At 41.4% G+C, this 140,195-nt stretch overlaps 4 protein-coding genes and 1 long non-coding RNA gene across 23 annotated transcripts in view; 2 read left to right on the top strand and 3 right to left on the bottom strand.

Annotated features, from left to right (window-relative positions):
* Positions 1-7,772, bottom strand: part of l1cama (L1 cell adhesion molecule, paralog a) — a 56,339-nt gene extending 48,567 nt beyond the window's left edge. For 3 of the 4 annotated variants that reach the window (XM_017487843.3, XM_017487845.3, XM_017487846.3), the window contains exon 1: positions 7,616-7,772. The gene's annotated coding sequence lies outside the window, so the exon portion shown is untranslated. Of the gene's footprint in view, positions 1-5,561; positions 6,168-7,615 lie in introns of those variants that run through there. The other variant, XM_047160271.2, reaches the window with a different exon arrangement.
* An 11,183-nt stretch (positions 7,773-18,955) lies between these two features.
* Positions 18,956-71,645, bottom strand: huwe1 (HECT, UBA and WWE domain containing E3 ubiquitin protein ligase 1). Of its 12 annotated transcripts, none has more exons than XM_017487014.3 (82): positions 71,548-71,645; positions 65,166-65,215; positions 64,920-64,989; positions 64,576-64,674; positions 64,281-64,487; positions 64,038-64,190; positions 63,812-63,874; positions 63,229-63,306; positions 63,057-63,107; positions 62,785-62,953; positions 62,563-62,663; positions 59,206-59,356; positions 58,989-59,116; positions 58,750-58,890; positions 57,546-57,651; positions 57,237-57,344; positions 57,042-57,143; positions 55,670-55,750; positions 55,027-55,133; positions 54,431-54,623; positions 53,683-53,774; positions 53,394-53,596; positions 53,212-53,269; positions 52,853-53,029; positions 51,922-52,167; positions 51,677-51,810; positions 50,715-50,839; positions 50,341-50,529; positions 49,723-49,939; positions 49,480-49,602; positions 49,154-49,391; positions 48,532-48,870; positions 47,987-48,109; positions 47,771-47,866; positions 46,268-46,537; positions 45,347-45,499; positions 45,042-45,169; positions 44,547-44,628; positions 44,259-44,435; positions 42,531-42,681; positions 41,978-42,381; positions 41,399-41,594; positions 40,910-41,077; positions 40,638-40,786; positions 40,087-40,153; positions 39,677-39,900; positions 39,114-39,325; positions 37,714-37,896; positions 37,387-37,559; positions 36,854-36,993; positions 36,609-36,684; positions 36,363-36,461; positions 35,748-35,875; positions 35,494-35,653; positions 35,124-35,352; positions 34,490-34,668; positions 34,275-34,364; positions 33,545-33,705; positions 33,041-33,086; positions 31,995-32,348; positions 31,457-31,664; positions 31,200-31,324; positions 30,800-31,023; positions 30,135-30,544; positions 29,403-30,045; positions 28,488-29,166; positions 27,073-27,164; positions 26,792-26,948; positions 26,575-26,707; positions 25,841-26,043; positions 24,952-25,205; positions 23,688-23,790; positions 23,320-23,469; positions 22,990-23,235; positions 22,513-22,630; positions 22,275-22,415; positions 21,814-22,101; positions 21,403-21,508; positions 20,933-21,050; positions 20,615-20,796; positions 20,068-20,258; positions 18,956-19,838 (listed from the first exon to the last, which is right to left on the bottom strand). In XM_017487014.3, exons 3-82 carry the CDS (start codon positions 64,962-64,964, stop codon positions 19,736-19,738), a joined length of 13,716 nt encoding a protein of 4,571 aa, XP_017342503.1. In that variant the 5' UTR covers positions 64,965-64,989; positions 65,166-65,215; positions 71,548-71,645; the 3' UTR covers positions 18,956-19,735. The 12 variants fall into 12 exon arrangements, with proteins under 12 accessions (XP_017342503.1, XP_017342513.1, XP_017342509.1 ...); XM_017487024.3 differs by having other exon boundaries at positions 25,123-25,205; XM_017487020.3 differs by having other exon boundaries at positions 30,150-30,544.
* A 6,518-nt stretch (positions 71,646-78,163) lies between these two features.
* On the top strand, positions 78,164-84,751 carry tmem107l (transmembrane protein 107 like). 5 transcript variants are annotated; one of them, XM_017488161.3, is made up of 6 exons: positions 78,166-78,426; positions 78,675-78,765; positions 79,008-79,075; positions 80,522-80,662; positions 82,625-82,665; positions 84,358-84,749. In XM_017488161.3, exons 2-6 carry the CDS (start codon positions 78,679-78,681, stop codon positions 84,360-84,362), a joined length of 342 nt encoding a protein of 113 aa, XP_017343650.1. In that variant the 5' UTR covers positions 78,166-78,426; positions 78,675-78,678; the 3' UTR covers positions 84,363-84,749. The 5 variants fall into 5 exon arrangements, with proteins under 5 accessions (XP_053542405.1, XP_017343650.1, XP_047016407.1 ...); XM_047160451.2 differs by having other exon boundaries at positions 78,168-78,426; positions 80,522-80,634; positions 82,558-82,665; positions 84,358-84,741; XM_017488158.3 differs by having other exon boundaries at positions 78,170-78,426; positions 82,558-82,665; positions 84,358-84,738.
* Positions 84,752-118,170: 33,419 nt separating this feature from the next.
* On the bottom strand, positions 118,171-132,478 carry LOC108276090 (uncharacterized). The gene is made up of 3 exons (XR_001814832.3): positions 132,466-132,478; positions 119,877-119,923; positions 118,171-119,206 (listed from the first exon to the last, which is right to left on the bottom strand). It is a non-coding gene; the product is annotated as an uncharacterized LOC108276090 (long non-coding RNA).
* On the top strand, positions 121,827-136,228 carry c1ql4a (complement component 1, q subcomponent-like 4). The gene is made up of 2 exons (XM_017487439.3): positions 121,827-123,408; positions 133,935-136,228. Exons 1-2 carry the CDS (start codon positions 122,872-122,874, stop codon positions 134,112-134,114), a joined length of 717 nt encoding a protein of 238 aa, XP_017342928.1. The 5' UTR covers positions 121,827-122,871; the 3' UTR covers positions 134,115-136,228.
* Positions 136,229-140,195: the final 3,967 nt, after the last annotated feature.

The raw sequence follows: 140,195 nt of genomic DNA, 5'->3' as shown, positions 1-140,195 counted from the left end.
GCTCAGGGCACCGCGTACCACACAATTTTCACAATGCGTGTACCTGCCAATCCCGCAACAGAGCACACTCTCACACCTTCCTATCATTCGTACGGTGTTCGCACAGCAAGTTTATCTGAACATGCATTTAGATCTCATCCTGGGGATTAACGTAGGAACCACGCAAACATCCGTTCCACACTAATTTGGATCACGGTCAATCAATCAGTCAATCAATTCTCACATAGGAATATGACCAAATCTGAAGTGCCATGCAGAGTTAGGCCAAGGTTATCCATTTTGTATCATCTTGACAGATTCTGTCCAACTCTCCTCCTACATTTCTAGTTAAGCCACCCACTTGTACACATTTTTATCCCAAGCCAAGATATTCATCCACCCCAGGAACACGTTACACACACATGATTCATTATTCCAGTTTGGCAGTGGGACGTGTACTAGCTCCTGTGTGTGAAAAAAAAAAAAGACATCAAAATGTTTCGTGAATCATAAAACAAAACAAAATAAAGGTCATGTAAATGTATCACAGTAAAATGCAGTATTTTTAATAGATTTGAATTTTATAGATATGTTTTAGCATTCTACAGAGTGTCCCAAAAGTCTCCATACTGTACATATTGTACAGATAGCCTTCGACAAAAGACTAAAACACTAATACAAAACACTAATGCTAGGTATCCTTCATGAACCAGAGTTATTGTTTATACTAAACAATGAAATGTCAAAGAATTATACTCTCTTTGGCTCCGAATGTTAACTAATAATTTCTCCTCGGTGTGTTGTCAAGAAATTAAGCATGTTTTAATATAGTGGGGCGGCTGTGGATCAGGTGGTAGAGCGGGTCGTCCACTAATCGTAGGGTGGGTGGTTCGATTCCCGGCCCACATGACTCCACATGCCGAAGTGTCCTTGGGCAAGACACTGATCCCCAAGTTGCTCCCAATGGCAAGTTAGCACCTTGCATGTCAGCTCTGCTACCATTGGTGTGAATGGGTGAATGAGAATCAGTGTAAAGCGCTTTGGACCACTAAGGTTAAAAAAAATAATAATAAAGCACTATATAAGTGCATACCACTTACCATCAGTTCTTTAGAAATGAACCATACTTAATCTTGACCTGAAAGAGAACTAGCTGCAAATAACCACAGTGATTTTGGTGTGCAAAAGGGATCCGGTTCTCTTTTTGGATATTTTCCATCCTAGACCAGATGTTGTTCACACTACAATGTCTTTAGAATTCAACAGCTGTGTATCAATTAATTATTAATAGTGTCATTCAAAATGCTTACTCTAAATGATGCTATAGTTTGTCTGTTGATGGAAAAAAAATAGGAGAGGGTACACACAGAGTTCATATGAAATGCAGGAATCTGTGAAAACACGAAAGTTGAAAGTACCCCTGGATTATGGTTCTGCAGTTCAAGTGGTTTTAATTGTCATTTCGACCATAAACAGCTGGTACAGTACACAGTGAAACAAAACAACGTTCCTCCAAGACCACGGTGCTACATAAAACAACACACTAAACACATGAGACGACAAAGAACTCAATAAGATCTACAAACGTCCTACACAAAGTGCACGTGAAGACGTGTGCCAACACAGGACAGTACAATACTACTAAAACAGGACAATAGGCACAGTAAGTGACAGTGCAGCGCCGAACAGTACACAGTTTTAGTGTGGAAGTGTCTGATATAACAGGTAGTGCAAAAAAATAGGTGCCGAAGAGTAACAATATAATTGTAAAATGGAATAAATGTAAACATAACATGCTATGACTTATTCTTCAGCAGATTAGCTTATACCAAATATGGACATAGCAGTGATCGTGGTAGCAGCCAGGTAAAGTGTAGGATAATCTCAGTTCTGCAGTGAGGATTCTCTCAAAATTTGTTGCAGACGCATCCAAACCAACTCATCCGTCACGCCATAGGTGACTTGCGACAGTCATCTAAGTGTTGATACAGTAATACATAGTACTGTACATGCATACACAACATACCATACAATTGTAATAAACAGCAAGCTTCATGTTCTTTAAAATATGAACCATGCTGGAATCATGCTGTTTTCACAAGACACAAATGAACCAGAAACAAACCCACAAACGGTTCAACTTTGTGGAACTTTTTTTCCCCCAAGGAGTCCATTTGTCGTGTGCACATAGGCACAAAAAATTCTGAGTCCCAAAACGATATGAAATGCTGACATAGACCAACTGTGAAACACTTATAGAAGCTTTGCCTGCTACGTAGCCTCCGTCACACTAGCTAGCAAAAAGTAAGTCTTGATTTCTGCAACAGACAAGATTTTAATCAGTCAGCATATTGATTTTCTTTATTTCTCCATTCAATAGTGAGTCAGTCATGAATTTGAGAACACTGCAATCCTCTTTAGGAACTGTTCACAAACAGAAATCTTTGCTGCTAATATAAAAGTTTTAGCCACATAGCAGCTCTGGTGTGTCAGACACAAACGCATTTTGATACAAATTTCATATAGTTTTTTTTTTTTCTATGGCTATCAAAAACACGTTACAAGTAGGGAATAAAACCTGGAGAGGTCGCTGGTATAGAAAAATAATTCGTGATTTCCCGAAGTGGTTTTGTCCGGGAAACAAGTTAGTTCCTGTTATCATTTACGTTATAGCAGCTATAAAGCTAGAAAGTCGTTCCCTCGCTTCCTCTTGAAATTAATAATACAACCCCAATTCCGAAAAAGTTGGGACAGTATGGAAAATAAAAAATGAATTTAAAAAAGAGTCATTTGATCATTCAATTCAAACTGTACTATATTGAAAACACATTATTTGATGTTTTACTTATTTATTTATTTATTTATTTAATTTTTAAATTCGCACTCATTTCAAATCTGATGATTGCATCACACTCCAAAAAAGTTGAGACAGTCGACTGTTTATCATTGCGTAACATCAGCTTTTCTTTTAATAACACTTATGAAGTGTTTGGACGCTGAGTGAAGACACCAGTTGGTTAAGTTTAGCAAGTGGAATTTTCCCCAATTCATCTATTATGCATTTCTTCAGCTGAGCAACTGTACGGGGCGTTCACTGCCTTATTTTGCGCTTCATAATGCGCCACACATTCTCAGTCGGAGACAGGTTGTATGCGCTTGTAATCCAGGCAGAATGTGGTTTGGCGTTGTCCTGCTCTGGATAGCAGCAGATGTTGCTCAAAAATGTGTACATATATCTTTCTGCATTAATGGCACCCTCATATATGTGCAAGTTACCCACGCCATGGGCACTGACACGCCCCCATACCATGACAGACGCTGGCTTTTGGACCTGACCCCGATAACAGCTTGGATGGTCCTTCTCCTCTTTGGCCCGGAGAACACGACGGCTGTTTTGTCCAAAAACTATTTGAAATGTCGACTCATCGGACCACAAAACACGATTCCACTGTGCTCCTGTCCATCTCAGATGAGACCGAGCCCAGAGAAGTGGTCGGAGTTTCTAGACAGTGTTGATGTATGGCTTCTGCTTTGCATAGTAAAGCCTCAGGATATCCATTACAGACCCATGACTGTTTTTAAGACAGTGACGTCTGAGGGATCGGAGATCACGCGCCTTCAGAAGTGGTTTTCAGCCTCGCCCTTTACGCACAGATATTTGACCAGATTCCTTGAATCTTTTAATTATATTGTGCACTGTAGAAGGTGAAATGCCCCAAATCCTACCGATTTGTCTTTAGGGAATGTTGTTGTCAAAGTGTTGGATTATTCGACCCATCCTCGCTCTTGTAGAACTAGTCCTTTTATGGAGGCTCATTATTATATACTCTGATTAGACGACTGCCTCACATGTTTCACATCACCTTCTTATTTCAACTTGTCACATCGCTATTAGTCCCATCCCAACGTTTTTTGGAACGTGTTGCATGCATCAATTTCAAAATAAACGTTTATCTTCAAAAAACTATGCAGTTGATTGGGTAAAACATCACATACCTTGTCTTTATACATTTTTTGTTTAAATACAAGTCAAAGTACATTTACACATCACTCCTCTTTGTTCTTATTAGCATTTTTCCATACTGTCCCAGCTTTTTCGGGATTGGGGTTGTACAGAAAAACAATCCAGACTTTTGTGCTACAGATAAACCACAAAACACAAAGCCATCCATTATGGAGAAGTTTCCATGGCGGAAAACTTAAGGTTACAGCTTTACATCTGACTGTTACAAAACACTGACACTGGAGACTCCTTCCATAATTGTTAATGGTAACTGTCACAGACGTCTTACCTACGTGTCTGTCTTTGTTAAACAAAACATTTTTAATGGGTTTTTTTTTTTTTAATGGTTTTTGCATGTTTTTTTGTTTTTTTAAAAAAACAACAACAACAATGTTTTTTTTATGTGGCATGTCCACGATACAGAGTGAAACGATAATGTAACAAATAACTTTACAGCATTAGAAGTTATTTGAATTACAGCTGGCACTACTATCTGAGCTGCTGTTATAGAAAATTAATCAACACCTTCTGATCTGATCAGATTTGAGAATCCAAGAGCGCTTTGGTTTAAAAAAAAAAAAAAAAAAAAAAAAAACCAAGCTTCAAATATGTGCATCAAAAATACTTTCCCTCCCTACTACTACATACAACATGAGTTGTTCTGTTTATAGCTGGGGAAATGTTTTGATCTATTTCAGAAAATAATAATGACACACTGCTTCACAATAGTCCAGTCATCACATAACAGTACTCCAGTTCATCACCGAAGACACATGGATTCCAGCTTTCATCCAGTAATGTTCCAGTCAAGACAAGAGTGAGTGATAGAGATAGAAGACAAGGATGACTCACTACGCCCTCAATGAACAAAGAGATCATTTCATTTCGTTCAGCGGAAGAAGGAAATGGGGGTCATGGAAATGAAATGACACAGGAGATAGACGCAAGGATTTCTTGACTTTTCTGCTGCTCTCTAGACCCTGTCCTTAATTTGTTGCTTCTGGCAGCTGGTCGCACATGATTCGAGAGTTAGTGTCATTTAGGGGGTCATATTGTCATTTAGGGCGGTCTAGCGTTTTTGAGATCTCAGCAAAGAAGTGTTCATTAGTCTGCGGAAAAGTCTCTTGGATCCGAGTTCAAGCAGGCTTTTAGAAAACTGACTCATTTTGATTTGCAGCCAAAACGTTATTTTTGCTTTGAGTGAATTTGGACCCTGTGACAGACTCGAAACGAGCGTCGTTTCGATTCATTTCATTAGCATATCTGGCAAGGGCATTTAAGATTTCCAGCATTATGGACGTTCTTGATGGATTGGCTTGATTTTCATGGTCTTTGTCTGCGCAGTTCATTCTCAAACAAGCCATTAGTTTGATTGAGATCGAATGCCAGATGAGACGGTGGAGAAAAAAAAAAAAAAAAAGAAAAGAAAATAAAAAGGACATTCATATCTGTGGGAGAAAAGACATTAAGAAGGAAAATAATGCACTGAAGGCTCGACTGATGATCAGTACTTATACTAATGCAGGTGTATTAAGACTGACATTTAGGACGAGGCTACAAATTCTTTCAAAGTTCTGACCTTTTCCCCTTGGTAAAGGCTTCCGACAAGCTTTTAAGCCCGCGTTCGTGTCCCATCTTCTTTCCATTCCAGGATTCCCAGAATCGGTCGAACGCACATCTTACACCTTTTAGCCGTGACTCCAATTTGTCTCAGACATCCTGTGCTTTTACTTCAGCACAATACCTTCTCCTCGTCCCCCGTGTCGTCCTGTCCTCTTCATTACCTGCGGGCCCATCTGCCCTGCTACAGTCATCTCACTCCCATCTGCACAGTGTAATTCACACCACCGCCATTACAAATGTGTTTGGCTAACACTCCTGAGTCTCAATCTGAGCTGCTGTAGCAATATCTCCTCTCTGTGCATGGATGATTAAAGCAGGACGTCGGATAGGATTTTTCTCTCCAGCATATGTGTAGATGCTCATGCCTGGATGGTAATGGTGGCCCTCTGGCAATAACAGGTGGCTGCTCTGGAGGCTTTCATGCCACGCCACGTCTCCCTCGAATTCCTCTGGAATGGACAGATTGAGAGCAGATGCTGTCGCTTCACTCAAACACTGTTTTCTGCCACTCCTGCGTGCGATAGCGATTTAACATGGGAGTGTCACACTTGTTCTGGAAGGGAGACACTAAATCTGGTCTTTTTTTTTTATTCTACCCCTACCGCTGGTATCCTTTTAAATCATTCACCCCCCATCTCACGTCAGACGATGGATTCAAGTGCGCATATATTAACAGCCTGAGGAGTGGCCTCGCTTGTCAAACGTGACCCCGCCCTGCCTCTTTCGCCGTCTGTTTCGCCCACGGCTCAAGTAAAGCCCATTGCTCAGGGGACAGATAACATTTTGCCTCACAACTAGACGATGCTTTTATCCCACAGGTAAAGGGATGGAAAAATCCTTGAAAAATATTCTAAAAATCAGCAGATGTGTAATGTGCGTGCAGATGTGCAAGGCCTCCAAATATATCCTTAGTCTGTAGTAAGCCTTATTGATTATAGGATGATGTGCATGTATCTTTGTCAGACTTCACGGGAAGCAACAGGAATTTCTTTGCTCATGTCATTGAAATCTAGCAAGCTGTGAGCACAGAAATAACACCACCATGTGCTGTATCCATATCCCAGTTTACAGCATGGATTATTAGCAACCTGAGCACTCGATAGAAGACCCACCCAGGATCTCGCACGCTGGAGCTCTGCCAGGTGAGTGACGCGCTGCTGGAAATGTAGAAACGAATGCCAGCCCACCCCAGTACATCCGTATCTCTCTCTCCTTTAGTGCACACTGCACACACCCTGGACCTGCACGGCGCTGCGGCAGATAGGAGCTCCAGTGACTCGAGACCAACAAGCCAGGATGCCCCAAGAGTGTGGAGCGATCATTATCGATGGTTAACACAATTAGCAAGAGAGTAGGGGGTGGGAAAGAAGGAAGGCGGGATGATGAATGAACAGACAGACAGCAGAGACAGGCAGAGAAAGAAGTCTCCCAAAACACCCAATAAAAGGAAAACTAAACCCTGATGAAAATACAGAATGATGAAAATAACACTATCGCATGATAAGGAATAATTTAGCCATTGCCTCATTGGTCAGTGTTATTCCTAATCACGAAATCACAAAATCAGGCTTACGAGTATGAATATTTGTTCATATACAGGTTATTAATGATGAACCCTGTTGCATGCAGACGTCCCATGAGATCCAGGTTTAAGAAAATCCCCATGTTTCTGTCAACTAAAAAAATAATAATAATAATAATAAAATTCTCAGAAGTTGACTGTTCTTTCAGTGAAAACACATCAGCTACTTTTGATACCGTGGGAAGACTTCATTATTCGCATGGCATGCAAATCCTTCATTAGGCATTTGCCTTGGAAATCTAAACTCACAGCCTCCTTTACTACCAGCAAGCATCGACATTTCAATCTAATAAGTCATTTTAAGTACATTTCTAAATGGATTGGTGCTGCTTTGATGAACACATGACATACTGACATAAATGATGACATATTTACATCTATAAAATTCTATTGCTCTGAACAGCTCTCGGTAAAAACACGCCTCTTACCGTGACACACGATCTTTCCTTATTTGATATTTTCCCTCTCTTCCGTGAGGTGAAGTCTTGTGCGTCTTCCTCTCTAGCAAATAGATGGTGGCCTCTGTGCGCTGATGCTGCAGTGCTAGAAAAAAAAAATACATTCTCTCACACACACACACACACACACACACACACACCCTCTCAGACTCGCTCGTTCTCTCCCTCCCTGCGTCTGATTCGCTGCTGGCTGGAGGTGACATCACCCTTTCTCTCCAGCTCCCTGCCTCTCCCTACCGCCCTCGTCTCCTCCTTCCTTCCTACCTTCCATCCCTCTCCTCTCGGGTTTTGGACCATTCCTTTATTGTCTTTATTGCCCTGCACAGTACTGGCCTGATCAGGTTGATAAAGGCGAAATCCAATGAAGCGGAGAGATGATGGCATGATATTTTTGCAGCAGAAAGCCATAGTGCCATAAAGACACGGGATACGGGCTTTGCTAATTAATGCATAATTATGCCACATCTGCAGAGCTGCACTGGAAAGCTTTTAATGTTTATCATTAAATCTCTTTGGCAGTGGAAAGGAGGATGATGAATTAGGTCTGGTGAGTGGAGAGAGGAGAAGGAAGAGAGGGAGACAAGGGACGAGAAACATTTGCACCCATTCGGGAATAACACCACAAAGTGAAATATTTTTCCTGACTAGGAGTTTGTCAAATGATTAGTGCTCAAGTGAAGGAGAATGAATCACTAGGAAACCCTTTTAGTCATCTACTTCAATGTTTCCCACAAAGCCTCTTGCTGTAAATACTGTACAGCGTTCTCGATGAACAGATCTAGAGACATTGCAGTGGATGTCTATAGTAAAGGTCACGCCGCATGTCTGTGAATCGACATTTACCGAGCTGATCTCTTCGTACCATCTCAAGATTATCTTTCGTGATCGCTGTTCAACCCCAAAGTCCGACCCGAATACCACCACATGAAGAGGGTCGAGTCAGGCCAGACTACCTGCTCCTGCAAACATATTGTAAACACACACACAACCCATGACTGTATTCAGAAACAAACCCCAGCTTCCGTTTGCCCAGTATGAGCTTAGGAAATGTTTTCGTGCTGCGTGATTCACAAGCTGCACCTCAAGCCCTGAGAACTAAGCTGGAACAACAAAAGCCTATGCAAATTGCAGTGGGATTTGAATAAACAATTTGCAAAGGTAACCATAGGTAACCTCGGACGATCAAAACCAAAAATCGGTCTATGGTGAAGATGAAAAGCTTTCTTACAGCGCTGGGACATTTCACTGTGTGGATCACTCTGCTCGTCTGTCTTCTCCACGTGCAATCCCACTTCCTAGTAGGAAACCGTTACTACAGCAGAGTTAGCGACGACATCGACACACATGGCAAACGATAGTTTAGGAATGTAACTTTTAACTTAAAATATAAAAGCTTATAAAGAGTGTGAGCGTGGTTTCTTCCAGATCTGTTATCGCTAGCGGAGCAAAAATAAACAGAACGTTTAGACGTGCGTCCAAAATGTCATTTATTCAATATCCATTTCTTGTTGTAGAAAAGCAATATCGCACTCACAATCATGTGCGAGTAGCTACAGCACCCAGGCTGCATGATCGTGTCTATGGCGAATCACAGCCATTTCAAATGTTTATAAAATCATCGAAACTTTTAAAACATTTATACTGCGGATTCTAAATAATCCTAATACGTTGAAAATGGAAACTGAAGGCTTATTTCTGTGGCATCGAACATTTATCGGATCCAATTTGGAAATGCCAAAATCAGCCTACAGTGCATGTCTTTGGACTGGGGGAGGAAACCAGAGTACCTGGAGGAAACCCCTGAAGCATGGGAAGAACATGCAAATTTTGCCCACATGGGGCGGAGGCAGGATTCGAACCCCCAAGCCTGGAGGTGTGAGGTAAACATACTAACCACAAAGCCACCATGCCCCACTAAGTAGAATACAAATATAATATAAAATGCAATATGTGCAACATTTATAAAACTAAAATAAATACGATAAAAGTAATATATATTATAAGATAAATTAGCATGTTGGAGGTTCGACTCCTGCCTCCGCCCTGTGTGCAAGGAGATGCACGTCCTCCCCGTGCTTCGGCGGTTTCCTCCGGTTTCCTCCCACAGTCCAAAGACGTGTGTCATAGGCTGATTGGCATTTCCAAATTTTCCATAGTGTGTGAATGTGTTTGCGATTGTGCCCTGCCATTGATGGGCACCTTGTCCAGGGTGTCCCCTGCCTTGTGCCCCGAGTTCCCTGGGACAGGCTCCAGTCTCCCCACCACTCTGTGTAGGATAAGCAGTATGAAAAATGGATGGATGGATAAAATAAAATGTAAAAAAAAAATAATTAATTTAAAAATAAATGTAAAAAATCCACCCAAAATAGCCCACAGAAGTAGTTGTATTTCTTCTTCAAAAACCAAGGAAGAGGTTTTCCCCCAGTATTAAAACTAGGACATCTCCCTCTAGAGCAGCAGTATTTAACCACTTCTGGCAGATCACATTCAGACATTAGATAACAAACTCCTGCGAACAAGTGAGCTCGGTAACATCTACAAAACTAAATCCAGTGTCTTTCACCGTGCGTTCTTTCTAAGTCACTGATGTATGATGACGCAATGTCAACATCAGTGATGGAATGAGGCCTGAGGCTTTGCTCAGCTGCTGTCATTATCCGTCAATTACACACAGACTAACACTCTGTCTGACTGACCAAACGACCTTGTTTCTACTTAAATTAATTAGCATCCTGAGAACGGCAACAAACAAGCCAGACCCTCCAGATCCAGCAGTGACTTCCTGTCATCTGAATGAGTCTCACAGAAAAAGACAGCATTTGAGCTCTGGCTTTGGGTTTATTTCTGGCTTCTCTCACTCTCTCTCACACACACAATCAGATTCTGTTCAGTCTGTAGTAGAGTGGAATCTTCACTATCCAAAGTAGGACAGGGTGCGATGTTAGTGTGGGTCTCTTGAGGCTGCACATTATCATGCGCCAGCACAGGAAGCGAGGATAGACATGGAGAAAGATGAAGAAAAGAACAGCAGGAATGATTTATAGCGCCCTTGCTAGGCTTTGATCCATCTACATGCCAAGCTAATTTATTAGGTTTGACGTCATTAAGACTCCCAGTGATGATGTGTGAAGTAAGATCTCAGAGCCCAAGAAATTGCTGATTAATTGCTGATTCTATCCGTGTGCGAGTGCAGAGAGTGGATAGAAATATCAGTCCATCGAGCAGGGGCGTTTTCGAACCGGGGGGAGGCTGAAATACTAGGGGGGATTCAGCTCCCCCAAAAAGCTTTTTGCTCCCCCAAAAAGATTTGTTTTTAAATAAAGCACTTAAATGCTCATTTCGAATGACTTCTGGGGACGGAATATACTAATCAGTGTGGTTGTAAGTGGGTATTTGCAGTGACAGAAGGTTGCGGATACTCAGACTGGGAAGGGGAGATTATAAATACTCGGGTCAAAGAGACGGACTATAATATAACTAGAACAAAAACTACTACATACCATAAACCGCATAATATAATTCATTTAATAAAGGACAAACAAATGACAATACACCATGTTGAAGGACATTAGACCTGGGCAGAGCCTGGTGAGGGTACTTAATTGAAGGTCCTAAAAACATGTCTTCTTTGATCGTTTGCTGAGACAAACCGCTCACAAATTCCTGCTCTATTTAAACTTCTCCTGCTGGATGTGGCAGATCGCAGTGCTGTTTAGACGGGTGTGCAACTTTATGCGTCTTAGCCAAGTCTTCAATCTTCTTAGAGAATGGAAACTCCTTTCTGTTTCTGCACAGGAAGAAGGAACGTCCAAAAGCAGCCTCGCCAGCGTCTCTACCTGGCCGAGGAGACTGCGGACCTCTGCCAGCTGATTTTTCAGTATGTTGGCAGCCTCAAGAGTGGTACTGTAGTCATAATGAAGCTCGAACACTGGCAACTGTACCTCCAGTGAATGCCGATCAAGCTCTGGGTATTGGCTTTCCAGTCAGGAGCACCCTCTCTAAATCATCCAGGACTTGCAGGCTATTCTGTTCAAAGCGCTTGGTTAGCTGCATGTCCACAGTATCCAGCATTTTATAGAAGTCAGGGCGATAATGCTCTTCAGTGGACGCTGGGACAAATGCTGCTGCGTTCCCTGTGAAGCGCTTGGGTGGCTTTCTGACATGCGGCACCTTGCAGAGACAGACAGTTGGCTCTCGTCAAGCTTGGCAACAGGCAAACGGTTCAGTGAGCCTGAGCTACTCAAGTCTGACCCCTGAGCTTATTATAGTGAAAGTTAGTTTTTTTTTTTTATTATTGAATTATGTTTCTAAAAGTTGCAGAAAGGATTCATTTGGAGACTGTCCAACTCAGAAATGCTCGGAGACAGGCAGGCAATGCGAAATTAAATGTGAGATTAAGAAAATCTACATTTTGAAATGGAGGGAAGGATGTCCCTCCCATGTAGAACAGCTCCTACACCCATGCCACCGGTTACGGAGTGATAATCGACTTTTGGAGACGGGATTAAATGTAAATCTGTGACACAATACATTGCACTAGCAATGCAGAATAATCATGTTCTGTTCTTCTGCCCAGTGAAGACGACACTGCTGACAACCTATGATATTATGTGGACGTTGTGATCCATTTCCTGTCTTGTATTATCTTAATACACTTTTATTACCCAGGTGTCATTTTGAACATTATCTCCGCTATTACTTACAGAGACTAACCTGAATAGACGCTGATTAAAAGATCTGAATAAATAAATTATTATTCACGCACGATTCATGAAAATTTGTCTCCAAATCACTAAATGGTTCCAAGTTACCGACTCGTGGTTCTCTGCCTCATGATTGAAAATGTATCAGCAGATCATAATCAGTTAAGTGCTGCATCCGCATTTCCCTCTGGCGGAGCTGCTGGTGGATTCCTTTGGGAAACCATAAACAGTGTTTTGAAAATGACCAATATGGTCTTTCTCAACTGCAACGTCCGTGTGTAGCGGCAGACTCTCAGCTGAACAGGACGTGGTTCGATAATGTGCTGTCTTCAATCACATGCATTTTTCCAGTTAAGATCGAGAATAAAAAGAACTATCGTTCGAAAAGGTTTAAAAACTTCCGAAGCGCTAATCCAATCTGTATGCGTTCCCGTAAAGTGGAGATTCTCAGTGGCGTCATGTGTGTCTCAGATGGACATTCAGAGGCTCCGTAGTGAACGTGGTTACGTCATCACGTTCCGCAGCATTGATCCGTCGAAGAAACCCATGCAGTTTGTTCGTCTGAGCCGAACAGGAACGGTTGTTGATGCTTAGGCCGACTCCCTGTGCTCAGATTGTGCCCAACATTCAACATAGCTGGTTCAAAGAACCAAACCCTATCAACGTGCTTCTTTGGAAATTTGAACAAACACAAAGTGAAAAGTAGGTGCGTATCTGTCTTGATGGCAGGAGCTTCCAGTACAGACATGGCAATAAAAACAAATAAAATGCAATAATAAAAATATAGGCAATGAAATGAAAAAATAAAACACAGAAAAAGACACAAGACAGAATGAAAGCCTATTTACAGAGGATAGATTTGCATGCATCTGTATAGAAGTGGAATGAATGTACAGTAGATATAAATATAAATGGATTATATATTGGCACATGGCTATATTGGACCATGAAGTGTTCCACTTGGCAGTTGGCGGAAGATCGCCTGACGGAAGAAGCTGTTCTTGGGTCTGGATGCTCAGATGTTATTTATTAATAAAAGCAAGAAAAGAACGAAAAGAAATTTGGACATTTATATTTTCTTCTGTTTTTAGTAGAGTCGAGAGGATGAAAGAGGAGACACCGCCTACAGTCCCCATCAGCATGCTTCCTGCAGAGACTGAGGCTGAAGGACGTGTCCAGGAGGGTCCGGAGTGCCAACAGAGGAGATAGAGGGCCACACCATATCCGTCCTCCAGACCAGGAGAGGACGAGGGACAGGAACAGACAGTGGAGCATAAAGGGGACACAAGGAGACACAACACCTCATGCCTCAGAGGAGCCAGGAGGTGGGTGAAATGGACCTGAGGTGAGACACAGTCCAGCAGCTTCCATACTGTTTCCCCAAGAAAAGCCCCTGGATTACATTTGTGTGTGTGTGTGTGTTTGGGGGGTGTAACATACTCTCCGGTACAAATTTTCAGACGGTTTTCTTTTTTGTGACAGAACTGTCAGGATGATCCGTCAGCATGCTAAGGCGAAGAAGTTTGCTTGGGTAGAGCTGAAGCCCGACACGTTCCTGGTGTACGCGGGCCTTTAAGTGGCACTTCTGAAACTGCCAAAATTTAGAGACTGCTGGAGGAAGGGATCACACCCAAGCGTACATTTTCCTGCTTCTCTCATGACCGAGAGACAGGTTCATGGTAATAAGCAGAACTGTTCACATGAACAGCTCAGAACATGACATTGAAAATGACAGAAAAGGGCACCCCGGAGTATTCGCCCCTCCAGCCACTGTATGCCACTATAAAAAACATATCGATGAAAGAATGGTGGCTACAAAAGCCATAATTGGACTCTGACTGTACATGAAGGCCAAGCTAACTAAGTGGGGTGTGAAGCTGTTTGCGCTTGCAGACTCTAGCAATGGGTACACCAGCAATTTTGCCATTTACACTGGAAAGAGCTGCTTCATTTCAGGGCAGGGTCTCTCATATGATGATGTCAGCAGCCTCATGGATAAATCATTCTTAGGGAGAGGTTATCATTTGTATGTTGATCAGTTCTACACCAGCCCGAAGCTTTTTAGAGACTTGTATGCCAACGGTTTTGTGGCATGTGGTACATTCTGTGACTTGTGCATGGATTTACATAAAACAAACAAGCAAACAAACAAACAAACAAACAAACAAACAAAAGATGCACAGACATCACAGAAGCCCAGGGGTTCAATACAACGGATCGGACATCAGGAACTGTTGTTTGGGAAACAGATGGACACAAGAGAAGCATCTGTGTGCTCTACAAAACACTAAGCCTTTGTTAGAGACACAGTCAAAAAATAAACAAACAAAAGTATGAAAAGATGTACCGCTATATTTTGAACAAAAAGATGTGTCTGTCATCTGAGACAGTGCCCATGTCTCACAGCCAGTTCATGGAGGAGTTGTCTGCAGAGCTGTGATGTGCAACACAGTGGGGAACAGTGCTTACCCGAATGGATGAGGTGGAGGGAAGTTCCTCATTTGAGCGACGGAGGTCAGCAAATGAGGGATTCATAAGTTTACCCCCCCACCCCACTAATGTAGTGTTACCTTCTTGAGCCTCAATGAATGTTTGCACCTTTTGTAAAGTGGTCAAATATGCAGAAGATGCTGAAAAAGCAAAGAACGTGCAGGACCTGGAGGAGTTTTCTGAAGAACGGTGAACAGTTTAACTGCTCAGGACAAACAAGGGACTCATGAACAACTCTCACAAAACATAAAAACAGTCATTGATCATCCAGGTAACAACACAAACTGTTAAGAATCAAGCGTATGCAACAGGTTCATGTGTGTAAATTCAGTCATTATTGTGTCTTGTGGACTATATGTAAATAATTTTTACGATCCACCTCTTTTTCTTTTTAATTCAAGTTTTGCAGATTCGACAAGGCGTATGTAAACTTCTGACCTCAACTTGTACATAAAAGATCATTTACTGAAGTCCATGTCCGCACAAAACGCCACAAAAAAACAGAACGTTCAATACTCCATGAAACTGTCTCAGCACAATATCTGCATGAAGGCAATTAAAAACGATGAAGTCCATTAAGCTAATGAACTCATTTTGCAGTAATACTGTATGAGCCTCATAATTTCCCTCATCAGGACAGCTCATGATTTATACTCAGCGCAGCATAAACACGCCCGTTTTACACCAAGCGTTATGACCGCCTCTCAGAAATGTCTCATGAATGAATGAGAGCCTATACTCTCCCTCTCTTTCGCATTCGCTCCATCTTTCCTTCAGTAATACATCTCGGCTCCATTTGCATTATTTATAATAAACTAGTCAATAATTATTGAGCAGAAACCGCATAAATCTGCATTATTTAGATGACAAAGGAAAGTAAACAGTTCTTATGCAACCTCAAAGGGACTCGTGCATTTGGTGAAAATTATCCAACACACTTTCAGGGGAAATACTTTGACATATGTTGAAGCAATAAGCGATAATGCAGCACACTTACAATGGTAGCGCTCAAGCAGAAGCTCTCCCTCTGCTGGTGAAGCGCGTTCAGTGCAGTCTGTGATTCATGGGTCAACTCATACAGGATATTTTAGAATATTTCTCCAGGCTCAGCATGTATTTTAAACGCAGCGGATTTAAATGCTACAGGTTTGATGTAAAGCGTCTACACCACGCTTCCTGACAAAAATAATGTGCTAATAAAAATGCAAATCCCCAACGGCCCACTGCAGGCAGGTGCAGCACGTGCGGGACAAATTGGATGTCTGTACAAGCTGGAGCTGAGCTGGGACTGTAATTATTTAAAACTTAGAGGAAAACTCCAGCTTTTCCTTATAAGCACATTACATACGTTTATATTGCGAGATTTTAGACGTTTAGTCATTTTCTCACCATTTTCTAATGACGTTCAATGTCCTTAATGAGAAATTTCAATTATTAGTGTTGCAAAATTTTCCATACTTAGATTTTTTTTTTTTTCAGATAGGCTTTAAGAACACCTTTGAGGAGATAAGAAGTATTGAAATCATTCTTGGCTGAACCGGGAAGCTGCTGCAAGCTTGCGACACTGTTGCCACACTTGTTAACAAATTCAAAAAGACTGGAAGTTTTGTGGTCCAACAGAGAAGTGGACGTCCATGAACATCCACTGGCGAAGGCATAACCAACATGGTGCTGGCAAGCATAGGCCCATATATATATATATATATATATATATATATATATATATTATATTATATATATATATATATATATATTATATTATATATATATATATATATATATATATATATATATATATATATATATATATATATATATATATATATATATATATATATATATATATATATATATATATATATGGAGACTTTTCGGGAAACCCTGTAGAAGCAGAGGAGACTCAGTGTTCCAGAATGCAATGCAGTTACACAACACAGCTGTGCAGAGTTGTCACAGCATGCCACAACCTCTCATCAGGGTATGCAACTGGACACGCCAACCAATCAGGGTTCACCAAAGAGCACTGCAGAATCGCAATTGCGGACAGGGCTCTAGCATGTCTCACTCAGCATGCCACGTTTACCCATAATCCCCCTCTCTGCATCGCAACATAAAAAGATGCGTTAACGCAGAAGTATAAACCAGGTTTTTTCCCGAGACTTAGCTCGGCTAGTTGATCCACAAGATGATTGGTTTGATATTGGTATTAGAAGGAAAGTTGGAGCTTTGGAAGCTGATCTGTTTGAACAGAGTGTACAGATGAGGAGGTGACCGTGCTGAATAGAGCACTGCTGCATCGCTCTGTAAGTAGAGATGAAGCAAGGGCTAGTTCACACTAGCTTCGTTATCAGCAGGGAGACAAAGGGCAATGTAGAAAACCGTGATAAAAGGAGTTTTTCCCCCCTTTTCTTTTTAACCACAAGCCCACAATTATCAATACAAACATTCAAGGTGGATTCGTCCTTTAAAATGCAAAGTGAGAGCACCGCTGTTGAAATTATATGTATGCATTATTGATTGTCTTTTAGGAAAAAGGAGGCGGGGCTAATCAGATTGTTCTCGATGGGGGTTGAGCCAACTTCCAAATGGACGCCTGATATTAACCAGTTCCACAGTATGGCAAAACTACTCATTAAAATTTGACTAAAAGTATCTTAAATGATATACGATGACCAAGTTTATAAACACTACCCTTAAAAGGGGGGGAAAAACATTCATTTCCCAGCATAAAAAAAAAAAGAACAGCGATTTTGATTAAACTCAGAGGGAGGCCAAAACAAGTTATATGATCCACAGAGAGACGACGAACACACTGTTAAGGAACAAAGGGGTTGAGATAAATTTAGCGTTCCAATAAATCTAAACTCTTAAGATGATATTTAGTTGGGAGGATAATCAGGCAATACGTTTCAATAAACTCCCTCTCCAACCTTGAATTTAATGGGACTCTCAGAGACACCAGCCAGGCTTAGTGGAGCCATGCTGTCTATTTGAGCACGTATTAAAGAGAAATAAGGAGGTGGGAAAGCTGCTGTGGTCGAGCTTGCTGAGGAACCATCCTGAATGGCCAATTGAACGTTAGGGTGGCGCCCGGATGGCCAGGAGGCACAATTCACCACAACGTGTCAGTGAGACACACCCGGGGGGGGGGGGGGGGGGCAGACAGACAGAGAAAGAGAGAGGCAGAGAGAAACAGAGAGAGAGAGAGAGAGATAACACAGGGGCATGACCCCAGACCATGAGGAGGCGGGAGAGGTTTCTCTTGATAATCTGAAAGTGTGCGAGCGTGCATTGAGCATGATAAATGGTTGAGAGCTGCCGTGCTTGTGTATGTAAAGTGTGCTTGACCTCGCCCTGCCACTGTCTCATCTGGATCATCAGCAACCCACAGGGAATGGATGAAATCAGAGACCACATTAAAAGGATTACACACCATTTCTATGCCTGGCTAACTCAAGCCACATGGCAGCATAAAATGTTGGTCAGCTCTGCAACAAGTACACACCACGCATATGCCACATGTATCCAGGGGCGTGGCTGTGACCATCTCTCAGAAACACTGCCAAAAAAAAAAAGGGGTAAAAGCAGTGTAGCACAACGTAACGCAAACTGAACAAACTAAAGCGGTCTCAAATGGCAGAAAATACTGAAGAGATGTTTTGAGTACATCATTTAGATCGACACATTTTCCCTACAAAATATTTAAAATCGAATGTCTGAACTCGCCTAAAAGTAAAATCTCCTCGCATATAAGCATAACGTCAAACGAGACAGCTCACATCAACAAAAAGGAAACTTTAAAAGACAAACCTCCTGTCCGGGAACGGTTTCAACTTTGACCTACCCGAGAGGAACACAGAGCAGTATCGGGTGTCTCCCAGTCGTAGATGGGTTCCCTTTGCGTCTAGTTCCGCTCGAGGTTTCTCTGGTGTGCTGCTCAGTGAGGATCTGAATCTAGCTCAGGATTTCTATAAAGCTGCTTAGTGACAAGGTCTATGGTTAAGATGTGCTATACAAAGAAATTTTTAATCGAGTGTGCTTTTACCTGTAATTTGTGAAAGTATGTGATGCGCAATCAAACCTACAGGTTAAAACAATTTTAGTAGACACAATGATATCCATTTTATGCATTTATTTATGTAGCAATTTATTCTCTGTTTAGCTGCTGTTTCAGCAGTCATATAACCACGTCAGAAGGCGCGTGGTCCTCATCAGTCCTTCACTTTCGCTAATCTCTTTGTGATCCATCCCAAAAATACCACAAAAGTTGCCTAAAAATGTCATCTTTGAAAAGTCCCTGCATTTTTTTGTTTGCAAGTTCATCAAACTCTAAACTCCAGCCCCCTTCCCCCTCGCTTCCCATTTTCAAAGCTAGTGAGGTCACACATTAGCAACAGAGGACAAATCAATCTTCTCCATACCACCCTGAACTTTTATAACCAACCTTTTCACACACACAAGCAACCTTCTTATTTTAACAGCCAGAGAGAAACAAAACTGATTAAACAATAAACTCCCAAACCTTTTTTTTTTTTCCTTTTTTTTTTTTTTTTTTTAAACAGAGAAAACAAACTAAATGGGAAAATGTCTTTGTATTAGTCCATGTAAATCCTCCAAGACTGTCTCAGGCCGGCATTTTTAATTAGGATGGGAGACACACAAATATACCAAAAAAAATACAGTTCTGTGTGTCAATGAGAGGCTTTGTGTGTAGTAGGCAATGTCGATACACCTGTCTCGCTCGCTTGCTCGGTCGTCCTTTTACATGGATTAGAAAGAAGTAGGTCTTGGCCGTCTCTACGATAGTGTGAATATGTTTGTGTGTGTCATAAGTTAACGTTATGCGAGTCTAAATCAGTGTCGGGTGTGTGCACGCGTATCGGATTGAGGAAAGTCCTTAGGCCAGTCCGAAGCCCTCTGAGCATTCCTGAATGGCCAGCAGCAGCATGTGTCTCAACTTCTCGTAGCTCTCGTAGGCTGGGAGATCCAGCTGGTTAAAGCTGTGAAGAGGAGACGGACCACAAGGCCGTTAACAATTTCACCTCAAATGATGAACATGCATCAATAGTTTTCAGAGCTGTCACCATAAAATGTTCATCATAGACGTCGTTGGAAGATTTTTTTTTTTTTTTTAAAAAGTACGAGAGCTACAACAACTTGCTCTCATAAAAATCTCATTGATTTTTGTCTGTATGGCCTATACATGATTTTTTTTTAAAAAAAGCTTACCAAGTGTGTGCAGACGGCAGGCGGTCGGTGGAGCGGTCATCGCGGTGAATCTGAAACTTCTGGATGCCGTTCATACCCTCCAGTGCGGCGAAGCCCTGCAGAGGCACTTTGGACGTGCCTGTGACAAACTGCAGAAACTTGGCACGGTCTGCCTGGTCAAAGGAGCGCAGTGCCCGCCAGAACCACTGGATCTGCACACACAGACAGAGATTAACTCCTGAACTACCCAGCTCGCAAATTTAGGGTGGATGACCCATCAATTTACACATTTGCTGAGAATATATAATTATTATTATTTGCCTCTTGAACTATAATTTGCTTGTAAATTCGACTCTGAGAAGTAAATCTCATCAGCTTAGCACGCATAACAGAACCAGATTTTACTCCAATTGATATTCGTCTCAACTTACCAGTTTTTAATGGCGCGGTTCCTGTTCTCTACTGCATTCCATCTCATAATCTTATTTCATAATTGCAAAGTGAATCGATTCGACAGCTCTACTACCAACAAGCTGCTGCAGTCTAAACCCTGAATGCGTAGACCTACTTGGATAGAGCTGGACTGGTACTTGTGGTACTCAGTATTGGCCTTAAGATCGTCGATGTCGATGTTCGGTAGGCCTGAGATGAGCAGCTCCAGCTCCTGCTCTGTGAAGATAGAGATGAGCCTCTTGGGGATGATCTCATAGAAGCCCTCCAGAAAGGCTGCCAGCTGTTTACGAATCGCACCTTCGGCCGCAACAGGAGAAAGCAAATCCGTAATTAGGTTATACAGATTTTATACGCAGGGTTCTGATCACGCTTCCTGATTCGCTGAAAACCTGCAGAAATGTGCTGACGCCAGTGTTGCGGATGCAAAGCTCACCGGTCATCTTCATCTGGCAGACCAGGTGCACATACTCCTTCTTGTTCTCTTCAGTCACCAGGATGTTGGCCCCGTTGGGCTTTAGATCCCTCACCTCACACACTCCAAACTCCTGAACCTGCAAAAGAAAAGGAAATGAATGAGTCCATCTAAATACCCAGTGGTATCGGTGTCTACATACACTACCGGTCAAAAGTTTAGACACTTTTTCTTTTTTTCTTTTCTTTATTTCTTGAGGAATTTCACCGAGATGCTTTTTAAACAGTATTAAAGGAGTTCCCACCTACGCTGGACACTTATTGGCTGCTTTTCGGAAAATATTTCCCTCCAAGCCATCGGTTTAAAAAACAAAAATTTGTAAATAAAATGTTAGTTTTCTAATGAAAGAAATGAATACGTTGGCACAATTACATTTTTGTCTACAACACCGATTTCAAACGTTTCAGTCATCAGGTTTTTATAAGCAGTACCTCAGTGCTGAATGTCAGCTCATAGCCCAGTGTGGACACGTCGTTCTCCAGCAGGTAGACCAGGCCTTGGAAGAAAGGATAATCCTCACTCTCCATGTCGGTGTACCTACGGAAAATATCAACATGGCGGCTTAGCCGTAACACGAGGCTAGTGGGTGCAACGAAACTGTTTTGTTAATGAAAATTCTACACTCATAGTCCAAGTAGCAGTCGAACACCCGAAAATGTAAAACGTGTACAAAAATAAAATATGTATGGCTTAGTGTGATATTTCATGTTAACAATTATGACTTAAATACCAAACTGTGTAATTAGAATCAGTCATCCAAGAATAGTAAAAAAGTTTTTTAAAAAAACCCATGTTTTTGAGTAAAACAGTGAAACGTTTATTATGAAGTGAAACCAGTCTACCTAACGCTCTTCCCCAGGATGTGTTTGTAGAAGCTGCGTGTGAAGTAGCACTCCAGCAGTCGGTTATCGTACACAGCCTTGGCCACCACGCGCCCCACAAATTTGAAATAGCTGAGATGGTTGGGATTGCAGTGAGAAGACGGGTTGATGGTGTAGGTGACCCGGTCTCCGGGTGACGTGCGGAACAGAGCGTACATGGGGTTAAACATTTCTCTGGAGATGATCATGTACCACTCTCTCAACAGACCACCAGCATCCTGCCCCTCTTCCCCTTCAAACACAATGTACCTGAAGGAGTTCAAAAAGAGCGGTGTGAGCAAGAGCGAGTTCAAGAAGTTATTCTTCATATGGGATTTGGTGTGTGTGTGTTCTCTCGGGTTATGAAACACACTGGAATAATACAGTTGTTTGCTCAGTAATTAGTGAAGTTTAATAGAGCAGCTCCCTAATTAAGCACTCACAGTCTGTTCTTCATGTCCTCTGGGCTCTTGCGGTGCAGCTCTCTGTAGGAGTCCTCAAAGACATGGTCTCTCCTCACATGAACAGCCATGTCCTCCTTCCTCAGACCCTCATCCAGGCGCTCCAGTTCCTGACGGAAATACCTGAGGCGCGCGCGCACACACACACACACACACACATTAGCCCAAAGACCAGAGCCTGCGGGAAAACCACTACAGAGCAGAGGCATTGGTGACTTACTTGCGCTTGACATCAAAGTCAAGAATACGAATGTAGTCCACCAGGACAGCAAAGGGGCCGTCAGCCAGGTGTGTGGTGGACTGGCGCAGGATCTGGTTAAGCACGGTTCTGTGGGTCTCTGTTTCAGAAAGCGAAAAAAAGCGAGCTCATCATTATAACAATAACCATCGATGATCAGTGATTATTAGACGTGACAGTTAGCACAAAGAACATTTAAAAAGGTTTTTTTTCCTTCTTTTTTTGTATTCTGACAAATCCAGTCTCCTCTGCTACACGGTTCACAGCAGAACTTAAAACAATGCGAGTGAGGAAAAGAAAAAAAAACAACCAAAATCCTCGCTGAACAAATATATAAAAGGAAATGAAGATAACACTTTCTAGGAAGAGCTGACCTGTAAGTTCTTGTTTCCCCCCTCTCAACAGGACATTCGGGATAAGCTCTGATTGATATCGCCGTGATGTACGTGCTGAACTTACCAGCGAAACGGAGAAACTTTTGGGTGTCTGGAGGCAAGTTGGAGGAGATGTGCATGGAGGACGGCTCTCGGGAGAAGAACGGGTCGAGCGACGACGGGGTGGCGGGTGTGAGCGGGGCGGGGGAGAGCGGAGGCGGCTCGTCTTTGATGTGGGACAATTGGCTCTCTCGAGTGTCTCGCACGGGCGGTTTGCTCTCGCGCTCTGTAGCATGCACCAGAAAGAAGGCCTCCACTGCCGGCTGCAAGACTTTGAAAACAAATCGCAGTGCGAATTAAAAAAATCTGCTTACGTTATTTCGTAAGTAAGGCGTGTACGGTGCTTTGTGTTTACCCAGAACGGCATGCTGATCGTGTGACTCCTCCAGCTCTTTGAGGCACTCGCCCAGCATGTCCCACAGCTCGTCCAACAAGAGCTGCTCGCTCAGCAGTGGCAAGTCGGGTAGCCGCTCCTCCTGCTCCTGCTGACTACTGGGCTCCTCACCTGAACATAAGTTCCTTAAACTTTACCTTTTTGTTTTTTTCTAAAACCACAAACAACTAAATCAGGTAATAGTAGAATTAAATTCTAATAAATGAATTCTAAAGCCACTGCCTAAATTTATAACCATACAACAGAATGTCCTCATTCAACGGAAAACATGAAAGGGTACTGCCCTGAAATGTTGGTTAGATTTCACCCAATGCAGTGGAAAAACTCACCTGATGGGGCCTGGTCCTGCTCCAGAGGCGAGGGCTGGTCCACATCCATGGGAGAGTCATCCCTCTGTGCTGCTGGGGGCTCTGCCGCCGAATGCATCTCCGACTAGACCAGATAATTAAAAAATAAAAAAAATAAAAAAAACAGAACAAGATGAGATTCCACATAAAAAAAAAGAAGCATGTTTAATAAGGGAACGTGGATGGATTTAATGTTAACAACGGTGTACATCCTTAGTGAGGGCACCATGCATTAAAGGGAAACGATCAGGAGAGGTGCTGGGGCGGGGGCCAAAGCACTCAGCCATAAAAGCCAGCCAAAAATCAACACGCAAGACTGGGAAGCTGAAAGCACATTCAAAATTCAGAACACCACAAAAGCCATAACACGTACACAAACACCAGGCCGTCGGTTGCTTTTGCATGTACGATGCAGTGAACGTTTAAGAAAACGTGTGGAACAGACCGCAGAGTCGTGTGGTGGAATAAGAGCAATTAACCGTGGGTGGAGGCAGGAACGTGGTAGGAAACATCAATCTGGTGTACGAACCATACAGAACACTCGTAGGTGCATAGAAGTGGTTCTCAAAGTGGGGTCCGTGAAGCATAGCCAGGAAGTCCATGATTTTAAACATTTTCGTACAGTGGTGAAAATCACAATCCATCACTGTCAGACTTAGAGTTATTTTCGAGTGTTGTAGTTATTATCCTGTTTGACTGTTCACACGAATTCAACGTTTAATCCAAACCTCGATAACCCGCAAACAAGGTCAGCCTATAAACGATGTCTCGAATATAATGGCAATTTTAATAAAAATGTGCTCCGTGAGTGGAACGAATAAAAATAAATAACCCAAAAAAAAATTGAAAATTAAATAAAAGCTCTATGGCTCAAATGAATAGCCAAAGTATTATTATGTTTTGGATTATCTTCATAAAACAAGCAAAAAAATAAATCTGTGCTGAGGAAGGCCGTGACATTTACGTTAAGAGTTAATTGGATCCCTGGCTGCAGAACGTTCGAGAACCCCTTGTGTATATAGACTGCTGTACTCGAGGTGGGCGATAATCAAATGTTACACAGCACTGTCGAGTTTTACTAAATATTTTTGCTAAAATATATGTTTTTATTCCTGACCACAAACGAAAACATTTTTAGTCCAATTTTCCGGCTCAATTATTATTCCATCTGCATACTAAGGTGTTACGTGATGTGGCGAGTAGTGTGAGTGGCAGTGTGCCTGCTATAAATGCGGCCCATGCTAACCGTGGCAGAGCTGGCAGGCGGGTTGCTGCTTGCAGCAGTGCTGGGGACATGGCCAGCCGCAACAGACGATCCAGAAGCAGCGACAGCGGAAGTGGAGGAGGAGGAGGAGGAGGAGGACGCAGAGGGCGGGGCAGCCTGCTGGAGGCGGCGTGCCCGCTGCCCCTCTCTCACCATCTGAATAATGGCGTCTGCTTCGGCTTCCAGTTGGCGAACTGCAGCCTGAATGCTACTGGTAGAGCTCAGACTACTGGAACCTGCAAGTACAGAGCAGACAGCACACACAATCGATATTAGAGTCAGAACCCGCAGATCTGTTACTACACATCAGAGCTAGACCTGAGACGATAAGTACTTAGGTACGCCTTAATCACTTAGACTATGTTTGTTTTGTGGGAGATTACTACAGCAGTGCTGGTTCAGTAAATCAGTATCTGGACTACTGATCAGAATATTCAGAGTTAGAATTAAGGTACTGCCAAGCTGTCACCGTTGGACCCTATGGCATAGCCCTTAACTTTTAATTAATTGCTCAGTTCAGTTAAGTAAGTAAGTCACCTCGGATAAAAGTGTCTACCAAATGAATACTTAGAAAATGAAATAAGTGTAAACATATAATATGAATGAAACGTTTCTAAACCAATAAGAACCTAATTAGAAAAGTCACATGTTTAATTGGCTTTACATTTACATTTATAGTATTTGGCAAATGCCCTTATCCAGGGCGACTTACCTTTCTCATTTATACAGCTTATGAGTTGAGGGTACGGCTTTGGTTCAAGGGTCTAGCAATGGCAGCGGTATTTGTACTTAACACTCTGGACAACCGTCCAACGTCTTTAACCTTTAACGGTGTAAATTTCCGTTTCCCCGCATGTTTACTCTCACTCACTCAGTCTTCCAGTCTGCTTGGCCTTCTTGTTGGCGCGGCGCGTGTCCTCCCTCAGCTGGATGATGACCTGTAGCACTCGCAGGAAGAATTTCTGCGTGGAGGTCTTAGAGGTAAGTGAGCTCATGCAGGGCAGCTGGAGCTCCCGGCCACCCAACGTACGCTTCTGAGCGGCCACGATCACCACGCTCTCGGATCCGTCGAACCTGCAAGCAGGTCATTGGGAGTTTAGTCAGCGCAGTCCTACAGTGATGTTTCTGGCTAGAGGATGTCGGCGTTTTTCGAGCTGTAATGTAGGAGGCGTGCCTCGGGACAGCGAGGAAAAGTCGCGGAAGTCAACACGGTTTTTACTTTTAAAAGACAGGCGGATGGATATTATGCTTAGGGGACAAAAAAGGCCAGGTTTGTTAACATGGGAACAGTTACTGCATTCAAACATCAATAACTGCTTTATTCTAGTCAGGATAACTCATTTAAATGATCAGTTTGTTAAATTACTTTATTTTGATTACATTTCGGGAAATGGAACAGAGTAAACTCGTTACAAAATATTGCTGGCAAAAATAATGCCACTGTGTATTTTAACGTATTACAAGTGGATTTATTGCTCTGTTTCAATATCTTTTGCAAGGTATACCTGTCTTTTTTTTTTTCTTTTCAACGCAGTAAAGGTATATGCTTTGCGAATGGCCTCTGACAGGGGAGAAAATAAATAAATTAGGCTCTAAATATCTCACCTGCTGGTCATTTTGCCCTTGAGGCGAGCAGTGATGGAGGGGTCTTCATGAGCCGCCTCTGGAGACTGAGCATCAGCCCGTGCTCTCTTCTGCTGCTCCAGGTTATACTCCCGCAACTCCGCCAGTAAAGTGCCTAAACACACGAACAAAACAAGACGTGTAAAGTGGGTACTTTAAGCTACGCCGCTAACGAGTTAAAGAGCACTGCTGTACTAACCGATTTGTTTGCAGAGCGTGTAGCCTAGGTGGCGGGCTCCGCTGAGCAGCAGTCTGAGCACGGTGTCTCGGGTCGGGCTGTCCCCTCTAGACAGCTGCAGGAGGATGTTGGCTGCGTCCTCCAAGCCCTCCTCTGAACACGAGTGGGATGTCAGCACCTGGTGGAGAACGAACACAACATAGGGGTCTCAATCGCATTGCTGTTGCTGGGTCAGAGAAACCTAGTAAGTTAGATGTAAAGGTCAAGCGTGTGTGCATGGGTGGATGTAAATTGTCACAAACCTCTACAGAGAGCTGCAGCTGTTTCTCCGTTAGTCCGGTGGAGGCCAACTTGGTGTCGGCGTCTGTGCTGCTCCCGCTTGCCTTCTGTTTGCCTGCAGCAAGAACAGATGTATTTACCTCGGCCATCAGATCATACCTTGGCAAAAAAAACACACCTTGGCAGGCATTTGAATAAATTGATGTAATGGAGACAGCACGGCTATTTCGGTGCATATACACAGAATTTCAGGGTCATTTTAGAATGAAAAGCAACACTAATGAGCATGATATAGGTCTATAATGAATCCCATTTCGACTGTGTTTTTCAATTTTTGCTAAATAATCAACTATGAAATTAGTGAGGCGTTAAATCAGGAGCTCTTCATTCAAATGTTTAAAGCACATCTATTATGGTTATTTTTTTATTTATTTACTTATTTTTTTAACCGTGCCTAATTTTGTCTCGTGCAATAGATTTACATGTATCCAAGGTTAAAAAACACTTTAAATGTGCTTATAATTTAAACAATGATCCGTTCTAAAGGATTCATTCTAAACTCCTCCTTTCAGAGAGTATATTCTGATCTGATTGGTCAGATGTCCCAGTCTGTTGTGATTAGTCTACCGCTGTCAGCATGTGTCGCAAAGGAAACGCCCACTACCATAACGGGTTTCCGCTCCGTCTGTTTGCGAGCAGCTGATGAAGACCAGAGACGGGTCTTTTATTACCCAATTACGTAGGTAGGTACAGGAAGTAAAGTCTGGAATCACTAACGGCTCGTTTCAGCTCTTCAGACTCGGTTCCTTCTTTTGGGAGTCAATAACCCTGTTTGTCGTGTGCTTTGATTTGTGAAACTTTGCAGATGTTTTTACATTCACAAACAGCTCTATAACGCACTACATGAATGGTAATATTTGAAAAACCATAATAGTTGCACTTTAAACAGCATGTGGTTGCATGTGGTTGCAATGTTTTTACATTCACAAACAGCTCTATAACGCACTACATGAATGGTAATATTTGAAAAACCATAATAGTTGCACTTTAAACAGCATGTGGTTGCATGTGGTTGCAATGTTTTTACATTCACAAACAGCTCTATAACGCACTACATGAATGGTAATATTTGAAAAACCATAATAGTTGCACTTTAAACAGCATGTGGTTGCATACGGTCTGATTTTGTTTATGTTCATCCATCACGAGATCCGCTCACAGTTAAAGTGCAGTCTTGTTTTGATTCGAGATCTATAGATTTTAAGAAATACAAGTATGTTTCCTGTAGATTTGAAATGAAAATGTAATAAAACTATGTTGTAACTGTGACATTATAATTGGAATCATTGTGATGCACAATTATAACTTCAGTTATATGTAAAATAATAATGATAAAAATAATTAACATATACAACTTTCTCTTCTATAGCCCTCGTACCAGCTGGGGTGCCTGTAGCTGCAGCGATTGTTGTTGTGACTGCAGAAGCGGTGGAGGCCGGTTGAGATGCGGGCACCGTTCCTGCTGTTGCGCCCTGGTTAGCTGCTGTTCCCACCGATCCGGCAGCAGCCTGAGCCGAGGGAGCTGCAGAAACAGCAGAGGGTACCTGAGGCACAGGGTGGCCGGCTGGCACCTCGGTGGCCTTGTTGTCGGGCAGAGCGATCGAGATGAGCGAGAGTAGACGCAGGAGCTTCTCGGTAAGCAGAGAGCTGCGGCGGATAACGGGGTGAGATAGCATGTTCATCAGTTGGCCCAGCGGAGATGCCTCCAAGCTCAACTGAGCTCCCTCAGCCTCGCCGGGTGCCCCCAGAGGCACGGTCTTCATGGAAGCCTTGCCTTTACGACTCACGTTCATGTTGTCCAGCTTGACTAATAGGTCCCAGAAGTCAGTGGAGATGCCCAAGGACTGTGGGGTTCCTGTACAGGAGCTGAGGGAGTTGTGGGTAGAGGAGGGGGTGTTGGCTGTACAAGAGATATTTGTCTGGCTACCACCGCCTGATCTGCAGCCTCCTACGGCTGTGGAGGCAGAACTACTACACAGGCGAGAGTCCAACTCGGAGGAGGAAGAGGATGACTGAAGGTCCTTGCAGCGCTGCTGCGTGAAGTGACTGGGGAAAACCTGTACAGAGGGGGATAAAATAATTTTATATCCATCTATATAGGAATATATAGCTTAGTAGGAAAAATGGTGGCTGACCAGAAGACTTTTGTGAAGGACAGTGTGAGAAGATTTTGGATTAAACTTGCTTTTTTCTTATAAAAATTTTGAGCCTACTCTGGGTTTTGTTACACCAGCAGCATAACAATGACTAAGGGCAGGAATTAAAATATAGATATAGAATACAAACATCTCACCTTGGCCAGTTGAATAAGGGTATCCAGTACATGTCGACAAACAACTGGGGCAGCTTGTGGGTGAATGTGCACTGTAGAACCTCCTCCTCCAGAGCAGCTGACTCCTGCTCCAGTTCCTGAAACTCCTCCTCCCAGGCCCGCCGAGCTCATGGCTCCCCCTGATGAGTGTCTGTCCGCATGCTTCCGGCCCGAGGCCCGCTGGATCTGGAAGATGTTGGTCCTACAGCCCAGTGCCGCATCCATGGACACGGACAGCCATGAGAGCTGGCTTGAGCTGCGTGACTCCACTCGGTTCAGCAGCTCCAGAGAGGAAGAGGACACTGAGGTTGAGGAGGAAGAGGCCTTGCTGGCACCGGATGACACCTGACCTTGTGCGCGTTTGCCTCGAGCCTCGTCAAGCCGGGCCGTCTCCAGACAGAGCTCGCTCTCGCTGCTGCGCTGAAGGATGGAGAGCAGGCTGCGGATCACCCAGCCACGTGTCTGCGAGTGGTAGCACAGGTTCCTGAGCACACGATGCAGCCTACTCGTGTTCAGCTTGGGTTCGTCCACAAACAGTAGCACTAGGAGGCATGACAGAGCCTCGTGGTCCAAGAGGAGACGCCCTCTGAGACGCAACAGGGAATCCACGTTAGAGCTAGGTGGGCTGCGAGCAAAGTTCACAGATGACAGATTAGTAAACAGCTGAGATTCACAACAACATGACAAAAAAAATATTAAAAAATGACCACCTACCCCCTACATACTGACCGACTGTGGCCGGAGCTGCCGCCCATCTGGAAGGTTCCGCCTCGCTGCACAGCCAGGCGAGTGTATTGCACGCCGCGGTTCCCACCGAGACGGCTAGTGAAGGCGGGTGAGCGCAGTATGGCTGAAAGGGCGGAGGAGGAACTGTGGCCAAATAAGCGTTCGTGCATCAGTTGCCTCTGACGAGCTTCCTGTTCCCGGCGCAGCGCCGCAGCCTCGGCCGCGATGTCCGGGGGCATGACTGCCAGCACACTGTCCTCCATATCCTCCAGAACAGAGCGCCGCAACTCAGACGGCAGCGTCTGGATGAATGTGACCGGGTCCAGGGGCTGGTCTCCCTGAGGCGGCTGCTGGGATTGATCACGCCGCTGCTGCTCTGCCCTCTGCTGAGCCAAAACCTGACCACACAAAAAAAATGTAAAAATAATGGAATCAAATCACTCAAACATTATTAACAGAACACTGCAGCTTGGAAAACACTGGACATTAACATTTATGCAAAATCCAACACTTTTTCATCAATTTTGGTCAAAGGTATTTGAAAATTAAGCTTTAAAAAAAACAAAAAACAAAACCAAACTATGAGGTTTTTCTTTCTAATTTATCAGAACATCGAGTATCAATCAAAGACAAATTCGCTCGGTGTATCTCACCTCCTCTTGAATGGCAAGTGGCAGTGCAGCCAGAAATTCACGGCTGACTTCAGTCACCCCCGGGCCTCCTCCCAGTACGGCGGTTGCTGAGGAGGACATAGATGAAGAGACAGAGGGGCGAGACGGGGGTCTAATACCCAGCTGGTTCTGCAGGACCTCTCGACGGATGTCCTCGGGCAAAGCGGCCAAGAAAGACGGATCCACGCCTTCCGGCAGACTGATTCCTACGCATGCAGAAACCAAAGCGAAGAAACGATGAAACGTCAAACCTACCATCGCGGGCTTCTTGAAGTTCCATATTCCATATTGATTCTGTATCACTTTAATATTGGAAGCTTCTTATATAAAGAACATTTTCCAGGTCTGGAAAATTCCAGAAGTTAATTTAAAAAACATGCACCTGCGAGTGGATCATCTTCCACGTTGCTGGTGGATGGTAGGGGCTCCTCTTGGATGGCCTGGGACTGGCTATCAGCACTGTCACTCCGAGGCATGGTCTCACCAGGAGAGGACACAGAAGTTGAGCTAGGAGGATTGGTAACATTTCAGAATCATCACAGCAGGACAAATAAATAAATAAATAAAAATTCAGCTCCACCTCTGATCAAGAATTCAAATATGACCTGTAAACAGAGTTTAAACATATCGGTTGCTTACCCTGTATCTGCATCCGTCTGCCTGTCCGTGAGCCCACTTTCACCACTTCCTGACAGTTCTCGAGACATGTGATTGGCCTGTGCTGAACTTGGGGCAGGCTCCTCCTGTGTTGCGGAGGCAGGGCTGCTCGTATCCATAGGTGATCCCTCAAGCTGCGATACCACCGGCACAGGTTCAGAATTCTCAGCTATATCCGGGCTCAGAGAGGCTGAGGAATAAGAACAGACCGTGTTAAGTGACAGGGCATATATATTATTCCTTTCACCACAGACAGATGTGGTGACAGTTTTTTTAGGAATCACAATCACCAAAAAAATTTTTAAAAACCCACTGATAGAAATAACACTGAGGATATAAGTAATAAAATTCACCATCGTATGAGTAATAAACAATACACAACAAACTTGGTGTACAGCATTCTTGAAAATGAGTAAACGGTTTGGAGCAGCAGTAGGTAACAAATACAAAACAGACTTCATCCTCAAGAAACACTTGAGAAGACAAACTAAAAATATAAAAGCTTTAATAGTTAATTTACCGTCTCTAACTGTGTCCAAAGCTGCTGCTCCTCCTCCCCTCTCACCCACAGTGGAGGCAGGTGACATTTCCATCTGAGAGGCTTCTGCTTCACAGTTTGGCCTATCAGGAGCAGAGAGCTGAGGTACTGCCTCTGCCAGCACCGCAAGAGAATCAGGATGCGAGTCAGCCAGCAGGAGCTCTGCAATTGGCTGATGTACTTGCTGACTGATGGCAGTCTCTAATGAAACCAAAGCCTGTTCGTGAGGGGCAGTGGGGGTGACGTCTCCTGAAGGGGGCGCTGTGAGAAAGCCCTCAGAGGAGCGGGGCGGATCCAGACACGAGGACACCCCACCCTGTGCTCGCTCTCCCTCTGCTGTTCGAGACAAGAAATATATATATGTGGAACGTTCAGAGTTGGCTTTACGTTTGCCAAGTTTTAGACAAGTCGGATACGCCATGCATCGTTACGTGGAGCTCGAAGGCTGCAATAAGGAAGGCAGTAAGTTGTATAGTTATCTCCTTCAAGGGCTGCGCTATCCTGATCCCCAACAACACAACTTACTACCTCACCACAGCACAGCCAGAAAGACCGGTTCTAACAACTTATACAAACACCATATCATACGACATCAAGTTAGAAAATATGAAAAATTGGCCAGTTGCAAACAAACGACTTGTTCATAGCCTTTCAGCCGAGACGGGCGGTGTGGAGAGGGCTCGTTCCGTCGACAAGCGATTGCCGTGGGAAAGACAGTAGGCTGTATAGTTATCTCCCAGATCTGGTGTGATCCTAAAACTATACAAACTACTACCTCATCCCACAGAACGCAGAAAGACTTGCGCGGCAAAACTGGTCCAACACACTGCCGATTTAGCCTGGATGCAGCAGTAAGGTGACGGGCTTCAATTTACACTTTAGGTTTCTAAATATCTAAATAACTAGATAACACTGCAAACCCCCCCCCCCCCCCCCCACACACACACACACACACACCACAACAACCACCTAAAACGTAACATGGGAAACCTGACTTTCGGACATGAATGTAAAAGTAATTAGCGTACCTGCTGAGTTTTCTGCTGCTCCGTTTACAGTTCCTATTGTAGTTCCCTGGAAGACACAGACGGAAAAGAAATTCAGACATCTATATCATATGACCAAGGGTTCCTAGGCTGAAACGGTTTTAGCTTTCTTGTCAACCAAATTCTCTCTGACATCTCGGCTCGAGCTGAACTAAAAATGCCGCCGCCTTGCGAGGAGCGAGTTTGGCCTTTCAGGGAGGGACGAAAGAGCACCGCTGTAAAGAAGAATGGCGTGCGGTTTTTAAAAAGACAAAACGAGAACATTGCGAAAGGGAACAAGGCACAATAATCGTTTTATCTCGATTATTCTGTTTTCATAATCGTCTGAGATCACGATCGTAATTGAAATTGAAAATTCGATTACTCGCACAGCCCTAGGTCTGGCTGAAACCCATGCTCTCGGTCTGATTAAATATTGATCTACTTTATCAGCGCATCAGAGTCACATTCTGTCTGTGCCCCTCTCCTTCCCCTCTCTCGCCCAACCTGCAACGTTTGCTCCCTGCCCTCTTCTCCAGCCGAGGTGCTCCTCTCGTTTTGCTTGGCCTCTTCCTCCTCTGCCAGCTGCCGCCTCCTTTTCTCCCTGCGCTCCTCCAGCTCCTCGTCACGCAGGCTCTCTAGATGTTGCAAGATGGGGACCTTCACCACTGACGCAGAAAGAATAAATAAAAGGTTCAGTTATTTGAGAGTTAAAGCACAAAAAATACATTAAAAAAAAAAAAAAAAAAAAAATACATTCCACAAATCAGATCAACAGATTTCTGAACTTTAATGATTGCCCCCATTGGTCAATCATTAAGTACCATAGATGTCGGTTTTTAGTACAACAGAATCCATAAGGGACTATGGGATGGGGCTAGCCAATTGGATATGCTTAATGGATCATGCAAAAAAAGAAAGCAGTAATAATGGTTTTGTTCACCCTGTGCTATGCTTTATTCTATTTATTTTTTTTGACATGCTGTCCAAAGCACCATAGTGCTAGCTTAATTACTGACGTGCAAAAAAATAAAAAAATAAAAATAAAAATAAAAAAATTAAAACGCCACAATCAATCCAGCTGCAGATATCATGGCTCATAACAGCCATGAAATGTTCATTTTGTTTTCTTAACACAGCTTCAAATTAAAATCATTTGCTCCCGATGTTTTGTGCTGCTTAAAGCAACACACTGAAGAAAAACAGCATTTTTATGAAGCCTGTTTAGTTTTCTTACCTGCAACGCAATCGTGCATGCTCTCCGCATCCAGCACTTTACATTCATCCGTCCATCTAGTTAAGGCTGTAGGAATACTTGAAAGGGTGCCTACACGAGGAGGAAAAGTTAATGAATCAATTCTGGAGAGAGAAAGAGAGAGCGAGACACTACAGGATTGGTTCAGCATGATTTTTAACACTGGTTAATACATACAAACTCCTGCTCTGACTCACCAGCCTGGCCACCGGCATTGCTCTGCTCGTGGAAGAAATCGTCCAGTAGCTCATCGTCGGAGCGGGCGATGATGTGCACGTCCTCGTTGCCAACCAGCAAACGGGCACGTCCACGGGACTGCAGGGGCAAAGAGCTTGACAACTGCAGGATGTCTGCTGCTGCACTGGGACCTAGCAACCTGCAACGCATGATCGGAGATTCGTTCAGAACACAGTGTATATGATATAAAATGTGTGTGTGGGGGGGGGGGGGTGGGGGTGGGGGGGGGCGCTGCTGAGGGAACAACTTGTTTGCTTTAACATTCCACATAAAGATAAACTGTAACTACAAGTGTTTAAACATACGTGTCACACTTGAATTATTGAAATTGATGGCAAATCGCTGAGGTATAAGAGGGGAGAGAAAGAAGAGAGAAAAAAGAAGAGGTGGTAAAAGGGACTTTACATCATATCGCTCAGTCATTGATTATGTTCCTGTAAATAGCACACCTCGTCCTGTTTAATCCTTTACCGTAGAATGTGTATATACACTTAAGTCACTTCTCCAGACAATGATATTTTAAGGGCATTTTTTTTTTTTAAGGCAACATTCCCGGAATTTATAACTGAACTTCACAACAGAAGCCTGTCTCACCTCTGTAGAATGAGTGGAGGGTTGGGTTGGCGGTTTCCTGGATAGTGCACGTGGATGGTGTGGCCCGTGTTAGCGGTAAGCTGTCGGAGAGTACGCTGGCTGCGGCCCATGCCCTGAGTCAAGCGGCTACTGGTGCTCGTTCCCCCCAGGGCGAGGGATCCGTGGTCAGCGTGGCGCACCATCAGAGGGTGTGAGCTAGGAATGTTTCCTGGGGAGGGAGGGATGTCAGCTGGGAAAAACAGAGAACCCAACATTACACACATTAGAAGATGAAGCAAGCAGGACAGCGTTTGTGCGCACATCCGGAACACCTATTATTGTGATTAGTACGCATTAGTGACTTCATAACAACGATACTAAAACCACTTACCGGAATTGGAGAACATGTTGTCGAACTCTATGATGAGGTCATCGTCTCGATCGAATCTCTCGAATCGTATATGCGGGGCTGCGTTGATATCTGGAAAATCTTCGTCCAGTTCCATCTCTGAGCCTTCGTCGTCATCGTCCTCGTCTCCCTCTTCATCATCCTGATAAGAAGAAAATACATTAAAGATGTAGAGCAAGCGAGGAGGATTGGGGAAGAAAAGGAAAATATTTTTTTAAAATAGGCCACACTCATACCGGATCTTCCTCTTCTTCCTCCTCCTCCTCTTCCTCCTCATCCTGACTATCTTCATCCTCGTTACTGCCGCTCGAGTCTTCTTCCTGAGTGTGCTCTTCATCCTCTGGCTCCAGGATGTTCATAGAGTCTAAAGAATGGAAGGGAATAATAGGAAAGATTAATCATACCAGCAATATTTTTAGCCATGTGGAGTTCAAATATTTGATTAGATAATTCTTTTGTTGGTACAGTTTGCCCCCGCCACCATAATTGTGTTTTTTATGCCTGAAAAAGCAAGAATGCTAGTCAAAGCAATGAATGAACAAGGCAACATTGCCAGGTAAGCGGAAAAGACTGGTATGTCATTGATAGCTGCTAGAATGCGACTTAAAAATGACAGATCCTGTCTTTAATCCTACACAGAGTAAACCAAATATAAAATAGTAAAAATACTCTGTAATTTTTCATTCCAATAAGACACCTTAAAACTGGAAAAAGCAACAAAAATGTTACAATATAAGCCAAGTTCAGATTTCACTTGGGCAAAAAAAAAAAAAAAAATGACACCCCCAAACACACACTGAGGCGAGCGAGGTTGTTGATTGATTGCACACTTGCAAAAAAGCCTGTCCTACCTTCTCTGTTGGCCTGCAAAGTAGAGGCTTGACTCATGTTGGAAGGAGCTTCATCCATCAGCACATCTTCCTGAGATTCTTCGTCTCCAGAGCGACCAACTTTATAAAATAAATTTAAAAAAAAGAAAGAAAGAAAAAAAAAAACAAACAAAAAAACACCATCACGATTGGGGGAAAACCGTCCACTTACACCCGTTTCGCTTATGTACCCTTTTACACTGAGAGTTTAATATCTGAAGAGCTTACCGATGATGGTACTATTTACAGTTCCTGCGTCCCTTTCTAAAAGCTCGTCTATCAAATCTACCAACTCGTTCTCCACCTGCAAAGGCAGACAAACCATACAGTAACTCACAGTAGAGGGGAGAGAGAGAGAGAGAGAGAGAGAGAGAGAGAGAGAGAGAGAGAGAGAGAGAGAGAACTCACGTCAGCAGAAACCGGTTGCAATCTGAATTGAACGAGTCAAGACCGGATAACGAAGATGAACGTACTTGCATAGCTTGGGTGCTCAACACCTCTGGCTGGCCCGCGATGACAACAGTGTCCCCTTCTGCCTCTCCGTCCATCAGATCCCCATCTGTAGCCTGTCCTCTGTGACTATTTTCCACTGGCTCTGCCTCGCCTGCCTCTCCTGTGGACAGACCGTGTTAAAATCTCCTGTCAAAACCATTACACATTTCCTCCACCCACACGCTCTCCTCGACTGTGACATGGATATGAACCTACTACAACATGCAAACCAACCCTGAAGAGGAATAAGGAAGAGTATTTACGTGTTCAATTTTTTCCCTGAACAGAGAATCAAATTACTATTTTCAAAGGTTTAGAAATGTCATCCATCAGCCATCATGTACTGGAAAGATAAATACTGCTCTTTAAGCGTATTTTGGAGTGATGGTGGACACCCTGATGCTAACGGGTGCGAAAGCTGGCAGGCCTGCTATTAACTCCTAAGTAAAGACACTTATAATTTATTTATCGATACCACTTAAGTAGAGAATTGCAAATATAATAACGTGCTTACCTTGATCCTGTGTATTGCTGTTGCTGTCCCTGGTCGTGCCTACGGTGTCATGCTCGGTTTTGCTCTTGCTGGAGCCTCCTTTCCCTCCGAACAGGCTGCTGGGCTGGTTGACAATGCGTGAGAGCGTCTCTAACGGTTTAAGAGCAGCATTGACTGTGTTTGCCATGTTAGGACTGCAGCGAAGAAGGGGAAGAAGAGAGAAAAAAAAAATTAAAAACCAGTTTAAAAAGTACTTACTGACCGAGACACACCCGAATCAGCATTAGGGTGTAAATATAAATTAGATAACACAGTGCTCATATACGCCGTGTGTGTGTGAGGCAGCACCTAGACAGGTCAAGGCTGTGGGGCACACGAGCGAGGTCGTTAACCAGGCCTTTCTTCAGGAAGAGGCGGATGATGTTGTTCATGCCGTTGTGTTGTGTCTTGGCGGTGGCTGTGCTGTAAAAACTGGAGGTGGAGGGGCACGACTCCATAATGGTGCTGATGATGCACATCACCGCTTGAAGCCTGCACAGAGGACAGAGAGGTGAAAAAACGAATGACGCTACAGGAAAGTAAGAATGCTGACCAAACTTTCTGGAAGAATTCTGCACAGCAACTCATCTTCATGTACTCTATAAGCAGGGCTGCTCGATTACGGCAAGAATCATAATCGCGATTACTCACTGACTTTGGAAACATCATGCATTTACTGAACTTTTTTTTTTTTTAATGTATTTTTAATAATGGCTTTCCTGAAACAAAATTTGTTTCATTAAATAAAGCTAGCGGAGCACATCACGTGACGCATCTCGGCGAATCGCATCGCCAGAAATGAACTTTAAGCTTCCTTAGCCAATGAAATTCTGTCTCCTGGTTTAGATCAACCTGCAGTTTCTGTGTGTACTCTAGAAAGGAAGTGAGCGTGTTTAGACCAGCTGTCATGACGCTAGAGGAAACGGGCTTTCCGATGAAACGGAATGGTTTTAGCTTTCTTGTCGAACAAATTCTCTCTTTCTGTCATCTCGGCTCGAGCTGAAATAAAAATGCCGCCGCCTGGCGAGGAGCGAGTTTGGCCTTTTAGGGAGGGACGAAAGCGCACCGCTGTAAAGAAAAACGGCGCAGGGTTTTTTAAAAAAAAAAAAACACCAAAACGAGAACATTGCAAAACGGAACGCTGCACAATAACAGTTTTATCTCAATTATTTTGTTTTCATAATCGTCTGAGACCATGATCGAAATTGAAATCGAAAATTCGATTACTCGCACTGCCTTAACTACAAGGATCATGCCTAGTTTGATTTTAGCGTTATTTCCTCAGCTTTAAACAGCCAGACGCACAAATCAAACAAACAAAAAACGAGTGATTGATTACTCAATATTCAAATGAAAACAGCTTAACACCACCAGTTAAAAAAAAAAAAAGTTTTTAAACATCAGGTTTTCTTTTTTAAGGTGAAGTGTTCTTCATGCAGGATAAAAATAAAACTAACAGCTGTGCTTTTTCAGAGCCACTCTATGCGATTAAAAAAAAAAAAAAAAAAAAAAGATTTATGCCAAGCCAGCATTCATAAACAATAATTAAACATGTCAAGCATCTGATGCTCAGTAAGAGTTTCTATGCAGTAAGAGTTTCTGAACTGAAATCTTTTTAACTGGTCAGTTAGGTGCTTATTAAAATAAGTCTTTGACTGTTTGAGGATTATCGGCCGTTAATAAATGCTATTAAAACCAGCTGGACTCACCGAGCATGTTTCTCTGTGCCCTCCGCCATTGCCAAAGCTCGGCTCAGAGCCGCCTTCACCTCGTTGACCAGGGTCACCTGGGCCTCTGTGCCAGTGCCTGCTGCTGCCAGGCTGGCCAGGAAGAGGCGTGCAAGGGCAGGGGTGTCCTTATCCTCAGCGTTCTGAGTGTGTGGGAGCAGATGATCCAACACAAAGGCCAGCACACTGCAGTCCTGTGAGCAAACACACACACAGCCGCAGGATATCAGTCTAATTAATTGAAGAAAAATAAATAAACCTACATCAACCATAGGCAGGTTTCTATCGGAGGGATTTTGTGGGGAAAAAAAAAAAAAAAAAAAAAAAAAAAAAAAAAAAAAAAAACCATAATTCTAGTACTTTCAAGGATATTAATCTGGTAATTATGAGAGATGCCTTCAGAAATGAAATGAAATCAGTTCAGTAGATACACTGTTTGAAAGAAAAATAATGAGAAATGTAAAATTCTTGACAAAAACTTCAGCGAATGCATTTTTTAATCGCATGTATATATAGTTCGTGTAGCTCTGCCTCCACCCACCCACCTCTTTAATGAGCTCGGACTGGCCGGCAGTGTAGTTGTACGTGGCGATAAGTGTGGCAATGCCCACGTAGGAGCGCACCAGCTCTGCTAGCAGCCTCAGAATAGTGGAGGTGGGCATGAGGGGTTTGCTGGCCTTGGCCTTTGCCGCCCTGCTTTCTTCCGAAGAGCCCCCCCTGTCGCCTTCCTGCTCCTTCTTCTCTTCTCGCATCTCCTCAGGAGTTGAGGCTAGACCAGAGATTGGTTAAAAAATAAAAAAATAATATAAATATCAAGAATCAGAAAACAAACAAACAAAAACAAACAAAAACAAACCCCAGACAGGGGCACTGAGGGAACAGCAAATTTTAAAAGTAGATCTATCCGAGGTGCGTGTCACAGAGGGCTATATATGTACATGGGAAAAGTTTTTACCCTCTCCCTGAGGTGTTCCAGACTGGGAGGACTCTGCAACGGCACCATCTGCGGCAAATACCTGAGTCTGAAGAAAAAACAAACAAAAAAAACAAAAAACAAAACAAAACAAAAAAACAACAGAATAATGCTTACTTGCTTTATCAGTCACATGCAACAACACAGCTAGAGCTGGGCAAGATCTCACATCACAACACCTCCCCTGGGCGTTTCTAATGAAATGTGATTAAAGAATGGCTGTTTGGACTTAAATTTAAATCAAATAAGTTAACAAAAGTTATAGTATCACAATTCATTCAGTATTTATTATTATTTTTATAAACAGAATGTATGTCTGACAATAAAACAAACAAGGAAATACATTTATCAAGATTTTTTTTTTTACTATTTCACCACAGCATTTTAGGGGAAACGGATCAGTGTTGCCTGTAGTTTTTCACTCGGACATGATTTGGAATTTCCTAAAGGTTGAGGTACTTCCTAAAAAGAGGGGTAGAGCACGTGCTCTAGTGAACATCGAGTGCATTTTCTGCACTCGCGTATAGACTCACGTTGATGTGGAAAGCGGACTGAGAGTCAAAGTCGCTCCCTTGCCGTGTGAGTCTGTACTGCTGATAAACGTCATCCCCGACATCCTGCAGGATCTGACAGAGGTCCTGACTGCCGGGGACAGTCGCCAGCCTTTCCTCTCCTCTCTCCGCTACACGCGGGAGCGACGAAGGTGAATCGGTAAACAAAAATAGCAAAACGTTATTAGCGCTGTAATGTGTCTAATCACATGCGTAGCAGAATGACACTTGGGGAAAAATTTGACTGATGTTACCTTCCTCAGGAGCGTGGTATGCTGCCAAGGCATTAAGCATGTCGTAAATGACCTCCTTAATGGTTTCGGGGATTTGCGGCAGCGGAGACAACTTCAGAGGCGTGGTCTTCACCAACTGTACAGCATTAGGGCCCTTAATCCTGAAGTTCTCAAATTCGTCATCTGAAGCTAAGGTAATGGGATAAAATACATATAAATAAATATAAATAAAAGTAAATACAACACAGAAACAAACAAACACTAAACGCAGAATATACTGCTGTTTTCCCAAGTAGTGTTCTCTGGTCACAACTCAGCAGTAGCTTGTTGTACCATTCATCTCTGGCTTCCTTCTGCATTAGCAAAAATAAACATAAAATCTACCCCAACAACAAATATGCACACAACTACAGAGCTCGAGGCTTTTGCGAGACATAAATAAGCACACTGAACACTGAGTACTGACGGGCTTCTTCAACTCGTAACGACAGGGCTGGTTCTGTCTCGTACCTGTTCCGGCACCTCTGGGAGCCGGGAGAGCGATGCGGACGCAGCTGTTGGCGGTTTCCGTAAAAACTTCAGGGTTCCGGCAGGCCGCTGGTCCCAGCACTCGCAGAATGTAATTAATCTCCCGAGAGCCTAAACTACCGGACACCACGCCAGACGTGGTGCTCCCTGCTCCGCTGGTCACGGCAGAACGAACCACCTGAAACAATTTGAATTTTTTTTTTTTAAATACAGCACAAACATCTCAGTGTTTGAAATTTTTATTTTTAAAAAAAAAGCTTAATTTTAACTGCCTACAGAAAGACTCTGGTAAAAACTACCCTTGCCTGACAGGTACTTGAGTCAACCTCCGCTCTATAGCTTTAACGTATTGTCGTATAGCGTTGTACTGTTTAGGACATGCTGTACCTCATGTACTGAGCGTATACAGTGAACTGTATACAACAAGTCACAATTTGTATTACCTAGTGATTTTCAACGAACATGGAGAAGTGTGTGATATGAATGAATTCTGTAGTGCTAGTGCATTTGTTGACTCCGGGTGCTGCAGCATAACGATCCTAACAAAAACGAGCGAGGCACCTTTTCCATGGTGTGGCGAAGCGTAGCCGGGTCCTCGATGATGTGGCGGAAGAGCAGAGTGACAAGCGGTGTGAAACCATTAAAGCCGGAGCTTTGGGTCAGGCCCAGGATCATGCGTGTACTCTTGAGCTCGGCGAACATCATGGCGTAGTGGTGGACACGCGTGAGGCGCAGGCACAGGCGAAGCGTGGCGTGCAGCGTGTCTGGGTCCACAGGCACGCTGATCATGCTGACGCAGGCACGGATCAGGACCGTGGTCATCTCCTCGGTCAAGCCCTGCACTACGATGGATCCGGATGTGGAGTCCTGAGAAGCGGCGGGGACGGTGGAACCAGACGAGGAGGACTCCTTCTGCTCCGCTTCCTCTTTAGGGGGAGCCATCTCGACTGCAACGGACGCTGGGTCTGGACCAGAAAAAAAAAAAAATTAGTTAAAAAAATATATATATTTAGTATTAGCACAAGAAAATCGTCATTTCATAAGAATAAAGAACAGCTATTCGCAGAGCTGCTGCGATGAAGTGAAACGAAGTAGTTCCGGGTTTGGTTCTAACCTGCGTCAGCCTGAGTCTCCTCGCTCTTAGCTCTCTGATCCTCCTCTCGCTCGGAGTCAGCTGCGTTGCCTGATTTGCTGGGTTTGGGCATTCGGGGTACTCTCTGCACCGTTAGCATGACAGGCCGCCTGTTCCCAGTCTCCTCATTCACCTGCACAGGTCGGACAGAGAAGGATGGTTATAAATTGGAGAAATGTTTAGGATAATATAGGGCTGCTCAATTATGGTAAAAATCATAATCATGATTATTTTGGTCAATACTGAGATCACGATTACTCATTCACTTTCATTGACATCATGCATTTATTGAACTTTAAAAATAAAGAAATGTATAAAACAAAAATAATTAAAAAAAAAAAATAAAAAAAAAAAAAAATCACACACACACACACTTAATATAAAAATAAATTAGATCACTATGCCACGTTTTCCCATTCTCACAAAGGATGTTTCTTTTTTTTTTTTAAACTTAATGTATTTTTAATAATGGCTTAATAATGGCTATTTTTAATAACTCGGCTACACATGAACTTTCCTTACTTATTCATGCTATGGATAGCTGCTTACATTAGTATGTTCTGCTTTTGCACGAACTTTCTGCGTTTTCCGCATCTCTTTTTACTGTATTGATGTCTCTCTTGTAAGCTAATTAAATAAATTAAACAAAGCTAGCGGAGCACGTCACGTGACACTTTTCGGCGAATTGCATCTCCAGAAATGAACTTCAAACTTCCCAAGGCCAATGAAATTCTGTCTCTTGGGTTAGATCAGCCCGTAGTTTCTGCGTGAGCGCTAGATAGGAAATGAGCGTGTTTAGACGCTAGAGGAAATGGGCTTTCCGATGAAACATTATCTTTTTGCTCCACATCGGACTCCTTGAAACCAAATTGTTTCCAAATGGCTGAAATGGTTTTATCTTTCTTGTCGACCAAATTCTCTCTTTCTGTCATCTCGGCTCAAGCGGAACTAAAAATGCCGCCGCCTGGTGAGGAGTGAGTTTGGATTTTTAGGGAGGTTTGAAAGCGCACCGCTGTAAAGATAAAGGGCACGCGGTTTTCAAAAAGACAAAACAAAAATATTGCGAAATGGGACGCGGCACAATAATAGTTTTTAATCTCGATTATTTTGTTTTCATAATCGTCGGAGGTCAAAATCGACAATTCGATTAACCGCACAGCCCTGGGATAACACAGAATTGACATCATTTTCGTTTATGCTACGTGCTGTAATCACTTTAAACGTGAAACTAAACAGTCTTTGAGCGGTCATTTATACGAGGTACGCAGCACACTTAATCGATCCTTTAAACAACACGCACAAGCAGCTGCATACATAAATGCACAATCTATGAAGCAATTACTCAGCAAATGCCTCTAGCAGTAGCACCCTATGGAGGAGTCTTGTTTTATGTTCCCAAATTGCATTTCAATTTGATCCTATTTTCCGGATTTATTCAGAACGTAATCAAGATTTTATTTTTGATCCTCTGAAATGAAAAGATTTGTTAAAAATGTCAAAGCTCCCATCTTTACTTTTAAATAAAGCCTAAAGTAAAACAGATCGCATTATAGGATACCCGTAGTCCATACGTCCAAGAACAAAGTGCTCAATACTTAAAAAAAATAAATACAAATATAAACCAAATGAAAAGGGTTTTTTTTATGTCCCAAATACAGTCAGTATTATCGTATTATAAAGAAAATACAATGTGTGTATAGCTTCAGTCACCTGAACCATGGTGTTGAACTGTACAGTGTATCTCCTACGGCCAGCGGTGAAACGCACGCTGGTCTCGCCCGCTCTCCAGGCTGAGTCTATGGTGCTGTTGTTACTGGCGCTGTAGCTGCACCAGCGGCCGGACCGGTCATCAAACCACCGCCAGTTATTCCCATTGGGCTGAAGGTACTGATGAGGGAAAATTGTTTGACTGTTTAGCGCATTCCATCATCCCAACGCAACAGGAAATACAGCTCCTTAATAAGAGACTATGTTTCCACTGCGCGCACACACACACACCTTGTTCATTTGGGCTCTTCGTTTGGAGGAAACGGCCATTTTCTCATAGAAATCGATGAGCAGGAGCACCGGAGTGATCCATCTACAAAAAATAAAACATTAGGAGGCAAGAGTAAGACTCAGAAATTCACAAACTAGACAAATAAAGAGCAGATTAGGATGTCAGGACAGAACCAAATTAAGCAGATGACACGTAGTCATCAGTGCCAGTCTGCGCAGACATTAGATAATGACTTAGACTCATAAGACTGGGCATTTCAAATGATTTGGCACCCAGGTGATCACATTATGATTGTTTCCAGAAATTGTCGTCAAACTTTACACAAGTGTCACAATGTTTGCCCTGCCCTCTATAGAGGTGGCCAATGAGGTTGTTATATTGGGGTTTTTTATTTTATTTTTATTCTTCACAATCACTGATGAAAAATGCATCTCCTTTAAGGCTCCGAGCTGGCACATTAAAACCTTTCCATCCACATGAAGGCTGGCACTCACTTAGGTGTCTGGATGTCTTTCTGCTCCTTGGCTGCCTGCAAGCAGGGCTGAACCACCTCCAGGAGCTTAATCAGCACCGTCAGGACCCCGCTACTCTCCACAATCCGTGCACAAGACAGCTTCAACTCCTGCAACACACACAATAATTTTAGTACCGTGACGTCCACATGATCAGTATACGTAGCTGAAATTCATTTGCCTACGCAAGGTATGAGCAAGCCTATTCGTGGAACATCTCGGTTTCAGTTCCTATGAATACTTGTTTAAGTTAGAGAATGCAAATGAAACAGCGCATTAGCATGTACCTCGAAGAGCAAAGTGAGGAGGAGAATACGTGTGGCCAGGTTGGAGGCCTGGGGCAGCGTTGCCATCTGTTTGGTCCACTCAGACACCGTCTTGGTGTCGCTGGTGGTGAGCGGCACGGCAGCTTTTATCAGCACGTCGGCAGCCTCCCACACCTACCACACAGACACAGGGTGATGAAGAACGCAGGCGCTAACTCGCATAACGCTGTATTCAGGTGATAAGTTGCAACAAACATCATCGTGCTGCAGAGCCAGAGATTTGCAGCATTCCCACTGCTCTCAAACATTAAATAGATAAATAAATAAACAAACATTTTCCAGAACATTTGACACGCGAGTTATCGCTCACGGCTCATTTCATAATGACTCGCCTGCCCACAGCCTTAAAGGTCGAGCTCACGACACGACTCTTACAGACCTCTTCACGGCCTGACAAACAAGCACACACACCCTTACACAACACTTTCCTCACGTTAATCAAGTTAAATATTAAAAAGTATACTGGCTTACTTGCTGTTGCTGAACCGTAACAAAAGAACAAAAGGAGAACATCTTTAGATTCCAAGTACTGCATAACAGTTTAAGATAAATTTGACACCCAAATCTGCTTAAACAATCCCAAATTCATGTAGCCTCTTGGTCAGGTCTGCTTTTCTAAAGCGATCTCACTAGGATTCACGTACATACACGATGTCAGCTGGGGATTAAAAGGCCAGTTTTACACTTCCCACTGCCTCAAAACACTTTATTCATGACGTCTGGGTGTTTTCCAAGGATGCATAATCAGGACGTTATTAATTATATACTCGGCATCCAGTTTTAATTATAAATGTATACAGCATTAGATATTCTGGCTCCCTGTAAGTGTGACGCATGAAATATTCTCACATGTTACTGTGTCTCCAGCTGTATGGGACTGACCTGGTTGACAACCTGGCGTAATATGAGGTCTCTGTACTCTGGGCCATTCCTTTTAATGGCGGTCATAAGCAGGTCACAGAGGCGATAGACGGTGTCTGGCAGCTCGTCCAGCAGGTGGAAGCAGCCTGGCAGCATCGTGTCGGTGAAGGCGTGGAGCTCAGCGCTGTCCAGGGGCTCAGCCTCCAGAAAACGCTCAAGACAGCGAGCCTCCTCTTCCTCAGCTCGTTCTCGTGCTCTCCTCTCTTCCTCCTCACGCCTGCGTGCTGCCTCCTGGGAATACACGCATGCACAGAGACACACCGAACAGAATTACACCACCACCATTTCTCTTAAGAGTTGGAATACATGAAAGGCCGGCTCGTGTGCGTTTTTATAACACTGTGCACATCATAAAGACTCAAACTTAAATAAATGAATAAATTTTAAAAATCTACTTGGGTTCTCGACTAAGTAATAGACCTGAATAGATCCGCATTAGGCTGTGTTTGAAAAGGCATACTTATATTCTGCACCACTAAGTACTGTATACTACATTATATTCCTGCACCAAACTATCATTTGGTTCCACACAGTCATGTCGATTCCAGCCATTTAATGTAGTTCCCTATTGACTACGTTTTAAATGACAAATCGTGTGACCTTTTGGTCTTTAAGGCCAAAAATGATGTGAGGAGGCACCAGAGAATGATTTAACGCAGACAGACGCCACATTATTCTTTATTTTAGAGCAATGGAAATACAGGAGTAGTCCATTGAGCTCATTTTCTGTCTCTAACAAAAAAAAAAAAAAAAAAAAAAAAAAAAAAAAAAAAACACACAACAACATTAATATAATTACAGCAAAAGTAGAAAATAATTAGCAATACCTTTTCAGTTACATAAAAATTTAGCATGAAATCAATATAACCATTGCCTGCCATATACATACACACTACCAGTCAAAAGTTCGGAGACAATCGACTGAAACGTTTCTCACGATCGTTAAAAAAAGGTGCGAAATATTCCGGAGCGAAATATTCCGAAAAGCAGCCGATAAGAGTCCAGCGTCGGTGTGAGCTCCTTTAATACTGTTTAAAAAGCATCTCAGGGAAATTCCTCAAGAAATCGGTCGAGAAAATGCCAGGAATACATTTCTGGAAATTTTAGGCAAAAAAGGGCGTCGACTATGAAGATGTTAAAATACTGTTATTTTGGATTTTTTAATCGGGTGGTGGGGGGATAAAAAAGAGAATGTGTGTCAAAACTTTTGACCAGTAGAGGGGAGGGGGACAGAGAGAGAGAGAGAGAGAGAGAGAGAGAGAGAGAGAGAGAGAGAGAGAGAGAGAGACTGGTTATACACCTGTGGCTGGATGGTAAAATTCGACCTAAGGAGTAATATTCCATGCTAGTTCACATACTACAAACACTCCCCAAAGCCAGATGTTGTACACAGTACAAGTCATATGCACAGTATGCCGTTTGGAACACAGCTTTATTTGTATGCCTGTGTGTCAGTCTGCCCACCTCAGGAGAGTCTGAGCGTTGCTCCATGCTGACTTCCTGACCCAGAGACATGGCAATGGCCCTCATCATCTGGTCCTCTTCAGACATGGTGAATTCCTTCAGTGACACAAGCCCAAAGTGACTAATTGTAAGCCTTGTGTGTATGTGTCTATGCTTGCCTGTGTGTGCACGCGTGAAGCAAATTAATTTTTATTTAAACGCATGATGGCGTCTTACCCGAATGGCAGCGCTGAGTAGCGGTGGTGGATGGGTGAGGAGGTACTCGGTGGCCTGCTCCATGGTGGTGGTGTTCAGCAAAGCCTCCATAGCATGCTCTCTGGAGAAGCCCATGTCTATCAGCTGTACAAAAGGACACATATACGTTAGATATACACATTTATATAGCCAGTATTTCATTATGCAGTTTTAGGAACCACACCAGGATTCCAACACATTACAGGTATGTACATCAAATTTAAGAATGTGGGTCAGTTCAAAAAAATGTATAATAACCGGGAGGACCTTCAAGTTGGGTTTCTGACTTCAAGAATATATTTTATTAAATAAAATTTAGCTTCTGTACACCACTAAATAAGAGGCAACATAGCTACTACTAGAATCAGCAACACAGCTTCTATTTAGTTTGTTGCCATTTCCAGTAAAAGATTTAAACTGAATATTTTTCACATTGATAATACTGCAGCACCTGATAGGTGGTAAAAACCTGGCAAACGAGTGCACCGGCGACAGAAAGTGCCAGCTGTGAAAAAGACCCCGTTTACCTGTGTGAGTTGAGACTGGTTGACTTGTGGTTCTCTACGGGTCGTGGAGGCGCTCCCATCATCTGCAGTGCCCCCAGCCGTGCCGGTATTGCCTCCGGATCCAGAAGCACCTTCTCCCACTGCTCCGTTTCCCTGCCCACCACTAGCTCCTGCGGCTGTAGACGCTCCGTCCTCTTCAGGGCGAGAAGTGCCTTCTTTCTCCTTGGACAGGCGCTCTTGAATGACCGGCTCACCACGTAGTATGTGGCAAAGGATGGCCAGCATGGACTCGGCCATGCGTCCACCGTACACCTTTAATGGCTTGCGGTTCCACAGACTGCGGATGCAGTTAAAGGCGGCCTGGATGTCAAAGAGTCAAAGAATTAGCAGCGTGTCGTAAAGCAAGCACTGCAGCACACTACTCTGACATTCATTTTTGCAGGCTCCACAACAGGTACATGTACACTACCTGTTAAAAATTTAGACACACTCATTCTTTATTTATTTATTTTCCACCACATTTTTGAAGAATAATTTGTCTATCACAGACAGTCACTTACAAGTATTCGTGCTGATTCCTATCAAGTTTAATCGACCGTGAGCAGAAATCGAATTAAAACTTAGTTCAAAAAGGTATTCTCACTTTCTGGGTGACGATGAGGAAACGCAGGGCGCTGAACTGTGGCGTGGTTGGCGTCGTTCCAGGCACCTTGGCAGGCAGAGAGTGAGGAGAGTCCAGCACTGTGCTGGGGTTCACCATCTTCTCCACTAGCATTAGCCAGGCATCTAAAAACTCCCCGGTCCCATCCGGCAGTTCAGAATGCTCCAACCCCTCAGACACTGGCACTTTACCTCCCATGGACAACGCCCAGTTAAATGTCCTGAGAGCACACAGGCACATGATTACACGAGTTAGAGAATTATAAGTGCCGTTATTATATCAGGGTTAGGAATAACTCCTCCACTCACTCAAACAGAGCGTCGTGGCCTCCAGAGCAGAAGAACTTCTGCAGCATCAGGTGGTAGGGGTACTTCCTCTCGTCGAAAAGCATGGGCGAAGTGAAGCCGACGGAACAGATGAAGAACGTCAGCCTGAAACGAAACCAGACACGTCAGAATATTTACAGGCATATGGATACAAAACCACACGTCCAGCAGGAGACAAAAGGAGACTTGATGGGTGGAGTGTAGAGGTCTGGCTAGTCACGCTACCTGAAACGAGGGGTGGGCGTATACGGAGGGGGCTGCCAGCTCAGGCCCTTGGTCAGGAGTTTGGTAAGCGAGGAAGCAGTTGCACGAGCAGCTGGAGTTGGGGCGGTGCCCGTGTTTGTCGTATGGTGGGAGCGGCGCTGACGGACAGGCGAACCCACGCAAAGCTTCACCAGCAAGCCAAACAGTTCGGCCAGAGCCCTTCCTAAACGAGATGATGCTGTGGAACAGAAGTATGGGAAACGGTGTGATTTAGCATGACTTAGTACTTACGGTTGTCAAATTAATTTAACAAACGTATTCCGATTTTTATTATTAAAAGGACTTAGCACCTGAAAAAGAGTTAACCGATAATCTTATACTGCTGCAGACGGCATGAGCACGGACAGCAGCACTTTGTGACCCATATAAGATATAAACTGTCAGTTTATTGGAAAAGAAAATCCTGCAGAAACAACTTTATTTATTTATTCGAATTAAATAGTATTTAAATACACAGAACTACTGAGCTCGAAATGCTATTTTGTGCCAATTCATGTAGAAATAGCACCAGTCTTAGTGCATTTATTTCTCCTTAATGACAAAACACAGCCGAATATAAAGTTTGACACAGGGACTGACCTGAGAGCAGAGGTTTGATCTGCTTGATGCGTGTTGCCATGGCAGGAGTGAGTTTGGACTTGGCTTTCGGGTCAGCGGTTGCGGGCTCATCCGTCTCCATCGGAGCGAGGGAGTCTCCGTCCAGACCCATGCCCTCCAGGAGCCCCTGTGCAGAGGGGTCCACTCCCACAGACAGAGCCTCTGTCTCAGCTAGAGGAAACACCAGCAGAGAGCATGAAGTAATAAGACATTCACAGGGGCGGGTAAAAAAAAAAATATATATATATATAGGAATGAAAAGCATGCAAAAAAGGAAGTACTAAGATTCAAGGTAGAGGAAAAGGAGGACAGAAAGATAAGCAGAGGTTTATAGGGAAGGATTTATGCAGAATCACCATGGGGCAGTGTTTTTTTACCGGTTCTCCGGCCTCCGCTAGTCGTAGCGCCGCTGGAGGGTTTTTCTTCTTTAGGCACCAGTTTCTGCATGTCGGCCTGGCCGAATTCACAGCCAGGAGGGAGACTGGAAATAAATTTTAAGAATAAATAAATAAATAAATAAATAAACAAACAAATAAAATGACTCGATACTTAAAACCCAGTCATCTCTGTTCTGGAATAAAAGCCACGATTCACGGACAAGCTTGTACATCAACGACTGTAAACGTGGGCTGCCACAGTGGGGCTGTTTTCTAAGTGATACTAAAACCAGTGGGAATTTTTACCCCATTGTCTGACCCCAAGCATTTATTTTGCTGTACAAAGATTGAAATTCAAAACCAAAATATGGAAATGGGACACACTGGTGCATCTGCAAAAGGCATTAGAAAGTGGTCGTTAAGCAGTGACTGGGTGGCTGGGGAGGGGAGTTCAAGAAAATTAGTCATGGCTTGGAATCAGAAAATTCAGTCAAAACATTAAATTATTGGATGGTTTTAAGAGGAAGAAAGATCATGAGCAAATGAGTCTTTTTTTCCTTCCAATTTTCAAATGAAAATGAATATATTGGCACAATTATATTTTTGTCCTCAACACCGATTTTAAACGTTTAAATTCATACACCTTCAGATCAAAAACTTTTTTAAGATCATGAGAAAACATTTCAGTCAAGTGACTCTAAACTTTTGACCGGTTGTGTATAGCACAAAAATACAACATGACTAATGGATTTGTACTGAATCAGTGTTCCAGAAGCCATTTTGTCATTCGAGTACCCTGAGACGGGTTCAGCTGTTTTAAAGGTATACTGGTTTCGGGTTTCAGTCAATGGGATTATACCACTACATTCAGAGATCCAGCCACAAGAGGGCTGATGGCAGAAGGCCTGCCGTGTGTAAGCCGAGTGGAGTGCGGCGCTGACCTGTTGGGTGTGCAGAGGGACAACAGCACGGTGCTCTCCCACACCAGCGAGCAGTAGAGCTGACTCAACTTATTGAGTACACTCAGCCCCAGCTGAGATCCCCACTGGTTCACGGAGATCGCCCGGATCTCGCTCTGATGGGAGGAGAGAGACAGAGTTACAAGAGAAGCAATAAAAACATAATGAATCCTTTCTGCCAAACAGTGTTGTTTTTTTGTTTTTTTAAATCATGCTGCAAACTTCACCTGTCCAACTCTGCAGGTGTGGACGAACATGAGGATGTACGCATGTGCAGCAGTGAGTGCATGCAGCAGAGGTGTAGCACGGGCAGACAGTGTGGCATCAGTGACATGGCCGGCGTTGGCCAGTTCTCTCAGTAGAACCGAACCGCCTGGCTCCTCGATGGGCCGATGTAGTGGCTCCAGAGCCGACAGGATGCTGTCCAGCTGGCAGAGCCCCTCCTGCAAAACCTTTGGCTCGTGGGATAAGGTCTGAGCCAGGAACAGAGTGAGTTTAACAGACTGACCGTCATAAAAGAGAGACATTTTAAAATTAAATGTGTGTTAAAAACTTTTCCCCAGAATACGTGATTTGAAAGCATTAAAGATAATCTACGTAGAAAAATAAAATATTTAATACGGTGGGGGCCCAGCCCATTTCAATACTTTTTCCAGACTGATTTTTTTTTTTCTTCATGTTCAGTTTATTTTTAAAAAGGTCAGCAAGTGTATTATGAAATGGGCGAAAACATGAAATATAATTCTCATCACTAACACAGCCTCCCTAATGCATGAGGGAAGGAATTTCTAAAAAAATAACAGATTTATATTTCTGTGAAAACAAATTCACACTCAGAACATCTTTAGGATTCCCATACACTTGGAGGTCTACAAATGAAAGCCTTTTAATGTCCTACTTTTACAAGAACCCTGTAATATTTGCAATTCTTAAAACTATCAAAAAGGTCTATTAAATATGCATGACTTGTTAAGCTTCGCAGTTCTCATTATTCACACTGAGATTTAACTCAAATGCGAAATCTATAGAATCGAAAAATCGGCCAACGGAGAGGAGTTTACCATTTATTTCAGGGGTACTTTCATAAGTCTCAAATCAATGTGTGTATAGGCGTTCCAAATATGTATTCTGGAGAACATTACGTATTGATCATCTCACCAGAATAGATTTGCATACGCCAGCCACAGCCTGGCACGCCGCAGACGTTGGGAAGTCTATGGGAAGGTTGGGAAGCCCCAAGATTGACACCAGGGGTAGAAGGCCTTTCTGGTTCACAAACTCCTGACAGTGGTCATCTGTCGTGTTGTTACTCAAAATGGACTCCACAAACTTCATCTTCATGTAAGAAAACAGAAAATGCAATAAGTCTCTGGAGCTGGCGGATACGTTCTTTCGTGAACGTCTTCTGATGAATAGGCGCTGACTTAATATAGTCGATGCATAATAAAAAAAAAAACTTAGAAACAGGCTCGGTGATGTCGAGCAGCCGTTTCCCTATTAGCTGACTCGGCACTTACCACGTTGAGAATGTAATCCATAAGAGGAATAGGAATCCGCTCTTCCGTGCCAACCACTCTGTAAAAACACAATCCATTTTATGGCAGTTCCATGGCAGTTTATACAAACCCTGCACACACACCATGAAATCAATGTTTCTCTCCACTTGCAATCAAACCAGTCATTAGGTTAAAACACTAACTGCCTGCTGCTTTCCGGTTCTCCTTGCTGTTGGGTGAACGTGTGCAGAGCCTCTTCTTCCTCCTCGTCTTCACTGGAGGCTTCCTCTGCCGCGTGGCTCGAACGAGCTGGAGGTACAGTAACGGTCCCGTCTGCTTTCTGAATGGAGGGCTTCTGACAGATGTACTCAGGAGCTCTGCCCAAGTTACAGATCTCCTCTAGCAACTGATGAGCAGATTAATTATGTATAGACAGACAATCACGGACAAAAGTGCAAAACACAAACATATGTATCATTAGCCACTCTCTACCTTGATGATCGCTGTGGTGGCATCGGTTTTCAATGTGGGTTGATGTCTCATGAGTTCATCCACAGCACTGCCCAAGTTAGACGCAGTGTCCCCTGAAACACACACACACAACCTTCGTACCTGGCATTCGTCTCAGACGACTGTGTTAACACTCACTACTTTCTTTCTTTTTGTTTTACTGAACAGATCGCTATAGCTTGGTAAGAATCAACAATCACTTTATTTGCCAAACGTACAAACACACAAGAAGTTACCTTGGCAGATCAGGACAAGACCATATAACAAGCCGATATGTTACAATACACAAAAACGTGCACACCTACAAAAGTGGAGGCTTTTGTGTAACATAAAACAAAACAAAGACGGTTCAGCTTATTTGTTAGTTATCGATGGCTTGTTGAGACGAGTGACTGTCGTCGGCTTAATTTTGCAGTGCGGAAAAATACATTTTCAGTACTCGTTAAATTCAGCTCGACTTGCTTGCCTCATTCAGCCACTGGAAAGTTCCAGACACTGTGTCGTTCTGCTGCCAACGTAAATCCCGAGTTAGCTCGTTTTGTTTATTAACTTATCTTTCAGATACAAAAAACACCACATTTTTTAAACCTGCATTCCTCTTTGGCTTACATCACGGTTAAAAAAAAAAAAGTGTGAAAAGTTGGTTAAAAGCTTGGCCTTATTTGCTGTCGCATGACTACTAACACCGAGCTAAAATCATCTCTCGCTGCTCTCCTGCTGCGTCACTCACCCAGTGGGTCAGAGCTGCGGCGGCGTCGCATGGCCGGGAGATAGTCGGGTGACAGTAAAACCTTGAACAGACGTTCGAAGGGCTGGCACTGGACGAACGAGTGCAGGCCACGGGCGTTTAGGCACAGGGCACTGAAGACATTGGGCAAGGAACCCAGCACCTCTCGGGTGGCAGGGACCTGCAGAGACAGAAACTGTGAGAGAGAGAATCGGAGAGAAAAAGCAGAGCGGGGAGGAACATGAGAGAGAGGATCGTGGGAAGATGCCAGGAACAAGACCATCCGACAGGTGTGGTGCGAGCTGCTGGAGTGTGAGGTTTTTGGGAAGTTAATTAGAAAGACCTGGCAAAGAAAGAGAGAGTGTACGAGACCGTGAAAACAACAAACGAAAGGCTACCAGACAAGTGGGTGGCGAGACAAGATGTCCGTTCACTAAAGACTCGCTAACAGAGACACTGTTATATTCAAACATGCAGAGCGGAGGAAACGTGTGGGTTAAACAGAACACAATGGAGAAAAAGAAAAGAATCTAAGGAAGGGGGGAGGAAGCAGAGTATGAGAGGGGGAGGGGGGAGGGGGGTTGATATGCCAGACTCACATCTTTGATGAGCAATGCGTGTAGCATGACATCTGTGAGGCCGTTGTCCTGTAGGGAGGAGAGGAGAGACGGCTCCTGGAACACGAACACAGTCACCACCTCCGTCGCTAAGAAAGAGAATGAAAACATTGTGTAAGACAATATTATATTATATTACATACATATATATGTGTATATGTATGTATATGTATGTATATATATATATATATATATATATATATATATATATATATATATATATATATATATACACACACACATAATATATATATATATATATATATATATATATATATATATATATATATATATATATATATATATATACATATATATATACATACATACATACACACACACACATACATACATACACACACGATATATAGACATATATGTATATCGCTCTGTGTTGGATACTTCTTAGCAGTGTTTCATACTACTGGTCCTCATTCCAAAAATAGATATTTTTATCAGTTTTAACTTCAATCCGACATGAGGGCAGTTTAACACAATTTTACTACACTTTCTCCGTCACCGCCTCCGCTAATCTGCTCAAAGCTCTTGAGCCCTGCTACAGCGCTGCAGACAGACAATGACACAGTTTGAGAAAACCACAGGTAACCTTGCTCTGTATGCTCACCCAAGAGGAAGAGTGAAGGGCCATAATACTCAGCATTACTGATGATGTGCTTCAGCGAGGTAGGCAGGGACCCATCCATAACTGGAGAGACAGGAGACCTTATGTTAGTCATTCACAGATCATACGTTAAGACCACACAGATACACATGATAAACCGGCACAATAGCAGTTATCATGAGTGTTCTCACACTTGCAGTTTTTTCATATAAAACCCAGCGAGCACATATTACACATGCGCCTGTGAGAAATGTGCACCATCGAGCACTTTTTTTTTTTTTTACCTCCTAACTAACCAAGCTCAGTACAAAGTACTTAGTGAACATAATATAATTTGCAAGCAAACGTAAGATTTTATGACATGTTCATTCATGAAATTTTTAATTGTAATGTAACTAAAAACTATTTTTGGGACGTTCAAATGGTACACAACGTGAGGTCTCGCTAACTGTGGCTGAATACAGTCAAGTCACACGAGTAGCTCAATTTCTCTTGCTTTTCAAAACATTAATCACTGCCAAAGTTAAACCAATTGTTATCATCAACGATAATAAATTTAATCCATTAAGCTAGGCTAGTTAGTCCGCCAATACTAGCTAGGACTGGTGAAGGTGATTCTAATGGTTTCAGTTTAAGTGTCTCATGAGGAGGGTCCCCCCCCCCCCCCCCCCCGTGTCAGCACAAAAATCACTCTGGCCAGCACTTAAAACACTGTTTTAAAAAATAAAAACACACAAACAAAAATATATATATAGCTGCAAGCAGCAATGGTGGATTGCTCAAGATTGCGGACCATTTAAAGATTGATATGGCAGAGAAATTTTTCCCACAGATATAAAACGTCAACAAATTTGGATCAACGGCAGATTTTAAATTAATTTAGTAGTTTTCTGTCCTCTGCTCAAGTGTTTGAGTGAGCCTATACAGACAGCTGAACACATTTCAGCTTGTCGAGAGGCTTGAACTCTGTTCCATAAGTGCAATCGTGTAACTTCTCTTCACGATTTTCTCTTACTGACGGGCTCATGTGGGCCATTTGTGGCCATATTTTACCATTCAGAGTTATTGGGCACTTGAGGGAGACAAGGAGAAGAAGATGATGAACAATATAAGTTTCCTAAAAATAGCAAGTGTGAAATCACCCTCCCTGATAATCAGTTATTTCACTCTGAAAACACTGAAATCACAAATCTTTAGCAATTTAGGAACAAAATATTTTACTGCACTGTCATCAAGAGCAATAGTGGCTCTTGAATCCTGTGAAATTTAAAAAAAAAAAAATCTAAATGTAAACATGCGTTAATTTTAATTTAAATAACCAAAAACAGCCTTTTAATGCGCATCGTATTTCTCAGCATATCGAGGATCCTCTTACCGTGGCGTATGCCGTCTGAAAAGGCCGGGTCCTGAATGGCTTTCTTCAGGAAGTTCAACATGGATTTGAGCAGCGCTGCCCTCTGAGGGATGCACTGCACACCTGTAACATCATCAAGCAAAGCCTGTTATTTAACCAGCTGTTCGTGACTGTACGTGGGATATACGAGGGAGTGACTGCGAAGAGTTCATTCACCTGCTCTGGGGGCGCTCCCTGTGCTGCTCTGTGCACGAGGGTCAGGCTCGGTTTTGGAGCCTGTGGAGGTCGAGGGTCCTGGGCTGCTCTCCATGGCAACCTCAGACACTGCATTAACAACCATTTATTGAGGCGTTAGCTTACAAATATCATATTAAAGGACGTTAATCAGTCAACTCCCAAAAACTATATTTCATATACACACACGTCAGCGGATTGCATTACTACAACAGTGAAAGCAAATCAGACAGGTGGTACACTTGAAGTTCCACAAAGAACAAACTGGGAATAAAGCAAAGAGCAACTGACTGTCCATATCCGTGTCCATGTCCTCAGTTTCAGCAGTTGTACTAGGCCTCTGGATCTTTGGCTTGATGACAAAAGGGCACTCTTTCCTGGACAGGTCCACTTCATGCTGTAGAGACACAGTCATATGAGACCAAAAGTATTTAGAAAGAGCCAAGTGCCTGAGCAGTACACACGATTCAGAAAAGAACTGATCGAGATTTAACAATTTTATGCAGAAACTTTCTACGTTGATGAACAGTGTCAAGAAAACCTTTTCCCCAGAAATATTTATATAAATGTACACAGTAGCATTCTGAATATTAAAAGCTAAAAATAAGCTTGATTAACACTTTAAAAACTGCATTTTTAATTATTTAAAAGAACTGCGGATGCCCAGATCAAGTATTTTTGCCCACGATCCTGATCAGTCTTTTAATATTGAGTATCTGCAGACAGAGTCCGATCCGATATTTAGTGCAAGGTGCGCATTTCAAGTGCATTCAAGATATTAAGAATCAATCCAATGCATACGCTTGACAACTGAATAGCTCTGCAACGCAATAAGAAAAGAAATTGCTTGAATCCAAGCTGTTCCTTATAATTGTTTTGTTTTTTAACAAAAGATTTCTTCATTCCAGATGAGGAAATTTCTCTCTCCTTTTAAAAGTATCCTCCAGCTCCAGTGTGTGTTGCTTTGGTGCAGACTTCGGTACCATGTTCGAAGTATTGAACGCAGCTCGGTTGGTACGGTCTCGCGAAACACTCGCATTGCACACATCTTGGCTGTCGGACTGCTTTTGTTTTCAAATTTAAAATATTTCCATGCGGCAGACGTTTCATCCGCATAGTCTGTGACGTCTGACATCAAACAAAAGATCGGGCCCGATCTCAGACCGGATACGGAGCTTTGAGATTGGATCGGGACATCCCTAATAAGAACTATTATTTAAAATCGTTTTTTAATGAACGGAAACATTTGTGCCAAAATGTGCATTCCAACAAAAATGTGGAAACTCCGACAGATTTAACATTAAGCATTAATTTAAAAAAAAAAATAAATAAATAAAAAGCCTCTTTTTTTTTTTTTTCGAACAGTGAATTTTGACAGCCCCAACGGAAATGCTAGCGTATCCATTTCCATGACGGATGAAAATTATATTATGTTTTAAAGGGACAAGTGGTCACATTAAATCGTGAGGTCTTTAGGGATGCCGAGTGCCTGTACCTCGAGTCTGCAGATGAAGATAGACAGGCCGCTGTGGGATTGAAAGGCAGCCATGTCCAGATTGGTAATGAGGTCCACGACACGCACCGCCCGCGTCACAAACGTGATCTGGTCCTGCTCGTCCCCCAGGAACTTGATCACCTAGAAGAGAGGACATTGCTTGTAATTCTGTAGACGGGGTACGAAGGATACGAGGAGTTAAATAAGTTTCAGAGAGAAAGTAGATAAGAAACACTAACCTTCAACAAGGCCTCCATCATCCCACATGAGACCAAGGCCTCTCCACCAGCATCGTAACTGGCCAAGTGGTACAGGAACGAGAAGAGCGCTGTGGCGAACTGGTGCGGGTACGGATCCATCAGTGGGTCTGGAAAAACAGAACAGGACAAATTTAGTCAGAGAGCTAGAGTGATTTATGTGAAATCGCATCTCTTGACGACAGACATACTTCCTTACCGATCATGGCTTGTATGCAGTTGCGGACCAGCACGGGTAAGAAGCCGTGGTAGGAAGCTGTGCCGGTGCAGTCGATAATATTCGACAGTTTAGGAGTTCGCTCCAAGTGGACGATAGACGTCAGAGTACGCAAGGAGGCAGCCTTTATGTCCTGTCATAAAGAGTGCACACGTACATTCGTCAAACCACGGTAGGGGTTTACTCGTTAGTTTCATTTAGCATGTTTTCAAGTCAATCGTCGGCTGGGACAGAATACAAGATTTTTCCCAAGTAGGGAATGTGACGTTTCTCCAATCATGATACCGTAATTATTTTTTAAACCATGCAGCGTTCACCTTCAGTACTTTATCTTGAGCTGGATCGTAGCAAATCCGGAGCCTATCCCAAGCTAGTGGGAAGCCAGTCCATCACACAGCACCATGCACACGCTATACACAAACTCTTTCACAACAAGGGGCAGTTTCGAGTCACCGGTTATCCTACTGGCATATTGTTGGATGAAACCAGAAAACCCGGAGGAAACCCACAAGTTCAGGGAGAACACCCAGACAGCCAGACAGAAAGCCAAGCAGCGTCAAGAACCCTCTCTCACACTCAAGCATATTTTCTTTACTAATCGATCGATGGTGAAAACTAAACACCTGAACGCACTATATCGGAGTAATGCCAGTCATGGGAAAGGTGGTTATGCAATTCACACACCCATGTTGATATAACTTTTGTAGTTTTCTTCTGAAATTGCTTATAAATTCTAAAAGGTTGTGGTTTCTGAGGACTTCTTTTGTTGAAAGGGTTGGTGCGGCCTGCTTTTAAGAAGTCAAACAACAAAAACACAAAAAAAAACCCTCTGAGCACAAACAAAATAGTTCAACCAACACAGGGGACAGAAGCACAGTGAAAACCACCATCACTTCTCCTAGAACACACTCTCAGAAAAGTCATCACTACGTGCTCTGAAAATAAGAGCCACAGCAGACACTTCTCTCAAAGTGAGAGGAACAGACACTCCAGAGATGACCCGTCCCATTTATTATAATCCCATCTGTACAAATCAAATTTTGTAGGCTGTGATGTTTCTCTTACAACATCTGGAGAAGGAACACGCTAATGAGTAGAAGAGAAAACGCAGGATAAAACACAAGCAAGGAGTAAGCGAGTGACAGGAACACTCAACTATAAAAACACTGGAGTCTTATAATGAGCATGGCTTCCCAACATAACGAACACGCTAGCTCAAACACACAGACACCACAAAAGGAATTCATCCCAGCGACGATCTTACCAACCAGCCAGTTCTCAATTTTGAAACGAAACACGTTGTCCTCATTAATATGGAATTCTAGCCATTTTCAGTAGTACGAGAGACAGGGTTTATGCACTTAATTACTGAAGTAAAACAAGACCGTTAAATATATTTCACTTTAATCATGATTCCGCACGAATGATTGCTATTTTGCGAGATACATTTCTTTGGGCCAAAACAAGCTGTGTAGTATATACAGAACTGCATAATACATGTCAAATCAAATCAATACTGAGCACAGAATGGAAAATATCAAAGCTGAAAATGTGTGTACTACCACATGCTCATGGTACAGAACTAGACAGCAATTTTTTTTTTTATTATTACACTGGCATAACAAGCAGGAGCATCGATCTAAAGATGACAGACACAAATGTCAGTGAGAGACTGGAGTCCCTCATTACAGAGAAATGTTGTACTACTAGCTCTCAAACAACTGCTTCACCAGCATGCACTGAAGCGGATAGACTCTGACAAAACTGAGCCACAGTACCACAGTGCAAAGCTTCGGCATTACTCCTAGTACAACACGCCAAGAACAGTGCCCCTTCACCCCACATTTACTACACGTGCTGAGGTCAAACAAATAAAATAAGATGGTTTTTTTTTTAAATATTTGCTTTTGTTACTGTGAGCTGTATGAGAGAGTGGACAAATCTGAGCAAAATAAACGGAAGCGCACGGATGTCATTAGGGATGCAACGAAATTTCAGCCGGAGAAATTTTTTGGCCGAAAGAGAGAAAATGCCAAAACTATCAGCCGCCCCGCCCCTCAGTGCTCTGTTTTCGCTCTTGATCTAGCTGATGGTTATCACGGCGCTACCCGGCAAAGGGCGATCATGTCAGCGGTTTGGAAATAACTCAAAGATACGGACATAAAATTTGCCACCGGTAGTGTTTGTTCCGCAGAAATTTCAAGAGGGGGTACGGTGCCGAAGCACTTTTCCAGATCAGGTTTGATACACCACCTGAACACGCAACATCCTGCTCAACAACACCACAACAACAACAGAATAGAGGCCCTCTGCCATTGTGTTCTGCCCGTTTTCATTAAAATGATTGTGTAGTATAAGCATAATTACTCTTTTTATATCTGCATGATGCTAGCCAAGAGCTGCTAAGTTCATTACTTGACTGCTGTTTTGCAGATCACATTCGTTAACGGTACACTACTTGGATAGTTGGATTAAAAAAAAATAAAAAATCTGTTAAATTTGATTGTTAAAGACCCGAATGAAGAAGAATATATTTAATATTGTTTTTGTTTTGGTGTGTTCATTTCAATAAAAATGTGATACAAAAAAAATAAATAAATAAATTATAAAATGGGGGTGTTTTTTCCCCCAATTTTCATTTTCCGGCCAAGTGCATCCTGGATTTTCTGCTTCGGCCCAGAAGTTTCCTTTCGGTGCATCACTAGATGTCATACAGCCCAATTCACCTGTTAGCACAAAACCCATTCACCTTGCGGTTAAACAAACTGAGAAGAAACAAAGACTCTAGCAAGACGCAAATGATGTCTTTTGTATCAGGACAAAACTGAAACAAAAACAAAACCAAACGTTGGCCAACAGCTTGCTGTCCTTCGTGATCGTATCGTTGTTCATAAAGTTGTTCCCTTTAGTCTGTAACGAAGCAATTACCTACCTAACTTACCTCGTTATGTTACTACATGAAGTAAGCGACCACTTTTTACCCTAATCTAGGTTTCCAGGTAACTAAAATATAAACGACTTTGCAGCAGACTGAGCTTTTAATTGTCCAGTGGGCTAGTTTTCATAGAATTTATGATTCGTCCACCTAAACATAACCAAGATATTTACCGATTGCTTAATTCTGCCAAGTTGAACAGCTTATATATAAATCAACATGAGGGAAATCACAAGTGAACATGAGGGAATCCAAACACTCGTCCATTTTTGTTCTGTCACGCCCCTATTTCCAGGTCATACGGTTAAGATGACTGCGTACGTGCAAGTTAAGCACATTTACCGACGACTCCTTTGGGGATAATACGGTGATCATGCGACAATTGGAGAAGAGTTGTTTCTCACCACCAGCTGTTTGTCTGTGATCTGGAGAACATCCACCAGCTCTTCGATCAGCCCGTTGTAGAGTATACTGTTGGCTGACTCCTGGAGGGCGTTGGAGTACACTACAAAAAATACCAAACAAAACCCACCTCAGCACACGTGTGGCGTTGGAGCCCGACACTCTTTGATGAAAATAAACGGGAGCCCTTATTCATTGTCCTGGGTCCCTAATAGAACACTCACCTAGTATGGAGATGGCATGCAGTCTGGCCTGCACGGCCTGCAGTCGCTTCTTGTGGTTGGAGAAGCCATGTGCCAGGCGGATGTGTGTGAACAGCAGGGTCTGCTTGTCTTTAGGGATGTTGTACATGACCGTCAGCGACTCCATTATCTCGGACGGACTTTCCGAGATCTAAGCGCACACCAGAGAAAGGCGAGATCAAAGTCGAGTCGTGTGGGATCTATAAAAGGTATAAAGGCTTCCAGCACAACGAGAGGCAGGAACAGGAGCTCACCTTATCGAGTTGTTCGATGTGGATGTAGTGTAGAGTGTTGCTGCTAGACTGCTAACAGAGTAATAAAGAAATATTTACCTTTTATGCGGTTGACATTGTAAAAGTGAATAGTAAATTATTCTTCGCTGTGTTTAATAGAGTCGGACTAAGAGATAAAAAGATGATTCCATACCTTTTTCTCCACTTTGACCTCGGAGCTGGGCTCAGCGTAGAACTCAAAGTGCAGAGTGGTGGCACTAGGTGGATATTTCTACACAGACATTGAGGAACTCATGAGAAAGGGCAAATTAACAAATCCTTAAAACATTATAAACAACCCTTAAAGTAACACCAAAAGCTGAGCCAATCAACAGATACCAATTCGATCTCTGTTCTTACTGAATTTCTGTGTAGTGAAATCACCCTAATGAACTATTATATTCTTCATTAATTCTCCGTGCATAATTCGAGAGGATTCGCAGATTTATCCGATTTACAAGTTATAACCAGACAAGATATGTTAGAGAAAGAGGTTACGTTTCATATAGGATAAGATCTTAAAAAAGATTAGAAAAGATTTTAAAGCTGCAGACACCAAGCTTCCCCCCCACAGACATTTCATTCGTCCGACTTGACACCAGACACGATCTACCAGCGATTCCTGATACTATCGTCAATCGTCCCGAGCCTCCTGGCTTTGTAGATTTTCAACTAGAAAATGTCTGATTACACATTTGCACAAGACAATCAGTCCTTCCAGTCCTATCACAGCTCACCGTCATGGGCAGATCTCTACAGCACTCAGCCAGGCCAAAGCCATTCTCCTTCCCTCCCCAGCTCTATGGAGAGATTGGGAAACATGCACAAGAGACATAATAGATGAAGGAAAACAACCTTTTCACCCCGAAATAAAATCTGTGAACTAAAACCCGAGTGTGCAGAATATATGCAGGTCTGAACCAGGTCTTCAACAGTGTTACCCTGAGCCTGTGATGCTCTTACCTCAGCCAGGTGCTGCAGGCGAGCGAGAAGAGGGCTCCTCTTGTCCGAGCCTAACCTGGTGATGTAGTTGGAGCGCTTGCTGAACACGTACAAGAGGTTCAGCACGGACAGCACCACCTGCATGTCGCACGATGCTAGAAGCGTGGTCAAGTGCTGCAAACAAAAACAAACAAGCACACGAAGCGTAAGTGAGAACACTGAGGACAGATGGCGTTCGTATGGGACGCATGAACTCTGGAGTACCTCTATGGAGCTGTAGAGGTGCCGGGAAAAGCTGTACTCTATTAGCAGAGCGGTGAAGTTCAGCACTGCCAGCAGCAAGGCTTTGAGTTGCCCGTTGTCTGGTCGGTCACATACCAGCATCCACGACATGTTCTCCACCGTCTGGCCTGCATCGCAGAGGATCCCGTCAAAACGGTCCAAGAGATCTACCCAGTGGTACAGCTCGCACTAAGGAAAAAGCAGAAAGACGTGTAAGAACATGACGGGTTCAAGACGAGTATCGCTCATACCTCTGAGCTCTGTGTTCTGCGCTTACCTTTCCAATGTTCCATGTTTTGATGTGCTGCAACTCCAAGAGCAGCTGCTCGTCGCTGCATCCCTTCAGCTTCTCTATGAGTGCTCTGCAGTCAGCAGGCTGAGGGGAGAGGCACACACGGCTTTAAACACACGCATGAGGGAAACTTACGCCCCTACATCACGGGGCTGCATGACATAATCGCACAATAATCGCAATCAGGATTGAATATTGAATATCAGAGAAGCCTGGAATGCGCAAACGTTTTTATATAAGCGTTCGTTTCAGTTTGGCGCATAAAACGCAGCCCTAAGATGTACATCAACATTCAGGATTAACGCATACCAACATCTCGGCGTACTCACCGCTTCAGTGGGGGTTTTCTTCAACTTGCTTCTGTCGACCTTCATGGTTACTAGTTTCTACACTCTGTTCCTGCGGTCAAAATAATTTACATCTGTGTCGATACTCATATGCATAAAAACAATATTTTTAATGAATTACTGTACAGCAAAGTGCACACAGGACAAATAGCCACTACAAACCATACATCTTGCACTTGTATGTATATGCTCATATACACAACAGAAGAGGAAAAACTTATTACTTACGGTAATTATTTTGGCAATTCCAACTTAACAGCATCTTTCAAATGTAATACCTATAACGAAAGACAAACTTAAAATAATGCTTTGACACTTACATACATATTTTATATATATATATATATATATATATATATATACACACACACACTTTTCTGGATTAGAACAGAACTACTAAAAACACTTTCCCCACCCTAATAACATAACACTCTCAAAAATACACGTCAGTGTCAACGTTACAGCACAGCCATTCAGATGTGAATCTGTAAATTTGCTCTCCGAGGAGCTGAGCAAATCTGCTTGTTCATGATGTGAGAGTGATGTCAGAGTAAGCTCACGCAAGTCACTCTGGATAAGAGCCTACCCACTGACTAAATGTAAATGAATGCTATTTAGAAAATCAGTGTGCTTTGCTCTCCAAGCGATCAGAAAGTCATGCGCAAGTAATTTACTGCGTCTTATCCATTTCGACTGTGTTAAACTTGCATGCCTTCCCTTTAATAGGAACTGATACATGATCATGAAACATGGCATGTTGTTCAGAAGGAGGGGGGTTTGCCATTTTTGCTCAAAACGCTGATGGTGAACAAGGAGTGTTCGTTAGAAAGAAGAATAGATTTGCACCATCCTGGTCTGATTTCTCCTAATTGGAGAATTAAGGCAACCTGTTAGAGAATGTAGCACTGCAGGCTTTTTGTGACGAATGCGAATACAGCAACAAAAAAAAGAAAGAAAAAAAAAAAGCAGAACGGGGGGTGGGAGGCTTTTTGGATTTCAGACATTGTCGATGTCCATGAAACCTCCCGACAATTCTGCAAACTAAAACGAATAATAACTCTGCACGGCCAAGAGTTAAAATGATGTGCACAGAGATTAGGAGTGGGTAAGATTTCAAAAATACACTGTGGTCAAAAGTTTGTGGACACCTGACCATCACCCCCATATGTAGTTCCACCCCAAACTGTTCCCACAAAGTTGGAAGCACACAATTGTTTAATAAAATGTTTGTGTGTGCTGTGGCTTTACAATTTCCCTTCAGTGGAACCATCGACCTGTTCCAGCATGACGATGCCCCTGTGCAAAGACAAAGCGAGCTCCATGGACGCATGGTGTGCCAAGGCTGGTGTAGAAGAAGAGCTCGAGTGTCCTGGACAGATTCCTGACCTCAACCCCAATGAACCCTTTTGGGATGAACTGGAACACAGACTGCACCCCAGACCTCCTCAACATCAGTACCTAATCTCACTAACACTCTTACGTCTGTCTGAATGATCACAAATCCCCACGGCCACGCTCCAAAATCTAGCGGAAAGCCTTCCTAGAAGAGTGGAGGTTATTACAACAGCAAAACGGGGCGCAAGTCTTGAAAGAGATGTTCAACAAAGACATGTGGGTGTGAAGATCAGGTGTGCTTAATCATATCTCAAATACTGGATACAAGATTTTATTGTATTTCTAAAATACACATCATACATTCATTAAGAGTGTAGTTACTTTTTTAATAAATAATAATCATACCCTGGTAAATATATATGTATATATAATAGCTCAACCTGGTTTCAGTTTCATTTTACAACACTTCAGGGCCACATGAAAGGGGCTTGATTTAGCCATGGTAGTTGTACAGCATGAAAATACAACATGATGAGACAAGTCTACATCCGGTGGTTCTCAAACTTTTTGCAGACACGGACCACTTTACCTGTAACCTAAATTTCAAGGACCGACTCAGTATAGTTTAATAAACATAATCCAAATATTAGCCTCATTATTTAAACATGTCCAATAATACCCTGCTTATTTAATCTAGGTATGGAGCTTTTCATTTCTGAAAACCGGATCAATTCATGGAACAGCCAAACAAACTAATAACATCAAGCCTTAACTTAAACATAAATATATAAACTATGTTAACAATGGGTTATGATCTCCACCACAGACCCAAATACAGGAACCACAAAGTCTATTAAAAACGTAGCGCAAAACCACAACTCCTGCATTATTTACTGATTAATGTGTCGATTAAAAAATAAAAATAAAAAACACGAAACGTAAATGTGGACTTGAGCCTAATCACAGAGACATGTCACAGCTGGTACTGAAACTAAAATGGGAGACAGTGACAGTTCAGAGGATTCAGTATTGCACTCAAATACTTCAGAACTATTCATTGATCTGTTATTAAGAAAACACCCGGAAAAAAAAAGTCAAACCTTCATTATGAACTTCACTGCATCCAGGGGAAGAAAAGAAAAGAACGAAAAAACACTCACATGAAGCATTATTCATATTTTAAAGACTAGGAACGTAAATAACCAATAGTCTAAATGTTACTGCAATGTTTACATGACTAATAGAAAGGTTTTAGTTTACAATATACACTGTAAAACGGGCAGAAATGACTGGACTGGACTGGACTGGAAGCCACTCTTTTTGTGAGTCTTGAAAGCAACACAATGGCTATTATGCTAGCTGTTCACTCCACTGCAGCTAACGTAACTGCAATGCAACAGCAAAAATGCACTGACGTGCGCCGTTAGCTTAGCTAGCTTGGAGTTGTCACTACAGCATTTCAACAAACGACATTAAGTTTACAGACTACCCAACAATAGTATTAAAGTCGGTCGTGTAAAGTAAAATAAAATAAAATCAATACAACAGCATATATATATTTACACACACACACATACATACACACAGTGTACTCGGAATGAAATTTCAACAGCGCAAACTAGCAAGCAATGCTACAGAATACTATGTCACTTAGCAGTAGCTAGCTTTAGCTTCAACGCATAGCTAACGCAGTTCAAACAAAAATAAATTATAAACATAAACGCACACCAAAAAAAAACCCTGAGAATATTAAAGCGCAACAATAATACAACAACCAAAACCGGAAACGATGTCCAGCTCAATAAACGAACAAGCACCTTCTAGCTAGCTAACAGTTTAAACAGTTCGCAAGCTTAGCATGCTAGCTAGCTAACGAGCCAAAAGTGCAACCGAAAATTGATCTCTAGGATGTCAACACAAGCACAGAAATTCCTCAGGCTCCTGAGTATAAATATGTATATGTGTATGTGTATATGTTTTTTTTCCCTCTCATTACCAAATAAACCAAACGCACTCCGACGACGGTCGAGGAAGAGAAAAGCGACTCGGGATAAAACGCCGATGCCCCGGTCACGTCAAAAGCCGGAAACGTCTCACCAACACGCGCTTGCTGTGTAACTCGAGCGGCCGGCTTACACTGAGGCCTACTAAAGCCTGCGCTCATTAGAAATCGTTTGTCCGAACACACAAGCACACACATACATACACATGCACACACACATATATATATATATACACACACATATATATATATATATACACACACACACGTAACCCTCAGCGGCGAGTGATAGATTGGTGTAGGATGCAGTAGTTGTACATACTCGGCGAATAAAATCTGAGTGTTGATGAGAATCTCGCGGTTTGTTTGCAGGAAAATTCGCCAGCAAGATGCTCGTACACACGGTTTCCGACATGCGCGCTCTCGCCGCTCTGCTGGTCGGATTCAAGTGAGAAACGCAGAATATCTCGCTGAATCATTCCGCACACAGGCCTGAGCAATAACACACACACACACACACACACACACACACACACACACACAGTGTCTTACTGTCCTCCTGAGGACCTAACACTGACCACGTTTACATGGACAGCAGTAATCTAATTATTGACCTTACTCTGAATAAGACAATATTGTGATTAAGGTGTTTACATGAGTCGCTTTTAGAATACTCCTTTCGTGTACCCGTTTTACATGCTCTAGAACATAGTTCGATTCACGTCACCGTGCCACACCGTCCGACGTTCCCTCCAGAATTTCACGCATCAACATACAGTTCGTCTTCGTTATGGGACCGTATACAGTTTTGGGTGTTTTTATTTTTTAAAAATCACGAACGCTTCAAGTGCGGTTAATTATTTTTCATGCTGTACGTGTTAACAGACGACTGCTTGAAGCCGTGGGCTGCATTCCAAACTGCGTATTTACCTTCTATATAGCAGCCGAGATGCATGTGTTTCTCCTACTATAGGCCCACATAGTAGGCAAGTACGCGGTTTGGGACGCAGACGTGCTTTCTTGTTTACCGTAAGACGGTTGGGCACTGCCGTGTGTGTCCGTGAACTGTCGCAAAATGCAGCGAAAACTCTCCCACGATATTAATAGTGTGATTAAGGTGTGCACATGTCTGTAACGCACGTCGATAATGCGACTAAAACAGGAGTACTCCACATGTCTTAATTCGATTTATGTTTACTTCGAGTATGACTTTAATCGGATTAAGGTAATCAATAATCACTGTTTACATGGTAGTTTCTTAGTCAGAGTATTGTGTTAATCGGGTTAATATTGGATTATTGTTGTCCATGTAAACGTACTGACATAATTAATACTATACTAGACATTAACCATAACCTTAATCTCAGTAAACAAAAGCAAACCTTTTAAATGTTTTGTTTTTATTCAATTATAGATGCAGTTAAGGAGTTATGGTTTGAACACTTTTGTTCATGGGGACTAGCCAACTGTCTCCACTAAGTCAAATTTGTCAAGTCCTATCATTTGGTCCCCACCGAGATATGAAAACATACCAACCACACACACACACACACACACACACACACACACTCCAACTAGTGCTGTAATAGTGCAGAAGTGTCTAAAGCCACAACAAACCGCAGAGTCCATCTTACAAAGGTCTGTCAAGTATCAAGTCATGTTATTAAACTTATTTGGAAATTTATGAAACAATTTTTTTAGGAGTAATGTTTGAATTTCAGATGCCAACTTTCCTCTGAAAACTTACCGCGTATTTGCACCAGGAGTTTTTTTTTTTTAACCATAAAGTTGCTTATTCAGTAAATCACCTGAAATTGTAGTACATTTTCGATTTGTTCAAACGCCTACACAAGACAGCTTGTAACAACTCGGTTATCAGTGTTTCTCAAGCAAAACTTCTGTGATGTGAACGTTTAAATTAATGTTTGTCTCGCTTTATTAAAATAATTTCAAACATAGACTGTACGGCCAAAAGTTTGTAGACACCTTACTGTCACACCCATACGGTATGTGATTCTTCCCCAAAATGTTGGCACAAACTTGGAAGCGCACAATTGAATACGATATCTTTGAATGCTGTAACTTTACAATTTCGCTTCACTGGAACCAAGAGGCTCAAACCTGCTCCAGCACGACAATGCGCCTGTGCACAAAACCGGGTCCATAAAGATATGGTTTCCCAAGGCTGGAATGGAAGATCTCGAGTGTCCTGCAAACACCTTTGGGATGAACTGGAACGTGACTGCACCCCAGACCTCCTCAACGTCACTGCCTGATCTCACTAATGCTCTGGTGTCTGAACGAACACAAATCCACACAGCCAAATTACAAAATCTAATAGAAAGCCTTCCCAGAAGAGTGGAGGTTATCATAACAGCAAAGTGTGACTAAATCTGGAATGGGATGTTCAACATTCACATACGGGTGTAATGGTTAGCTGTGCACAGACTTTTGGCCACATAGCATACATAAATGCTATGATATATAGTCATAATGTTCGTATGAAATATGCAATGCAAATATGCAAAATATACAACTATGATATGTTATGATACATCATAGCTCTAAAAGATATGATTGATTGTATGGGTGACTCATGAGATGGATGCAAGCGTGCATGCTATTATGTGAATGACGAGCCGTTTCTGATCTGTTCAAATTTAAGAATAAATACAGTCTACATACACGAGTAGTAGTAGTACATTGTAATAGTAATGCCAGGAGAATAATTTTCTCTTCAGTCGGGGCTCATGGCTAGCACGAGCACATGCTTTAGACCTCCTCGCGAGCTGTCTCAAACTACATTTCCTCCGTTATCTTAGAAAGAAAATCCCAAACTGTGACATGCCAACAATACTCGCTCCTGACCACCCGCAGTGCAGTCTCTGGTTATGTAAAATAAAAACAAACCCACCCTGGATCACAGTGATCAGACTGTGCTGAGCGCCCGCGCGCACACGCACGAGCGAGCTAAGCGCGTGCATTCCCCACGACACCACAGCGCTCGCTCTCGCTCGCTCTCGCGCGCGCTCTCTCTCTCTCTCTCTCTCTCTCTCTCTCTCTCTCTCTTCCCCCTCAGGCAGACCGCATATTAAAAATGGCGGTTTATACAGTACAATGTCCAGACCTTTACGCCGCCCCAAAACACTCTTGTTAAGAACGTGGTGTGTGTGGAAATTTATAGCGGCGAATCCGCTTCCCTGTCCTTAGGAGTCGTTCAAAGTAGACAACGCGGGTCTCAGACTCACACACACACAAATTTCGTCAACTTACCTCGTCGCCTCTCAGCATAACTTCACCATTTTACAGCAGCAAAGCACAGGGTATAAATCTCGCGATATCTCGCGATATCACACTGGCTGAGTGACTGAAGCGGTGGTGAGGGCGTCCCCGCGCTGTGTGGCGCCGTAATCAATAGTCTGCTGTATACACTGAGGCAGATATTACAAATTTAACCGAACTGCTCTTATTGATTAAACTCTATGTTAGATGTGTTGTCTGAGATCTTATTAGTTAGTGATCTCACATCACTAACTGGGTGATTCTGCGATTGTGGTGCCGTTTAGACTGGAATAAAGTTTTATGTTTGGACGTTCGATATTCGCGGATATGCGGAAATTAAGGGACCGTGTCTAAAGTTACACACGACACTGTTCAACACGTTTCTAACTTCAATAGCATTTGAAGGGAATGACGTACAATTATATAACCAACTGTAAAGTGTTCATCTAGGTGTCAGCTATAATGCACACCTTTTAGATTTTTTATATTTAATAAAATAAACTATTAAATCATATATGCTGAGGAGACTGAGGTCCTTTGGTATGTGCAGGACCCTGCTTAAAACTTTCTATGGCACTGTGGTAGCATCTGCTATCTTCTATGCAGTAGTTTGCTGGGAAGTTGGGTGCACAGAGAGGGACAGGAAACGCCTCAACAAACTGGTCAAGAGGGCTAGCTCTGTCCTGGTCTACCCTCTGGACATCTTAGAGGTGGTGGGGGAGAGGAGGATGTTAGCTAAGATGGCGTCTATCAGGAGCAATTCCTCTCACCCCCTGTATGAGTTTCTGGGGTCCCTGAGCTCCTTCAGCAGCAGACTGCTGCACCCTCAGTGCAAGAAAGAGCACTACCGCAGGTCGTTCATCCCTACAGCAGTCAGACTCTTTAATGCAACAACAACATAATGTAGCACTGCTAACAGGTTTTTTTTTGCATCAGCAACCCACACATTATTATTATTTGTTGTTCAGCCCTCTATTAATAATCCATTTATCCACTCATGTATATAAACAAGGTGTTACACATCTGCACATATTCAAATTATACACATACATTGAGGTGTCCATAGTGTACATATTACCATTATTATTTTTTTTTTACTAATTTAATTCTTATTTTTCTATTCCTATTGTATATATATATATATATATATATATATATATATATATATATATATATATATATATATATATATATATAGATAGATAGATAGATAGATAGATAGATACTTTATTTCAATTCTATTCCTATTTAATGTGTATTCTTTCCTATCTGTTTTTTGTGTAATTGAGCTGCTGTAACGAGGGAATTTCCCCAGTGTGTGATCAATAGAGGTTATCTGATCTTATCTTATCTTATCTTATAAAAATTGCCATGTATTTTATTACTGCATGGGCTCATACACAAAATATACCATAATTTAAAGCTCAATAGGATTTGAAGGGAATGATGTACAGTCACACAACCAACTGGAAAGTGTTCATCTAGGTGTCAGGTATGATCCCTCCATCCACCCGCCTTCTATACCGCTTTATCCTTTTCAGGGTCATGGGGAAACCTGGAGCCTATCCCAGGGAGCATCGGGTGCGAGGCGGGGTACACCCTGGACAGGGTGCCAATCCATCGCAGGGCACAATCACATACACATTCACATGATGCACAACGTTTAGATTTCTGATATTTAATCAAATAAACGATTAAATCATATGTAAATTAGATATGAATTTCAAAACCAAATGGGCCCATATGCAAAATGTGGCATTATTATTATAGTGAAATTCATATCTAATTTACATATGATTTAATAGCTTATTATAATAAATATCAAAAATCTAAAAAGGTGTGCATGATAGATGACAGCTAGATGAACACTGTACAGATGGATGTGTTACTGTACGTCATTCCCTTCAAATGCTATTGAGCTTTAAATAATGGTATATTTTGTGCCCATTCTGTAGTGAAATTCATATCTAATTTACATATGATTTAATACCATATTTTACTAAATATCAGAAATCTAAAAGGTGTGCATTATAGGTGACACCTAGATGAACACTTTCCAGTTGGTTGTGTGACTGTATGTCATTCCTTTCAAATGCTATTGAGCTTTAAATTATGGTATATTTTGTGTATGAGCCCATTCTGTAGTGAAATATATGGCAAAATTTACACATGATTTAATAGTTTCTTTTATTAAATATCAGAAATCTAAAAGGTGTGTGTCATACCTGACACCTAGATGAACACTGTACAGATGGTTGTGTGCCTGTACATCATTCCCTTCACGTGCTATTGAGCTTTAAATTATGGTATATTTTGTCTATGGTAGTGAAATTCATATCTAATTTACATATGATTTAATAGCTTATTTTAATAAATATAAAAAATCTAAAAGGTGTGCATGATAGCTGACACCTAGATGAACACTTTCCAGTTGGTTATATGACTGTACCTCATTCCCTTCAAACGATATTGAATTTAGAAACGTGTTTAACAATGGATGTAACTTTAGAGACGGTCCCTTATTTTCCGCATATACGCGAATATCGAACGTCCAACGTCACACCCATTTTATTCCAGTCCATTTAGCCCTCCTAACTCTGAGAAATATATATATATTTTTAAGTAATTTTCATAATTGGATTTAAAAAAAACATTACTTAAATGTGGGCAGCACAGTGATGCAGCAATTCTGAGCTCACATTACCAACTGTGTAAAGTTTCTATGCATGTTCTCCTCCATGTCCACATGGGTTTCTTCAGGGTTCTCTAAAATGCCACATAGGTGTGGATTAGTATGTGAATGAGTGTGTGCATTGTGCTATCCGGAGTGTGTTCTTGCCTCACACCTCGATCCACTGCAACCCTGAGTAGAATAAAGCGTTTACAGGATGATGAATGAATAAATGATGCTTTAGATGTTTAAAAATGGTCTTATCCCATCTCAGTAAATAAATTCGCTGATACTGAGTAAGAAATGGGAACCGAAAGTAACACACACTTAAGGTGTACATTTAAGTGAACTTCAAAAATAGTTTATTTGTACCGTTATACGCTGTGGTTCATAAATATTTTAATGGAATAAGTGACATACTATATATATATATATATATATATATATATATATATATATATATATATATATATATATATATAAAAGAAACACTATAAAACATGGTTCTCCAGGTTCCCAAACTGCATTCAGCCCTGCTAAATAATGCAAGCTAAATAAGTACCACTTTGGTGTCATTCCTGTTTAGCCATCCTATTTCATTGCATAGAATGAGGTTTGGAACACAGCCCAAATTCTCACTGGATGTGTTTTATTTGCAGCCATCAGATTAATCCACTCGGTGGTCCTGTAAGTCCTGTAAAGTCCTGTAAATAATATCTCTTTAATTAATTAAATACATAAATATTAAACATGCATTTTAAACATTTTTACATGTATAAACAAGTAAATAATTATATTAACTGATTAATTGACCAATTTCTACAGTATATATTGAAGCTATATATATATATATATATATATATATATATATATATATATATATATATATATATATATATATATATATATATATATATATATGTATGGATATACATACATATATATATATATACATACATTTAATGATGTAACGCCCGTTTGCCTCACACCGCCAGGGTCGGGGTTCGATTCCCATGGCTCTGTGTGTGCAGAGTTTGCATGTTCTCCCCGTGCTGCGGGGGTTTCCTCCCCCAGTCCAAAGACATGCATGGTAGGCTGATTGGCATGTCTAAAGTGTCCGTAGTGTATGAATGGGTGTTATTTTATTAATCCTTCATCATCTCTTACAAATTGTAACCCAAACACTAGATCAGAGAGACTTTGGAAATCCTAAAGGGAAAATTTGCCAGTGTTGTTGATTTTGCCAGCAGCAGTGTAGTTAAAACTATAGTTATCCGTGTTTGTTTGAAGATGGATAAATCACTGGACTGCAGTGTGGAATTTGATGATCAACCTATCTGGTTCTACCTCAGTAAAATGTTTAAATATGCTGGTGTAAGCGAAGACTCATATAAAATTATTCATCTCCTTCACATCCCTAGAAGGCATGAACTCCATCTAATTTGAAAAAGCACACTGAGGTAATTTTTTTGGATAATTTGCTAACATTAACTGGCTTGTTTGTTTGTTTGTTTGTTTGTTTGTTTTACTAATGCTAGATTAGACTAGCATCAATTCCATAATTGATGACTGGCTAGGCTGCAAGTCAAATTCTAGCTAACTGTAAGTATTGAAACAATATTTCAGAGATAGAACGAGTACATTTTTGGCTGGATACTTCCACTTTTAATTGAGTAAAATTTTAATACATTAGTTATACCAGTGGTTCTCAAACTGGGGGCCGTGGCCCACGGGGGGAGGGGGGGGGGGTCAGATGGTGCCAGGAGGGCCGCATACAAATTCTAGAGCATTATTTTTTGTTTTAAATGAATGTTACCTGTAGCAATGTTACTGTTAGCCACACGCTGATAAAACTTAAGACTATTTAAAATAGAGGATGTAGTCTCTTAGCTGAGAAAGTTAATACAGTAGAACCTAGTGTGGAAAGCACTGACGACCCTGGGGAGCCATAAAAGGGATGCACGTTTCAGAAGGGGGGTCTCACGCTGAAAACCTTTGAGAGCCACTGATCTATACTTTCACTCAAGTATAACTTTCCAGTACTATGTCCACCCGTGCCAAGCAGTATACTGTATATGGCTGAGGTATGCCAATCTGACCAGCAGGGAGAGCTGCAGGCAAGTGCAATAGACAGTTAATCCTGAGAGTTGAACAGATTAGATACACATCTAACAGGCCTACTTATACAGTATAGATGCTTGTCATGCCCATAGATTTATCATAGATATGAAAACCACCTAGTATCCATATAGTTCAAATGCCACAATCGCTTGTAGATCAGTAAATCTGTTCAGAACTCTGAACAGGCTCCAAAACAGCATACTACAGTATGAAACAGTTACATTTATGGCATTTGGCAGATGCCCTTATCCAGAGCGACTTACATTTCTCTAATTTATACAACTGAGCATTTAAGGGTTAAGGGCCTTGCTTAAGGCAGGATTGTAGCCTGACCTGGGCATTGAGGGCTGCAGCCCCGAAGATTTTTTCTTTAGTCCCAAATAATTCTCCACTTGGAGCGGTTTGTCACTATGTAACTGAACGTCAGTAAAAGAAGACAGTAGGGTTGTAATTTTATATCTTATATGAACGGAGGGGTGTCTATATGAGTTCCAATTTACATGAGCATGATATGAGCAGAGCATAAGGAAAGATAATGTACTTTGCATGGCACTGTAGCAGCTAAACCCATAGCTCAGTTGTGCATCCTCTTGGCTAGGGACACCAAACTTACCAAGTTAGAAAAGTTTTATGTTTTATTGGTCTGGTAGTCCTACAAACAGTGACAGCACCCGAGGCAAGTTTTATGATGAATCCTTTTCTGATTATGTCATATATTGGCAGCTATATTACCTCAGCTTCCATGTAACAAAACCTAGGCTACTAGCTGATGAACCGGGCTCAAAGGCCCAGTGGTGGCAGCTTGACAGTGCTGGGATTTGGGACAGGTATGACATCATCTCTACAGGTGTACTACTTAGAACATTTTTGAACCACTCTTCTATTCAATTCACACTGGACTGTTTGGCATTTTCCCAAGTTTGCCATTGCCAGTCTTTATTTAAAACTGTTACAAAACAACCACAATGCCATGGCTCAGTGGGATGGTGTTTGCTTCTGTAGTTATACACTTTATTTGTAATTTTTTGCCTTTGGATTTTTCTTTTTCATGACAGTTAATTCGATTAAATCGATTCAACAATGTCCTTATACTTAAAATTAATTCAACTGTTCTTACACTATACTTAAAATACCAATGGATAATGCTTTAAATACCACATAAAAATTCCATATAAAAATACGCAATATTGCAGAGATAGAATAATATTTTCAGACAAAACCATGTTGAACAAAAATCATATTCTAACACTTTTAGATATGTAATGAAAGTTACTTTTAACATGAAAACCTTAATAACTCAACTTAATAACTCAAATAACTTTTGTCAGGTAACTGTTTAACTTTTAATACTTCAGTACCCTGCTGAAAGAAACAACAACAACAACAACAACAACAACAACAACAAAACAATAGAAACCCTCATAGAACTTGGTTTTTAATTGTTAGAATGGGAATTGTATTGATTTTAATGGAAACTATAATGGTCCCTATGAGTCTCTACTGGTTGCCGTCTATTGGTGGCATGTTTTGTCTCGTGGATACCATTAAGGACCAATAATGGTGATGATTTTAATGGTTATCAGATGGTTTGTAATGATATTTGTACTGGAAAACATTATAATTTCTGTTATGGTTTCTGTTGCCGGTTTTAATTAAGATTTAAACACGTTATCTATACTTTCACTTAAGTATAATTTCTAAGTAATTAACGGCGTGAAACTGCCTAAACGCCGTTGGTTTTGTGTATTTATTTGTTTATTTCTTTTAACGCTGCAATAAAAGTCAAACGCTCTTGTTTTGTACAGAAATGTGACACTTTCGGCTTTCCACACACGGCCGCCATCTTGCGCCATCTCAGAAGCGCCTCACGCAGCCACTGAGAGCGCGTGGGATTTGCGTTGTTCATAACAACGGCGAAAACATCCGCGCGTCCATGCTTCACTTCCGGCTTGGTTTCTGTTCGAATTTTGTTTTGTGTAGCTACATACCGGCAATTTAGTCGATTTAAAAATAATATTAATTTGTTCCTGTATTATATTTTGTATTCCAGGAACACTTTAGTCCAGATATACGTGCAGGTACGTTGGTCTGATTATATTGGTAGCCGTTTGCTACTAATGCCTTCTAGTTATCAGATTTAATGGACTGCGTCATAGCTTACTATATTGTGCTCATGGCAGTGTATAATTACTGCATTATAACTGATTCTTTATGTATTTAGTCTGTGACATTATAGTGTCCTCAAGGATGACAAACTAAGTAGCCAGCTTACCAAGTTAAAGATAAATGGTTTGTCAAGTGGCAACATCTGTTTTATTCCTTCTAGATCAATGTGGGCGATAAGCAGCCTGGTTCCTGCCCGATTCCTCACCCTTATTACCCACCTGGTCATAGTCATCACCATATTCTGGTCCAGGGTCAGTCTCCTTCTGTAGGGCTGAGCCTCATTAATGACTTAACTACACACAGGAATGCCATGCTCACTAGCTCCATGCACACACTAACACAGAATTTCTGATTAAAGGCTATACAGTAAACCTGATCTGGTTTTCCTTTACCACTTCTCAAAAACTGGCTAAATAAAACGTGTCCCATCGGCTACGTTTATGAGAGACTGTGATAATCCTGATCATTGTTTTTGTCTCTGGTTATCCTACAGGAGAACAGTGTGAAAGCTTGTCTGCCACTGACCTATACAGTTGAAGAATATAATATAGAGGACGTACGGTAAGAGTTTGTCGAGAGAGATGTCTGATCCAACGCATCACAGGGTCTTAACACATGATCAGTTGACAAGCATTTGTAGCGCCACTTGCACTACTAGACCCTTGTCAGCCCCCTGTTCAGCTAAATCGGCATCGCAGGCTTGTAGGGGAGACAGATCTGTTGCTGGTCGCTGAGACGAGGAATGGAAGTAAACAAAACAAGTTGACAATCAGAAAAGAGCATGCACATGGAGTATCTTGTTTTCTAGCTTGTCAGCATTTCCCAACTTCAGATCCATCAACCATCTGCCTGTGTAAATATGCTCGTTATGCAGAATCATAAACAGCATATAACACAGAGAATTTGCTAATTAAATTATACTCTAAGCTCTGGTTGAAAGGGAAAGGTTTGATCCGCTCTCTGTAATCACATGGCATGTTTCTGCCGCTGGAATGTGGGGGAAAAAGCGGTTTCACGGGCAAAGGATATTAAGCTATCATGCTAAATCTAGCCAACTAGCAAAAAATACAGTGTAGAGAACAACTTTACCTGAAAGAACTTGACAACTGGGGAACAATACACATTCTAGAACAAGGATAAATCAGATAACGATCATTTACTAGCTTTCCACTAAATTACAGAACAATACACCTGTTACCTGTTGCTCTTTGTGGCTTCGTTTATATGCACGTCAAATTCCACTTAAGGTTTACATTCATATTGCCGCCATATTCCGAATACGATGTTTATATGCGTATTCCCGTATACATCGTTGTAGTAAGTATGCCTGGGTTGCCATTCCTAAATACCTAGCCTACACCTAAGCATCTGTTAGCACCCACAAGTCCTTGCGAACCGAGCATGCGCATATATAATCGCCTTTCAGAGGATTTTCTGAATAAGGTGTTTACATGCAACAAGTTTCCAATTAAAACAGGCATATTCCAGGGGTGGGATTCAGTGTATTGTCTTAATCTGAATCGGGCAATCGGATTGCGGCGTTTACATGACTCAATACTAATCAGAATATTGCTAAATTACGATTAATATTGATTAATATCAGAATATTGATGTGCATGTAAATGTAGTCATTCATAATATTAGACTCTCTCTTGCTCTCTGATTGGCTGCCGGGTCTCACCTTGTACTGTGTGATCTTTTTATTTTATTTATTAATTTTTTTTAACAAAAACAAACCTGACATACTGGAGCTTTTAAATTCACAGTATGATAATGTCTGTATTATACCACTATAAATCCTAACACTAGAAGACCTTTCATTGTGTGCTATTCTGATACACTATTATTATATTCATGATTTGACCTAATGTTATTCTGAATCTGTAGTCCTTGTTTGGCAGTAGTTCTTCAGTGTTGGCTTCTTGTGTTATAATTGTATTACTCCTTTTTTTTGCTCACGGTCTGCTCTTCATCATTGCTCCATTTCCCGTTCTCTTGTGTGTGCAGGCTGGTGGTGGCCTTATCCGTGACCCTGGGTCTGTTTGCTATAGAACTCGCTGGGTTTTTCTCTGGAGCCTCCATGTTCAACAACAACCAAGGACTTTTATGCATCCTTACCTGTAATGTCATCATTTCAATCCATACAGGGTAATACACACACAGGGTAAGAAATTAGTCATTCGTGGGGACACCACAAGCCAGTGATTATAGATGATTCTGTCTCCTTATATCATTTTCATACTTATCAGACTATTCAGTGAGCCCTCATGCCCTGTGGATGGGGACAGGGTCATCTTGGATAGAAATGTTTCATCATAGGATAGTGATCAGTCAGAAGAAATTTGTATTGATTTGTTCCTTCTTAGGGGACATGTGGACCCAAACCATGTCAGCAAAATCTTCCCCAATGCGTAACAGACATGTCGAGCCCCCTAACTGTAGGGATCAGGTATTCAGCCCTGTACCTCTCTCTTTGTGAAGAAAATCATGAAGAATAATTCTCCTTTGACCAGATCACTTTTTTCTGCGTCTCTGTAGATCAGTGCTTATGAAGTGTGCATTCATCATTGTAATGAGGGATTCATGCACTGCAAATGTCTCTCTCTCTATGTACTGTTTTTGCTGAAAGTCCGTTCATATCCGGGATGATAGTCGCTCTTCTGTTTTTCCTCACATATTGCACTAATGCATGAGCAGCATGGTCATGTAATGTGCTCTTTCCGTCACAATATCCATCCCTATTCATTGACATCTTTCTCATATGTCTAAATACAGACGTCACTTTAATCACTGTTGAAACACATCCAGTTGAGCAGGCTTTGTGGCTGAAGCTCCTGTATTGGAATGCCATCTTGATCCGAAATCAAGGCCCATGGGTTTCCTCAGCATTGTATACAGTACATGTCACAGAGCATGGCAGGATGTTGTCTGTCATGCATTACACCTGTCTGAAACTCTCCTGAATTCATTTCATGAGTTACTTCATCGAGAAAGATTTGTGAGGCCGTTCCAGAAGCAGCCATGCAAACCCAAGCCATGACACTACCTCCAACATGTTTCACATACGAGTTTGTATGTTTAGGATCATGAGCAGATCCATTCTTTCTCCACACTTTGGCCTTTCCATCACTTTGGTAGAGGTTAATCTTGGTTCCAGAACTTTTGTGGCGCGTCTCTATATTTCTTCGCAAATTCCAATCTGGCTTTCCGATTCCTACTGCCGATGAGTGGTTTGCATCTTGTGGTATGGCCGCTATATTTCTGCTCTCGCAAGTCTTCTTCGAATGGTGGATTGTGATACCTTCAGCCCTGCCCTGTGGAGGTAGGTGGTGATGTCACTGACTTTTGTTTTTGGGTTTTTCTTCACAGCTCTCACAATGTTTCTGTCATCAGCCGTTGTTGTTTTCCTTGGCCGACCCATTCACTGTCTGTTTCTCAGTAAACCACTGGTTTCTTTCTTTTTCAGGGCATTCCAAATTGTTGCATTGTTTATGCCCAGTGTTTGTGCAGTGCCTCTGATTGATTTTGTCTCATTTCTCAGCTCTCAAAAGGGCTTGCTTTCCTCCCACAGACAGCTCTTTAGTCTTCATTTTGGTTTATCCTTTTAAACAACAAATGCAGTCTTCGCAGACTTCTATCAATCCAACAGGACACACCTGGGTAACAAGAAACACCAGTTGTCAGTCACATATTGCAATATTTTTGCCCACCTACAAATTGGGTGGTCTGATAACATGTCGTTTAACACATCTACATATAAACACCAAGAAACAAAAGCCGAAATTCTAAACTCATATTCATCTTTTGATCTCAAACCCAAAATGTCCTGAATTGGCCTTGCGTTCCGATTTCCAATGGTTTCAGAAGGGACTGTATATGTGCATAACAGCTGACTTATACTACGTGCTAATTAGATTACAGTGTGAAATTGGCAATAATGACTTAGCAATGGTACAATAATGATAATTACTATCGGATTAGTACACAATTATCACAGAAGTGTAACTGGGTAATTATAGGATGCAATGTTACTTTCCTGACAGTGAATATTCAGCTACAGCATGTCATGCAAGCGGCTCTGTTGCACTGCTTTTCTTTCTGTTTGAGCAGTGGACTTGCAGCATCTACTGGTGGATCTTTGGCTTCTGCAGGTGAGTCTGAGTCAGCAGTAGGGTTGTAACAACGCCACTGTCTGTGTCTGTTTAGAGCTCTAAATATCTGTGTCTGTATCTGTATTTGGATTTAAACCCAAAGGCCTGAACAGGAAGGGTTTTTTTTAAACGAATGAAATATGAACTCTACCACTGTACCAGTGGAAACATTGATAAAACGCTGAAAAAGAGGTAGAAATGACAGCACTGTTAACATGGTGGCTCTGAGAGTTCCTCAACCTCAGCTACATCATCCGAGTTCATAACTGATCTCTACTAGAGATGTCCATGAGACTTTTTAATCCTTGCACAGTTTTTATATCTGTTTGTATGTTTGTACCTGCCCTCAATAATTCTCTAACAAATTGAAGAGTTGACCAGGCAGTAACTTTCAGTGCATTGAAATTCAACGAAATTTCAGAAACTGCTCCGCAGTGCCACAATACATGCACACATATAAACCACACAATCATATTCCACACATAAACCTAAATTCAGCAGGTAAAATTAGAAAGTGCAAGTTTTAAGGGTTTCAAACAGTTATTGCAGAGTCCACAGTAAGTGTCGTATATAAATAGTGCAAATAGTCCTTAGTTTAGGGACTGGATGGCTTTTAGATTGGATGGCTTTTAGACTGGATGGCTTTTTAAACTGTTCAAGAATCTGGCAGTGTGTGTTTTAATTGCGCTGTATCACCTTCCCGAGGGCAGGAGGGCAAACAGGTAGTGACCGGTGTGGGAAGAGTCCTTAACAATGTTTTTTGCTCTGGATGGTAGCGGGTGTTTGCAATGTCTTGTAGTGAGGCGAGAGGGCAGCCAATGATGTTCTGCGCTGTGTTGATGACCCTCTGTAGAGCTTTTTTGTCTGCTATTGAGCAGCCCCCATACCACACTGAGAGGCAGTATGTTCAAACACTCTCTGTAGCAGAGCGGTAGAAGGCCACCAGTAGCTTTGGACACAGATGGATTTTCTTTAGGTCTCGCAGGAAGTGCAAGCGCCGCTGTGCCTTTTTAACAGCAGCTGTCGTATTTGCAGACCAGGAGAGACTGTCAAATATGTGGACTCCCAGGAATTTAAAACTGCAAACTCTTTCCACACAGCCTCCATTTATGAAGATGGAAGGGGTGTCAGCTCTGCACTTCCTGAAGTCTAAGACGAGTTCTTTGGTTTTCTTTGTGTTTAGCGACTGGTTGTTTTCAGAGCACCATTATGTCAGTTTTCGGACCTTTTCGCCTCCAGAAATGAGTCCAATCACTGTAGTGTCATTTGTGAATTTTGTAAGGTGATTGGAGGAGTATGTGGAAATAGTCATATGTATAGAGGCAGTAGAGTAGTGGACTTAGCACACATCCCTATGAGACACATCCCTGTTTATCTCACCATTCACTCATGCCTGCATGAAACTAAAAACCTCCCACATGCACACCTCTAGTCTCAACCAAAGGCCCTGTGAACCTTTCTGCCAAGCTTTCTTAAAAATAACAACAACAACGTCTCCTATATATACATATATAATGTTTCCATTTAGAACATGTGATCTGTTCATTCTGAATAATTTATTCAGAATATATACATATTCATATTCAGTTTCCTCCTTTCCTTGTCACATATTTCTTGCATATATGCAAATGTTTGTATAAAGACATGAAAGACGTTCTTATATCCCTCTCTTTCGGTCCTTTGCTCTTTCAGTGTAATCCCAGCCTTGTATGAGATGATCCTGCTTATCGCTGTTTTTGGACTGAAGAAGAAGCCACTATGAATGCATCAGTGCTAACAAAATCTCCTTCATGGGATAAGTGCAGATTATGTTGCCAAGCAACAGGGTTACCTGTGGCCTATGTAAAATTAGAATATGAATAATTCTTTATTATTATTATTATTATTATTTAATTACTATTATTAGGTTCAGAGTTCTAGTTCTCCGAGCGAATGAATATCACACTAAGTGGAAGTTAAGTGGGGAGAATTTTATACCTTGTGTTTTATATGTTGCATTAATAATTTGTACTGGTTTTTATACGTTTTGTAATAAAATGCTTTTATTAGCAGAAAGTACTATAAGTTTTTTCATAAGCGTTTCAGGATGTTTTCATACTTGTGTGCGTACTTCGTATCGAGTTAAACAAATCATGTTAACTGTTCAATCAAATCAGCACTTAAATAGAACTTTTACAACATCATGAAGTTGGTTAAAAGGTCTTACGCAGGAACACACTATGGCAAAGTTGAAAGAAATTCCAGAAAGGATGAGGAAGAAGGTGATTGAAATACATCAGTCTGGGAAGGGTTACAAAGCTATTTCAAAGGCTCTGGGGCTCTGAAGAACCACACTGAGATCCGTTATCTCCAAATGGGAAAAACTCGGCACAGTAGTGGCCGACCTTCCAAAATTCCTCCAAGAGCACAGCAACTACTCATCCAGGAAGTCACAAAAGAGCCAAGGACAATATCAAAGGACCTACAGGCCTCTCTTGCATCAATAAAGGTCACTGTTCATGACTCCACTATCAGAAAGACACTGGGGAACAATGGCATCCGTGGAAGATGGTGAGGTGAAAACCACTGCTAACCCAGAAGAACATTAAGGCTTGTCTGAATTTTTTCTTTCCTAAATTCAATTTATTACACACAGTATGGCCTCACATAAAAACATAAACAAGCAACGTAGAGGTAGTGAAGCAGTCCTAATTTATATCAGCTTACATGGGTCTGCCAAGCATTTAACAAACACCAGAAGTGCAAAACTTCCAATGACTCTCTACTTTTCACTCACAAAGGTACATTAAATGCAGAAGACACTTTTTGACTGCCATTTTTCATATATCTGTCACTTCTTTACCAGGTCTACTGCTATGGACACTTTTGGAAAACCGCACGGTAATTTGTGAGCACAGAATCTAAATTAAGAATGATATTAGGGCAATGTGTTTTTTTGTTTTTTTTTAGACTTAAAAATACTTAAAATACCTGAGATTTAACCATACTATATCCATCCATCCATCCATCCATCTTCTATACCGCTTATCCTTCCTTCAGGGTCACGGGGGAACCTGGAGCCTATCCCAGGGAGCATCGGGCACAAGGCGGGGTACACCCTGGACAGGGTCCCAATCCATCGCAGTGCACAATCACATACACACTCACACCCGCATTCATACACTACAGACACTTTGGACATGTCAATCAGCCTACCATGCATGTCTTTGGACTGGGGAGGAAACCGGAGTACCCGGAGAAAACCCCCACAGCATGGGGAGAACATGCAAACTCCGCGCACACTGGGCCACGGTGGGAATCAAACCCCCGACCCTGGAGGTGTGAGGCGAACGTGCTAACCACTAAACCACCGTGTGCAACCTTACTATATTTCCTACAAATATATTAAAGCATATTTAATTTCTTTTATTTGACCTCTACCTGTTATCTCAGGTTGACCCTGAAGTGTGACCGCTGCACAGAGCTAGTGCCAGGCTGACTCTCTCCACCTTATTGTGAAAAATGGGAGGAAAAAGTTGTTTTCAACCTCACATATGTGCAGACATCATTTTCTAAATAACCTAAATATCTGTTAGTACAATTCTAACTACATCATGACAATCTCTATTTAGAAAAATCCTAATATTGAACATGATGTTGCCTTTTATGCCTTTTTTGCTCTTGCTGCTGCTGCTGTTGTTTACCCTAGCTGTATTTGTAACTTCAACATTTAAAGTAACAACATGGATGACTCCCTAAATGTACTGTACATAAATTTGGATATTCGTCTGCTAAATTACTTATTATTATAACTATACAGTAGATAATACTCCCGGTGCTCCCGATGACCAGTCCGGGCCTGTGCTTTCTACCAGAAAATCCTAAAGGAGAATGTCCGGCCTTCAGTCTGTGAATGGCTAAAAAAAAAAAAAAAAAAAAAAAAGCAAAATTAACGTTTTGGAGTGGTATAGTCAAAGTCCTGACTTGAACCAAGTGAGATGTTGTGTCAGGACCTTAAACGGGCAGATCATGCTCGAAAACCCTTCAGTGTTGCTGAACTAAAGCAGTTCCGCAAAGACGGGTGGGCCAAAATTCCACCACAGCGCTGTGAAACACTGATCTCCAGTTATCAGAAGTGTTTAGTTGCAGTTATTGCTGCTAAAGGTCTCACGACCAGATTTTATGTATAAGGGGGCAATTTATTTTTTACAAGGGTGATAAATTTTGATTGATTTTGCTTCAATAATAATAAAAAAAATTAATAAATAAAAACTGTATTGTGTGTTTACTCAGGTTGCCTTTATTTTATGTTGTATTTCGCTTGAATATCTAGAACTATTTAGTATGAGATATACATAAAAACAGAAGGATCAGGATGGGGCCAATACTTTTTTCACAGCACTGTGCATGCTGTAGTGTATTTTGTAGTAATCTGTGTAGCTCTTAAAAGCATTAGAGTTTTCAGTAAGGTTTTATGGTCCGATTTGAAATACTCTCTGAAATATTTTTTTCTGTGAGATGCCTGAAGATCAGACCTATGGTGAAACACTGAGATGTTTTCCCGTTACAGCAGGACAGCTCTTTGACTTTAAGTATTTCTTTTTGGGGTGTTTATAGGATTATTTATGTATACCATAGTCATAATGCATCTGATGTTTATGACATTAACCGTGCTCTTCACGCTTAGATATTTGATCAGTAAAGCTCAGACCTGATGCATAGTTACCGAGTGTGAATATATTGTGATGGGTCACAGCAGGAAGTTATTTTTACATTTAGTCATATTTGGTTACATTCATGCAATTTTCTGATCAGCCAATTATGTGGCAGCAGCACGGGTAATGTTCATATTGAGCATACATGTCATCTCAGTGATTTAGACCGTGGCATGGTTGGTTTGAGTATTTCAGAAACTGCTGATCTCTAGGGATTTTCACCTACCAGAGTCTCTGGAGTTTATATACAACGGTGCGAAAACATAAAACATCCAGTAAGCGGCAGTTCTGTGGGGGGAAACGCCTTGTTGATGAGAGTGAGAAGTCAGAGGAGAATAGCCTGACTGGTTTAAATGGTCTGCACTTATATAGTGCTTTACACTGTGTCTCATTCACCCATTCACACACACACACACACACACACACACACACACCAATGGTAGCAGAGCTGCCATGCATGGTGCTAACTTTCCATCGGGAGCAACTTGGGGTTCAGTGTCTTGCCCAAGGACACTTCGGTATATGGAATCACATGGGCCGGGAATCGAACCTCCAACCCTACGATTAGTGGGCAACCCGCTCTACCACCTGACCCACAGCCGCCCCAAGGTTTAAGCTGACAGGAAGGCTGTGGTGGAGGGCAGAAAAGCATCTCAGAATACACAACATACCTTGAAGAACCTTGTCGAAGATTGGATAAAGACCAGGCGACTTCTTTCCCCCCAATCTTCAGTTTTATCAGTTCAGGTGCTCACTGTAGCCTCAGAAACTCTCTCATCAACAAGGCATTTCTTGCCACAGACCTGCTGCTCCCTTGATGTTTTTTGTTTTATGTTAATTCGACATTTGCATGAATAAGCAGGTGTACAGGTTGTGCTAATCAACTGGATGGTGAGTGTATCTCACGACTCAGCTATCATTTAGTTGTCTACCACAAGAGTGTGCCACAACTGCGTCTTATTGAGTATCAATGAGTTGATGATGCAACCTGTCTGAATGCTGTGTGTGTTTGTGCTGCTGCGGTGTATGACAGAGCACTGGGTCTGACCTCGAAGCTGCTGTGTCACAGCTTGTCCTTGCACCTGCCACTGAGGACTGTTCTAAAGCCGCCAGTCGTCTCTCGTGCAGCCGTGTCCCATACCTGTCTCAGGAGAAGACGGGATAGGACAGAGAAAAACTTCATTTATGTGTTTAAAGCTAGATCTAACACACAAAAACAAATCTGTTCATTTGACATTTGAACTGTCAGACCTAGGCAAGATTTAATGGCTTGACATTTCTCTTTTGCCCTTTCTTATCAATGTTCAGAAAAGCTTTCCTCATGAACTGTTATTGATGTTATACATGTAGTCAATCAGCCAAGACTTAAGTTTCTGAAGTTTTGCACCAGATCTGTGTGGCTAATCAAGGCAACAAGTAAGTGAAAACCTTCAGATGCTAAGTTAGCATCAACTACACATCTAGATTTATAATGAAAATACTGAAGACTGAGATCCTCATACTTCTTGGAAGAAAAGTCTAGGTCTTGGTGGCGTTTATAATTTATGTTAGAATAACTAAACCAGTAAAGTTATGTTAGCTATTATTATGCTACTACAGTTATAAGCCTAATTGTCAGGTTGCTTGAGTGATATAGGTTTAATTCACATTTCAATAATTTACAAATAAGAAAAGTGCTATGGATGTGATACAAGATATTTTGATGCTGTATTTTAACAGTGTGGACTTCGGGAATAAAAAAGGTAATTATGTAAATAAATGATATTATTACAATAAAGGCAGTAAGTAATAAAGTAATAAAGATGCCGGTACCTACAGTATACCGTGGATATATATATATATATATATATATATATATATATAAGTACAGACACTTTTTCATTTTTCTTCATTTATTTTTTCTTTTTTTTGAATTTGTTGGTTGTGATATCACATTAAAAGTAGCAACAAAAAAGAAATGTGACATGATTTATCTTGGTTTGACATGACGGAGTGATTAGTACTTGCCAGATATTTCTGCAGCTACTTTAATGTCACCGTAGGTCTCTTGGAAGCCTCCCTTTTAAGTTTTTGTCTTGTCCGTTCATGACTTTTGGAGGGACGTCAGGTTCTTTGTAATGTCACTGTCTTACTCCATACTCTCCACTTTGCTGATGATGGCCTTCACTGTGTTACTTAGTACATCTAATGTTTTGGAAATTCTTTTGTACCCCTCAACTGATCGGTACCTTTCCAGAATGAGAGCCCGTACAGGCTGTGTAAGCTTTTTGTGGACCATAGCTTCAGCAGTCAGATGAAACCTAGGCAGTAGTAGCTAAGGAGATGTTTATTTAACATTTTATGCAAGATGTCTCCAGTGTCAGTGCTTTGTAAAAAGACAGAAGAGTTTGTGATTTGCGGTTTCATGGTACTGCATTTTTTTTTGTCATTAAATTCAAGACAAAGAAAAAAAAAAGCGGCTGGTGAGGGAACGAGTGTTTAAAGCTGCTGTAATGAAAGTGATAACTAGAACTAACTTGTCTCACAGACTTTCAACAAGATTAATTTGAACTATTAATAGCTTAAAATCATGACGTTTCATTCATGTAAAAACCGTCACGGATGGCAAATCGCTGTGGGATAAGGAGAGCAAAACACTGTGAGACATTGAAATAATTCACTTCCTTTTCACATCGGCCCACATCACACCACATATTGTGGCTTTGTTGGTCATGTATCTTATAATGATATAAAGGAAGATACTTTTTGAGAGGGGTAACAAATCTCAGATCTCCTCTGGTGGCTCCCATTTATATACCCTGATCTTTCTTGAACAGATCAATACTTCCATTTTGAGGAAATCCTGCCCTCATATTCTCTAGATAGTCCGACCACTTGTCACAACTTAAATAACCCATACAAATCAATAAGCCAACTTGAGCCAAGCGGCAGCACGGTTGGCTCATTAATGAGCTCCAGTGAGTGTATATACACAGCCCATTTCCTTTGCTCCTCATGCACCTGTCCCCTCACATATTACGCACACTCATTTCTCTCTCCTTTGTTATTTCTGTCCTCCGCTTTGCTGTGACGCACCTCTGATTCTGACCCCTCCTCTCTCTGTGTGTCTCACAGTGAGAGTTCTCTCCACCTTAGGCCAATTAGTGTCAACCAGACGCTAACAACGTCAATGACCTCTGGCTTATAATTAAGGCCAACTGGAAGCAGCTAGGCATCCTGACAAAAAAGGCACATCTTGTGACTGTGCAGGAGTGTTCTAGCATGGAGTGTATTATTACATAGTGGGATGTTTCTGATGCGTTGACTGATTGAAAGATTTGAGTGAAGGAGTATTATGTTGGTATGAAGTGTTCCTATCGGTTCAGTGCAACAGGTTTGTTATATCAAAATCAGTTTTATAGTGTCAGAAAAAAAGTCTCACTAACACTGGCTTAGTTATGGAAAATGGCTTTGGTTTTGTGTGTATGACAATACTCATGGTGTGTAATAATACACTATTACACAAGTACACCATTACAAAAGCCTCCATCCTAACCACCGGGGAAGGTGCGAATCCTTCTTCTGCACATGCACTCGCATACCAAGACCTTCAACAACATCAGGAAGTGACCGCATTTTATTTAAATAGCAATTTCATATGGCTACCATTCCCTTTCTTTCGCTTGCCTTGCACCTCATATACACCTTGGTACTCTCTAATTTTAGTTGGGTTCCCATGTTAGCTTGCTCACCTTGCTTTTGCTCAAAACAACGCTGATCTTTCAGTCCCTTGCTGGATGCGTCTTTCCCAAACGCTCTGAGATTTTTGCATCGCCCGCTCTCTGGTGACCTGCAGGCCTTTGAATATGTACCACTAGAATGGTTGAGAAGTTCTCCCTCACCACAGTGCATCCTCCACCACTGAGCTTGTGAAGTTAGCTGGACTTCAGCTCAGTCTTTTATCCATCACAGTCTCCTGACTAGCAGGGCTGTCTAAAAGTGTTGAGCGGTCTCCCTCGGTATACTGAGGTCGAGCACTGTTGAGCTTGCTAGCTTCTGGACTGCTACGTTCTCTTAATGCTTCCGCTATATTTTCCTCATGTGTCACTGTCTACCAAATTAACGGGCCCATGGCTGCTCACAGCTAACCTTTGTTAACTTGAATGCTTCAAAAGACTGGGGCTAGAAAAATTTCACACCCTCTGTCAGGTTATCTGCACTGTGGGTTTGGTGTTTATATGAGCTATAATCAAATATTGTCATTTTTCTGGACTTTGTAGAAGGTGCCAAAACTTGCCATCCATTTGGGACAATAGATTAGTTCATGGAGGAAACTGCGAAGTGCCATTCACAAGCGAGAGCAGCAATGGAAACCAAGTTCTCATAGACCACTTCGGGGCCATGAGCAGGACACTGTGGTCTGATCTGTGGCCTCACAAAGAGCTTGGTGTGGGATATCCCCCTTGTACTGGAACTCTGTAAGACCTACCCTTGTAGGATGCCTCCCTAAAGACTACCTTATTGCTAGCAAACACGTCACCAAAATGAGTGAGAGAACTACATGCTTTGGTGACAAGCTCACCTTGCCTGTGTTGGTGGCCCCATGACTCCTTGTGGTTGAACCCAGGGTTGCTACCTAATGTCACATTGAATTGACCTCACAGCATTCCATGAAGAGAAACCTGTTGAGTGTTTCATGTAATGCCTTGTACATCAAAAAGAGAAGACCCGAGGAGCTCCCATATCTAATTAAAGACTAGCCCACTGGGTGGTGGATGTCATCACCATGGCCTACTGCAGGCTGTACACCCAGCTCCAACCATACCAATCTACATGGAATGTCTCCTCCTCAAGGCCAATACTTAGAGGCATGCTGCTCCAGGAAGTCCACCTGGGTGTCACCATGAACCTTCTCCAGGTTCTACTGCGTTAATAAATCCTGTGTCAATTTTGTGAGTGCAGCATTCATCTCTGAACATCTTTTCAGTCAGTCCTAAGATTGGTTGGTTCCTCATAACATTGTTGCATAGGTAATCCAGGTCCCTGGCACTTAGGATAAGTGAAATATGGCACTATTTATGTATGTAACTCTGGTTGTATGAACGCCAGACAACCACGAGTGTTCCTTGTCATTTGGAACCAGTGTGAACTTGGGAAGAAGAAAAAAACGAAGGATGGCTGTATAACAATGGTATTTGTATAAATACGGTTATATGGTAACTTTGTTGAAGGTCTCTGCATTTTCCCTCACATGAACAAGAAGGTATTCATATGGCTCTCATTGTCCCAGGGATTATCTGGTGTTCATAGTAAGCATACTATTAGACAAAAAGGCTAAACGGAACCGAGCTGTGAATTAATCAGTTAAAGGTCTCCATGTGCGATTTTTTCAGCAGATATCGCACATAATCCCAAACTGTTTTAAACCAAAACAGTGTTTAATGGCGTACTCTTCAGTGTTTCATCGTGGAGAGCCTATTATTTTTCTGCGATACCGCAGAATGAACAACAGGGAGCAGCAGTATGTGTGTTTATCTTATGACATCTCCTTGCAGACCATTTGCATTTACTTGACAAGAGGAAATCAATCCATCTGAACCCTAAATGTTAATCAGCCCCGTGCCTCATCTGCAGCCAAAATATTTCATGATTGGAATACCTAAGCTACATAATGTTCAGCCCGCCTATCGAAAAACTGTTCAAATCAGAACAATCTGAATCGCACAAGCCGATTATTTTGTCCAAAGTGCAATTTGCTATAGCATTATTAACATCATACTACAGAATTTTATCAAACGTCTGAACGTTATATTGTGGACTTTCCTTTTATCTACGTTTGTCATGTGTATAGATATAAATTGGATAGACAGACAGATGGATACGAATACAGATGTACCTCATGAGATTAAATGAAACAGTGTCGTCTCAAAAGCAGAACACTGTTAATCATTATTATTTAGTCTTGTTCGTGACTGTTTCGATTAATTTAGATCCCCAATTTGATGCATTCCCATCTATCACCCTTTTGTTGTCCATTATGATTCTAGTTACTTCCCAAAGAACTAGCCGAAACTGACCTGGCATATATAGTCTACGTGTAGGATTTTTATATATGGCCCTGCTGCCCTCTTTGGCGATGATGTATTATGCTTAGTGTGACTATTCTAATAAACACACTTGGGGTAATTAAGGCATGGATGGGCAGCAGACAGCGGTGGTCCGGGGACAGCGCCACACTATAAATCACAAACTCCTGGTTCCGCCTTCTCAAGCGTGGCCGATCACACACGCCCAGAAAGCAATTCTGCCAACCTGTGTTTGCACATTTGTCTTCATCAACCGCTGGTTGTTTAGGGCCCGGCAGCATTCGCTGGTTCCCATGGTAATCAAGCAGGCCAAAGATATCCAATGTGTCCATTTCAATGTCAGTAATAGCATGACATTTGAGACAGGCTTGCAAATAAACGCCGTTGTGAATGTAAATAAGCAGATGTGATTGGCCAAATGGAAAGGTGAGCTGGAAATTCAGCAGGAAATGAAACGAAGCGAGAGATTAATGAAATTATAGCCATTTCAACTGTTTTTGGTGCACGGGTTTATTTGACATGTTGACACCATCACTCTATTAATAATGCAGAAGTCATCTTTCTCAACTTTGTAGTGGAAGATGAAGCCAGACACATACATGTATTTTATACAGGACGTTGTCTTTATCAGTCTGGCAATCTTGAATTGTAAACAACTTTAAGTTGGATTAAGTGTTTCCTTTGATTTTCCATCTATCCATCCATCTTCTATACCACTTATCCTTCTTCAGGGTCACGGGGGAATCTGGAGCCTATCCCAGGGAGCATCGGGCACAAGGCGGAGTACACCCTGGATAGGGTGCCAATCCATCGCAGGGCACAATCACATACACACTCACACACCCATTCATACACTACGGACACTTTGGACACGCCAATCAGCCTACCGTGCATGTCTTTGGACTGGGGGAGGAAACCGGAGTACCCGGAGGAAACCCCCGCAGCACGGGGAGAACATGCAAACTCCGCACACACAGGGCCACGGTGGGAATCGAACCCCCGACCCTGGAGGCGTGAGGTGAATGTGCTAACCACTAAACCACCTCCTTTGATTTTATATTTATATAATAGCACAAAAGCAACTTTAAAGTGAGCTCTATGGATGGAGAGACTAGTTTAAAAGAAACGGTCGCACAAGAGTGAATGCGAGGCGAGGAACATGGACGCCTAAGAACAGCTCGTGTGCATGTTTTCTAGACGTGTGCCTAACACAGACAGCTGTCAATCACACACACACACACACACCTGAGTCCTGTAAGAGAAAAAAGAAGCCAGCAGGACAGAAAGGTGTGTTTGTGATGTATTTCTGTATTTGTGATCGGATTGCACAAGGAGGATCTAGAGCGGCTCGGCCTCCGAGGGACAGAGAGGCAGAATCAAGCGCTGGAACAGGAGATTCAGTCAGACAGAACACGAAACCCAGGAGCAGCCATGACACATGACGGACACTGAGAGGCCATGAGAGGTTGTTTTCTTCTCTTGTTATCTATTCTGATCAAGTAGTGCTGGAGCAATGAGACAACGGGGCTGCAAGTCCATCTAAATGAATCCTGAGTTTTTCCTGTGATGCAAACAAGATTTGATAAGGAACTACACTATTAAAGAGGAGAAACTATGCGCCATTCTCAGCTCACACACCGTCAGATAATATTCGTTCCTTGTTCATACTGTAATGCCTTCAAGGATCATCAGGGTAATCTTTGTGTCAGTTCCCCATCGCCACGTAAGAATGGCTTGCATGTTGAATGATGCCCAAGTGCCAAAATTATTTGACTGGTCTTTTCAAATTAAATCGCAGCACAGTTCCTCTTAATCTGTAAGCAGTTTTAGTCCACGAGCTTAGATAAAGGCTTGAAATCAAATTCACTGCACATGCAGGCTCTAGAGAGAGAGACCAGGGGAGCCTATTTGGAAACAATAGAAGAATGAACGAAAACATGCATATGAAAGGAGATAAATTGCCGGAGGAAAGGATGAAACTTTGTTTTTGAAATAAAAGGAACAGGTTGGATGCTTTGACCTCTTGGTGCCTGTTGGATTAAAACAAAGAATTTTCATCAATTTTGAGAAAGTTAACTATAGATATTGATCATGTTTAATGCAAATTAAAGCAACACAATGCAGGATTTGGGAATATTGCCACCTCTGGCAAAAATCATGCTGTTGTTTTGGCTCCCAAGCGGCACAACAGAAAAGGGTTCACCCTGTTGTCAGGAGATCACGAGTTTGATTCCCAACGATGCCACAGCCATCCGTGGACAGGAGCCGAGGGAGCAAAATGGATGATGCTCTCTGGGTGGGAGGGATGATATTACTCTCTCCCCTGTCAATCACTGCTACACTAGCCAATTGTGGGCATCTGTGAGCTCGTGTATGTGCTATTACTCGTGTAATATCTTGTAATACCTAGCTATTACTAGGTATTACAAGATACTTATGAAAGAATATTCTGCAACATGGGTTGTTGCGTCCCAAACCACATTCTGTGCTCATTATATCATCCATCATGTCGTGCCAGAGATTTGGGGGAGGGCCCTTTAAATTGTTCTTCTTTTTTAACCAAAAAATCCCAAGCACTAGCTTTTTAATTTTTTTTTTCTTATTCACTGCATTATTTCATCACAGATGTTAAAACGCTTCAAAATTGTGAACAATTGGATCTGTGAATTTGCCTGCTGAAAAAAAAGCATACCACAAAAAAAAAAGAACGTTAAAAAGAAAACGGATATTTTTCTGCTTCCTGTCCTCAGAAGAAACCGTTTCATGGGTGAGGATTTGAATTTCAAAGCAGAGGAACTCTTCCTGAGTGCCGTGATTCCTTCTGGAGCGCTGTTTCATACAAACTGCATCTTTATACACATTTAAAAACAAGTTTGTATTTACATAGATTGACAAACTGTATGCCTAGACATGCACACACACACACACACACACAAATATGCGCACTCGCACACACACACACACACAAACACACACAGTCTAGTTCTCCACACACCTCCTTTTGAACATTGGTATCAAAACAGGCAAATGCAGAGTGAATCCACAAGACTCTCGAGCTTAAGGTAATGTTTCCTGAAAGCCAGGTTATTATAATATATATTATAAATTTGAAAAATGTAAAAAAATAAAATAAAATAAAAAAAAAGCTCTCAGACACAGACAACACATGCTGTTTTTTTTTTTCATATGACTGTCCAAATGTTGTCCCATTCTTATAATACAAGCTGTTGCTGCTAATACTACTACTACTACTACTACTACTACTACTACTACTACTAGTAATAATAATAATAAGCAGGGTGACATGGTGGCACAGTGGGTAGAGGTGTCACCTCACAGCTTCAGGGTTCAATCTTGAGCTCAGGTTACTGTCTGAGTGGAGTTTCCCACACTTATATAAACACTTATATAAACTTGGACTTATATAAACACTGCAGGGTGTAAATTCAACACTGTGAGTGTTAAATCAACACTGGTTGTTTTGCCGTGTACGACTAATAGACAACCCGTTCTACCACCTGAGCCACAGCCGCCCAAATAACACCGTGAATGAAAATGTTTATTAAAGTTTGCTTCACTAAAGTGTATGTGAAATTAAATGTTCTTAATATTTCTGAAACAACCCAATATGCTTGAAATTAAGAATATCTAGAAATAGGCTTCATAGTCTTATATTTGTTATATAATACTCTTTAACTTTTCTCTAGTCAAAATATCTATACGTGCTAAGATAAAATCTTGCAGTCCACCCTTATACTGTTAATTTTTTAAATCATTAACTATATATATATATATATATATATATATATATATATATATATATATATATATATATATATATATATATATATTTAAAAACATTTCAATGCATGTCACTGACCACAAAATCAACTTACAGTGTCTCTATGCCAGGATCATAAATAAAAGGCTACTACTAAGGCAGTATCTGGACTTAGGAAGACATTGAAAATAAATAAATAAATAAATAAATAAATAGATAAATAAATAGATAAATAAATAAATAAGCAAATAAATAAATAAAATAAAACCACATACATATATCCTTTATTGATCTACATTTCCCATAATTCTGTGTGGCTCCAGCATACAAGGAACACTGGAGAGGGGGCGGTTTGTGTGTCAGGAATTTGCAATTGTTTTTGACTTACCATTTTATTTCCTGTGAGAAATAGCTGGTGTAGTCACAAAATATTTGTCCTATTTTCTTTTACACCATCTCTCCTGTTCCGTTGTGCCACTTGGAAGCCTAGATTAAGAAAAATGACTTGTATTTTTCTGAAAAAAAAAAAACAACAACAACAAAAAAAAGCCATTGATCCTGACAAAGTTTTAAAAAACTGACATATAAGGAAAAGGTAAGTATGGCCTAAGGATCATTGCACCACTGTAGCAACTCTTAATTAATACTGCATCAGCCCTATGTCATCTGTCTACAATCCATGAACTACCTAATAAAAAACAAATTAGGAAGTAATACAAATATTCTTGAAAACAAATCTCTCAAATTAACAGAATACAATAAAAACCTAGTTAATACGAACAGATTTACAGCTGAAATATTCCAATTTAGTGCTGATATAATCTTTACCTCCAACTCTGCTGTAGAGACGTTCTTTTCCAAGGTGCTTATGTATGTATGTCTGCTACATGGGAATAAGGCAATTTAAACAGAGGTGCACCGAGGCAAACACCTGAGCAGAATAATAAAACACAAACATGATTTCAACATGGTTGATTGAAATTCTGTTCAGACGGATATGCTGCGTACACTATAGAGCACGCGTACTTGACCTTAGTCCTTAACGTGCAACAGTGTCTTCAGGCTTAACTCCAAGCACAAATCTGAGTCATGGAGTTCAATCAATAATCATTTGTATGAATCTTACACAAGCCTGTAAATCCTACAGACACTGACAGTCCTGATGGCCAGGGACCAGCGATGTCTTTAAGGTCTATCTTACAAACCAATGTTTGTTTGTTTTTTTTAGCATCTAAGCGTAGACGCTTTAATGATCCGAGACCTTATAGCTTTATCACATGTAGGCTACATGTTCAAAGGAGCTGTTAACTCTCTCTCTCTCTCTCTCTCTCTCTCTCTCTCTCTCTCTCTCTATATATATATATATATATATATGAAAAATTTCTTACTTTCAGTTACTTTCAGTCATGTGGTGTGTTTCAGTTTAAATTGATTACACATAGGCTCATCTGAGAGAACCTATATATGAAATCATTTTCACATAATTCTACTAAGAATCTAAGAATTTTTCGTATCTATATTTATACTCATATCGAATGCCTGATCTGTTCCATCCAAATACTATATTTGTATTCGGGTTACACCCATAACATATAATTTAATACTGGTTCACCTTTATATACGTTAACACATGAATTCCCAGGGCTTGTTGGCAACTCTGTACTTATATTGATCATTTTTTCAAACTGCACACCTTAGTTTCCTTTTAGGTTCATGGTAGTTAATATATATATATATATATATATATATATATATATATATATATATATATATATATATATATATATATAGTCAGTCATTTATCTTCAGTAACTGCTTTATCCTAATCAGGGTCACGGTGGACGTGGAGCCTATCTCAGGAACACTGGACATGAAATACAACATGGATGGGATACCAAAAAGTGCACCATGATGATAATAGGAACAGCTAAAACAATCCAAGACCAGTGGATCTGATTTAAATTAGAAACACAAAGCAGCATTCGCACTACTCTCTCAAATGTTTGCTAAAGGGATTGGAAGATCTTGCAATGCTGCAGCACTTCAGACAGTCAGAGGTGTGTGTGTGTGTGAGACCAGACACTGCCACAACTGATTCAACTGCTGCATGTCTAAAAGCTTAGACCTTGGCTGCATCACACACACACACACACACACACACACACCCACACACAAACTCACACCAAAGTGTCTTATTCACTTTTCTGAAACCCACTCCCCTTCACACACACTTTCACTTCACAAAAGTGCAAACAGGAGTTCATATGAGGCTCAGATTAATTTCCTCAGACACAATCATTAGCACTCACTTTCAAACAGTTGCAGAATGTTATGTGCTAGTTGATTTTCCTCTGCGTGGTGATCACGTCCATTCCAGCATGCATGCAAAATAATTAGTCAGCTAGAATTTAAAGATGCAGTTGCTTGTTGTAAACGAGCTGGAAACAGGCGGAACCGAGGCCTGAGTCATCTCTCAGCCACAGAAACTGATCAAGGCTTGTCTCTCTCTTCTGATCCCCCCACATGCATGGAGCCGGTCATGGGCGAGTGCACAGAGGCTCCAGCCCCCACAAACAGGGAGAACAGAGAGCCAGAGAGGTTTAGAGAAAGGGGCAGGGAGAGGGATGAGGGGAGGGAGAGTAGGAGAAGAAGACAGGTTAAGGCTGGCGGCGTACGCCTCAGGCTCCAGCTGAGACTGTCAGAGAAAAGGTGAAGCTGATGTGGGGAGAGGGAGTATAACGGCAGATTTAAATATGAGCCTTTCAAATGCTGCTTGGCTGTGAGGTACATCAGACAGCAGCATTACGCACAGAAAAGAAAGCAGCCTGTCAAGCTCAATATTTACCTTTCTCGTTGTCATTTTTATATTCCCACGCCACTACCGTTAAATGTCCCTGCCAGGATCTCAAGACGTTCTGGGCACAGGTATCCTACTCAAGGATAAGGACTTATTTTTTACTGAATTCCTAGCATATAAAACATATAGAAATTATTTGTAATAACGTGGCTTTTCCCTTGCACTTAAATGAAGCTCTTGACCTGTATCTGTATGATTTTATGCATTGATTGGCTGATTGGATAACCGAATACCTGTGCAGATGTGCAGGTGTTCCTATTAAAGTGACCGGTGTGTATAAATCTGAAATACACTGACAATATACGCAGGACCTGAGAAAGTGCAATAAGGTTATTTACACCATAATAATGGGAGATGAACTATTGAACTGTATGAACTATAAACCCATTTCTATTGAAACAGGGCTACCTTGATTGCTCAGTCACATTAGGATAAAAGATAGAAAGCTTTCCGGAACGTTCCAGAGGGTGTCTGGTTCAGCAGTTGAATAAAGGTTTGTTCAGCAAATTTGCCATTTGTTGTATTCCTAGGGGATAGAGATAACATCAAACAAACAAACAAACAAACAAACAAACAAACAACAACAACAAAAAATAATACCAAGAAAAACAGCTGGTACAAATTATGTCCATTTCTGAAATAGATATTTTTTTTAACATTAAACATATACAGATACAAATATAGATAATGGCATTGGATTACAACCCTATATAGGTCAGAGTGAGGATTTGTCTATCTATCTATCCTTCCATCCATCCATCTGTCTGTCTATCTATCTATCTATCTATCTGTCTATCTATCCTTCCATCCATCTATCTATCTATCTATCTATCTATCTATCTATCTATCTATCTATCTATCTATCTATCTATCCTTCCATCTATCTATCTATCCTTCCATCTATCTATCTATCTTTCCTTCCATCTATCTATCTATCTATCTATCTATCTATCTATCTATCTATCTATCTATCTATCTATCTTTCCTTCCTTCCTTCTATCTCTCTCTCTATCTCACACTCTCTTTCTCTGTCTTTTGAACCCCCTTTATCTTTCATATTAGAAATGTCTCTCAGAAATGGTGCAACTAATGTTTCCAACTTCTGTAGTTCCTTTATACACCAAACAGCCAAGCTCTGTTCAACAAAGAGCCTTTCGTCTACACCTCGCTGTCTCTTTCTCTCTATTACTGACTTTATCAACAGAACTGTAACGGGAGAAAAGTCAGATTAAAGCAGAGTGCCAGAGACAAGATGAGGAAAAAAGAGACAGAGTGCACGAGAGAGCGTGCCTGTCTGAGGGTGAGAGAGAAAGAGAGATTGTGTGTGTGTGTGTGTGTGTGTGTGAGGGAGGGTTAAGAAGGAGACGGTCCACTGGTTGGCTGACAAACAGAGGGTCCCTCCAGAGCGCACCAGAGGAGAAGGGGAGCAAAAAAAGAGCGGTACAGAAAGAGGAGGAGAGTTTGATGTGGGTAGCTGTGCCCGACCAGGCACCATCCCCCTTTCTCTCCTCACCACCACCCTGCAGAAAATCTATGCTTGGTCTCTTAGTATTCCTCTCCTTCTGTCCAGAAGCCTCCAAAGAGGCAGAGACGACGGCTGGCGAGGCATGGGCCGGGTGAGAGACAGAGGCAGGTTGGGATTTTTTATTTTTTGGGTGATTGGGGAGTGTCTGCTTGAGGCTGTCATGGAATGACAGGACACCAAAACACTTTCAAACCTCACCTTAGACCTCAGTTGGGGATGAACCCTGTCTGCCATCCTTTTTCTTTTCTTTTCTTTTCCCTATTCTCTCCAGGGCATACACGTGTGGTCATTTTGCATGTTCTCAGTTAACGTTCACTGGCTACCTCATTTTTCTCTATTACAGCTCACACTGGAAACAGTGGTGTACTGTTCCTCCTCCACCCCCCCCCCACCCCCCCACCCCCCCGACAGCATCGCTCCTCCGATCACATCTCGTCTCTTTCAGAATGTAAGACTTTCTCCCTAAACTCCTCCCTGAAGAGAAGAGGAAAAAAAAGCCCCACACCCACCCACTCAGTCACCTTGAGCTTTGCCATCATGCTTCTGTGATCGCTTTAAAGGTCACTATGTGTAGCCACTGTCATTACCAGTCACTGTCACTCTCCCTCTCCCGTTCCCTCTCTCCATCCCTCCTTAGCCTGTGCTCTGCCATGCATTTCAGCGCTTCGCTCTACAAGACAGCTCAAAGTGCCATCTTTAGTTGGACTTTGAAGGTTACAAGCAGATAGGAGTGATCCCACAGCAGTACCTGACGTCACAGAAACAGATCATCAACAGCTGGAACAAGGGTGCATTAAGGGATTCGCTGTAGCTGGCAGGACGAATTACTGACTATTTGAGTATAAGTGCAAGTATCAGTTAGTCTCTAGTATCATTAGTTCTGGCTGTTAGCACTTACATTTCAGTCAGCATCAAGGGCGCTCTTTCAGAAAGTAGTGACAAGTCAATGTGTTAACATTCAGCTCATTGATAAAGTGAGTGTGCCTACTCGGATTTATCCGTCAAGCACACCAGGATTGTAGTGACTATATTACACAGCATTTATCATGGATGTCCAGACTTGGCAGGAAATTGGGCTATATATATATTTTTCGCCCATTTCCCCCTCAACTTGGTCATCTACCAAATCCTTCCCGCTAGTCAGCTCTCCTATATCACGTGACAGCTACCAACCAGGAAGGATGAAGGCACATGCTTCCTTTAAGACACATGAAGCCAGCTACTACATCTACTGCTCATATGGTGTCACAGGGTAGCACAACACACTCAGAGGAAGGCGCCATCTGCCCTCTTCCACATACCTGAGCTCAAGGATGCCCAAAATGTCACTTTGATTGACAGGGAAGAGAGTATGCCATCCCTCTCAGTCAGAGAGCATGAACAAATTTGCTTCCTAGACTTCCAGATTCAAACATGTGATGTGGAGCATCTTCAAAAGGAAAAAAGTTGTATCAGATATAGCCATATGTATATTATCAATAGTCTAGCAAGCAGCAAAAGCCAAAGATGCATTTGATCTCAGTTTTTAAGTGTTACATTAAATCAGTATTTCTGATTCTATGATGTGATGTTACCACAAAACAAACAAATAGAGATGGCACCGATTTGATACCCAGCATCATTATCAGGCTGATACCAGCAAAAAATGGTGGATCGGATATCAGAGAAACTAGAACTGCAACAACTAATCGATAATAATTGATTATGAAAATCACTGTCAGTGAATCTTATTATAGATTAGTTGGTCTGCGCGTGGCACGGGATATATTTACTCATTACGTTATTTATGTTCAGAAAACATAAGAGTTTTCGGAGAGTAAATACTAAAGTTGTGTCCCAAATGAAGTACTGTACACTTACACTATGCACTGTTTACTCTACCATCTAGTGTATGAAGTTTAGAAAGGTAATATCATCTCAAATGGAACATGAGCGGTTTTTTACTTCCCGGAAGTATAAGCCACTTCCTAGTCGACAGCGCATGACGTCATACGCATGTAATGCGACGCCGCTAGCTTTAGCAGACACCCAGAGTCAACAACAATGACTTTCTTCAGTTTACTGTTTGTCAACGTTACCTTTTATAAAAAAAAGTAATGCATATAAATACTGTTATATAATATAAACTTATATATAATATAAACTACTATATAAGTAATTGTGCATTATTTTTTTAGGGATGCACAATAAGCACTGAATTAAAGTACAGTCCTAAATTAATAATGTATATTCTGGTGTGTATTGGGTTCTTTTCAGTCAAACAGTTGTGTAAAGTTTTAGTCTGAAGTTTATATTTGTAACACTCAGTTTGTGGATATTATTTTAAATAAATGGAAAAATGGTACTGAAAGTTCGCAGTAACATACCTTTTAAGAAAATGATAGACCCCCTAGCTTTGCTTCATGGACCCCTGAAGGTCTCTATAGACCCAGCTTTGAGAACCAGTGCACTAAAGAACCACTATTATATACTGAAGATAGAATTATAATATATATATATATATATATATATATATATATATATATATATATATATATATATATATATATATATATATATATATGTATGTATATTTGTATATTTACTCTACAAACTCCAATACCATTTCTAAATTCTTTAAATATCATTTTCAAATATCGATTTTAAAATGCCTTGACCATATTAGGTCTACTACAAAATAGAAAGGTTCATTATTTCAGCAGATATGATAGAAGAGGTGGCAAAGACAGTATTATACCGAGGAAACCACAAACACAGGTGTATCTTTTTATCAATTCTGAAGTCCGGACTAATCACTGGCAAACTTTAATCAGATATGATCAATTATTCATGTCCTGAGGCCTAGTGAGAACGTCTCTAAAACGCTCTCATACAGACGGCCCGAGATGAATAATTCAAACGCCATTTATACCAAACCAAGTGCCTTTCTGATGCTACATGACTGCACTAGAAACGTTATGCAACAGAGGATTTAAATTAGTTAAGCCCAAAGATGATTTATACAGCATCTGATTCAATTAATCAATTAACTGAACAACAGGCAAATGACAGGCTTTCGATCAGTCATACTGTTCTCGGGTTGGATAGATCATCACTTTATAAAAAACCTTGTGGAAATCTGGTATGCGTTGTATGCGTGTCTCCAGCAAGTACATAAATGCGTCAACCACACGGCACATTACATTATTTTACAAGGGAGTGGTAAGAGTTAAGAGGAGGGGACAAAGGGATAGCCAGAGTGAGACAGACACAGAAAGAGCAATTCCTTACTGTCACGATCTATCTCAAAATCCCTGACAGCAAGCAAGCATTAGTCACCAAACAATCTGTCAATACTTTTTTATTTATTTATTTGCGCATCCCTTTTTCTTTCCTTGCACCTCAGTAACAATGAGGAATGAACAAAATGGGGGCTTGTTCAAAGATGGGTGGATGTCCTTATACATACATTACATACATCCATGTCAGAGTAATATTATGTGACAAAAATCCTCAAGCTTGTTTATGATAATTGAAATGAGACAGATTTTTTAAAAAAATTACATATATATATATATATATATATATATATATATATATATATATATATATATATATATATATGTAATTTTTTTTTTAATCTGTTAAATTAAATAATATTATATATATTAATAACACCTGGATATAATAAATATAATTCAGACCTCCAATGTCCTCCAAAATCGTAAAGTTCTCGGAAAAAATATAAGTCATAAAGAATATTTAAATGTTAAACGCTCTGCCTTTTTTAGCATTTGCTTCTCCATATGCAGTATAGAAATCGCCTGGCTAAGAGGGGAAAATACACTATACTTCAAATATGCAAATATTTGTTATGTGAATAACATGAGCATCTGCATTAGACAGGTTATGCTAAAGTCCTTACAGCTGGTGTGCAATTATTAGACCAAGACTGCATTTTCAGCCTAAAAAAAAAAAAAAAAAAGAAAAAAAAAGAAAAGATTATGGTTTTAGGGAGTGATATTAATATGAACTGGAGAAATAGGTAGAGAAAAATAGACGGATTCTTTCCTGCAGTCTAGCATTTGCTAATGAGGGAACACGGTATTGATATCTCCATGGGAACGCCGTGGGTATCACTAACAAACCGTACTCTCGTGTTTCGTAGCACTTCACTTAATGGCGAAATTAACAAATAGTCTAATAACAGGCAAGTGTGTAATGTATTAGATATTTGAAAATGCAGGCGTCAGTGAGGAACATGATATGAAGGAAAGGATATGAATAAAGCAAAATACTACTACTAGTACTACTACTACTAGTAATAATAATAATGAAATACATTTAAGTGAAGGATTTATTTAAACAGTGAACCCAACGGACCAGGAATGACAGGATGGAAAGCATTCAATTATTTCCTGCGTTAAACAAATATTAATAACTGTAATGTATTATGAAAAGTGTTGTGAGCATTTCATACAGAGTTAATCCTTCACCGAAACCTTCAAGTGTCTCATATTGTTTTGTAAATCGTGAGCCGAGCGTGAGCGCACGTCACTCAGCGTGTCTCCTGCAGAGCACACACCCTTGTCATGTTCCTGTCAGATCTGAAGTTAGGAAGAAAGATGAGCCCTCTTTAAGGATGACATAGTGTCCTGCTGTGACAGATAGAAAGGTCTGTAACACTACAGAATTCAATCTTTCCATCCTTCTCTCTCGCGTCCACGTGGTGTCTAACAAACAGGTCCCTCTTTCATTATGTCCCAAATACATGTATTGCTCGGAGATACTTTTACGTTTAATATAAACTTCCTTTTGAGAAACGAACTAAACCATTTAACTGTACTTCTCGTTAATCTCGTTACAAGGAAACCTTTTGATGTGCAGACATTTGTTTTTAAAAACGGCATTTTTTCAGAGCTTGAAACGAACGGAAAGGAGTTCTCCGTCGTGACACGCGTAACTCAGGAGGTTAGGAGCAGAGCCAGGCACCGGGTCACAAACAGAGGATTATCCTGACACTGGAAAAGGATCAGTGGCTGAGGCAGACACGGGGTCACTGATGGAGGCTGGAATGAGACAGGTAACAGGAGCATATGGGAGAAGAGCCTGAGGCAGAGGTAAATGCAGAAATAGAGGCTGAGACAGAAGAGATCTGGGGCAGATAAAGGGTCAAGAACAGAAAGAGGATCAGACACAAAGACTGAGGCAAAGAACAGGATTTGAAATAAAACTAGAAACAGAAACAGCGACAGCGAAACATGCCGAGCTAAAAGCAGAAATCAAAGCTAAGAAGCACCTGAATCTGAACTTTAAGGAAGTGCAGAGTTGAACTAGACGCTAGCATTGATGTGGGATAACTAAGAGCACCAACAGAGCCTGCATTAGGTGCGTGTGCTGAGGATCATTTAGAAGAAATAGAGACAAAATGAAACTAGTAGATATAAAGCTGAGGCTGATCTTCTAACAGGAAACTCATGACCACGCTACTTCACGTTCATCCTTGGGCCATCCTCATTATCAACCTGTATGACTCAGGTGGTGATTCCCCACTCAGTCACAGAACCACTAAAGGTCTACTTCCTCTCTTTCCAGATCTCATCAGGGCTTTTTCCTTCAGAGCAGAGGCTGTATATCAAAGTCAGCATAAGGGTTAATAATGTCCTCATGCCTCACATTGGCAGACAATAACAGACAGCACTTAAAAATCGTTTTATGTAAGATGCTAAGTCTCAAGCACAGTTGTAGTCTACAAACATGTTATGCACATACTAATAATCAAGCACAACTTGAGGTGTACATATGACGCATGGAGTTTTTGTGTGTCGACACTCTCATCGCTGTGATTTATACACTAATTCTCTGTGAATCAATTATACGTTTTCTGAGATGTACCTAACAGACATATGTATGTCTGGAAATCTTATGTCGCTCAAAAAGTGCTTCAGATGCAGACTTGGGCAGATTCAGCCTACTTTTCTGATCAGAAATGATCTTGAAATTGCATGTTTCGTTAGTAAATGAATCACATGTAAACGAATCATACGTAAATGAATCACATGTAAATGAATCATACGTAAATGAATCACATGTAAATGAATCACATGAAAATGAATCATATGAAAATGAATCCCATGTAAATGAATCACATGTAGATGAATCATATGAAAGTGAATAAATAAATTAAAGACGAAATTGCATGTTTCTGTAGGAGCTAGATATGTTTTGCTTGCGTCTTATGAGTAAGTCACTAAGGTGAACAATTCGGTATTGGCCACTGCCATGCACTGAGTTCAGTAAGTCACGTTTATTGATCTGAGCTGGAGATTTCCAGCATTTCAGTAGGTGCAATAATAGTGTTGGCTGCGTTTGGGCAAACCGAACAAATCGTTAACTAAACAAGATTCAGCTAATTCGATTCACTTAACAGACACGATCATTTCATCTTTAGTGATGCCAGACAAGGGCTTTTAAAGGTAGCCTGCTGCTTCAAAATGCCAAGTTTGTATTTTGAACAGAAGGAAGTGACAATTGAATGCTTCCTGGGCCTGTTTGCCAGGCGTATTCTCTACTAAAGACGCTTCCTCTTCCTCTTTCATGGAACTGATCAGCCGAATCTTCTGCCCATTTCTGATCCTGCCACAGCATCTTGGCAGAGGAACTTACTTCACTTTTTTTCCCCTGCTGGGCTCTGAAGCTGTATCTGCTGCTCAGTTCTCTCCATGCTGATGAAAATAAACATCATCATGAACAGAACATCGTCTTAATTTAATAATATGATTTTCACACACATTAAACGCTGACAGATACAGCACTTTTTTTTGCATGATAAACTAGAAGTAGCAAAAGATTTTGTTCCAGCAGGGGCAAAAAAAAAAAACCAACAGCTTTGAGGCACTACAGAATAGTGGTTATGTATGAGATATATCAGGACAACACAAATTAGGAATGTTTATTTATTTATTTTTATTATTATTTTTTTTGAGCAGTAAGCAGTTCAGGAGAGTACGCAGTTCAGGGATAGGGGAGCCTGGAGCCTATCCCATGGGACTCATAGCACAAGGTGGGGGACACCCTGGATGGGGTGCCAACCCATCAGAGAGCACAATCGCACACGCCTACATGTCTTTAGACTGGAGGAGGAAACCGGAGTACCCAGAGGAAACCCCCTCATAGCACGTGGAGAACGTGCAAGCTCCGTGCACATGAGGCGGAGGTGGGAATCGAACCCCCAACTCTGGAGGTGTGAGGCAAATGTGCTAACCACTAAGCCACCATGCCCCCTGTCATAATGTTATATTTGTATAATTAATATTACCTTTACATAACATTCCATAGTATTTTGAGTGCATTTACTTTGCACAAAACGTGAATCTTAGGATATTCAAAAATCTTATTTTTGTGAAATTCTGTGGTCAGAAATGTGCAAAACTAAGACACACGTGTATTTCAGTCAAACTCTGTCCTGCATGCTCAGCACATGGCAATTGTTCAAGTCTCTAGTTACATCTGATCTGATCTGATCACTGATATAGACAATTTTAGCAATAACTCAATAACTCACTGAGAGAATGCAACTTAATGCTGGGAAATGGGATAACAAAAGGGCATGCAGGATATGGGTCACCATACAAGTTAAAATCTGGGTGGATGTGACATCCTGTCTTGCCCTCCTCTTTCTATTTCCTAGCTTGTTGCAGCATGCAGTGTTTGCTGGGGTTTGTACCTCTGTTCTGCTTACTGTATCACTAGTCTCTATGAGTCTCCATGAGAGTGTGTAGAGCCCTGCATTATTCTCCAACGAGTGAGTGTGAGTAAATGTTGTTGTGCTGTTTTTGTGTGTGTTATGACACTGTTTAGACTGCAAGACTGATTTCCATCCCCTGCGAGAGCTTCCACTTTGTCTGCCTGGAATAGGGAGCGGTAAATAAGTGGTAATGGGAGCGAATGGGAGGGAGCTGGGGAACACTTTCTGTCATCACTTTAGAAGGTTGTGACCCCAGAGCCCAGTGACACTGAGCTGTTAAATAATTCAGCGGCTATCTCGCACTGGGCCTCTGGAGAAGCTGCGGCTGTGATTGCTTGGAGCTGACTGACTGACATTTGCACATGAAAATGGGCTTTGTTTTCCCCCAAACAGCAGGACAGCTTAAGGAAAACAGTGCAGGGCCTCGGAGGAGGGGGTGAGGGTGAGGAAAGAAGGGCCAGGCACAGGTGTATGGCGTACTCACCTTACAACCCCTTCACCAGCAACCTGCTGATGAGAAGCTCTTGTGGAGTGGCGCAGCACATATCAAGGACACGTAGCCTGCAATAATTAGCCAAATCGGACAAATGTGCAAGTTGCACGAGAAAAAAATAAATGTAAAAAAAATTAATAAATAATGCAGCAATAATGAACACACTTAAGGCATATGCACACACGCACACTCAAGTTAAGTACAGGTTTGTGTAAACGTGCATGCTCCTTGGGTACATGCTGATCATTTAGAGATGAGTTTTTGACAATCGAATGGATTTTTGGCAATGTATGGTTTCATTACTTCTAAATTGACTCGATTTAGAGCTCATTTAGCTAATTCTCCAAGCTCTGAGCCAATAACGCCAAAAATCAGGTTACGTTGGGTGAGAAAATCACTATATAAATAATCTCATATCCATCTCGTGCCAAATTAAAAAAAATGTTCATTGTACAAACTAGCAGTTAAACTATGAAAATGAGAAGTTTCATAATAGATAATTGCCATTCAGGGGACTATAACTTCATTTGGTTATGGATTATTGCTAATTATTCATATTAGCCTAATAATAATGGAACAGTGTACTGTAGAATTAATTTGTTAAATGGTAAACTTATATAGCACTTTTATCCAAAGCACTTTACACTGTGTCTCATTCACACACACACACACTCACACACCAATGGTAGCAGAGCTGACATGCAAGGTGCTAACTTGCCATCAGGAGCAACTTGGGGTTCAGTGTCTTGCCCAAGCACACTTCGGCATGTGGAGTCATGTGGGCTGGGAATCAAACCGCCAAACCTACGATTAGTGGACACCCCGCTCTACCACCTGAGCCACAGCCAGCCTGTTGCCATGTTTAGTCCATTATTACTTACATATTTATATTATAAACCATGAAAAAGTGGGTTGCTGGTATTAAAGCATCTTTAATATAAGCAAATGTATCATTATGAGATTATTATAAATCCTATTCAACCTACAGATGTGAGACAAATTAAAGGATAACTAACACATTTGATGTTGGTTTTTCTTTTCATTTGTCACTTAGACAAAGTAAAGATTTCATCCATCCATCCATCTTCTACCACTTACTCCTTTTCAGGGTCACGGGGAAACCTGGAGCCTATCCCAGGGAGCATCGGGCACAAGGCGGGGTACACCCTGGACAGGGTGCCAATCCATCGCAGGGCACAATCACATACACACTCACAGACCCATTCATACACTACGGACACTTTAGACATGCCAATCAGCCTACCATGCATGTCTTTGGACTGGGGGAGGAAACCAGAGCACCCAGAGGAAACCCCTGCAGCACAGGGAGAGAACATGCAAACGCCGCACACACATGGCCCCGGCGGGACTCGAACCCCGGACCCTGGAGGTGTGAGGCGAAGATTTATCCCATTAATTTTAAGTAACTTCTGCACGGGCAGATAATTTTACTTCAAGTAACTATTATGAATTGTTAAAGAAGCAAAGTCATATGCCAGTGCAGTAGAATAATATTAGATACAGTTAGTAAATTTGCCTTTATTCACTTAAAAAGATATGTACCGTATGTTTTGCTGTGTTTAAAGTTATTAGGTGATATTCATAGCTGGTTTCTTGTGATTAGTGGATTCACACATTAAATGTTAGTGTGCAGATTAATTAAGTGGCATTTTTTTAAAGTCAGTGGAGTGCAAAACTTTAATAAGGTACAAATGAAAAAATATGCAAAAAAGCTGTTTGTTGTTATATACAGTAACTACATGGATATACACAACTTCTGGACGATGTTGTCCTCCTATTTTAAAAAATATGGCAAAACACCCCCCTTTGTAAATCTGCCTTTTCCATCTGCACTTAATTAATGTCATTGTGTAATATCCCAAACATGTATGATAATCACTGTTGAGCAGTGGAAGATGTCCATTAATATGGTTATTGAAAGTATAGAATAAAAATGGTCAATATAAGTTGAGGATCGTCTTAATATGTAACTATGCAATTTCACATTAACCAGGTTATTACAACTGCCAAGATTAGCTGTAGGTTTCTTCCCTTTATAAGATGGCTTTTTGTATATTTTGGAGAAATCTAATGCCAGTCATTAGATATGCAAGAATAGGCCAATCAGCCATGACATTAAAACCACCTGCCTAATATTGTGTGGGTCCCCCTTGTGCCACCAAAACAGCTCTGACCCGTAGAGACATGGACTCCACAAGACCTCTGAAGGTGTGCTGTGGTATCTGGCACCAATACATTAACAGCAGATCCTTTAAGTGCTGTAAGTTGCGAAGTGGGGCCTCCATGGATGTGTCCAGCACAGATGTGTCCAGCACATCTCACAGACGCTCGATCAGATTGAGATCTGGGGATTTGGAGGCCGAGTCAACTCAATTTTTGCAGTGTTCCAGGACACATTATCTTGCTGAAAGAGGACACTGCTATTAGGGAATACTGATGCCATGAAGGGGTGTACTGCAACAATGTTTAGGTAGGCGGTACATATCAAAGTAACATCCACATGAATGCCAGGACCCAAGGTTTCCCAGCAGATCATTGCCCAGAGAATCACACTGCCTCCACCGGCTTACCTTTTCCCATAGTGCATCCTGGTGCCATCTCTTCCCCAGGTAAGTGACGCACACACACCTGACCGTCCACATGATGTAAAAGAAAACATGATTCAGACCAGGCCACCTTCTTACATTGCTCCATGGTCCAGTTCTGATGCTCCCGTGCCCATTGTAGGCGCGTTCAGCGGTGAACAAGGGTCAGCATGGGCAGTCTAACCGGTCTGCAGTTACACAGCTACATACGCAGCAAGCTGCGATGCACTGTGTGTAATCACACCTTTCAATCATAGCCAGCATTAACTTTTTCAGCAATTTGTGCTTCAGAAACTCTTCTGTGGGATCGGACCAGATGGGCTAACCTTCGCTCCACACACGCATTAATGAGCCTTGGGCGCCCATGACCATGTTGCCGGTTCATCTGTTGTCCGTCCTTGGATCGCTTTTGGTAGGTACTAACCACTGCATACCGGGTAAACACCACAAGACCTGCCGTTTTGGAGATGCACTGACCCAGTCGTCTAGCCATCACAATCTGGCCCTTGTCAAAGTCGCGCAGATCCTTGCCCATTTTTCCCGCCTAATATATCCCACCCCTTGACAGGTGTCATTGTAAGGAGAAAATCACTGTTATTCACTTCACCAGTCAGTGGTTTTAATGTTATGGCTGATTTGCGTATAAGGATTTAAATATAGCCATCATTTGAATCCACCACCCCTGAGTCTTATGCAGTGCAGAATATTAGCATATCTTTACAATCTTTCCATGTTCCAGATAAACGTCACTACCACTTAGCACGAACAATAGCGCAAATAAATATGCCATTCACATTTGAGTGAAAAGCTTTTGTTTAATCCCTAAACCCTTGCAGAAAATGAATGTGGACTTAAAGAGGAGGAGTAGTGGGGCTGCATGCTTTCAGTATGCTTGACCATATCTCTCAGCTTGAGAGGTGGAAAGCAAGGGATAAGTGGACAGCGAGGGGGAGGGAGGGAGGGAGGGCGGGCGGGAGAGAAACACGACCAAGGGTGGGGCGCAAGACAGCTGACAAATTGTGATTAATAAATGTGGTCCGGGACGGCAGTGTGGAACGATGCTTATTAATAGAGAGAATTAGAGTGGCTGTGCAACTCAATCTGCACACTGTCACTCTGCATCAGGCGCCATAATCAGAGCCTAATGAAACAGCACAGCAGCACCTCCCTTCCCATCACCCCCCACCCCCTTTACACCACCTCCCACCCTCCAACCCATTCACTCTCTCTCTCTCTCTAATCGCTTTCCAGGATCCACGCTTCCTTACCAGTAAATTGATACATCACCCGATATGCATACACGTCCACGTCCTAACACAGACTCATACACTCTATACGCATACACGTCCACGTCCTAAATACTCATGAAGTGGACATGGCACCGAAAAAAAAATGTCTGTCACTTCAACTTTTCTAACTTCATGCAGGGTTATAAAGGTGTTCAACCAAAAGCTATCCATAAATTTAGCCTTCTATCCATGTTTCTGAGATACAATTATCCAGAATAACGAACCAAACAATTTAGCTGCTTAAATTTTATTATTCAGTGAGCGCTATGAATTATTCAGTAACTAGAGTAAAACTGATATGCACTTATGTAGAAGAGTGAGGAATGTCTAGATCTTTAAGCGTGGCCTGGCACTTTATGAGGTTAATCATTTTACAGACAAATCTTATCTTATCTTACAGTTATAACTTTTTGTATTAAAAAAAAACACACCATGTTTCTCTCTAAACTGCACAGATCAGAGCATGGGCTAATGTGCTACGCTCAGAAGTAGAGTGATAGCATAGAGAAACCACTCCTGTCTTGTCTTCATAAATAATATTTTAATTAATGGATCTTTAATCCATTTTTGTTGGTGCTACAGAGAACTCAAAGAAAAAAAAATGTCATTACATACATTGTATACAACTGACTTGACAAAAATAGATAAAGATTCTATACAAAAATGGTCTTCATAGGAACCTAAAATGGTTCTTTAGGGAACCAAAAACAGTTCCTCAATGACATTGGCCTAATTAATCTTTTTAATACACTATTTTTAAGAGTGTATTTGGTTTTCTTTGCTCCCAACAGTGTCTTACCGGTTTCACCTGGATGTTGCTTTGCTGCTTTTCTGTATTTATTTATTTATTTATTTATGATCCTTGTCCTTTAGGACAGTGTTTGTCAATTCCAGACAGTCCGGTTGAGTGTGTTCCCAGTTCTAATTCATTCAATTTGACTCATTAAAGGATCTGTAATTAGATGAGGCGAATCATGTGTGTTAGAGTCGGGAAAACACTAAACCTTTAAGTAGTGCCCTAGGTCAGCGTCTTGTAAACAGTGCTCTATGGCAATGGTCATTATCTCCAGATTTGTGCTTGGTTCAGTTCCAACAGTGAATCAAAGACCTTGGAAGACAGTGATTAGTTGGATCCGGTGGGGGGGTTAGATAAGAACTAAACAGAAGAAGGTAGATCTTTAGGATGAGGGTTGATAAATGCTCAGCCAATGAAGTAACACCCACCAAGTCTATTATTATCTGATACTGGGATGTTTCGTGAGTCATTATTTAGTTTAATCCAGAAGAAAAATGACTTTTGAGGTCATGAAACAATATCTTTGGGGGTCATTAGCGTAATCTCACAGTCAAAATATGAGAGTAATCTAACTTTTAATTAGTGTAAATTAAAAAAAAAAAAACTTTGTTAAAAAATCTATAATATATACTAATTGTATGTATGTCATGATTATTGGCACCCCTGCGTTTAATAATTTGTACCTCTCTTCGTCAGCATAACGGCACCGAATCCTCGCCTATAATACCTTGATTGGAGAATATTCAATACAGAATTTCTCCAGATCTTCCAGGGACCTAGGACCTCTCTTGTCGTCTTTACTCTTCAGTTTACCGCACAGGTTTTCAGTGTGGTTCAGATGACTGGGATGACCATGGGTATGTCTCAACCAGCTCCCTAGTTCAGTAGGTAGTGACTCAGTATACTGTGTACATGAGTTTGGGCACTGGCTCACTACACACTGGGACACTGATAACTGAATTTCCAGCGACATGACTACATACACGCGTTGTAAAACTTCACCAAAAATTAAAAACATTTAAAAAATATTGAAGTTTTACATGTCATATAAATTTGTTATCTTAATCACACGTATTTCTGTCATAATATGTCCAGGAGGATCATAGGCTAACTAGTGGGTTAGAAAAGATATATATAGAAAATATATATATATATATATATATAATTAAAAGTCATTAGAGTCAATCAAACCATATATAGAACATCAAATAAAGTTTCAAAACGTAACGTAACGCTAACGTAAGTAATCATTTGAGAGCTACAATAACAAGCTACTTACACTTGTAGCCGGAAGTCAGATGAAAGTTAGTTCGTCCCCCATTTTCTTTTTTGAGCTCAGAGGCTTCAGAAAAACATGACAATTTCTACAAGAGAACATAGTGAGCACTGATGCTTCCTGGGTTTTGTGGTGCATTGTGGGATTTTTTTAGGGCGCGAACGATCCAGTGGAAGGATTTTGCAATTGAGACAGAACTTAAAATGGCCGACTCCCTGATCAGTGCCCTGACTACTGAAAAAGTGAGCTGGCTGAGACATACCCCATGTAAATTATTTTTTTATGGTCATTGAACAATTTTTTTTTTGTGGATTTAGACATATGACTTGCACCATTATCTTACTAGAGGATCCAACCATGACCGAGTTGTAGCTTCTTGGCAGAGACTCTGTAAGTACCTCCCGATACTTAATGGAGTCCATGATGCAATATATCCTAACAAGGATCCCAGGGCCTTTGGAGAAAATTAAGCCCCTCAAAATCACAGATCCTTCACTACATATAACAGTATTTGGTTCTTTTCTGTATAACAATCCTTCAGAGACGTCACGACCCCAAAAAGCTACCATCCTCTGCAAATATTCAACCCTGATTCTTGAAGGAATTTTCCCTTTCTAACCATCCTCTTCTTTGTCTTTGGGGGCAAAATACACCTGCATCTTCTTCCACGCAGGTCAATTACAGCTCTGGTAGTTTTAAACGTCTTCATTGTTGCCCTAGATCGTTTCATTAATGCATTCTCTAATGCTCCCCGTGTTGATGAATGAGTAAATAATATAGGTACTGTATATACACATATACACGTAAACATACCATTTTGTGCACCCGTTATTTAAATTAAGGCACGGGACACAAAGAGTCTGTTATAGCATCAAATAACACCATTAAGTAGATCCTCACAGCTGTGTTTTGATTGTTGATGCAACTTTGAATGCTTATTATGCATACGTTTTGCAAAGTAAAAAAGCCAATTATGTTCAGATCCGTTTAAAATGCAACATCATTATGGAAAGACGGAGCGAGGGAGAAAGAGAGAGAGAGAGGGAGAAAGAGGGGGAGAGAGAGAAGGAGAGAGAGAAAAAGCGAGAGAGAGGTCTTGAGAGAGTGAGAGAGATAAACACTGTTAAATTCTTAATATAGTGATGATATGGTGACGTCTTCTGTGAGGAGAGGTTTGTTTAGTCTCCAGTGTCAGCAGTCAGAGTCAAATCTCTGATCATTTTCGTATAATATTTTGGCCCATCGTGTTTTGTTCTATACATACTGACAAGCCACTTGGAGTGGGAATACTTTTTTTTGTTTTTGGTGAAAGAAACTGCCCATATTAATAATAATATGGAAATAACTGTTGCTAGCTTGGAGTTATAACTGTAACTTAGGTCTTTTGGGTTTAAATTTTTTTAAAAAAATGTATTATCTGAATGCAAGCCTGGCAGTGCAAGTCAAATATGAAGTATTTTCTATTCCTGGTGTTCATTAAGGTAATGCTAGCAGCCGGACGACAGTAGTGGTTTAAAGCAGAGCAACTGTTACTGTTACCATAGTTACCAGTGGTCACTGGAACGAAACAGGTATGGATAACCGAGTGGGAAATGTGCTGTTATTTAATATCCAGTATACGCACGGGTAGAACACTTTTCAACCAATCAGGTTGAGTGAACTAACTACTGTACACTGTACACACACATCTTCAATTATAAGCATCATCATTAGGTCTAGAAAACGTGACGTAAAAAATCCATCCAGTACAATGGAGGATGATGATGGCACTCCACTGAAGCATCAGTATTTAGCTCCTTATTCATTTTTGCTTGATATCCTCATAACATCAGCATCCCACATTACCTGTAGGCAGATAGATACACAATACACACAAGTCCAGTCTTGTCATTAGATCTATGAGCCAAGTATGGATTTGAAGAGTCTAGTAACGATTACAGCCAATTAGGGTTTAACAAGCCAAGAACATTTCATGCTATATGCCACAGAAAGCAATCGCAAATCACAAATAGCGCGGCGGGCGAAATTAGCATTATTGGATTCGTGTAACAAAAAGACATGACTGATTTAGCACAGATTCCCTTGGTTTCAATGGACATGTATGCGTGCATCTGTGAAATATCAACGCGAGAGCAACGTGACGCAAAATCTTTATGAATTTTTATCAAGCAAGAGCAACTGAGTTATATGTCGTATGAACGGAGGTGCAAGAAACTACCGCAAAAACACACCCTGCACTCTGGCCTTCACTGAATTCACAACTTTGAGACCATCTTGGTGGGAGAATTTCTCTGCTGTATCTGTTGATATCACAGGCCTGCAGCAGTCTTGAGTCTCTCTCTCTCACTCTCTCTCTCTCTCTCACACACACACACATCCATATATGCATAAGGATAGGTGATGATGAAAATAGGGTGGGAGGGGGGGCTAATTTAAATACCATAACTCTGTAATGATCCATGCTACCCCATGCCCTTTACCTCCTTAGGCGCCTCTGGCTTTTATAAACAGCACCGTGAAACATTAATTAGTAGTGTAAAAATCAGTTAGAGACATAAAGCTATGCGTGGCATGAATAAGAGCGTACCGTGACTAATGGACTGTTCAGGTCACACATCACCGACTAGGTGTTCCGGTTAGGCTAACTTGTGACCTGCCGCTATATTTATGTCTTTCCATTCAAAATATATGAGACGGGTCAGCATAACAATTCAAAACAGGGACCACGGGCTTCGAAAATATGTAAGAGAACATCAAACGTGTGCAAACACTTTCAAACTCTTCCTTCAAATAATTCACATCAAGCCGTCTTGCTAATTCAAGCGAAATGCGACTAAGTAGCCGAAATAGCGAAGGAGAAATTGAGAGATGAAGGAGAACGGTGCGGACAGGGAGAGAAATAGATGGAAAGTGGGAAAGAAAATGAGGGATAGACGGCTTAGAGACGTGCATATTTCAATATTAATCAGCTCAGTAATATTTTAACAGGCACTAAAGATCCAATTCTCACTATATTGCCTGTGACTCCTGGCAATGATTATGCATCCACAGAGGCCACAACTGTACTGGAGTAGAGAGAGTGTGTGTGTGTGCGTGTGCGTACGCGCGTGTGTGTGGGTGTGTGCACGTGTGTGCACGTGTGTGTATGTGTGTGTTTGTGTGTCTAATGGAATGGACTGACTGACTCACAAAGTGGAATTGACACACCATTTAACTCAGACTGCAAAACACACACACATACACAAACAATAACACACACACTCCCACACACACACACACACACTCCAAATCTACGTGTCTGTCGAATCCCCCAAGATCCAAAGTCACTTCTATCTCACCGCTCATTATTTGGGGGAGATCTTCCCAGGCTCCTCTGTCCTCTCTCCCACTGCACACTCCCTTCTGCCTCCATTCCCCGGGGCACTGGTCACATCTGAAAGAAGGAGGAAGGAAGAGGGAAAAAAAAAAGTCGTCGATATGCATTCACCCTGCTCCCACCTCCGCCATTAAACTTTAAAAATGCAGATGTGTGATTAAACCTGACAGGGAAGAAGGGAGATCAGATGAGTTACACAGAATTCTCAATGGAGCTGCGCAGAAACTCCATATTTAAACACTGTTAGTGGCAGTCCGAAGACATGCTGCATGCAAATCTACTCTCACCGAGCACAATTATCGACGCACGATTGCTTTCACACAATGTCGCCTGCCGTGACTAACAGTCAAAAGATCATCTCACCTAATTCCATTATTAGACGCATGTCCGAATGAGTTAATATTTCACTCTAAAATGGGTTGTAGAATGAGTTTGTGTGTGAAATGAGTGGGCAAAAGGCATAAGGAGACGAATAGCAGCTTTAAATGAGAGCATGAGGAAGGTGTGTTTATTGTGATGCGTAAAGGACTGTACAGAATGCAGAATGTTGTGCAAGAGATGACAACTGGAAAGTGTTGCTCGTGTGTGTGTGTGTGTGTGTGTGTGAGCACAATGGTTTCAGTGTCCTTCACTAATGAGGTCTAAAAGACCTCGTACACGGACACACACACACACACACACACACACACACACACACACACACACACTGTCCTCGAAAAATACTCACTGTTTCCTTATCCACAACACAGATGTGTTTCTCTTGCAGAAATCAATCTTTGAAAATAAAATAAAGAGAAAACAGTTCATTTTAAATAGTTTTCTGTAACAGAGATGTGAACAGATATGATATGAACTATAGATTAACACGAAGCTGTCTGTTAACAAGAACGTTTTTAATAACAATTAAGCTGGTGGTGCAATTGTTATTGCTGGTGGGAGGGAGAGAGAGAGAGAGAGAGAGCGAGTGAGAGAGAGAGAGAGAGAGAGAGAGAGAGAGGGTGAGCGAGAGAGAGAGAGAGAGCGAGAGAGAGAGAGAGAGAGAGAGAGAGGGGGGGGTTAGCGAGAGAAAGAAGGAGAGAGAAAGAGGGAGAGAGAGAGAGAAAGAGACAGAAAAAGTGAAAGAGATAGAGAGAGAGAGAGGAGGGAGAGAAAGAGGGAGAGAGAAAGATGGAGAGAGAGAAAGAGACAGAAAAAGTGTGTGAGAGAGAGAGAAAGAGGGAGAGAGAGAGGAGAGAGAGAAAGAGAGAGAGAATGAGGGGGGAGAGAGATAGACAGAGAGAGATGGAGGTGAAGGAGGGAGGGAAGGAGGGAAGGAGGTTGAGCGAGAGATGGAGGTGAAGGAGGGAGGGAAGGAGAGATAGAGAGAGAGTGGTGAAGGAGGAAGTGAAGGAGGGAAGGAGGGTGAGAGAGATGTAGGTGAAGGAGGGAGGGAAGGAGAGAGAGAGAGAGAGAGAGAGAGAGAGAGAGAGAGAGGTGAAGGAGTTAGTGAAGGAGGGAAGGAGGGAGGGTGAGAGCAGAAATCTCACAGGTGTTGGAGAGAGGTTGACTCGGCTCAGTCCGCTCAGACCTGTTTCAGCTAATCGGCTAAAAAAATCACATCGAATCAAGTTGAAACTCTTTTGAAATGCATTCCATTTTCTGAAGAAGTGAACTACCGGTTAGAGCAGCGAACACTTCAACCCTTCAACCCTTTTCACTATTTTCGCGCAGTTTTGGTTGTTTTTTTGAGGGAATAATGTCTTGCCGTGTCGACTTTCCCTCTCCGTTAGCGATCAGACACATCAGATATTAGATCATCATACTGCAGTAAGATAAACCGCGCGCGAGCGGGTGGGGGGTGGGGGGTAAAAACAAAGTCCACGGGAGCTGAGCGCGCGCTTCCCCGAGCTCTGAGAGCGAGCCGCTGTTTTCTCCGCTCGCGCGCGCACAGTTACTAACCGTCGCTGCTGGGAATGTGCGACAGGGAAACTCAATTTCTCAGCGGTTAGGGATCATCGTCCTCATCCTCCTCATCCTCCTCATCCAGAGAGAGAGGACGAGAAAACGCAAATCTCCAGACGGTAAGTGTTTTAAAACTTTTCTTCTTTCTCTCTCTCTCTTTTTAAACAACGGATTATACTGAACGTTCGAAGTTGCGCGTGACGCTGGAGGGTTGTTAACTTGCACGTGCGTCACTCTGGGAACATCCAGGTGTAAATGTAAATAACAGGTGAAATATACAGGCCTGTATTATATATTATATATAGATATAGATATAGATAAACACACTAGAGCTATTTCCACACTGATATTGATAGGCTATTACATTTCTCTGGATGACAACATGGAGGGAAGCCTGCAAGACTAGTGAAAATAATTGTAGTAAATTATTTATTTATTCATATTATTGACTTTTTATAGAAATGAATAAGTTTCTGCAGACAGACCACACTTAAGTGGTGTGCGGCTTTTTGTATTTATAGGCTACAGAATACCGGAGTCTAGTGTAATGTTATGTATAATAATGAAATAGTTTAATAATGGATTATAATTTAATGATGTGCATAATTATATGAATGAGTAAATTTATAAATGTGTAGAGTGTAAAGGAATGTATAATGCACAAGCTGTATGGTAAAGTTTACGGTGAAATAATATGCATAATGACGTGTACTGTTTTGATGTGAATAGCTTTAAATTGGAGCATAGTGTATAATGATACGTTTAATGGAGTTTCATTTGATTTAATCATTCATTTGTTTCTTTCTCCAGTTATGGATTTGTAACATTTCCCATGCAAAGCCGGGATCTGTCTCTGAATCAAGACGTTTTCGTAATATCCTAACACAGCAAAGACTTTTTGCTCAGCCAGAACTCCGAGAAACAAATACACAGAGCCATTTTCTGAACGAGAGAATTCCAAAGCACTGGTTTTGACTTGATTTCTCATGCAACATTGAAATTCCCATGTCCTAAAGTGAGCCCTTGATATATCTACGGAGGAAAAAAAGTAAATCCTGCTTTTTCAAACATATTATTTTCTGACTACACAACATGAAATGCCCTCAATTTGACAGTTGTTGTGTGTCAGTTACTGCTAAAGAGGCTGTTTTCTGAGCTGTGAGGCAACATTCATACTGATTTGTGATTTAAGAGAGCCTTCAAGACACTTGTGTGTCCTAGCAGAAGGTATACGTAACAACAAAGTTTATAACGGGGGAAATGAAAGAAAGGAAAAGCAAGTCAAATTCTTTACAAGTCAACAAAATTTGGATAATATAACCACTCCAGTAATTGTGCTCATAGTACTGCGGTAAATCCACTACTGTAAGTGATCCAGAGCTCACTTGAATCTTTGTACTCTTTTGTTTTTTCCTCATATTTTCAACTGTCACTCTTCAGGCTCTCTTCCTCTCCTCCCCATAATCCCTCAGCACCATTTCCTCTCTGTATGCTCCACACTCTTCTCACTCTGTTCACCTCATCCATAAATTCATCCATTATTCTTGTCCCCATTGCTCTTAACCTTCCTTAGACAGCTTTGCTGCTGGCTTTCGTTTTTATAGACAGGAAAAAGAAAAACGTAATTCCCTTTTTCATACTGCCAGAGTGTGTTTTTCTGCACCACACCATCCACACTGGCGGGCACAATTCCGCCCAAAGGAGAGGAGGACTTTCTCGCGCTGGCCGCCTCCCGGCTCCGCTGCCGCAAGCGCGTCATAGGGGCGGCAGTGGGTGTGGCCATGGTGCTTATTCTCTTGGTCGCCATACCTCTGTTGGTCCATAGCACCAAAGGGGGTGGAGCTGGAAGTGCAGGGAGTCATTATGAAATGCTTGGCAGTTGTCGCATGGTCTGTGACCCCTACACACCATCGCAACATGGCCAGGAATTGACATCTGTCTCACCGCGGCCTCCTGAGATCACAAGCCGAAGAGGGAAGTCTGGATACAGAGGGCCTCCAGGACCCCCAGGTCCACAAGGACCCCCTGGTGAGCCAGGAAAGCCTGGTCCACAAGGACCCCCAGGACCTGGTCCAAATGGTTACGTGCCCTCCATCTACACACCGAAGATTGCTTTCTACGCAGGCCTGCGGAAGCAGCACGAGGGCAGCGAAGTGCTCAAGTTCGATGATGTGGTCACCAATGTGGGCAACTACTATGAACCCACTACTGGCAAGTTCACTTGTCCCCTCCCTGGCATCTACTACTTCACCTACCATGTTCTCATGAGAGGAGGAGATGGAACCAGCATGTGGGCAGACCTCAAGAAAAATGGACAGGTGAGATCATTTTTATTAAACATTTGAGTCAGTTGTGGATGATAGTTATGAATGGTTATGTGCCCATCTTTACATCTGGTGTTGTCGTGATTTCTAAGTATCAGGATTATCTATATAAGAATACGTCATAGTGCACATGGTCCATGACTGCTGAAGCTAGCATTTATAAGCAGCTTTATAATGTCATACAAATGTGTTCTTTTGAATAAAATGACTCAAAATGAGAAACAACATAGAAAGTTGGTGGTCAAATCTAATGAGAATGAGACATAAGTCTGTAAGGAATAGTCATTTTAGTATTTTGATCTTTAGATTTCCTTTACTGTTAATGTGAACAGCAGAGTCTGTGTCTCCTGGAAAGATGCAAAGTATCAGATGTGTCCATGGTGGAGATGAGCTCTTAGCGCTCTCCTTCTATTGCATCGACTCAGTAGAGTAAGGAGCAACATGTTTGGGGTCTTGGCCTTACCTACAGAAGTGTCAGAGAATAAATAAGCGGCCAGATAGTGTACTGGATACAATTGAAAAATCTATCTACATTAAATTGTCAAAAGTATATGGAAACCTGACCATCACACTCATATGTGGGCCTTCTTCAAACTGGTGCCACAAAGTGAAAGTGAAAGCACACAACTGTATAGGATGTCTTTGTAAATGTAGCTACTAGAGATAAATAAATGAAGATATACTCACCGTCCACTTTAGTAACACCTGTATACCTGCTCATTTATGCAGTTAGCCAATCAGCCAATCATGTGGCAGCAGCACAATGCATAAAATCATGCAGATACATGTCAACAGCTTTAGTTGATGTTCACATTAGACATCAGAATCGGGGAAAAAGGTGATCTTTGTGACTTTAACTGTTTAATGTTTGTTGGTGCCAGGTGGGCTGGTTACAGTATCTCAGAAACTGCTGACAACAGTTCCTAGAATTTGCACAGAATCATGTGGGGAAAAAAACATCCTCTAAGAGGAGGGTCTGCAGGCTGAAACACCTTGTTGATGTGAGAGGTCAGAGGAGAATGACCAGACTGGTCTGAGCTGACAAGAAGTCTATAGTCACCAAAACTGGATGGTTGAAGATTAGAAAAAGTCCAGGTGATTTTTTTTTCTAATTTGGGTCAGTCTGTGCTTATGATAGGCTCAGAGTCCTGTTCTTGGATTACAGGAATGGAATCCAATGTGGTCTTCTGCTGTTGTGACCCATCCAGCTCAAGGTTTGATGTTTTGTGCATGATGAGATGTTTTTCTGCTCACCACAGTTGTAAAGAGTGAATATTTGAGTTACTATATCCTTCCTGGCAGCTTGAACCAATCTGGCCATTTTCCTCTAACCTCTCTTATCAAGGTGTTTCCACCTTGATTGTTGTTCACTCAATGTTTTTTGCACCATTCTGTGTTAATTGAAGTGTTATATATATATGACATGTGATATGATATATGTTATATGTTCTGTGTTATATATATATGACACAAAACAATTTTTGTTTAATAGCTGAACCTTCTGGCTTTGTGAAACATGCCATGAATTATGGAATCACCTTATAAAAGCACATGTGTAAAAATGCAAATTAGTCTGCAGGTCAAAGAGGGTGCTTTAAGACCTTAATCTTGGTCTTTTTTTTAAAGGAAACATGGCCCCAACAAGAAAGTTGTCAATTCTAATAATGGAAAGGGTTATAAAACATTGGAAATCCAACACGGAGTGTGGCAAAAGATGTCGGTTGTTCCCAGTCAGCTGTGTCTAAAATTTGGTGCAAGTGTAAACAAAATGGGAAGGTTATAAACGGAAAACATACGGCTCAACCAGAGAAGACGGCAAACATCAGGATAGAAAACTCACAGAAATATGCCTTGAAAATAGAAAATGCACAGCAAAACAAATGAAAAACAAATGGGCGTAAACAGGAGTCAGTAATTGTGACAGAACTGTAAGAAATCGGCTGAATGAAACGGGATTTACGTGTAGAAAATCCAAACGAAAACCAGCACTTACACTTAAACTGAAGAAAATAAGGTTACAGTGGGCTAAAGGGATGCAATCCTGGAGTGTGGATGATTGGATGAAAGTGATATTCAGTGATGAATCACGCATCTGCATTGTCTAAGGAGATGATGTTGGAACTTTTTTCTTGTGCCGTTCTAATGAAACATATAAAGACGACTGTCTGAAAAAACAATCAAATTTCCCCACTCATTTATGACATGGGGTTGCATGTCAGGTAAAGGACCAGGGGAGACATCAACAGTCAATGCACAGGTGTACGGTGAAATTTTGGACACTTTTCTCATTCGTCGACAGAAAATAGGTTTGTTGATGATGAAGTCATTTTTCAGGATGATAATGCATCTTGCCACAGAGCGAAAAGTGTTAAAGCTTTTCTTCAGGAGAGGCATATCAACTCAGTGACATCAAAATGCCAGCAAACAGTCAGGATCTCAATCTGATTGAAATTTTATGTGGAAATTTTTTAAAATTGGTCCATGACAAGGCTCCATTCTGCAAAGCTGATCTGTCAACCGCTATTTGAGAAAGTTGGAACCAGCTTGATGGAGAAGATTGTTTTTCATTAGTGAAGTCCATGCCTCAAAGAATTCAGGCCATCATAAAAGCCAGCGGAGGAGCAACAAAGTAAAAAAGCTGGGTGAGCATCCTCAATTTTTTCCTGGGGTTGTGTAATATATATATATATATATATATATATATATATATATATATATATATATATATATATATATATATATATATAAACACCCCACTGCTGGGTTAAGAGTATCAGAATATAAGAGTTAACACACGTTGTGCTTCCTAAAAGATAAACCGTAGTGTACACCTACAAGGTGGATTAACAAGGTAGGTGTGTGTAATAAAGTGGGCAGTAAGTGTACGTAGTGTTTAAAACCCCCGCTGAGATTCTGTGTCTGATTCACTCGCACAAGCACCATACCCACTACCAAATTATGCATAGCTACAGATGAGCTACAGACTGTAATTGTATACTTACAAAGGACACCTGATTAAATGGCCAACGAGTGCAACTGGAAAGTAGGTGTATCTAACAAACCGGCTACTCAGTACAGTTTATAATTCATTTATTGCTGATTATTACTGTTGATAGCAAGCTTGTTGAAAATGTCAACAAAATAAATCGCTATCTTACCAGTTTTAAGTCTTCGAAAACTCTGATTTTTCACAGTTACATTTTAGGACTGTCTGATTTAAAAATATTTTTTCTACTTGATGATCAAATTAAGGGAGGTGCAGTAGGCATAAGCTGATATGACTGTCAAGGTGTGGATGAGCCAGTTTGCATGTCAACTAAATAAATAATGAGTGCAAAATTGACGGCTTATTCATCCAGTTGTCTAGTCCCTTGACACTAATTAAAGACTAAAGGCAAGACATGGACGGCAGAAAAAAAGGTGTTTTATAAATCTGCACTGGATTTGAGAGATAAATCCTGTAAAACCAATAGTGATAAAGTCACCCCCATTTCCATTTGCTACGCTGAAGGGAAAATCTAAAGGTGCACTGACAGACGTACATGCAAAATGTAATACCTGTTAAGGAATGAAAGGTGGAAAAGTGCTGTTTCTTTACTGTCAGTCGTTCTGTCTGAATGTGAGGGTGCATCGCGTGAAGAGCTCGGAGTGAAAGCACTTTAAAAAGGTCCTATGACCACCCTGCACAGTTTAGTATTGTCATGCACATCCATTCCTACTATTAAATCATTCATAACCCTTAGATTGGATCCTCTGCCCACCACCCATGCCCCCTCTTCTGTATTTCATTGATTGCCCATTAATTATCTTTTCACTCAATTCAATTATTTAACCATCTCCGTCTATCTCAAACCCATCAGGTGGCTCTACTTCACTAGGCTTGATGGCCTTTGTGTCCTTTTGACAGACAGATATATGTGTGTGTATGTGTGTGTGTGTGTGTGTGTGTGTGTGTGTGTGTGTGTGTAGCATTGGCTTAACTAGTGTAATGTAATGTGGAGAAAAAAAAAAACCCTTTGCAACAGATATGCACAGCAAAACACCTCAGGCTATATCAGTGAAGTAAAGAGTAAATGAGTAAATAGCGCAGAATTTAAATTTGAAAGCACTCTCTGAATGTAGATATCTCCAGCCCCACACTGTGCACGAATAATAATAATAAAAAAATCATGTGAATGATTTTGACAGATGCTGTGAGAATTGAATTCCCAGAGGTGTCATCTCAAAGGAGGCACCAAACTTCAGGGATTACAAGCCTTATGTTAATTTTTAAAAGGTTAGATTTGTATATGAACAAAATGATCCTCCTGTAAGAGTCTTACAATAACAGTGCTAACGTTGGAGGTAAACCTCAGCATGATTATACAATCTGTGAAATACTTTTATTTCACTTTGGGTAACAAGGAAAAGTTCTGTGTACAGTGCCGGTGTTCAGTGTTTGCTTCAGTTCAGGGAAAACATGTTGTACTGGAACAGATGAGACTGAGAACAATATGGCAGCCCACTAGGTGTCCTGGGGACCGCAGTGTACGAGCGAAATATGAAACAAACCGAGGAATAGATGCATTCGCGTTAGCGCAAGCCATGATGGGAAGAGAAAACCGAGGCAGACGTGCCATTTGACAGAAAGAGCAAGATAGATGGCTCAATTGAGACTTGTAGACAGTGGACTGAGACAAGGCACAGAGACAGATGGAGAAACAGTCATGCCATGGCTAGACAGGTTAACAAGGTGTCTGGGAAAATAAAACATACCCAAGAAAAACCTAGACTACAGGTAGACGTTAGAGTTTGTTTACAACTTATGAATGTCGATGGACGTCGGGGAGTTAATTAAAGCAGGGAGTCTCTGATGGCTCCTCCTGGGTGTATTCTGCACACTGCTTCACCTGGTTTGGTGCTGCAGCGTGCATCTGGAAGAGCTGTCTGCGCCTCAGTCGTGATGGACAGTGAAAGCTGTTCTCAGAGGGACTCGGCCGTGTGGCTGAGACAGTTTGCTGGAAGTCGGACCCTAGCCATGGGAGGCTAAGGGCTCCCAAGGGTGTGCCTATGCTGTGACAGAGCCGTGAGTCTGCCAAAGACTGCTAATCCATTGCCTTAAGTAAATCTTGCTGGCATTTCAGCTCCTTCAAATGACCTTTCGTCCATAATACCCCACTAGAGTTTCATCCGACGGACCATGAGTTACAAGACTGAAATCAGTGCATTGGTCACAATTTGACACTGGTAAAATGTAAATAGCATTGACGGGCAAGGGTGTAAAAGTCACAAGCAAACATACGCTAGGAATAGCTTGAGCTGTGTGGAATTATAATTGCATGCTGATGTTACCACCTCATTTTGGATTCAGCTGGACTTTACAGTACAACTGGTAAGATGTGATGGAAGAGGGAAGCAGTTATGTTGGTGGTCACATGCTGAAAAATATTTCCTGCTCATTTGTTTGCTGTATCTCAGCACCTGCTGCAGCTGAACTGAATTAATTAGCACGTATTAGGGGAACGTGGATAGTTAGTGCTGCAACACTATCACTTCAGATCTGTCATGTTTACTTGCCCATGTGTAAGGCTACTTAATCAATTAAATACGATTTGTCCAGTCAGATTTGCTTGCGCATTTTCGTCTTTTCCTCTCGTATCTGGTGAGGACAATTTGTCATGCGGAGGTTACATAACCACTATTTAAAGTCTGTTCTCTGATGATGGAGTAACAGTAGATGAAAGATGTGGAATCATGAAAAGATTTGTTCAGTGGTGATGACAGCGCAAGCGTTAGAGGTGGCATCTTTATTGTTCTGGTATGGTCAGAATAATGAGCTGTTTTTCCAGCATCTCTTTCTTAATGCTAATGTGGATTTGATTCACAATACAGCAGCGGGATTATATGTCATCTCTGGTTAAACGGGAACATTTGTTTCATCCTCATCATTAAGTTCCCCGGTGCTGTTAATCTTTTAATTCATAGTCCCATGGCTCTGCTATGTATTTCAGAATCCAGGGAATAAAGTAGACTAATACGCATTTTATCCTCTTTCATTTAACCATTCGTGGGTTTTTTTTCCTTCCCTGCACTGTCATACAGTCCTTTAATAGACCACCAAAAGGTCAAGCTTTCTTGCACTCTTGTGTAATAAATGCCATCGCCTGTCTGTTAATGACTGTAATAAATGTCTCCTCAAGCAGCATCATAGACATGATACAATTGAGGTATAATGAGTGGCTGTGGTGAGTTGACATTCTGTAATGCCCAAATATATTCAACTGGAATCACAGTAATGAATGAAGAACTTATAATGATCTGGGAGTATCCTTTCATTCCATCTGATTATCCTTATGCATAATTTGTAATACTGACCATGGTCATTATTGGTCATATATAAGTAATAATAATGTCTTATGGATGGTATATTCTTGAACCCATAAATATAAATCACCAGCCCAATTACACCATAATTCTATGAACAACTCAAGTGATTGCTTGTCTCACTTTAATCTTGTACACCTCATGGGGGATGGCAAAGCTATTCAATAAATGTTCCATTTCCAACCCATTGGCTTCCCCTCTGACTCCGCTGCTATGCACTTGGTCCCTTAGGTAAGTTTAAGAGCGAGTTTTCCATTGTCTCCGATCTAAGAGGCCTGTATATCACACGGAATGAATCCTGTCAGTTTTATTACCACTGGAGCACAGCAGCAACTGATAAAAACAAGACTTCATATACCCTCACATCTCTTTGGTCTTACAAAATAGCCTCGCTTGATCAGTCTGTTATCCCTACCCCTCCTGGTCTTCTCTCTCTCTCTCTTTCTCCCTCTCTCTCTCTCGCTCTCCGTCTTCCCTCGCCTTGTCTGTTGTCTGCCTCTTGCTTCACATCTCTGCTTGTGTGTAAAATGCCAATGCAGCTGCGCCCCTCATTCTCACCCTTCCTCATCTCCCTCCCTCCCTCTTTCCCTCTCTTTCATTTAATGGTGCCCCTGTAATGAAAGGCGCTGGCAGAACAAGCCCCCGGCAGGCCCGAGGGTCCTTGCTCACAGCCAGAGCCGAGATCAAGTCAGTGTGGTGTTTCACAAGCAGCTCGCTCCTCTGTCAATATCCATCTCCGCTCCAGTCCACAGTAATCCTGAAACATCTCCCGCTCACTCACATCACCCCCCCCCACCCAACATTTCACTTATATTTGATAAATGCCGGAACAGACCGAATGAGCAAAAGTATGTTTTGCCCTGAGGATGGTTGATCCTGACGCCTGCTGTTGGTCCGAAGCACACGACGTAACCCCTCCCGAAAGCGGTAATCGATGAGGGCACAGAAACAGGCTTAAATGTTCTGCGCTGGGGTGTTGGCTAATTAAAGTGACCACTTGCATTTTGGTATTGAGCGTGGAAGTATGCCTGAGGGGGAGAGGGGCCCTTTTCACTATTCGGCACTCTTAACGAGCGCAATGACATGCTCTTGACGTCGATGAGATGAGGAAGCCAGGCCATCACTGTCACACACACACACACACACACACACACACCAATGACATATTTTCTATATTGAGCATCTCCGCTGACAGCATTTCAGCCCTTTTGGATTTTTCCTTTTCAGCCCACATTCATATACTGTCTGCTCAAGGTCAGTGATTTGCAAACAGTCTGTTTTATCAGCCTATTTAGATAGCATTGTTTTTGATTTCATACAAATGAAGCTCAGCAGATTCTGGTAGGAAAACCTTTAACGTCACAAAAATCAGTATTCAATGATAACGTAACTTACTGGCAGCACACTCCAGTCAATTTACAATTTATTGACTGAGCTGTTTTGCAGCCAGAGTCTGTAGCAAAGTGCTAATAGAGTGCGTCTGTTACATTATTACTGTGAGTACGAAGTTCGCCAAGTCTCAGTGTTCAAGGTTTAGGAATATTTGTGTATCAGAAGGAAAGTTATTTAGTGAGTGGCTATGTTAGTGTTTTAGACAGTTTAAGGCCTGTAATTTGTTCACTGACAAAGATTCATTTATTTCAGTCACAGTATTGCTTCTGGGTTCGACTACAATATACGCAATCTAGCAATGCACAATTTTAGAGAGCATTCTGTCCAAGAGCTTTCTCTGAGTGGTTTGATAAATTGTAATATTACAAAATAAATCATGGGCAATATTTAAATATGACATATCACATATTCACCAGTTGGTTTTAATAAATTGCATAGAGTAACGTTATATCAATGTGTAGCAATGATCAGGGTAACTGAATATACATGTTCTGAATCTATGCCTGATTCCATGCTACAAAAAAAAAGGCACTTGTTAAAATAAACGTGTCTGTGTATGCGCTTACAAAAAGGCTAAGATATACGGTAAACAATTAATCCAAATGGCTATCTCTTGGAATATTTTTTTTTCCCCCAGAGTGTGCCTGTTAGGGAAGATTGTCTGCAAAGCTTGACAGGGATTGAGTGGTGGCACCGCAGTTAGTCATTGAGCAAAGCACTTGACAAACGATGGCTGGAATCTGGCAACGGATACACCAGTTTTTTTAAGACTCAATAAATTACGTGGAGAATTGTTCAGAATGTCAGAATCATCTAACCTAGCATTTAGGAAATATATATATATGATTTCATGGTAAGAAAACCACCACAGTCATTAGAGCTAGTCTGTCTGAAATTCTGTGACTCTTTAACATGGGTGTGGTCAGGTTCCTTTTAAAGGTCTCTGTGTGAAACATATATGAATGTTTTCACCTGAAAATTTTCAGCGCATCAGATAGATCAAATCACATCATGCCAAATGAACATGAAGTTTTGTCAATTGTATCACAGCTTTCTGAACCTTCTTAATTGTAGAGTCTGTTCGAGTGTATATGTCTGTGTGTCTACATGACTAAGCCCAATTTAAAATGTTAACAAACAATAGATCCACTCCAGTGAGTCGATACGGCAGATCCTTGATGCAGAATTTAAATAAGTCCATGCGTGCGCAGTGCAGTCTCTGAAAGATGGGCACAGGATGTGTTTCTCAATTCAACAGGTCGATACTGGAAAGAGATACAGTGTGTGTTTACACACCTCCATAGCAAGCCTTATTCCACAGGTTGGACCATACGAGCAGGAGCTTTACAGGAGATCGATACTAGAGAGTATGGAAGTAACCTCGATCCATTTAGTTTTGCCGGCCTTGCTATCGGGCTGTCCACAAAACCACGCAGGAGGAAAAAACCTGGAACACAATTAAAAAGCCAATTTACAGGAGACACTAGACGAGTATAGTGAGTATGCTCAGACTAGTACAGGTATGACTCAGGGACACTGTGTGCATGCTTCTGATACCTGAATTCTGTTGTTTTATGCATAGGATATATTTAGACAATTTAAAAGCACTCACTTGAAAATGAAAAGTAGTTGTCATGTAATAATATATACAATGATATAATCACTTAGTGTTATTATTAATAATAATAATATCACTATTATTATTATTAATAATAATGATCATAGTAATCATAATCATTTTATTATATATTATAATCACCCTAAATTTTTTCAACATGTTTTTCATTATTAAATCCTAGCTAATTTGTAAAGATGATCAAAGTTTTTACGTAGGTATTGAGCATGCATAACTAAATAACTCATTAAATAAATAACTAAACAAACAAATAGCAGGTACCGTTGCAGTATCATAGCTCCAGGGTCGCCGGTTCAATCCTGAGCTCAGATTATTGTCTGTATGGGTTTTTGTTTGTTCTCGACCACTGCCAAAAACATGTTGTTATGTGGAGTATGCTAAATAAAGGTGTAAATAAGTATGCAAATGTGTATGGTTGTCCCTGAGATGGATTGGCGTCCCATGCGGGGTGAATTAATGCCTCACTCCCAGTTTTCCTGGGATAGGCTCCAGATCCACCAAGACCCTGACCAGGATAAAGTGGTTAATGAATGAAAAGGTAAATATATGTAAATCCAGGCCATGCAACACTTGTTAAGCATGAAGAGTTGGGGCGGTTTATCAAAGGAAGCTGGTGAGACTTCTACAGTATATACACTGCATGGACAAATGGCCAGAGCCCTGACCTCAATCCCACTGAACACCTTTGGGATGAACTGGAACTCACATCAGGCCACCAGATCTTCTCATCCGTTATCAGTGTCCGACCTCACTAATTCTCTTGTGGCTGAATGGGCAAATCTTCACAACCATGTTACAAAAAATGGAAGGAATCTAATAGGATGTTCAGCAAGTGCATGGATAGGTGTACGCAAACATTTTGGTATCCAGTGTAATATAGATTTGTTGATGCAAGGCAAGTGTGTAGGTACTTTTTTGACTTAAGTAACTGCTATTATTATTATTATTATTATTCAGTATTAAAAATTGGCATACAGAAATACAAATGATATGTCCTACACGGATGTGTTATGCTGTTCTGTCTGGCAGAAATGGTCATTTTGTTGCGCATATAAGGACGATGACAGAGTGAACTGTAAGCGTCTCTGTCCTTCCTCTGACCGTGCCTCTATTTCTCTCTGAGTGACAGGTGAGGGCCAGTGCCATCGCCCAGGATGCAGACCAGAATTATGACTACGCCTCTAACAGTGTGATCCTGCATTTGGATGTAGGGGACGAGGTGTGCGTGCAGCTAGATGGGGGGAAAGTCCACGGGGGAAACACCAACAAATACAGCACCTTCTCCGGGTTCCTCATCTACCCTGACTGACTATCCATCAGCCCTGCCGCTCTTTCACCTCATAATGCTGCTCCACACACACACACACACACTAAACAGACCTGAAAGGAGAAACATATATGTGGTTTGTTGCTGGGAGCAGAAGGGCTTCACTGATATGATATCATGAGCAACGTGTTGCTTTCATTAAGCAGGTTTTTTTCTGACATGTTATTTGTACACGTATGCAATTGATGGTAATATGCTCTACTTATATGAATGCAAATTTCCAAAAAAAAAACAACAAAAAAAAGTTTCTAATAGATATTGCATATAGAAATATATCTACTGGAGTGTTATCCTCCCTCGGCACTTGCAGCATTAGGTGTACATGTGTTGATGTTATACAAGTGGCATCATTTTTGCGTGTCTCACTTCAGTATTCAGTTTTCATCACACAGTTACGAACACACGTTCCTGAAGTTGGACAAAGCCGTTATACACACGACTGAGGCTTGGTGGAAAAGATTTCCATGGTCTTGTTTTCACTAACAAGAGGACTGATTGGATAGCGTGGCGCAATGGGAATTCAATACAATGACATATGTATGCGTGCACACACCACCACTGTGGGCCTGTGATTAATCTAAGTTCCCTGGTTCAATTAATTTGACTTAAAGTGACCGCTTTGGCTGTCAGTGTGGAATTGGAGATATGGCTTGTGTGCATGGACGTGCGGGGGTGTGTATGTGTGTGTGTGAGAACATGGATTTTCAATGTGTCTAAACACCTTGCCCCAGAATAAACCATTAATATATCGGTTTAGTGTAGAAATATTCTATCTCTGGCTTGACTAATGATCAAATTTGACCAAAAAAATAGCATAATTGTAAGATTCTGTCCAAGAGGTGTGTTGTTTTTTTTTTTTATTGCCTTACAAAAGCAAACAGTGATAAAGTGCACTGACCTTAAATTAAATGTAATGGCTTCATTGCTGAAAGTATTTGTTCATGCTTTATTAAGCTCTTGTCATGTGATAATTGAAAAGGTGATGGCTAAATCACTAAAATGACTAAATGCTAAATCACTGCGCAAATAAAATCTGGAGAGAAAAAAAGAGACGCAGCAACATTAGCAGCAATTTATCATTTATTAATCCTAATTTTGCAAGAGTAATATACACTACCGGTCAAAAGTTTAGACACACTCATTCTTTATTTTTATTCCCCACCCCCCCCACATTTTAGAATAATAATAAAGTCATCAAAACTCTGAGGTAACACGTATGGAACTATGGGAATTATGTTGTGATAAAAAATCCAAAATAAATTAAAAGCATTTAATATTTTATCATCTTCAAAGTCGACGCCATTTTTGCCTAGAATTTGCAGAAATGTATTCTTGGCATTTTCTCGACGGATTTCTTGAGGAATTTCCCTGAGATGCTTTTTAAACACTATTAAAGGAGTTCACACCTACGCTGGACGCTCATCGGCTGCTTTTCAGAATATTTCGCGCCGAGTCTTCCGTTTAAAAAATATCATTTTGTAAATAAAATGTTAGTTTTCTTATGAAAGAAATGAACATGTTGGCACGATTATATTTCTGTCTACGACACCGATTCCACACATTTAATCACACACCCTCAGATCGAAAGGTTTTTAAAATCATGAGAAACATTTCGGTCGAGTGTCCACAAACTTTTGACCTGTAGTGTATAATACATTTTCCAGCATAAATTGTGCCGGTATTTAAAAAAATATGTACCAATAATTACTGTTAATGGATTTATTTTAATTCTCTGATCATATTGCATTTTATGTATTCGTAAAACTAAATCAAAGCCAGATAAAGGGGCCTTTCTTGCAAATGAGTTATTTAAATAATTTCTCAAAATTGATTTTTTTAAGAATGAACATTTAGGGCAGTCATGAGTATATGGGTGTTAGTGTTTGTAACAGTATGTTTCAGTTGAAGCAGAAATGATGATAAAGATTCTCTGCATCATACAGTGTTCCTGTAATTCTACTGAACTGTGTAATTTTACATTACAGAAAAGATGGAAATCTTATAGTTATTGTGTGCACAATGGGGTTTGGCAGGAGACAAGTCAATACACATCAATATATCCATAAAACAAGCTCCATTTCTTCTCATAAAACAACTCTATAATAAAGAATGTGTAAATAACAATGACTCTTTTCTTCCCTTGTACAGAAATCTATATGTCAAAGAAAAAGAAATCTGACTGGTCAGAAGGTGGTGATTCATTTTCTATAACTGGCTGTACTCCGAATCACAGATTTGTTACTGATTCTATAGTAAAAACTCCACAGGGACAATGAACATGCCATGATCTAAGGCTAATAATGTAAAACGGACACAAAATGTGTTGTTACTTAACAAAGAAAACCTATAATCGTTGATATGGAAACACTTTCTGTATGGAGACGTTTATGTAACATTTATGAAAGGACTCTTGAGTGTCAGCGTTTTGTAAAAGTCAGTACGTTTCACGACAGAAATATGCACTTTCCAGTTTCTCCCTAACATGACAAGCTGCATTTAAAAAAAAAAAAATTGATTAACTTTAAGAGAGAAAAAAATGACAGGCTTGTGACTGTTTATCGCTGTTATAACGTAATTAACATTAGGAACTAACTGTGCTGCGTCATGGATGTCGCACAGCATTAAATGTACGTTTAAAAAAAAAAAAAAATTTTTTCAAAAATGTGTTTTTTAATAAATTAAAAACTGCCAAATTGCTGTGGTGTAAGAGGAATAAAACACTTGGGTGTGAACAGGAGTGGTAACAGTAACTCCTCTAGGCATCGTGTCACATCGCAATACCCCATCCTTGATCATTTTCCTACAGCAGCATTCCCCCAGGTGTTTAATTCATTATATAACCTACGCTATGTATACACATACACATATTTGTTTTAATATTAGGAACTGAATTCAGTAAGGCTGTATACAGGAAGAAAACCAGTGTCACTATTAAAAATAATAATAATAAATTAGACTCCTTAAAAACAGCAGACAGTGGAAACTTTGCCACTACCTGTGACAGTGTTAAAAAGAAGGGAGAAATCTTTAATTAAGAGCGAGCGGTAATGACATTCTGAACTTGCAGCCTGTGGGGGATCGCAGTGTGTGTGTGTGTGGAGCCAGCCTCCCCGCTCTCTCCCGCTAGACTACAGTTGAAAGTTAATTGGACCGGGAGAGGTCTGAGACGGTCTGTGCCGAGGCCCATTAGTGATTCCCCTGTCGAATGCAGAGCCACGAGGATCACAGACTCACAAATAGGAGGATTAAAATAATCAATACACTTCACTTACCTCCAACGCCTTCACACACGCGTACGGCTGCCCAAAGCTGCATGCAGACACATACGCCCCCCCCACCCAACCGAATTCGGTAATTAGTAGAGGATCTATTCAGAATTGGTATGATACCTGGCGCCTTACCTTCACCCACACAAATAGCATTAACCGTGCTATCTAATGAGGGGGAATAGTTTTGACTGGTTGTGTAGAAATGAGGAAAAGGTCAGCGAGCTGTTGAGGGGTGTGCTCTAGCCACACAATGCATCAAACGATCTAGAGCTGATATTTCAGTTGTGGCATACACCCAAACAAACCCTCACTATAACCTTATTTTTTTTTCTCTACCAAAAGTTGAAAGCAATATAGCAGGACTGTTCATACAGATTTATTGCTCACTCACAAATCCTTTTACCGACAGATTTGCTCCTTATATTTGCTCTCTGATTAATGGAGAAATAACACTGCAAAGTCATTAACTAATCCAAATGGGTTACAAGTTTCAAGTGACATGGTGGTTATTTTTAATAAGATGTTGCCACAAATGAATATATTGAGGCCAGAAGATGAACTTTCTGTGTCTACAAGTTAGGTTTCTCACACTAATTATTATGTTGTGGCCAAGATAGCTCATTTGTGGCCTCTAAATATATAAATATTCGGTTTCGATGTTTGAATTTGTGACTACGCCATGGAAAAAGAAAATCGTCGCCACCTCACATGCTCAGTCATGCTCGGTTTGTGCATGAACAAAGCGGATGCATGTCTGAGCAGGATTAAACTTTAATGTGCATGTTTTGACAACAAAAATAATTCTCAAAAATTTAAAAAAAGGTTTGTAGTCATAAATGTGAAATGCCTACATACAAAATAAGGTGGTTGTATTTTTACCACAAGAACAAGGTTGTTATATACAGCAGAATAGGAACCCAAGTACTGCAGCTTCAGTAGTCTTAAAAAAATAACAAGATTGGATTACATGTTAAAGTAATCTTTAACAAAAAAAAAAAAAAAAAAGGAAAGAAAAAAAAAAGAAAAGATAACTTCCTAATTTTAGTTGTGATAATCAGTGTTATTAAATTAAATTAAATTTCCTCAGAACTCAGTTGTATAGGACTAACAGAATACAAACATCTTACTTGAACAAAAACAAACAAACTACATTCATATACAAATTCAGAACTAAAGTCCATATAAAATCCCTTAATACCAGGGTTTAGATGCACAGATCTGAAATATTATAGAAGAATTTCAGAACTGAGCTATACAAACAAATGTTAAAACCTTAAGTGGAGCTCTCAGAACTTCAGGCATCAAGTAAAGCCGGTTTTACACAATGGGATTTCAGTGATCATTTAGGATTATTACTTATCAAACCCAATACAATCAGGACTGAATTCTATAACAGATCGTGTGCTAAGGTGTTCTCCATGTCAGATTATAAGATGAGGATACAATACATCTATTATTAAAGAAATTTACTATGCTTTGGTTACATCATCAATAAGAGCAATCTGGAGAGCAAAAAGAAAAACAACAAAAGACAGGTTGGTTGACGTAATACGGATTCCTTTCTGTGCATTAGCATTTTTAAAATTTATTTCACCATTGCCACTACTGTATTTGTAGCTGTCCCATGAGTTTCGTGTCATCCTCATCCTAAGTCCTCCTATTGGTGGCTTTCGAATGAGGTGCAGTAGCAGTGATCACACTCTCAGATTTTATCAAGAAAAAAAAATGTAGAACTTTGTCATCAACTATCTTTGGTCGAAGTGGCTCTAAATGGCTGCCGGTATCTTCTAAGACTGCTGATCTCAATTCATAACCAAAGAATTCTTTTATGATGTGCGATTTACAGCATAACCCCAGCTTAAAACAAACACATATACACTATATTGCCAAAGGTTTGTAGATGCCTGACCTTCACACCCTTATGTTGTTCCTTCCCGAAACTGTTGCCACAAAGTTTGTGAAGTACACAATTGTATAGGATGTCTTTGTATGCCGTAGGGTTATAATTTCCTTTCACTGGAACTAAGAGGCCCAAACCTATTCCAGCCTGACAATGCCCCTGTGTGCAAAGCGAGCTCCATTTAGACATGGTTTGCCAAGGTTGGAATGGAGCTTTGGATGAATTAGACTGCTGACTGCCCCCAAGGCCTCCTCATCCAACATCAGTGCCTGATCTCACTAATGCTCTTGTGGCTGAATGAACACAAAACCCCAGAGTCATGCTCCAAAATCTAGTAGAAAGCCTTCCCAGAAATGTGGAGGTTTATTATAACAGAAACGGAGGACTAAATCTGGAACGGGATACGGAACAAGCACATGGTCAGGTGTCCACAAACGTTTGGTTGTATTGTGTACTTACAAATAGTCCACCAGCTCAAATAGCTCATACAGCAGTAATTCAGATGCAATGACAAATCTTTAGCCTTGGTAAAAGACTTGTGCAAACAGAACCATCTGCAGCTCAACAAGAGCAGGACAAACGACTTGGATGATTTAAGCCCCATACCCCCTTCATCCCCAAACTCCCATTACTATTGATGAAAGTGGTGAGGCTTTTGGGTGGATGTGGACACTAAACCAGATGGGTGGACAATCAAGATAAATGCAGTGTGTCAGAATGCTGTCCTTGTGTAAGTACAGTCTTCTACCAGTCTACTGTTTCTCTTAAGTGCAAGTTCTTACTATAGAAATGATAATATATCAGAACAAGCCCTTCAATATAAACCTGTGATCCTGTTAGAAAACTAATCAACACCTTATGACCAATCACAATTGAGAATTATAGTGGTATAAA

Source organism: Ictalurus punctatus, chromosome 15 (genome assembly GCF_001660625.3).
Source record: "Ictalurus punctatus breed USDA103 chromosome 15, Coco_2.0, whole genome shotgun sequence".
Classification (NCBI taxonomy): domain Eukaryota; kingdom Metazoa; phylum Chordata; class Actinopteri; order Siluriformes; family Ictaluridae; genus Ictalurus; species Ictalurus punctatus.
This window is presented reverse-complemented; position numbering and strand designations above follow the sequence as displayed.

Coding starts and splice junctions, on each gene's coding strand:
- huwe1 (XM_017487014.3), bottom strand. CDS start 64,964: ATGAAGGTCGACAGAAGCAAGTTGAAGAAAACCCCCACTGAAGCG. Junction 59,117..59,205: donor CTGCATACAAGCCATGATCG/GTAAGGAAGTAT, acceptor CTGTTTTTCCAG/ACCCACTGATGGATCCGTAC. Junction 53,270..53,393: donor GAACCGGAAAGCAGCAGGCA/GTTAGTGTTTTA, acceptor GTGTTTTTACAG/AGTGGTTGGCACGGAAGAGC.
- tmem107l (XM_017488158.3), top strand. CDS start 78,679: ATGTGGGCGATAAGCAGCCTGGTTCCTGCCCGATTCCTCACCCTTATT. Junction 80,663..82,557: donor ATCATTTCAATCCATACAGG/GTAATACACACA, acceptor CTTTCCTGACAG/TGAATATTCAGCTACAGCAT. Junction 82,666..84,357: donor TGGATCTTTGGCTTCTGCAG/GTGAGTCTGAGT, acceptor TTGCTCTTTCAG/TGTAATCCCAGCCTTGTATG.
- c1ql4a (XM_017487439.3), top strand. CDS start 122,872: ATGGTGCTTATTCTCTTGGTCGCCATACCTCTGTTGGTCCATAGCACC. Junction 123,409..133,934: donor ACCTCAAGAAAAATGGACAG/GTGAGATCATTT, acceptor TCTGAGTGACAG/GTGAGGGCCAGTGCCATCGC.